Source organism: Coturnix japonica, chromosome 13 (assembly GCF_001577835.2).
Source record: "Coturnix japonica isolate 7356 chromosome 13, Coturnix japonica 2.1, whole genome shotgun sequence".
Lineage (NCBI taxonomy): Eukaryota > Metazoa > Chordata > Aves > Galliformes > Phasianidae > Coturnix > Coturnix japonica.
The window spans coordinates 1,283,611-1,425,090 of NC_029528.1; the positions used below are offsets into that span (position 1 = coordinate 1,283,611).

At 49.2% G+C, this 141,480-nt stretch overlaps 5 protein-coding genes and 1 long non-coding RNA gene across 14 annotated transcripts in view; 2 read left to right on the forward strand and 4 right to left on the reverse strand.

The window, feature by feature from the left end:
- Positions 1-7,639: 7,639 nt before the first annotated feature.
- Positions 7,640-13,409, forward strand: IRF1 (interferon regulatory factor 1). Its single transcript, XM_015875574.2, is given in 10 exon segments — positions 7,640-7,934; positions 8,823-8,914; positions 9,792-9,891; positions 10,061-10,237; positions 10,478-10,527; positions 10,653-10,788; positions 10,981-11,109; positions 11,563-11,594; positions 12,208-12,346; positions 12,761-13,409. Coding segments are annotated over 10 exon segments (1,233 nt in total). The 5' UTR covers positions 7,640-7,654; the 3' UTR covers positions 12,859-13,409.
- A 10,481-nt stretch (positions 13,410-23,890) lies between these two features.
- On the reverse strand, positions 23,891-32,341 carry LOC107320083. Its single transcript, XR_001558130.2, has 2 exons — positions 28,894-32,341; positions 23,891-24,616 (listed from the first exon to the last, which is right to left on the reverse strand). It is a non-coding gene; the product is annotated as an uncharacterized LOC107320083 (long non-coding RNA).
- A 1,277-nt stretch (positions 32,342-33,618) lies between these two features.
- LOC107320080 (solute carrier family 22 member 5-like) lies at positions 33,619-55,218 on the reverse strand. Of its 2 annotated transcripts, XR_001558129.2 has the most exons (11): positions 54,629-55,218; positions 47,464-47,567; positions 46,645-46,799; positions 45,847-46,018; positions 44,711-44,837; positions 41,781-41,881; positions 40,348-40,562; positions 39,042-39,224; positions 38,519-38,654; positions 37,841-37,972; positions 33,619-37,398 (listed from the first exon to the last, which is right to left on the reverse strand). XR_001558129.2 is itself a non-coding variant. In XM_015875573.2 (10 exons), the coding sequence occupies exons 1-10, from the start codon at positions 55,019-55,021 to the stop codon at positions 37,311-37,313; spliced, it is 1,674 nt and encodes a 557-aa protein (XP_015731059.1). In that variant the 5' UTR covers positions 55,022-55,216; the 3' UTR covers positions 33,619-37,310. The 2 variants fall into 2 exon arrangements, 1 of the variants encoding a protein (XP_015731059.1); XM_015875573.2 differs by lacking the exon at positions 37,841-37,972 and having other exon boundaries at positions 54,629-55,216.
- Positions 55,219-55,820: 602 nt separating this feature from the next.
- On the reverse strand, positions 55,821-72,916 carry SLC22A4 (solute carrier family 22 member 4). 2 transcript variants are annotated; one of them, XM_015875575.2, is made up of 10 exons: positions 72,453-72,908; positions 68,250-68,353; positions 67,880-68,034; positions 65,656-65,827; positions 64,329-64,455; positions 62,493-62,593; positions 61,344-61,558; positions 60,513-60,695; positions 59,206-59,341; positions 55,821-58,540 (listed from the first exon to the last, which is right to left on the reverse strand). In XM_015875575.2, the coding sequence occupies exons 1-10, from the start codon at positions 72,843-72,845 to the stop codon at positions 58,465-58,467; spliced, it is 1,662 nt and encodes a 553-aa protein (XP_015731061.1). In that variant the 5' UTR covers positions 72,846-72,908; the 3' UTR covers positions 55,821-58,464. The 2 variants fall into 2 exon arrangements, with proteins under 2 accessions (XP_015731061.1, XP_015731062.1); XM_015875576.2 differs by lacking the exon at positions 55,821-58,540 and having other exon boundaries at positions 59,228-59,341; positions 60,513-60,613; positions 72,453-72,916.
- A 4,366-nt stretch (positions 72,917-77,282) lies between these two features.
- On the reverse strand, positions 77,283-109,567 carry PDLIM4 (PDZ and LIM domain 4). Of its 2 annotated transcripts, none has more exons than XM_015875580.2 (7): positions 109,400-109,567; positions 99,376-99,527; positions 92,488-92,572; positions 84,187-84,365; positions 82,662-82,819; positions 80,735-80,855; positions 77,283-79,730 (listed from the first exon to the last, which is right to left on the reverse strand). In XM_015875580.2, the coding sequence occupies exons 1-7, from the start codon at positions 109,490-109,492 to the stop codon at positions 79,526-79,528; spliced, it is 993 nt and encodes a 330-aa protein (XP_015731066.1). In that variant the 5' UTR covers positions 109,493-109,567; the 3' UTR covers positions 77,283-79,525. The 2 variants fall into 2 exon arrangements, with proteins under 2 accessions (XP_015731066.1, XP_015731064.1); XM_015875578.1 differs by lacking the exon at positions 109,400-109,567 and adding an exon at positions 104,904-105,029.
- Positions 109,568-131,290: 21,723 nt separating this feature from the next.
- P4HA2 (prolyl 4-hydroxylase subunit alpha 2) overlaps positions 131,291-141,480 on the forward strand; it is a 22,843-nt gene continuing 12,653 nt past the window's right edge. For 5 of the 6 annotated variants that reach the window (XM_015875586.1, XM_015875583.1, XM_015875581.1 and 2 more), the window contains exons 1-6: positions 131,291-131,387; positions 132,038-132,133; positions 136,352-136,451; positions 138,009-138,105; positions 139,636-139,787; positions 140,485-140,622. In XM_015875586.1, the coding sequence (XP_015731072.1) occupies positions 136,370-136,451; positions 138,009-138,105; positions 139,636-139,787; positions 140,485-140,622 (469 nt within the window). In that variant the 5' untranslated portion in view covers positions 131,291-131,387; positions 132,038-132,133; positions 136,352-136,369. Of the gene's footprint in view, positions 131,388-131,414; positions 131,553-132,037; positions 132,134-136,351; positions 136,452-138,008; positions 138,106-139,635; positions 139,788-140,484; positions 140,623-141,480 lie in introns of those variants that run through there. The other variant, XM_015875582.2, reaches the window with a different exon arrangement.

A 141,480-nucleotide genomic window follows, 5' to 3' on the forward strand; every position in this document is an offset into this window, starting at 1 on the left:
ACAATATATTACTCATTTCCAGAGTGCAATTGTGTGTTTCTTCATGTCATTATGATTCCCTTGATTATTTCTCCTGCAAATGAGGCAGCTGACTATGAAATAGGGATTTAGAAGCCCTGTTATTCTGGAGGGATGGATGGAGATCTCTCTCAGACCTTCTCAATACACAGCCAGGTCTTACAGAATACAGCTAATAAGGTACAACGCTGGTGTGTGTTTTCTTCCCACAAAGCATCCAGACAAATCCTTGCCAAGAGAAGCTGAGGTGCAAAATCTTCTAAGTAAGGGCAGTGTCAGAGCAGAAACCTGTGGGTGGTGGCTGGTTGTGGACAGACAGAATCATCCCAGCACTGGGCTGGGCCCAGCTCTGATTCAGCAGCACCTGGGTTGTATTTTCTGCATGATACCAGACTAGGAATGTTGGTCTCACCTTCCCATTGCATTCCCACTTATGTCTCTGACTGAAGACCGTGGCTTGTGCACAAGGCACCATTCACTGACTGACATTAAAGCCATGGCGTGTACCCTGTGGGCACTTTGGTGCCTGTAACGTGGCTTAGCAGTGTAATTCAGAGCCAGGCAGCCAACAGAGCAGTGCCAGCTGCCAACAGGAGCTGCAAGCTCAAGCAAGAGGAATGCTGCACAGGGTGGCACTGCTCCCTTGGCTCAGACTGGAGGCACACAGCGCCTGGTCTATGGAGCTTCACGCCAGCCAGCTTTGAACTTACTCAAAACAAGTTGAGACACCCCCCTAGTGTCGCTGTGCGGGGAGAGCATCTCGCAGAGAAGCAGTTCAGGATTAACAGCTCGTTTTGCTGCGTCAAAGCGCAAAGGTCCGCGGGTCTTGGCCCGGGGGTGGCCCTGCTCCGCTAAACCTGCACGTTCATCGCTGTGAAATAACGGCAGACATACACAAGACGATGTGTGAAAGGTAATTAATGAGCACCGCACGCAGAGCGTTTGCGGATGATAACGATCAAATCCGTTCCTTATCTGCGCATCCACGGGCAGAATCCCGCACTCTGCGAGCACAAGGGCTCAGGGTTGGGGTTTTTTTGTGGGGTGGCGGCTCCTCGCCCCGGGGCTTTTCCCTTAACTCGGGTTTTCCCATCGCACTCGATGCAGCCCCGGCCGCTCCCGGCCCCTGACTCACGCCTGGGATTCCCCCCGGTCCGCCTGGCTCCGCCGCGTGTTGTAGCGCCCCCACGCGGCCGCGCCTGGTACCGCCGATTCCCGGAAGCGCTCGGAGCCGCTCCCGCGGGGAACCGAAACTCGGCGGCGGGGGCGGGACGGGAGGAGCGGTACCACCCCATGGATGGATCGGGAGAGAAGGGGAGGGTTGGTTCTTCACCAATAAATAAATAAAGAGAAAATAAGTAACATAATTAATAACATAACGGTGGTACGATGCAATCAATAAACTAACACTCTTGAGGGGGGATGCCCAGCGTTGCACTGGGGCTGCAGATGGGACACACACACACACACACACACATTTGCCCTGAGCACCCCAAAGTACCGCAGGCCAAAAGGTGACTCCTGCACTGCTGCCCCATCCATCAGCCGTGCTGTGCTGAGAACATGAGAACAGCCACGGGCAGATCAGGGATGTGGTGCAGTGAGGGGTGACCCAGGTGGCAAACATGCACTGGGTTCGTTGTCCTCTGCGAACCCTGAGAGAGGTGGAATGACCCCGTGTTGCCTATAGCCGCCATGCTGCTCCCGGACTTTGGCCAAGGAAGGGCTGTTGGTGCATTTGGTCTCCATTGGTTACAGAGTAATTGGTAGATACAAATAGACTAATGGATAGATATACAGGTACAGAGGGCTGCTCCAAAAGCAATGTTTCCTATTTCATCCCGTTGGCTCAGAGGAAGATGTTGGTGGTAAGGCAGTAGGGGTTGAACTTCCCCACCTACTGACATTCATTGACCAAAGGGTGGATGTGGGCACGGTGAGGGGGCTGTTGCAGCAGTGGTGACAGTGAGGCAGCTCTGCTGGGGCAGATCTGTGTGAGTGCAGTATGCAGGCACTTATTCATCACTAGTGAAAATACATAGCTAGTGGGAGTAGCTATGCTGAAAAACAATGTTTTGTAGCTGAGAATTTGCTCTATCAAATAACATTTTTGAGATCATTCTATTGGCTGTAGTTTCCACGGCAATAGATAGGAGGCATTACTTTCAGAGCAACCTACATCATTACGTCTTTCTCAGAAGCAATCACACCTGAGCAGAGACCTGCATGGGATGGATGCTCCCTGCACAGTGCCCCCATCTCTGGGTGTCCCTCCAGGTGCTGCCCAGGAGTGCCCCCAGCTCCCTGTGGATGAGCCCTGCTGCTGTAACACACAGCTGAGCTCTGGTTCGGTGGGTCACTGAGCTCAGCCTTTCCCTTTCTGGCACCCAACTGGATCTGGGCTGGCTCAGTACAGTAGGGTGCAACCAGCAGACCTGGGCTGAGCCCTCCTGCAGCCTCCAAGAGCTCTAGGGATGACTCTTTTCTGTATGACCCATGAGAAATGCACTGTTATCAAGTAAGGCTTCTGGTCTCTCCTATGAACTGTAACTGGACAGAAAAGTCTAGCACAGAGCACAGCCCCAGCACTTCCCAGCCTTCACTCCTCTGCCCCACAGCTTACACTGTGCCAACAAGGTGAACCCTGAAAGGCAACAGCAGGAGTTTCTTTTTTGGCAGCCTCTTGGCAATAGGAGAGGATGGAGGTTTGGAAACAAAGCAATAGCCATTCATTCCTTCCCCAAGGGTGAAATGCTTACAGGTCCTTCACTACATCTTCCATTTAGTGGTGAGTCATTCTGCAGAGCTGCAGGATTGGATGTGGTGTGGGAACAGGGGGCGGCAGCCAGCAGCCCCTAACCAGGGCAAGGGACATAGTTAGCAGCCCCCGTAGTACAGCTCCCATGTTCTGCTGCTACCAGCCCTGCTTGCACCAGTGCCCTACAAGAAAAGACCCCCAGGCGCCCACTGCTCCCATGTCCACCTCTGGCAGGGAGGTCTGGGCAGCTGCAGCTCTGTCCCTCGTTAGGCAAATGCATTGCAGCTCCACTGCAAACTGAGCTTTGCTCTGCAAACATTTTGTGGAAGAGCCGTCTCCTCCTGCGAGGTTCAGAGAAAAGCAGGGAGTGGGTGGGAAATTCAGGAGGAATGGCTGAAAATTCACTGAATTTCCTTTTTCTCCCACCAAACTGAGAGCAGAATCTCGTGTTGGTTTGGTCTGAAAATGGGCTGTGTCATCAGTGAGCAGAACTGCACTGATTTCTTGTCCTGAGATTTTGGATTCCAGGAAGCTGCACGCAGCCCATCCCAGGATGTATTCATTGCAGCCCGAGGATCAGAGTGCCTGTGAGTATTACCTCACTGGGCACAGCATCAACATTTTTCACATTTTGCCCTGCATGTGCTTCAGCCAGACTTCCTTTTTGTAAGAGAGCCATTTATAAGAAATGGAAAGAGCTTGCAGCAAGCGCTGTACTCCCAAGGCTGCAGGCTTGGGAGAAGCTGGTTTTTTTTTGGTGTTTGCCTTTGTAGCCAGGGCTGAGCCTGCACCCTGCACCCACTCTGCATTAACCCCTTCCTGCCCAGACCACTCAGAGCCACACACAGTGCCCCAGGAGCGGGTGGTTGGGTGCTCACTGCTGGGGTCTCAGGGCTTCCCAGTGGTGGGTTCTGCAGCTATTCCATGTACCAGGAGATCCAGTGCAAAGCAGAATCCTTGTTTCTGAGTTTGATGGGGAAAGGGAGGAAGGGGAGCAGGGAAGAGAATGATAAAGGATGTGGGTGAGAGCAGAGTTTACAGGGAGTGCAATGTAACGAGGGGAGGCAGGCAGCAAAGGGAGGAAGTGGGGAAAAGAAGGGGAGGTTTGCAGGATAGCCCCATAGTCTGGCTGCGAGGACACCAGGAGGCATGGGGACGGACTGAAGCCTGGCACTGGTGGTGAGGAGGAAGTGCCATGTGTGGTGCTCAGCCTGGAGGGGCTGCTGGGTGCTGGTGGGCATGGGAGGTGACAGTGCATCACTGGAAGGAAGCAGGTGGCATGGCGAGGAAGCAGATAAGAGCTGACTCTCCCCATGCTCCTGCTCTTCCCCACCTTGAAGCCACACTTCCTCCCATCTGCTTTGTGCAGTTGTGCTCCCCCAGCAGAGCTGTGATATCCAGACATATATAGGGATGGGACCCTCTCCTCAAACCCAATTCACTGCATGCAGTCCAGTGCCAGCCAGCACGCTTTGTTTTACAAAGCACTGGAGTGAAACCACCTCAGGTTGCCTTGTATGGCTGCTTAACTGACCATAGGGGCAGAGATGGGGAATGAAGTGCTGCATCAACATCATTTGGCCAAATCCACAATCCTCTACTTCTGTGTTCTCCCAACTGATCCCACACAGTTGGTGCTTTTTGGTGTCACGTGGAGTCCAGAGCTTCCTGGGAGCACCAGTTTACAGGACATCACTGTTTGAGACAGAGCTGTGTCCATCTCAGGGTAACACACACCACTTGTGAGGCACCTCCTGGGGATTTGGTTTGGTTTTATGTAAAAATATCAGAGATAAACATCCTCTGAATTAGGGAAACATACCCAGGCTTGGGGTCACCCTGCATTGGGTAGATGTGATGTAATACTTCTGGTGACTTCTTTCCCCATGTCTCAGTTCACTGTTAAGATGGTCAGCAAGTTGTGGGGTGATATGAGGAAGAGGGCAGTGGGGGTTGCAGGGCAGGGGCTGGGAGCAGCCTGCAGTCAGATGGGGACCAAGGGACCCCAGACCAGAGAGCTGGGAGCAGTGGCAGCTCCCTGTGTGTGACAGCCGGCTGGCAGCTGGGTGGGGCAAAACACTTTCCTGGTGAGTATTTGCCTCTTGAATTGCATTATTCCGTGCTCATGTTTTGTATGAGCACACCCCACCTCCACGTGCCTGCCTTCCTGCACCATGCACACTGCTTGCCAGGCACTGTGAGCAGCTGAGGTATGTTGGCACGGTGGCACAGATGGGCTCTGCAGCCTTGGTGTGTTGAGAGCCTGACACAGCCCCAGTGAGAGAGGTGAGCTGTCAGTTCCTTGTTTCTGCTGAAAGATAAGAAAGCAGCAAACAAGCAGACTGCATCCCAGCCTGAGAAGGGCACTCCCACAGCAACTGGCTATGCTGATAGGGCATAACCCAGATAGAAAGGTTAATGGGCTTTTGCTGGAAGCAAACTGCATGGGTTTATACCCGTGGAAAGCAGTGGAGGTGTAGAGTTAACGCTGCATTTCTATGCTGGGTGTATTTATTTGATGCCCCTTTGATGCCAGTTGCTGCCAGTGATACACACTAAAAATAGCTGTAGAGACACTGTGGTGCAGAAGTCACTGATCAATCAAGTCACGGTTCACAATGAGGTCGTTGAAGCACCTCTGACACATTTACGATATACAGTCATCAGCCCAGGAAGCTCAGGATTATTCTGATGTGAAGCCAGCTGAGGGCTGAGCAACAAACCAGGGGAAGCTGGAGCTTGAAAGAACCACAGCAAGACCTGCCTTGTCAATATTTATGTTGTGTGAGAGATACTGTGACTCTTTTATTGTGATGGCGTTGGCGCTGGGATCTCAGATACCTTCTGCCATCTCTTTTTCAGGTTCCTTTCACTACCCTTCGGCGCTCCTAAATCCAGGTACCTTGTGCCCAGGGGTCAGCATGAGGCAGATCAGAGCCCAGGAGCTGGGAACATCCTTGTGCTGCCCTGTCTCAGCCCCGTGCCTCTCTGCCTCCTCCTGTGTTTGATTTACCTGATGCCTTCTATCTTTATTGACACTGAAAGCTCACCAGCAGCCCTGCCTCACCCTGCACAAAGGCAAAACCTGGATGGAAGGTGCTACTGAGACAGTGAAAAAATGAGTTGGCAAAAAACATGGGGCACTTTCAGAGGTGAGAGTTCTGCACTAAATCCAAGCCTGGCCTTTTTTTCCCACTATTCTTCTTGTTGAAAACAAGCACAGAAATGGCAGTGGAGTTGGAGTGCAACAGTGTGACTCTGTTTGCCCAGGCTGTCTCTTCCCATTGCACATGACTCCATCCCTGCCCTGAAAGCATTCCCACATGTCCAGCCCAACTGTTTTGTGGTTCTGTTGTTATCTTTTAGTTAAAAAACAGCAACAACAACAACAACAAACACAACTAATAAAAAAACAAACCAGAGGAGGAGAGAAGAAGAGAATCTTTGTTACTTATATACATTAATTGTATATATTATAGGCACCCCAAAACAATTCTGCTCCACTCAACTTGACCCAGGCAAGCCAAAAGGTGGAACAGCCCTTTAAGTGCTCCAGTATTCTGCTCACTTAAGGCAGCAGATAGACACCATGACTCCAATCTCACAGTCATCGAAGGGTATTTCAAAGCAGCCCAGCAGCTCGCAGCCTTGGCTGGGGAAGGTGGGAGAAGAAAGCATTCCCAGGCTTTACAGAATGTCTCCATTGCCCTGACTTCTTTGGCCATCTACCCAGAAGGCAGATGATCAGAAACATACGACTCGCTGTAAGGTATTGCACAACGCGTGGCATTTTATGGTGATGGGAAATCAGGCTGTCTGTGAGAGTCCAGCACCTACAGCCAAGCAAATGGAGCTCAGCTGGTTGCTGCATGAGAGCAGCACTGCGGGAAGGCTCTGGTTCCACCAGCACTGGGCTGAGCAGCCCTGGTCCAGTACTTGAGATCTGAGATCAATGCTTGCAGCAGCACTGCCCAGCAGGATGGTGGGCCCTGGGCTGTTCCAGTGTCCAGCAGCACTGTGCTACACTCAGGGATCTGGGTGCTGCCTGTGTCCATCAGTCATGTACATACTGGGAAGGAGTGCAGCTCTGCACATGTGGAAGCCAACAGTGGGCACGGAAATATAAACACAGGAACATCACTTATCATTTTCATTTCTTTTATTTCCTTTTCTATTGACCTTCCTGCCACCCATCCCCGTAGTTCTTATTCCTCCACATCCTCCAAGTCCCTTTCTGGGAACTGCTGGCACAGTACACACGAGGATGCAGCACGGACCCTCCATGCAGCTCTCAGCAGGGCAGTGCCATCACGTTGCTTTGAGGCGCCGTGGTCCTTGTGGTGCTGTGCACGTCAGATAGAGTGACTGATCCTCCCAGCACATTCCCTAAGTGCAGCTGAGCACCGGCCAATTCCCATTGCACTAAAAATAGCCCCATTCTGACCCTTATTTTTTTCCACTTCCTTTCCTCCTTTACGAGTGCTGAACTGGGCTGGCGGATCTACGGGTGTGCATTTGGGGCTCGTTGTGCCCTCGCTGTTAGATCAGAGGTCCTGTGCTGCAGTGCTGCACTGCTGCAGCTCACCTGCACTCTCATGGGGTCAGGGGTGAAATCACAGGACGGGGGGTGGGGAAGGGGAGGAGGAGGTTAAACACTGAGTGTTTGTGGGCTGAGATCCTTTTGTCATCCGGGACAACCCTCGTTGGGGCCGAGAGCCGTGTCTGCGGAGCCGCAGGGTGTACAGAGCCCATCGCTGTCCCACCGCTGTCCCGTCCCATCGCCGTCCCGTCCCACCGTTATCCCCTGGCCGTGCGGTGCCGGCTGGGGGCGGTGCTCCCCCCGCTCCTCTGGTGCTACAACAGCCTGATTTCCCCGAAATGATGCCGGAAGCAACGACCAATCAGCGGCCCGACCGTCCCCCAGCGGCTGCGTCGATTGGTGCAGCCGCTGCCGAGCCCGGGCGGCGGGGAATCCCGGCCGCCGCGTTATACCCGAGGGCGCGACCCGCGGGCGGCAGAGCTGGGTCGGCAGCCGTCGGGCACGGAGCGCTCGGGTCGGCTCGTCGCCTCTTGTCGCAGCTCAGCACAGCTCAGTACAGCACAGCTCAGTACAGCACAGCTCAGTACAGCACAGCTCAGCACAGGATCTCACACTGAGGTAGGTCCCGGCGCTCATCGCCCCCTGCTTTGGTTGCATGCGTCCCCACGGGGACACGGCTCGACTCGGTCCGGTCCGGCTCGGTCCGGTCCGGCCCGGCTCGCCAAGCAAAGATACCGCCATCCTGAATTATGCTGAGGCACTTTGGGGTTGTCTCAGGTGCCGCTGCGCCCTTCATGCTGCAGCCTTCGAGGGGCACCGGGCATCCTCCGGGGGCTGCAGCCCCGCGCCCACAGCACGGACGGGACGGGACGGGACGGGACGGGACATCCTCCACGCCGTAAGGGGACGGCGACGTCTGGGCGCGGCTACGGCTTTGGGGCTCAACCGGAGCCAGCGCCGGACTCCGGGGTTGCACCCTGAATATCCGCACACTGCCCGGCTCGGCCCGGCTCGGCGCCGTCTGCCCTCTCCCCCGGCTCCGAGAACTTTGCGGGTCGTTGTCTCGTTGCTTGGGAAAGCCGCAGCCCCATTGTTCGGGAGCGGCTGTCCGCGGGCAGCGCAAACAGGAAGCTCAGAGCGGAGCAGAGCGAAGCGGAGGTGGGGGGGGACGGCTGCAGCGCTCCACTACGAGAGGGGGGGGGAGGAGGTACGGCGGACTCACCGCTGCTCTCGGTGCAGAGAGCGAACTTGGAGCGGCCGTGCAGAGAGTGCCCGGTGGCCGCACAGAGGGGTGACACGGGGGTCCCCGCTGTCCGCTTTTGTGCCTCCTCCCGCCCCCGTCACGGAGCAGGACCCGGAGCAGAAACTGCTCTGGAATGGAGCAAAAGGCTCCAAGCGCTGCTCTGGTCACTGGGAGCGCTGGGAGAGCTGGGAGAGGGGAGGCACTGCGAGGTGGTTGGGGTAGGAGAGATGAGGTTTCAGCTGACCCCGTGTATCCCCCCGCAGGAAACATGCCTGTCTCAAGGATGCGCATGAGACCCTGGTTGGAAATGCAGATCAATTCCAATCAAATACCGGGGCTGATCTGGATCAACAAGGTGAGCCATCTATTTTACTATTATCGCTGCATCATAATTATTATTACCGTATCATTAACCACGCTTGTTCTTAGTTGCCATTAAACGTAAGTCAAGATCATAAAGGAAAGAAGAAAATGGAGAAGCATTTTGTTAATATATATATAATTTTATTTTTAAAAGAAAACTTCCTTTTCAGGAAAGATGGCTCTGCTTGGTACAGAATGCACTATTTCAGTCTTTTTCTAGGCAACAATAGAGGGTAATGATAAAGTAAATGCAGTTTGAACTTGACTGAGAACCAAGAAAACTCATCTCTTGGTGCTTACTGTAGCCAAGCCACCTTCTGTCCCAGCCCAGCAGCTACTCCTACACCTCCTCCCATAGGACAGAAATCTTTAAGCTCTGACCTAAGTTCATCTCAGGTTGGTGTTGGGAAGCACATCCCTGTTGCTGTTCACTCCCCATAGGAGTGGGATCACCAGGCTTACTGAGTCAGATTTCTGTCTCTGAAGCTTCCAATTTATCCCAAGGTGTTATTAGGCATTATTAGGATATGGTTCTGGTGGGATTCATACAGTATCCTATTGGTAAACCTTCAAGGGATTCTGTATCCAAGTGTACATGGGAAATGTCTTGTAGTTACACTAGCAGATGAGGTATGATGTGTTGCAGTGGTTCTGGCTTGAGCTGAAGCTGTTGCTCATTGCTGCTGTACCACTGCATGTAGCATTCCCAAACCCATCAGGTGGATCAGCAGTTCATAAATGAAGATGTGAGGAGAGGGTTTCAAAGTTTCTGAGCTGCTGCTGAGGGAATTGTTTGATTAAAGCCATCGTTACAAACTGGCATGTGATGCTTTTATTGTTAATTTGAATTTCTGTTGGTTTAATTTCAGGATAAAATGATATTCCAGATCCCATGGAAACATGCAGCTAAGCATGGCTGGGACATGGAGAAAGACGCCTGCCTCTTCCGAAGCTGGGCCATCCATACAGGTGTGTGCTGGCTTCAGTCCCTCCAGTCATGTGAATATCTCCAGTGTCTCCATTTTTGTCTTGGCTTACACCTCAGGTGTTACATGGCAGAGGAAACAGAACTTTTCTGGGGTGAAGAACTATCAGTGCAATGAAATCACTCAACACTCATCCCATCTCTTCTTAACAGGAAGATATAAAGTAGGTGAGAAGGACCCTGACCCAAAAACCTGGAAGGCAAACTTCCGCTGTGCCATGAATTCACTGCCCGACATTGAAGAAGTGAAGGATAAAAGCATCAACAAAGGCTCCAGCGCTGTCCGAGTGTACAGGATGCTCCCCCCCTTGACAAAGGACCAGAAGAAGGGTAAGCCCTCAGCTTAAGCACTGCTTAAATTTCCCACTCTGCTTAGGCAGCGTCCCACAGACCTGCAGGCAGCACTGGGGCTGCTGGGCTTGTTGTTATTGGTGATGGTTTAGACAAGCAGCCCATTCTGTCCCAAATCAAGGTGCTCAGGGGGTGCCCTGGGCTCAGCTTGGCAGCAGTGGTGGAGCTGCTCAGCAGCCCTGCAGCCGTGCTCACCTTCGTCTTATTTCTATTTAACAGAAAGGAAGTCGAAGTCTTCAAGGGAAGCAAGAAACAAGAGCAAGAGAAAGGTATGTGTCTGCACAGGCAGCTAAAGGAGCTGGAGGTTTTTTTGGTGGTTTTCAAGCTTAATGTCTTTCGTATGGGAACTTGTGAGTTCTTAGACAACCTGTCATGCTTTGTTCTTTTTTTGTAGTTGTATGAGGATATGAGGACGGAGGAGTCAGCAGAACGACTAACCAGCACTCCTCTGCCTGATGACCACAGCAGCTACACCGCTCACGACTACACGGGGCAGGAAGTGGAGGTGGAGAACACGTCCATCACCTTAGGTGAGAGCTTCAGCTCCGAGCAGAGAGAAAAGTGCTGCTGGTGCTAAAGCCACAGCGGTGTCACCAAGAGACAGAGCTGCCTGTGGGCTGTGCAGGGGGAAGAGGAGGAGGAGGAAGAGGCGGGGGGGTTCTGTGCTGGGTGCCAAGTGCTGTAGTGGGACCTGCTCTGACCCCTCCCTGTACATCCCCCAGACCTCTCGTCCTGTGAGGTGAGCGGCTCCCTGAACGACTGGAGGATGCCAATGGAAATCGCCATGGCTGACAGCACCAATGACATCTACCACCACCTCCAGGTGTCCCCTCTGGGGTCGTCCTCAGAAGGTTGGTGTTGCTTCCTTCCCACCTCACTTTCTCAGTGCTCTCCTGGTGCTGGAGGCAAGGGTGTCTTGGTGCTAAGAGAAGCTGGAGTTGGTCTATAGGAAAAGCAGCTTCTATCAGATGGATTTGGGTTTCTAGAGCTACCTCACAGCCAGGGTAGAGAAGAGCTGGGGTGGGCTGTTAGAGTTTGGGCTGTGGAGCTGCTTCTGGACCTCAAGCAGTGAGCAGCTCCTCAGTATAACATGTGGGGCACAGTGGGGTCCTGGACCCACCACCTGCAGAGAAGAGCTCCCATGCGAGCAAGGGCTGGGGTGGGAAACCTCAGTGTGCTTCTGGTGTGAGGCAAGGATGTGAAGCACTGGGGAGGAAGCAAAAGGATGGTGGCTGCCTTGTGAGGAAAACTGACATCTGGATCTTTTTCTTTTTTCTGTGATTACAAAAAAATTGTGGATGAAGATGAGGATGAAATGAACTCAAACCTTATAAAGGTAAAAATAACCCTTCTTTTCAATTGAAATTGTCCAAAGTTGCTGTTTGAACCAAGGAAGGAAGAGCAGTGGCTTCCTAACCCATAGATAACCCTATGTGAGCTGAACACGTACTTCCTGTAATCCAAAACCCTTATGAGGAAGCCTGAAAAAATGAAATATAAAAAAAAAAAAGGTGATTCTGCAAGCATGAACTTGAGATGCTGTACATAGAAGTCAGTGAAAGCCATTGAGTTCTGCTAGAAGCAAAGTTTGCTGTATCGGAGCCCATGAGGCCTTTGAGTTCTCAAGAAAGACTTATTTTGCCCTCTGCCACGTGTTTGGCTTTTAATCTCTGTTTCCAGACATGGGGCACTCATCCCACTGATAAGGAGATGGGGTTCCTTGATAGAAGGTGCTCCCACCCTCCTTGCTTTGCATTAACTTTCATTAAATAAGGAGTAAAGTGAGTTTTATATCATTGTCATTATTTAAGCAAAACCTTTTTTCTTGTGCTGTTTCCCCCCACATGAGCTCTTAAAGGTAGACGAGAATTTACTCAGTGTGTGAGGACCCATATTTCCCCCACCCCTGTCACTCTCAGGCTTTTTACCATCTTCTTACTGCCTTACAGATGCTTGAACCCACCCCCACCCAGGACTGGCACACAACCAGCGTTGAGGGGAAGGGCTTCTTCACCAATGAGCCAGGCACGCAGAACATGTGCAGCACATTTGGCTACAAGGAGCAGGATGGCGAGATCGACAAGTCAGGTACAAAGACTCGCTACCATTGTGGTCCGGGTGGGAGGCACAGGAAAGGGTTTTCATCAGAGACACTTCTTGAACTGGGAGGGAGAAATAGGAACCTCATGACATGGGAAACTGTGAATTCCTCTAATTAACCTGCTGGGAGTCTGTAGGGAATTTGTTGAGATAAAAAGAGCCTCCAGTAGAAGTACAATACAGATCTGTTCTTCAGTTTTCCTAGCAACATAAGATTTTCTACTAGTGATAGCTTAAATTGAAGAGCTTCATTAGGGAGAATGGAGTATTGCAGCAAAATGCAAATCAAAGGTATTTGCTCACCTCTGAGGGTGGTTTCCTTTGCTGATACATTACCATCCATTGGTTCTCATGCTCCCACTGTCCTGGGTTCTGTGCTCATTTCTGTGTCTTTCTGTTCAGGGGAGTTGGATTTCCGCATACTGGACCAGAAGAACAGCCTGGACTTCTCCTGGCTGGACACCGTCAGACCCATGCAGGCCATTTCCTGCAGCCTGTAAACCACTGACTTCCCAGCCTGTGAACTGCATTTCTGCAGAGACTCTTAGAGACCTGAAGGGAATGGCACAAGTTACTTGTTACTGACTGGAAGAGGAAAGAAGCCGTCTTATTCCGTTTCACTTTTAGGCCTAAAATAGTAAGAAAATCTCCATGAGAAGCAGAGGATCCCATCTCACACATGGGGCACAAATGCTGTGCTCTTGAGGTGATGCTCATACTGCAGGCCAGGAGGTCCTGCATCCCCAGCACCCAGCACTTTATTCATGGGGTGCTTAGGAGACAGTGCGATGGGTCTCTGTTGGTTGCTGCTCACTTGTGCAACACTGCTGACGTGATGATCTTAATGACAGTCATTACACTTAGTCAGAGAAACTGCACTAATTGGCCCTCTCTCTTCTTTGATTTGCTCCAGCACATAGTTCAAGTTCAGATTAGATTTTTTCAACTCATGTAAATAGTTTTGACCAATAAAATGTGAAAATTCAGTTTAGGCTTTGCTTCCATTTAGCACACTTACCCAGATCCACTCGTAGGCTGTTATCTGCTCATAGGCACACCATTTCCATTCCCACTGAACAGTCGAGGAGCTGCCGCATGATATAATTTTGCACTGACGAGGGCAGAACTTCTATTTATGCATTGCCTTTCAGAGCTCTGTTCTAGAACTCCTCCTGCCTGGAAATCCTGCACTTCTACACCCAGTGAGTTGCAGCTGCCCCAGGCAAGGACACACAGAAGCAGGATGGAGGAGGTTCTAGTCCATGCATAATGCATAGAAAGCAAATCACTAAGATGCCATAGACTTATTTTCTTGTACATTTTATTTTTGTATATAAAGTGTTGTATATTTGTTGTAATAAAAATGTTTTATATATGACATGTTTACTTTCCCTCATTGGAGAGCTCGGAGAGGATGCATTCCAGACTCCCTGAAAACACCCAAACAGATGTGCTGGGGATAGACAGCAAGGGGGGTTATTCACATGAGTCATGAAAACCCAGGGAATCTAAGAGCACATGTTTCTCTCCTAATCCCAGTGCACTGAAGGGAGGAGCCCTGCATGGCCCAGGTGCACACATGGGGTCGGTGTGCCCCTGCTGTCATCAGATACATGAGCCAGCAGCATCTGCCAGCTGGCAGCTCCCTTGCTAAGGAAGTTTGAGCTGAGTTAGTGCTGCCCAGAATGAAAGCACAGTCTGGGAGGAAAAGGGAAAGAGTGCTTACTTTTTCACTGCATATTTTGTCATTTGCTAGACTTTCAGGCTTGAAAGTTATGACATGTCAGAGCATTGCCTGGGCTGGCTGATGCAACGTGCACCCAGCTGCTAGCATGGGAATCTGCTGCTGCACAGAAAGCCCTGCAGTGAGCAGTGCTGCCCTGCTCCATCTGAGCCTCCCTGATACCAGAGGGAAATAGGAACTGGAGAACTGCATGAGATGCACAGGGCCAGTGAGCTTCACTGCCTTTGGGCCAAGGTAAGACAGGCAACTGGAAATGACAAGGTACCACAGACATCCCTGTCCACCACCCTATCTACAGAGCAGCGTGCATCCCTTACTGTCAGAGTCACCCAGCATGAAAACAGGCTGCTCTTGCTGCCTTTAACATAACTCTATTGGCTACAGCTCCCACTGAAGCTCTCTACCAACAGCCTCCAGCACACAGCCCTACTCACACCCGAAGGGAAGAAAGCACCAAAAAAACCATCTGGACAACTGGCAGGTGCCCAAGGGAAGCAGTGGGGGACGGGCTGTATTCCCATGCAGCTCACCAGGCCTGGGAAATGCACAGTGAGCAGCTCGCTGCTTCGGGCTGTTTAGATCTTGTTTCAGAGCTGTGCAACAATAACCTTTGGGGATAACTTTGAGCACGAGGGAGGGAAGGCAGACTGAGGGGAATACCAGGCGCCAGGAGAGGAAGACCCAACCCAGACTGCTGGAACAAGGCACACATTTCCGACTGCCTTTGTCACAGGCTCTGCTGCTCCAAGGATCCCACACAGACAGCAGACATGGGGCTCACAGGGGAATTTGGAGCCGTAGGAAGCTGGTGGTGGCCGTTCTCAGAGCCAGCACCTATGGGCTGAGATGTCACCCCTGCAATCATTCAGATTGGAAGAGACTTCTCAGATCCCCAAGCCCAACCCCCGCCCAGTCCACCATGCCCACTGACCACATCCCTCAGTGCCACACCTCCACGTCCTGGAGCACCAGCAGGGATGGTAACTCCCTGGTAACTCCCCTGGGCAGCTGTGCCAGGGCTGACCACCGTCTCTAAGGAGCAATTGCTATCAGTGTCCAACCTGACTCTCACCTGGCACAACACAGGGCTGCCATCTCCCACCTTGCCAGGCTCTGTGCCCCATCTCCCTGTGCCATGGAGCACAGTGGTTGTTTTGGGTCGAAGCCCCTTTTCTCACACCCAGAGAGCAAAACCATTCTGTGCTCATCAACACAACCAGAGGAAATGGGGTTTGCTTAGGAACAACTGTGACATTGTTATGCTCTGGGGAGGGAGAAGGGAAACTTTCTGTGATGCAAACAGCACCCAAAATAACGTGTGGATTCATTTGCCCATTGATGTGTTAAGGGTTTTTCACAGCAATGCTCTGACAAGAGAACAGCATCCAACACAGCACAGATTAGAGGGCTGACCAAGATCTTAGGCCAGAGTGAGCAGAGCCATCCCCCAGCCCAGAGCCATTCATACAAGTGCCCCTTATCAGGCCGTGGAGATGCACACTGCCTGCCAGCAGCTGTTTTGCCAACCAAGTGCTTCTGATTGAGTGAAGCCCCATGATGAAGTGGACTTTATCAGCGCAGGCATTTGGGTGACAAGCTGCCAAGTTTGAAGTTGTTTGTTTGTTTTGGTTGTTGCTTGTGATGCTTTAGGCCCTTTGGGATGGGAAGAACACAGAGGAGTGCCCAGGGCAGGAGTGTGGTGCTGTGCAGAAGCTGGGCTGCTGCCACTTGGGGCAGTGGGCTGTGCAGAAGGGACTCCAGATGCAAGCTAAGGAACAGCATAGGCTGCCCATACCTGGAAGAACACGATCTTGTAATCCTGCACAGAGCATTCTATTAAAATCATTTTAAATCCTTGACATTGGATTATTTTCAGCTTGCCTGTCCTAAATGAGCTGTTTGGCAAATAAGCAGAGATCACCCCTCCATGGTGGGAAAAAAAAGCAGAGCCAATGGCACAGTTGGCACCCATTTGGGAGATGAGCAGAGCTGGCACTTGCAGGCTGCTGTTGCATGCACTGCACCCAAGCCAGCTCTGTTGGCAGCTAACATGCAAATGTAAAGCTGATTTTGAAACAAGGGCAAAACTCATCTTAATTTTAGATCATTAAGGATCAAACATACTGACAATAAAATGACAGTCACAGAGACAGTCCCACAGCAGCAGCTCCCACAGGTTTACTGCCTCACCATCCTGCTTCCAGAGCACAGAACACCTCTGCTGCTGCCAACTGACCTTCAGTGCTGCAGGAGCAATAATTCCATGCACTTGTTCATTGCAGCATCCCCTCCCCCCCGCATCAGAGAAAACCCTTCACCGAAAAATAAAGCATTGCTGCTTTTCACAGATCTATGCCCAAATGCATCATTTAAATGCCCTTCCACCATTAATGCGTTTTGCTCAGCACCCTTCTGAGCTCTCAGCTCCCATCAGCAGCACCCTCAGAGTGGTGCAGAGCTGTGCTGTGCCCAGGAACCTTCTGCTCTCAGTGCCCACAGCAGAGGCACCGCAATGAGCTTTGCCCCTCAGGCAGTACAGCCCTCAATTACTGCCCCAGCTTTGTTTGCCATGCTGATCGGGTCTGATAATTAGACACATTTCCAGTCAACCACGTGGTTTATGATATCACACCTATAAAGGGCAGCCATACTTCAGACCAAAGGTATGAGTTTATAACTGGAGCTAATAGTAAATGCTTGTTAGTATTACAAAGACAAACGGCTGCTGATTTAACAGCCAGGTGTGCAGGTCTGCATACATCATTCTGGACCATCACACTGGACCATCGTCCTCTGCTGGTTCCTGAGGTTCCTCCACATCTGTACACACAACACAGAGCCCCACGCTGCCAACATGGCACAAATGGAGAGGCTCATTGCTGAGCATCTCCTGACTGCTGCCAGTAAAGCCCCCTGCTGCCCCACTGTGCACAGGGCTGGGGAAAGGGTCCTGTCCCACTGCACAGCATGGGGCTGGCTTCTCCTTGGCTGAAACACCTACAGGAAAGTCAGCATCAGATCTTGGACTGGTGAATATCTTCCCTAAGAAGGGAGAAAATACCTGCAAACCCAAAACCCATGGGCTTTCTCCATGCTCTGAGCACAGAGGCATTAAGTCCCACTGCTGGTGGGTGCATCAGTTCATGGACTGGGTATGAATGGAGGTGTGAAATCATGGCATTAGGGATTCTGAGCTGCCAGGTGAGGGCAATTATACACTCATTCCACTAATTGCCCAGCTTAGCAAGGTGGAAATCAGTGCCACGTCATGGAAACAAGGCAGGAGGATGGGTAAGAAACAAGCGCTGCAGCCATGGGGTGGGTAACAGAATGGCCAGGCAGTAGATAAGTGGTGGATACTGCTCTCCTTACCCTGCACTCAGCATGAGTTGAGGTACCAGGATACAGGCCTGCTAACCTTCCTTTCCGTGGGCTGGGCAGGCTGGATGAAGTCAGAGGTAAGCACAGGGACACGCATGGATGGAGTAGGCCTTGGTTTGTCAGGAGATTTCCAGGAATAGGGGAAAATTCTGCCACAAGGAGACAAACAGGCAGAGCTCCCACTGCCAGGACTGCAGCTGCCCAGTGCCAGGGGTGGGCTGTGGGACGCTCTCAGGCACCACGCAGTGCATGTGTTCCAGTTGCACAGAGGAACACCCAAAGGCTGTGCTGATGGTTGTACAGAGCAGCGCTCAACTACAGCAGGAGGGCAGGAGAAGCAACAGTCCTATTTCAGTGTAGGAAATGTCACACCTCAGGTACAGCTCTTGCCTATTGCTCTCTGTTTCACTGCACAAAACCACAGCGCTGTGTGCTGCCCCCCCACCCAACACTGCAGTGAGCAGAGACGTGGCTCTGCTGCTGGGGACCCACCTCCAGAACACAGCCAGCTGCATTTCACTGAGCTCAGCCACTATTGCAGGGATGCCTGCCTGCTGCCCCCTTGGGAACCTGTGCTAAAGCAGGTGGGGCAGCAGTTAAAGGTAGTGAAGGTTAAGGGAGTGGTTGGGCAGGTCCCTGCCAGGAGTAGAATGGCAATTGTCTCTGAGCAACCAAAAGCAGAGGGAGGCATTGCTCCCTGCAGATCAGTGGTGGTTCAGCAGTGGCAGTACATGGAATGAAGTGCAGCATAAAGATGCTGGCCCTGGTTCAAAGCAAGCCCAGCACAAGCATGACACAGAGCAGCTAGGAGCAAGCTGTGCTATTAGGTAACAAGAGCCGGGCTAACCACAGGCACAACACGGAACATGCCCAGGTCTCATACCTGCACTGCAAGGATATGTTTTATGGGACTTGTTCTGCAATGAGCTGAATGCTGGGAAGGTCTTCCAGACATCTTCAGAAAGAGGAAATGAACTGGAGAGCCAAGTCCAGGCAGGTACCGCTTTGTTTTCTTCACCTTTGCTGCCAAAGGACGCAGAGAGCAGCATGTGGACCGCACCATCTTCCTGTCTACTAATGCACAACATCCATCACACCCACCCCAGCAAACAACAGCACCTGAGCCACAGCAAAGCCCCACGGATGCTGCCTGCGAAGCATCGCCTGAGCTGTGGGGCTGCAGCAGCTGTATGAGGACCACACTGCTCCCTGCTGCTGTGCACTCATCACACAGAGCAGCTTCTGCTCCACGGGGCAAAGGTGAGAACAAGCAGCAGACAAGGGAAGAGGTTGTTTTTTTTAAACAAACCCGCAGTGAGGAGTAGGTATGTTCTTGGACCTATTTTTAAGTTACATCTTGTGACTGAGCAGCTGTCAGCTCTGTGGTAGCCTTAATTAAAGCTCTATTTATTACTGAAATGGTCCTTTTGTAGCTGTTGGTTTTAGGGAAGACACCATTAAAATTTCCACTGATTTTAAGAGGCTTGGCCCTCTCAAGGCAGCCTCCCTCTGCTGGGGAGGGCTCTGCAAGCCAGCTGTGATCCCACCTGGGATGGGGAGCAGGATGCAGCTCCAGGGCTCTAAGCTGGTGCATGAACACCATACCATAGAAATACACTGCACTGCAACTTGCATTCCAATCCAAATCAAGGATTTCCTGTATTTCAGAGATGCAAGCTCAGTGTTCTGGAGAAGATTTTTGTTGCTTTCCATGAACAAGAACATTTTGCACCCACACCCTGCTTGCATGAGGATGCTGCTGCAGGAAATAGCTGCACGCCTGCCCACATCTCCTACCCCCTGCCTTCAAAGCACACAGAATCCCAGCATTTCACTCAGAACACACATATCTTTCCAACTCAGTGCACACTCAGAAGTGAGTTTAAGGGGTAATTATGAACAAAATGTCCAATCAGAGCTGGCACAACCCATTTCCACACTGCTGACCCCAGACAAGACATCACAGGGACTTCCAAGTCCCACCCTGTGGGCCGGGGCTGCTGTGTTTGTAAGGTGTGCTCCACTTCTGGTGGCTGTTCCTTCACCCTGATGAGGTAACGCTGGAATCTGGGGCACCTGCAGGGGTGCAGAGAGCCCAGCACAAAGGTCTGTGCACCATGGAACAAAGCCCTGCACCTCTGCAGCTACAGAACCACCTCCAGATGGTGTTGCCAACCCTCTGGGAAACCAGGAAGTACCTCCAAGGTGGAGAGCAGCGCATCTTCTGTCTGCACAAGAGGAAGCTTTGCTCACAGCACGGCCTGTGTAAAGACAGGCAGGAAGGTGCTTCAGGTGGGAACAAGGAGGAAGATACCCACCTTCCCTTGCTTGTTGCTGCTTGCAGGACACAGGTGGAAGGTGAGGGAATGGTGCAGCACCCCCCTACTGCTGCCTTGTCTGTAAGAGCTTTGCTCCAGATCTACAGAACCACAGCTCAGAGCACCGGGAGCGATTTCCACAGCCCAGTTTTGCAATGAGCACCCTGTGGTTCAGCAAACCTCAGGCACAAGGTGCCCAGGGAACAGGAACCCAGCAAGTGAAGGCTGCAGGCAGCAGCCAGGACCTGCAGGAAAACGAACCCACTATGGTACCAAACACCCCCCAGAAAAGCATGATTTGGGATTGTGCCCCCCTGCATGTGCCCACGGGCACAACACTGCTCTAGAAAACAAACTCTGTCAGAGGAGAAAAAGAAGCAAAGGGCAGTGTTACCCTCGATAACAGCTCACTGCCTCCTGCGCCTCTGCTGAGCAAACCACTGTTTCCTGAATTGAGGTGTCAGGCATGAAATATTTCACATACTGGGGCAACCGTCACCATCTGCTGAGTGACAAACAGAATTTAAGCCTTTCCTGGTATTTGATGCATAAATCAGGGCGCGTCCTTTGTGGCTGTTTGTGATTCTGCAGCTGACAACAGCCGGTGCTCAGGGAGGGAGCAGTGGAAATGCTCACACCGCCAACATCCCCCTGGCCCAAACCACATTCCAACAGAGCATTTCCAGAGCACACCTTGCTGCTGCCCTCTGCCTCATGCTTACTGCAAGCAGAGGTGCTCCCTGAGAGCATAAGGCCATGCTGAGGATCCAGGCTAAACAGTCTCTTCCTCCTTCCCTCCCACTCTGCATCCCACCACCACCACCTGATCTCCATCACTCACAGCCCCACGGGTCAGACAGGCCAAGAATTCATTTTCACCATTAACTTCCAGGCATTCTTCCATCATCCCACCAAGCCCACAGCCAGCAAAAGAGAGATCACCAACCTTCATACAGCTCTGCTCCATTACCCCAACACAGAGCAGATAACCACAACTAAGGCGGCTCTTTGCTCTCCCCTCGTTAGGCACTGATTTGCCACCTGTTTCCCATCTCTGTTATCAGCAGCTGTCTCCCCCAGCATCCCTTCAGCTGAGATGAGTTCTTGTAAAGTTTTGCTGGTGCTTCAGCCAGGTGGCAGCTCCTCCTGCTCCCCCAGACTCACAGCTCTGCCAGCACAGCTCTCATGTTCTGCATGCACAGCAGAGCTTCCAGCTGGTGCCCCTCTACACGCCTTCAGCAGCAGAGCTGAGTCACCATCGGTCTCTATGCGGCTTTTCTGCCAAATTATTTCATGTTAAAGGCTTAAATTTGCTATCTGAGGCAAGAGCAAAGCTCCCAGAACCTCTGCCCACATTTGTGTTTCATTAGTGCTTCAGTCATGCACACAAGTGGCTTTAATTTCTCAAGAATCCTCCTCAGTGGAACAATCTAGATGCAGAAAACCAAAGTAAAAGAGTCCCTCTGCTTCTATGCAGTGTGGGAAGTGCCTTGGAATGTGTGTTGTTTCTAGAACAACCACACCAGACCACTCCTCACTTGCTGATGAAGAAAACAGGAGGTGAGGATGGTGAGCAGGGCTGGAAGGAGGTGTGCAGCGCCTCTGAACTCAGTGGCCTTCAGACCATTGGCCTCTATATATGAAGGCATAAGGAAATAATGGGGAGCAGGAGCTCCATTTTGCCTTGTGTCAGGTGTCAGTGCTGGTCCCTGTCCTTTTTGGGCACCCCCCAGAGCTGCTCAGACCCTCCACTAACAATGAGTAGTGGCAGTCCTCAGCACCACTGTGCGGCAACAAGCAGAGCCAAACCCAAAATCTGTTTGATGGAGGGGAAGGCACGATTAAGGCCAAGAATGAGTGCAGTTCAAACAAGAACACGCAAAATTCCTTAGGTACATTTCTGAACCAGGCATCAGAAGCTCCAGGACAGCAGAGCGGTTGCAGCCCAAGCCCTGGAGCCCAGCCGTGCTCATCCCTCAGGCTGTGGCTCACTCACTTCCACCCTCAGGTAACTGCGCTGCCATTTTGGTCTGATTGCAACATCTCAGAGTGAATAAACGGCAATGAAAGCGCTCTGCAGGGCGAGCAGTGCTGTCTGAGCATGGGAGAGCCCCACGGCGTGCAAAAACGCATCAGAGCAGCTCTACTTCCTATTTCCTTTTCCGCGGGACCAAAAATAATCGCTGCAAAGGTTGCAGGGTGTGGGGCAGCAGCAGCAGGATGGCAGCAGGGTGGCGATGGTGAGAGAGGGCATTGATGTGACCATCCGAGCAGCTGATTCTGAACTGAGGAGGATTCTGGTGTTCTGCAGCTCTCAGCTCTTGCAAGGCATGAGATACACACCAGTGTTTGTTGTGCTTTTCTTTAAGATGAAGGGCTGGAGGGATTGATGGGGTTTGATCAGAGGGAGGTGGGCACAGGGCTCCAGATGGAGGGGGACAAGGATTGTTCCCATGCTTCCCATGTTCCCAGGGCTCTGCTGGTACCGTGATGTGAGCACCTCCCTCTATCTTGTGCTGCTTGCAGGCAGAGAAAATGGAACTGTTTTGCACAAATGCCCATTCAAAACCAAAACACAATAGGAATATTGAAGGTCTGATTTTAAATAGTGAAATTAGGTCATGGTCTGAGGTTCAGAAATCCTTAGCAAGCAGACAGTGAACAGGGCCCGAAGCCAATGCAAGTCAATGGTAGGAAATGGGAACTGAAGCAATATCTGCTGATGGGAAAAGAGAAGTGGCTGTGATGTTTCTCAGAGGGTTTCATCTCCGTGTACTTCCCTTCAAGCACAATATTCCTTGTATCAAGTGGGAAAGAGAGCAGTCAGAGTCAGATGTCTGACTGCTGAGGGCATGGAGGGGACAAGGAAAGGCATTGTGCAGTGATTGATTGAGGTGGCACCTCACGTGTAAGGTATCATCTTCATGAAAATAAGTGAAGGAGGAAAGCAGCCCATCTGCTGTGGTCTGTTCTGCTGGTGGATCCAACCTGCTTCCAACCCAGAGGAGAAAACACAGAAAACCAAAAGATCTGTCCCTTGTGTTGAGTTTTAGGAATACTTTTCATGCAGTGAATGTCTGTGGAGCTCTATGGAAGCGAAACATGTGGGTGCAGCAGGCTGGCAGCGGGTGCACCCGTGTGTATCAGGGTTGGACCTCCTGGACTGCCTCCCTCTAATGACGTGTTGTGGGTTTGCTTTAGAGCAGCCAGGTTGAGTGCAGGGCAGTGTTTGTGTACCTGCCTCCTTGTATTTACACACAGACCAAGCACACAAGTACACCCCAGCACCACAACAACCCATCTGCAGCGAGCATGCAGGCACCACCAAGGATGTACCCAGGGGAACCCTGAGCTTGGGTTAATTGCTATGTTAACTGCCAAACCAGAGCCTCCCACCTCTTCCTATGGCAGCACTGGGTGACTTACATTGCCCCACATTGTGCACTGAGGCTGCTCTGTAGCACCTCCTCATGTGTACACTCACCCATTTGTGCCCCATCTCACCTTGTGGCAATGAATTTAATGTGGGTGAAGCCAAACCTCACTGGTTAAGGAGGAAAAACCTATTTCTAACCCCAGACCCAGGGTTAGTGCCCACTCCCACCTCAGTGAACACAGCAGCAGTGGGGCAGCTGGGAGCTGCATCTCCATCCCAAACCCCTCCTCAGGATGGAGCCTTCAGCCTCAGAGCTGCAGTTCAGTTCATTGCCTGCCATCACTCATACAGAAACAGCTCCTGCAAGGCTCAGGGCGAGGGCCGACCTGGTGCTCACCCCCGAGCAGCCTGGGAAACGCCGACCACAAACACGCACTGAATGCATCCAAAGCCACAAAGCTGCTGCTTTCTTTTTTCTTTTCTTTTTTTTTTTTTTTTTTCCTTCTTCTTTTTCTTTTTTAGCTCACGAGCTGTGACACTTTTTATAAAGGTCCTTGTAATGTTACAGAGAAGAAGAACCGAAAATTCCTGAGATGCATTTTCTGCAGTGTGAAATATTATCTCCTCCAGGTTTATCTCTCGAAAGCTGCCCTTTGCTGTGCTCTGGTTTGATGTTCAGCTTGAAGGATAATGGCAAACATGAACAAATCTGCTGTATGTACAGGGGAGAAAAGGCTCCTGCCAAGGACACCTCTCCAAAGACCTTTTATTTTAACCCAAACCTCATTTTTTCTTTAAAGTTTTTAACACTTTGAATTGAACTTTCAGTACAGCAGCAGATGTTACTTAACAAACCCCTCTTAAATATTCTCTGTTCTGCAGCAAACTCTATTTTGAGATGACAAATCTGACTTTATAAGAAGCTGGGCAGCTAAATGAGGACCCAGTGCCTTGCTGGGGTGAGCCTGGACTTTCAAGCCCCAGCACCTGCTCTTGTTCCTAGATGTGTCCAGTTCCTGATGTCCTCATTCCCCCAGCGAGCAGCAGAGAAACACAGCCAGGTTCATCCAGCATGGGTTGGGTGGACGAAACTCTCGCTGAAGGCTCGTGCTTGGCACATTTTGGGGGCTGAAATCTGAAATCCAGCTCAGGTTGCCCAAGGTCCCATCCAACCTTTCCTGCTTTTGTTGTGATGATCCAGGCTCAGGAGGAGACCCATAGCTGGCAACATCCCCTGTACCCTCACATCTCATCCAGGTGTGGAGCAATCCAGCAGTCTGCAGTCATCAGCCACCTCCAAGGCCACTGTCCCTGTGGGTCCTTTGGTCATCGTGGATGTGGAGCTGCCATGGGACCCCAAAATCAACCGCCACATCCCTGTAATGAGGGGGTGACCCGGTAGGACCTCACCCTGTGCATCTCCTGGGTATGACCACGTGCTGTAAGGGAAGGGACAATGTTAATACATTGTGTGTTTTTCTAGTTCAACTTTTAAAGGAAAAAAAGAGAGAGGAAGGTAAAAATCATATCAGGATAAAAGGAGACAGCAATGGGGCTGCAGAGAACAGCCCTTGAGTGATGCAAAACACCCTAGAGCACATCAGCAAGCAAGAACTACGAGACAGAATCATACTGGCAAAATGAAGGCGTAGCTTATCTTAGAATCATTAAAGCTGGTCTGTTGGACCTCCACTTATGTAACACGGCTAATATTAACCAGCTGAGTCACCAAAATCATGTCAAAATTTCCTGCGGATATTTCATTAGCTATATATATATATATATTTTTTTTTTTCCTAGTTCATGCAGATATCCCTGAGCCTCTCTGAAAGCAGCTGGTAAGCATGGGCTGCAAGCCAGCCCCACACTGAGCTGTGCTTTGGGATGAGCCCTGCGCTGCTCCAGCTCTCAGTCGCACCGCTGTGCTCTGCTGCTTGGGGCCACTCCCCATCGCTTCCTCCAAACCGATCCTTCTCAGTGCTAAGCTCAACATTTTTGCTCTTCTTAGGTCAGCCAAAAGGCACTACTGCTCCTGGCATGGCGCCTATCAGCCCGGCCCAGCTAAGCTGTGGGGCAGGGAGGGGTGGGAAGGGCTGCACCGCTCTCCAGTGCCATCCCAAACCCAGAGCAGCTCCAACTCCCCTCCCAGCTAAAGGAGCACCATAGCAGAACTGTTATGGGTAATACTTTGCCAGAGAGGCCTAACCCACATCTGGGCCTCCTGCACCTCTAGCTGAGCAGATCCCTGTGGATCAGCAATGGGACAGTGGTTGGTGGGCACAGAGACCTCCACCATGGTGCTGGGCATGGGGATCTCAGAGTGATTCTATGACAGACAGCCCCAAAACCAACACACTCACGAGAGTCACTGAGTAGTGGTAATCAAAGCAAACACACCCCCACCAACGCTTTATGACACTGCAGAACAGCATGAACTCAGCCAGGCAGCCTGGGTTACCTATGGGTTCCTATACCATATGGTTACCTATGGGTGCTCTTCATAATGCAGAGGTGCTGCAGCAGCTCCCTGTACAGGAACAGTATTTTTGCTTTGCCATTTTGCTCAAGACAAAGCAGATGGGCGCATGCTTGCACCTTGGCTTCAATCGTTCACCTTCGCCCCAGCCCCCTCAGCCTGTTTCCTCCCAGCACTGCATGCCCTCATTTACGGGAAGCAATCTGCTCTCCACTGCAGCAGTGCAAGGTCCGTGCAGGGATGGCACTTGACTGCAGGAGCTGTGAGCATGGCTTGCTGCGGCACAGCCTGCTCTGCAGAACAGCAGTGCCAAGAGGGAAGCAGACACACTCCCAAATACCTCTCCAGGGCAAAGCTGCCTGCACTACAAGTCCTGGCAAACAGAAAGAACTACTGTAAGCTGCAGCCCCTCCTGCCCAGGGTAGCACTGTGCCAGGCCCAGGCTAAACCCAGCAGCACTGAGCGCTCCTGGCTCCTGCAGCACAGTGCACGCAGCAGGAATAAGGATCTAAAGCCAAGAGAGTTCCCACATCCCAGCTGTCTGCAGCTTAGTGCTCTCTGCAGCTCTCCAAAAGCTGGCTGTGGCAGTGGGGGTTGGACTCTTCTCCCAGGGAACAGAGATAAGAGGAGAGGGGTTGGCCTCAAATTGGGCCACGGGAGGGTTGGGTGGGGGGGGGGGTGTTGAATGATTTACTCTCCAGAGAGCAGTCAAACATGGGCACGGGCTGTCCATGGAGTGGGGGAGGCGTCATCTCTGGGGGCATTCCAGAGCTGTGGGGATGTGGCACTGGGCATGGTGGGGTGGGCCGGGGGTCTGAGGGGTCTTTTCCAGCTACAGTGATTCTCTGAAACAAAACAATAGGTATCTATCCAGGAGATCCATTTTACCCCCACATTTCCATGCAAAATAAAGAAGAGTCAAGGAGGTCCGATGAATGCAACAGACCAACTACCCCCCAGGCCCCCCCACAGGCTGCTTTGTGTGCCTGGAGATGTGTGTACATTTGGTTCTAAACAGAGTGCAGGCCAGATAAATGACTGGGGAAGGACGTACTTCAACAAATGGATGCTGTATTCTTTTTAACCGTCTGGGTCAGATTTATGTCTGTCGGCCAGAGGACAGTGCTCTCTGAAGCCAAACAAAAGCAGAGCCAATGGCGCACTCCTGGCAGCCAAGGTCACAGTGCTGGGACAGCGAGTTGCTGGGGCACGTTGCAGCAGGGAGATGTGCAGCAGGACGTGAGCAGCTCCCCTCTGAGCAAGGAAACCAAGTGGGCACCCATAGAGCTTGTTGGTGACAGAAAGAAGACAACCTGTTGCAACTCCTACATTTGCACTGCCTCCTGTGCAATGGCCTCTCACACATACAGCACTTGGTAGCCAGCAGCATTCCTCCTGCACTCCCACCATTAAAACACTGTGGAGTCAGTGGGGCTATGAGTTATCCCTACTGATCCTCTGCTCCGGCTGTGCTTTCACCGCACAGAGGATAAGCAGGAAAAAAGCTGCAGGGCATCCCACACAGCTTTTCTTCCCACACAGCTGGGGGGCATCACACAGCTGAGAAGTAACACTGCAAGGAAATATCCCATCAGCTCTATGAAAATGGGCGGAGTTTGGTTTTCAGGCCCACCTGCAGCCCTTGTGGTGACCCAGGGCGGCTTCATGGTCTGGTGCTGCAAGAGGAGGGTGTCATGCTCATGTGCTGCACACCGGCACTGCACAACATGGGCCACTTCTATCTGCACCGTGTATGTGATGTAAACCAAAGCTCTTTAAGAGACTGACAAGGCTCTGTGTGCAGAGGGACCTCCCACAGCCACTCGTTATCGCAGCCTCATCACACACCGTGCATCATTAACCACTGTGCTCCTTCAGAGGAAGATGCTGCGACTGCTGCACGTGAAGTGTCAGCTATTTTATACAGCGTTGTTTATCTCAGAAGAAAAGCTGTGCAGCCTGGGACAGTCACTGCCATGTTTATCGACCTCCTCAAGGCTTTTGGCTCTGCTTTGTGTTTAGAGAAATGAGGAAAACCCCTCAGGATGCAGAAACGTGCATTGCAGCGGCACTGCCTGTGACTCATGCCTCCCCTTCTTGCTTCTCGTGGGTCTGAACTCCAAGGGTCAGATGGATAAGGCAATCCTTCTCCTTATCTAATCTCTTCCCTACTGCATTATCTCAACACAACGGTTTGCTTCTTTGCAGTGGGCCAGCTGTATGGCAACAACAGCCCTGCATGGCACCAACACAGCTGCATGGCAACAATAGGGTTAAACCAAGGCTGTCTGCACCGGGGAAGGATCATACAGGAGAACTTTGATCCATGGAAATAAGGTACATGAAACCAAAGTTGTCCACCTGTGTTTCTTTGCATAGTTTGCAGTTATGGAATCAGCTGTGGAGTTGTCCCTATGTTCACCCTCCTCCCCATCAGCAGCTGCACAGAACGGCATCCAGGCAGGTGTGAGTCACCCCAGAGGAGGAGAATCATCACACCCTGCCAATGAAAGGAGTTAAACCAAAACATTACGTTCTGATAGAAACATGCATGCGACAAGTAAATGCTCCTGCGCATGCACCAAGAGCAGGCAGCTAATTGCAAAGCACGAGAAGCAGTTATTACTGTGCTGCACGCCTGGCAGGGCTGGGCAGTGAACCTGCAGCAGGGCCGCTCCAAAGGCCGTGTCCTCATCACACAGAGCACTGCACAGTGCAGCAGTCCCCGTGCAAGCTCACACTGCCGGCAGCATCAATGGGCACAGTGCGACCTCCCTCAGCACAGCCACAAGCCGTTGGCTTTATTGCCCTCTGGAGATCATTAACTCCATACCCAGAATTTCCAGGCGTGCAGACAGGAGCTGAGCAGAAACAGAGGGAAAAGCACAGATTCAGAGTCGCTACCACTTGGGACCTCCCCATCTGCACACACTGCCAGCAGACCAGGCAGAGACTGGAGCCAACAGCCCAACACTGGTGGCATCCTGGTGGGATGGGACTTCTCATTCAGACTGCACTGATTTATGAGAATCGTACAGAAGAACCTTTTCCCGTAGAGGGGTGGCAGAACTGGTTCTGCAGACACTCCTCATACTCACTTGCTGACGGAAAGGAAGATATTTATAGCAAGAGAGTTCAGCTTAAGTCGCAGGTTGATTACTTGCACACCAGCTGAAGACCATTTTCATTGTGTAAGCAGCACACAACCTCATTAAGTTGGGTTCCCATTAATTGCCTCACCTGCAGAGCCACCGCCTCCTTCTGCAGTGCCAGCAGCTGCAGGGTGGTTCTGCATCACTGATGGCAAATGAGTGGCCCCAGGTGAGAAGGAGCCCACCACTCCCTGCAGGCTTCCATGGCAGAGCCGATGCTGAGAGCATTAAGGAGAACAGACATACAACCTTCCCATGCTGAGTCTGGCAGGATGGGGCTGTGCTTGGCAGGCATCCCCAGCTGCTGGGGAGCGATAAGCACAGCTGCCATGGCAGCTCCTTCCCCACAGCAGCTCTGGATGAGACAGGAAGGGTGGGACAGTGTGAGCCCAGGGCATGTGACAAACAGGAGGCTGAGGCTGCGGTGATGCTGAAGAAGCACTGAAGGAAACGAAGCCCCGTAGAGCACCCTGGCACAGCAATGGGTGGCACAGAACCCAAAACAGTTGTGGTTCTCATGTTTTTCTGTCTCTCTCCAGCAATTCTGCAGCCCATGCAGAAGCTCTGTGCAGTTCACCATAGAGATGAATTCATTCTCGAGCCCCATGAATGCAGCTGTTTCTGTGCAGGAACACCAGGAAATGTGGCACAGCCTGAGGCTGCTGTTGGGGCTGAGTTTGGCTTTCAGAACAAGGAATGAGTAGAAACAGAATGGAGCTGTGCAGGGCTTCCTGCACAGGGATGACAGAGGGAGGTTTGGGCCCCAGGGGAAGGCAGACACCACAGGCACAAGGCTGGCAGCAGCTCATTGCCCTGCGCCTGCCAAACAGCACAGCCACTGTGTGCAGCAGCTGCTGGGATTGACGGGGGCAGAGGAAGGTTCTGTCGAGAAGCACCGACAGCCACAAACTGCAAAGGAGGCGAGAAGAGAAAAAGGAGCCCAGCAGGGAACCGTGCACCCTACAGGTGATCAAAGCACAGCTCTGCCCATGGCTGTGCTCTGAGGATGCCTTCAGCTGTCGGAGCATCCTCCATCCTGCTGCCCCGAGTCTCAGCCGTCAGTCTCTACACCACAGACAACACACACTGCCCGATAACAACACAGCTGCAGCTCTCCTGCCTCTGCACGGGCAGTTTCCACCTGCAAAGAGCTCGGAGTAGGGCAAGACGAGATCTGTGCGTGCCCCGACACTGCTTCGCTTGCGGGGAGGCCCCTTTCCACCCGGGGAAGGAGAGCAGCAACAGCCCCTGAGCATCGCAGCGCTGATGAACCCGGCCCACAGCGGCCCTGCTCCGCGCTGGGTACCACCGCCCTCTGCAGTCCCCAGGGGAAGGCGCAGCTCTTCCGCCTCTCGTCAGCCCCCGCCTCCATCCCAGCGGGCTGCTCCGGGCTCCCTTTGATGTCAGTGGAGGCTGAGCCTATTTTGCAGCCCATCCCTCCGGCCCCGTGCGCAGAGCGGGGCGATGCTCCGGGTACCGGGAGCTGATGCGGCAGCAGCACCGCGGCCCGGACGTGCCAGTTGTGCTGCTGAGCAAATTAACGTTGCTGCTTGAAAAGCTTTTATTAGTAAAGCAAGCAGTGCACATAGAATTACATAATTTCCCGTTTGATGCTATAAGCAGAAACAGAGTTTTGCTTCAGGTTTGTGTTATCACAAATGCTGAAGCAGTTGCTCTGTAGCATTAATCACAAGAGCAGAACTGTCTGCGGCTTTGCAAAGCACAGAGCAGGAGATGAGCCAAGGGCTCTGGCAGCCAGAGGTGCTTCTGACTCAGCTCAGAGGGTGAGGGAGCCTCAATGCTGCATCCCCAGCCCTGCCAGGCACTGGGCGAGCTCTGACGACACCGAAAATCAGTTATGAGGGCCATAAAGGCTCGATCCAAGAGGAGAGCAGATCTCGGGGAGAGCTGGAGCTGAGAGCTCATATATCCATGGCTTGGCTGCCACCTGCTCTTGGCACCATGTGATTTCCAGAGCCTGACAAGCTGAGCTAAACGCATCCAACTTTCAGTTTTGAGAAAGCTGCTGCAGTTTTCCCAGAGGTGAATTTGCAGCCTTATCTCCAGAGCTTCAGTGGGGTCAAGGAGCAGCGCTTTGATGCAGGGCCATGAGAGCTCAGCTGCAAACCCACACAGTGAGGCCGACAGCTCAGCTCTGAGCACCAAAACCCCCAATGTCATACAGATGCAAGACACCACAAACAAGTCTCTACTGCACCTTATTGTCTTCCCTGCATGAGGTGAGCAGCACACTCTGCTGTTTCGCCTCTCAGCCCCACAGCCAGCATTCCCCAAGTGCTCTGAAGACAGGATGGATCACTCCATCAGCTCATCTATGGTATTCATCAACAGAACACTCATAGTGCAACTCCAGAGCTTGCTTCACAGCCTTGTTTCTTGAGCTGAGGGCAAAGAGTTGAGAAAATCCCACTGCCTTGTTTGTGCCCAACCTCATTTTCAGATGGTGTCAACAAGCTCTTTGTCCAAACCTCAACTCTCTGCAAGCTCTGCTCTGTGCATCCTGTGCATCTGAAGAGCAACTCTGGGAGCACTGATGGCATTGAGCCATCATTGAGCATCAGCCATCCCTGTCCTATTGTCTGGGTCCCCTGACTGCGTCCTGTGCAATGGCTGTTTGCTGAATGGGGCTTTTCCTCCCCATAAGGAGAGCTGGCAGAGGCACAGCTGGATTTCAGCTGCCGAGGGCAAAGGTGCAGAGTGGGGCTTTCAACTCTGGCACTTCTGGGAAACCCTGATGCCATGGGTTCATCTGAGTTCTCCCATTGGCACCTCTGTCTCCCCAACACCCAGGGGTGCATTGGCCCCTGAGATTTCAGCTCACCTCTGGATTTAAGGAGAAGACCACAGAAAGAGAAGGAACTCATGGCCACCAGTCTTAAAACATTTGTGCTGAGCTCCTGGTCTGGCCTCAGCCTGCCCCATCTCCTCAGCACAGCCCTCCCTGCTCACACTGCTCCGCTGCTCTCTTCTAACAAAGCCCATTTTCTCCTTTTTTCCAGCCTCCGGCTCTGCCACCACCAGCCACTATTCACACTTGATGTGATGTAGAACGAAGGGAAAATACAGTTTTGGTTAATTACAATCTGCATCAATCAGTTTATATCCAGAGACTTCACAGAATCTGGCTTCCCAAATGCTGATCCCTTTCTGGGAGAGCCGTGCTGTGCCGGGGAAGGGGCTGTCTGTGAGGCACCGGTTCCCTTCTGCCTCTCTTTGCTGTATCAGAAAGTAGCTATGAGAGCAATAGCCAGGCGGAGGCAAGCAGCAGGGATTGGAGAAAACAGCTCAGATAACTGAAGCTGGAAGAAGGGGAAAGGAAAAAAAGGGGGAAAAGGAAAAGGAGTCCTTCGGTGCAGTTATGCGGGGTACACGAGTGCGGGTGGGATAGACCCGATCCCAAAGAAGCCGTTATTTCCCTTCAGACCCGCACCTGCCCACGGCGGTCAGCGCTGCAGCAGCGCCCGGACAGACCGCAGACCACACCGGGGCACCCCGCGGCCGTCCCGGTACCGGGGCTCGGTCAGAACCCCTCCACGCATCCCCGGCCGGGGCAGCCCCCGTCCCGCTCCCCCATTCCCATCCCCATCCCCCGCTTACCTGCCCTCCTCTGCGGGCTGCGTGTGCCGCCTGCCTCGGCCCCGCTGCGGGGACATCGCCCGCTCTCTCCCTTTCGCTTTCCCTTTCCCTCTCCGCAGCGGAGGAGGAGCGCCCCGGCCCCACCCGCCAGGGGCTGCGGGGGGAGTTCGGCCCCCGACCCACGAGGAGCAGGGGGAGCCCGAGGGGCGCTGCTCACAGCGAATGAAAGCGATGGAGGGAAGGGTCAGCAGCATTAAGAGGTTAAAGATCTCGCATCAGAGGTGCGAGAGGGGCAGAGAAACTTCCCCTGCAGCTGTAGACACTCATCTCTAAAACCCCCAGTGGCTTAGAAGAAAGATGCTTTTCCCCCTCTTGTAAACGTTTATTTCTACAAACAGAAGTCTAAGAAACGAAGCAACAACCCACGGTAGGGGCTGACAGAGGCAGCAAGGATTTCATGTTCTTAAATAATTTGCTTTTTCCTCATTTCCTTTTACAGTTTTTGTTTGAGATGGATCAGAATGCGCAGGGGAGGGCCCGGTGCTGCAGCAGATGAGGATCAGCAGTGACTGCACAGCTGCTACAACCAGGCACAGCCCAGTGATGTGCATCGAGGGGTGGGCAGAACCGCTGCTGTATGGATGCACACAACAACCCCAACTCAAATGATCCAATATACAAACAGCATTGGGCTGTTAAACGCTGAAACTCCTCAGACATCCAGCAGAAAGATGCCCCATTGAGCTAGGATTTAACCAGCTGGAAGCCATTTAATTAAAGGAGGAAGGCTGGTACTTGGTCAAGATCCAACTTAGCTCTCCTCCAGTGTTTCATAGGGTTCCAGAATCAAGTTCCATGTTCTACAGGGACCACGGGAAATGAGCTGTTACTTAAACACCAGTTCTTCACCTTGCTCTGTCTCCAGCTCCTTGGAGGATTCCAAGCCACAGATCATCCTGCAGCCAAGCAGCCCATCAGCAGCCCAGCAAGTTCCAGGTGCCCCATGGTGTCACCTCACTGATTGCCTGTTGTCACACTGAACTCGTGGCTGGGAGGAAATAAAGTTGGCGGAGTGGCTCAGGTTTTTGAGGACCATTTGTACAGACCCAGAGGAGCTGCAAACACTGCTAAGCTATAAGGACCCCAACCCCAACCCTTAGCTTAGAACACATCAACCATCATAAAATCTATAGGACTACATAAAAAAGCAGCTCTGTTATTTGTATCCCAGATATGATTTTATTCAGAATTTTACAAACAAGCATTTTTCTATAAAAAAAAAAAAACAAAAAACAAAAAAAACCAAACAACAACAGGGTTAAGAAACAATTTAGTTAAGAGTATTTACATTCCCAGAAGAAATTTCCATACATTTCTATATACAAGGCTGTGGCCATTACCAGCGGGTCAAAACACCCCAAAGGCACATATGAGCATCTCGTTGTGCTACCTAAGCTGATTCTGTGTTTTAAGCAAAGGCTTTACAAGTTAAGGTCCTATCCTACAAATACTGCAACACGAACTTAATCACACAGACGGTCCCAACCGCTTCCTCAGGTGCTTGTTGTGCTCACGGTCCCCAGGGAGCTGATAAATGAACCCCTGTGGGTGAGGCCATGAAACACAAGCAGCTGTAAAGAGGTGGGGATAACTCACGTTCATCTCAAGCTCCACAAGATCAGCAATACAGTACCATCATCTCTCAATAGGAAAATCCCCTGGAAGAACAACACTTTCACAACATACTTAAGTGCATAGAGGAAATTAATGCTGAAGTGATACTTCTCATTGGCCTGGCTGTCAGCAATCATCCTGAACCACCTGCTTCTTAACATTTCATCTTTCAAAGATGTTCATGAGAGCACAATTTCCAGAGCCAGGAGAGCTGTATCAGGGAATCACACACTGAATGTGAATATCAGGCTGAAGAAACTGTGGTACTTTCAGAGCTAAGAAACCAAAGTCGTGGGGCTGTGCATCTCTCCCAGGGAGATGAAAGGAATCAAACAGCTGGGAATGAACCCAAGCCAATGCCTTAATGCTGTTTTCCTCACTGCTGATCCTGTGGCGTGCAGTGATGTTCCCTGACCAGAGATCTCAATGGTTGTAATGCATGTTAAGGGCATCACAGCCCTCCTGCATTTCCCAGGTTATAGTTCAGCCAAACCACAGCCCCTCTTTCATATGCAGATTCTGCCCGACCCCTTACAAAGCATCACTCCTCACTTCTTTAAGGATAACAGGAGAGCTTTCACAAAACAAGGCCTTCCACAAGGGGCAGCAGAACAGATTCTGCACTACTAAGCAGCACATTCAATAACCGGGTGCCATCTGATCCTAGCACTAAACCCCACCGTTTGGTACTGAAGGCATCCACAGCCTGTTTGGTGCCCATCTGACCTGCTGCCAGCACTGACATCACCCTTACAGCTGGGTCCATCCCTCCACCCACATCCTGCTTGCCCAGTGATGCTATTAAAACATCCCCCGGGGTTCTTTAGGAAATACTTGACAGCTGGATTCTGACTTCACACCAAAACAAGTTCCCTGTTGCAGAGATAAGCTCGAGGATTAGGGCAGAAGAGGAAAGTAAACAGAGTACCACAGGATGCTGTATTAAATAGATTGATTCTGACTCACTTCTGGATTTTTACAAGATTAGTGAGGAAGAAAACATAAACTTGTGACACAGAGGTTGTCATTGTAGTAGGATTAATCACCACCAGGAAACTCCCCCAATTTAATCATACTAAAAATCCCAAACAAGCACTTAATAAACATTAGAATCATCAAGAACAAAAGCCTGTTGTTGAGACACATGAAGGTGCATAACCTGTATGAAACTGCACCGAATGGGCTTCAGCAGGGATTCCCAATGCCAGGTTCCAGGCAGGCATGCATCTTACACTTCAAGATACCTTCCAAAACGGTTTCCAGGAAAAGATTCATGGGACAGGGCTGTTTGTGTTGGCAAATTCATCACAAGGAAGTTACAGCTGAACATTTGGCCTCAAATTCCTGCGGTGAGGTTTCTCCTGCAGCACAAAAAAGCTGCTTTTCAATGTGCTGGTTCCTATCAGAGACATGGCATAAATCACTTGTGCTGACTTTTAGAGCATATTCTTACAATTGCAATGAGTATTCTGGAAAAGGTGGGGGATGCGACAAATAGAATCATAGACTTGGGGTGCTGGGATGCAACACCATGCAGCCTGCTTGTTTTCATGCACTTTCCTGAAGTTTACTTGCACATATGCTCCATTTTGAAATCACAAGGTGCATTTTAAAGGGCCTTCTACCAACCACAAATAATGTGGAACCTGCCAAAGTTTGGGGATTTCTCTTCCCAGAGGAGCTGACAATGACAATAGCGAGTTTCCCTGTATCACTCTATCACCAACCAGCTCCCTGCTGCACCCAGCAGTCACAGCACTGAGCAAGTAGGTGAGAAGATGCAGGGAAAGCAGTGAAACCCTACAGCTTAAGAAAGCCTGGTTGGCAAGGACAGGGTACAGAGCTGTGCTTAACAAAAGCCTCGGAGCAGCTGATGTTGCATGTTGGCACAGAGCAGCACAATGCTCCAGGGCCAGCAGCCAGAAAGGCCTCACCAGCCCCAAGCAGCACAATTCTGGTTCTGCATATTCAGCCTCTACAAGACAGGACAACACAAAAACAAATGCCACGGGATGAATGCTTTCACTACACACATCCATCACACTGTAATGCAGTGTGAGTTCAGAATGGCACAAATGAGACCACGTGTATGCACACATTTAAACAGACACAGGCAACGGGTGCTGCTGTGACCCAAGGAACAGTCTCAGCAGATTTTCAATGTGATTTTTTAAAAACAATCTTAACATAATTCATATTAACAATGAACAGGAGTGCAGTGAAATAACAGACCTCGCAGCGTTGTACAGTTGGCAGCTGAGAATCAAAGACCAGTGGTCAGAAATGCATTGTAAATATTGATCTCGGGAATTCTCAGCACAGTGGCATGTACTGCTGGTAGTGTGTGCATGTGCATGTATGTGAGTGTGTGCAGGAAGGACAGAACTAGGACAGGAGAATCACTTCCACCAACCACATTGCACAGACTATGGTTTAAAAACCCAAGCAATTCAGACATTCAAGCACTCACCAAAAGGGAGGAAGCTCACACTACCACCACCACCCTCTCCACACACAGGCAAAAACCTTCTGCATCATTTGGAATAAATACAGCCCCAAAGTGGGCCGTGTTCCAGTGTCAGATGTAAACAACACCATCAGAAAGCTGTAGCTGCAATCCAGCATTGGATTCCAGAGGACTCTGTCAGCAAAACCTCAATGCTGTGCCCTGTGCAAGACCATCCTTTCAGCCCACACTGAATCACAACACACCAGGTTAAAACTCATTCTCAAAGATCTTTCTTCGCATCTTTCTGAATCTGCTAGCAAACTCAGCACGTGCAAAGTCACTTGAGTAAGATCAGAGGCATGTTTGCATTGTAATAAATAAGTTTCCTGTCCAAAGACAGAAGTCAAGAAATCAAAAGTAATTAGCAGCTTTTTCTAGCATTTCTAAATTCTTGATGGCCATTAGCTCTGAAGAAGACTCACTGTGGAGTCCAGGTGCTCTGCCAGCCCTTGAGCTCACTTTCAAGTATACACTTACTTCCAAAGGTCTGATCAGATACTGTTCCTTGGTATTAATGCATTAAAACAACTGGCTGAAAAAAAATATATCAGTGAAGGCTACACAGTATTTGTGGTCATATAAAAAGAGAATACATGGAACACAGTGCTTAAATTAATAAATAAGGTTAAAATTGCAGGAAGAAGTGTTGCCACTAGCCCTTTTCTAGAATGAGCGTTAGGAGCAAATCCATTTAACTTGCAGTCCACCAGGAAGAAGGTGTTTCATTAAAAAGAAGTGCTCTTAAAAATCTCTGGATTTTCTTCTTCATCCTTTGAATTCCTTTTGGCACTAGATGCAGGCCTGTATTCTAGTCTGCAAAGAAAGAAACAGGAAAATAGAATAACAGAGCAGACAGAAAGAAGACTGATACTGGGAACCCTATTGGACATTACAGAATCTAAGTTGAACTTTCTGCTGACTTCAGTTGAATGGGTCCTTTTCTAACAGTGGGTAACTGGCTTCACTTGGAGCCATCATGGCAGAAGGCCCAACTCTCAATGCTTCCTTAGGTCAGCTGACCTAAATTGGAAGAATTCAGCAGTACTTGCACTGCTTTAAGAACTTAGGGAGGTAAATTACTTTGTGTCAGTTTGATACTGCAGAATCATTTAAAACACACAGGCTAAAAATGAAGCCCATTTAAATAAGGAAAAAAAGATATCCTACTTTCAACCAGAATTGATACTTCACCATTGTGGGCTGAAAATGTTTTTGTCAGTGAGCTGGTTATTATATCCATAAAATGTCACTATACCTTTAAAAGCAAACATATAAAGCAAAGTCTGTCCTTCCTATCTCTCTCCAGCCTGTATCCCTTCACTGCAAGGGACTTCACTTCAGTCGTGGGAGCCATCTCATATCTCCGTGATCCCAACAAGATCTGCAACTGTACACACAAATCTAATTCCTCATGTTTACTCCTCATGCTACATGCACCATGTATAAGCACCTCAGAGAGGCACCCCAGCAGGCTGATGTCCCAGAAAGTGCCTTCCCCCACCCCCTGTCTTTCCCCAAAACAGCACCCTGTAGATGCCCTTTCCTCCACGTCACCCATACCCACCAGTCCCCCACAAGGCTGCTGCTGGCTGCCCCTCCCTTAGTTTAAAGTTCTGCTTATCGGCTCAGCCATCCTACCAGAAAAGACACTTTGCCTCTCTTAGCGCAGTGCATCCCACCTCCCTCCAGAAAAACGTCCCTTAGACAGTTCTTCATAATTCACTAATCCCTGTTAGAATTCTGACTTTTAACCAGCAGTTTCTGTGGTACACGTGTATATTGGCCCTTACTTGTGCTGTAGCCCTTCCTACTGCCAGAACACTTTAGTGCAAATCAAATACTTCAGCAAAGCTCTACAAATGGGAACAGGCAGAGGCATACGCTTACATTTATAGATAAAACAGATGTATAAAAATCAGAAGGCAATACTTACCCTTTTACCAGCAGCATTTGCTCAATTGTGTCAGGAAGAGGCATACCATAGCTTTCTGGCAGGAAAAGAGTCAGAATTCCTGATAGCACAGTCAGGCTCCCCATCAAGATGTAAGGCAGGTATCTATCATAGGCACCTAGCAGAATGCAACAAAAAGTAGCTTCAGTTTCAAGCCACTGACAATGTTTGTACTTCAGAACAGCTGTTAGTTAAAACAAAATCCCCTCAGTATAGCATCCAAAGCAGCTGGTGCCCCCTGACCTCCACAGTGTCACAACAGATTCTAGACCCACCACGTGGACACAAGCACTGCAGTGCTGGACAGCTGACAGTCTTTGTGGGCACACTCATGATGCCTGTGAGGAGGGGGCTGTTCAAGAATGAGTAGAACTGATTTTGTTTCAGTTTATGTTATACCCTGCAACTGAGTCTTGCACTCAGGTTCAGTTCTGTCCTAAGCCTTGCAGGCAGCACTGAAGCAATGCTTTCCAGCCATCAGTGTCCTCCCAGCACATTCACTTACCAAGATAAGCAAAATAAGGCGAAAGGATGCTGCCAAGCCTGGAGGCCATGGAACTCGCTCCAACTCCCATGTTTCTCACTACTGTTGGGTAGAGCTCAGCCGTGTAAACATAAACCATTGAAAAGGCAGATGTGATCCCAAACTTCCCTAACATCACCAGGAGAATAGATAGGGCACGAATATCTGAAATTAAAATGCAAGAACTTCAACAAAACTCTTGGCAGTTCATGATAGTCAGTAAATTTACTGTGATTGCATAACTCCTGTGTAATTAATTGCATTATCTGGTGTCCGTTTTTCCTGCACATGTGACTGAGTGAGGGCAACTTCTTTGTTTTAAACTAGGACCCAACAATTTCCACTTTCCTCTTGAGGAGGTTTAAAAATAAGTACAACAGGGCAATGACTTCAAAAGGTTTCTCAAGATTCCTGGAGGCAGATCTTTGCTCTTGCAAACAATGTCATACGTCCCCTTTTAATAAACTGAGCAAAGTTAAGCATTTGAAGAAGTTAATTTTACTTTGCTACTCTGGTTTCTCCTTAACTTTTCAAGCTACCAGTCAATTCTACAATGCTGAGCTGACTTTAACCAGGACAGTTGGATTGAAAATTGGAAAAATCAAAACAGATCTTATCAGTTTCCAACTAACTCTGGCAAAAAAAAACGAAGTGCCTCATGCATTACCTATGTCAAATAAACTCATCCTGGTTTGTTTACAAATCAAAGAATAAAGAAGTGCTAAGCAACAAGACTACTCTGCCATTACATTTGACCTCCTCATCAGACTGAGTTTACAACCCTCAGTCTAACCACCCTGAAGATGCATGCTGTTTTGATATCCAATAAATGTTAATTTGACCTCCTCAGATTTGCCACACATTTTAACTATTAACTTTAATGCAGTGCAAGCATCTCTGCTTATCAAAAATACTTCCACATTAACTTTTAAACAGCCCTAACGACAGTCCATAGCAGTCTTTAAGAAGCAAGTTCTGCAGCCTTCAGGTAACCTCCATGAGTTTACTGGAGCACCTTGTCAAAGATCTGAGTTAGGCCAAAACTGGACTACGGCACTGATCCATCCACACCACAAAATCAAGGACCTATCTTTAAAAACATATCTCAATCGTTATATTTTGTGAGCTCCCAGTGCTGGTGCACTGAAGAACCAAGGAAGGATGGCAAAAATAGGAAGCATACATCTATATTTAGTCCCTTCAGGATACTTTTCCTCCACATCTGCCCAGTGCATGGCACTGGACTTCACCTATCACGTGTGTTTGAGATCAACTAATGATTCCATACGTGAAGGCACCAGCTGAATGAAGAGAAGAACACAGCCTCCCAAGAATAACGCAGCAGCCATTGAATACCGTCGGGGGAGATTTCGAAGCAGCAGCCAGGAGATAATGTAGGCTGGAACCTCAATCACTGCTGAGAGGAAGCAGTTCACATAGACATCGCCGTGCAAGTTGGGCGTGTCAAGAGAAAGTCCAAAATAACCAACGGAGATTATCATCCTGAAAGAAGAACATGATCCGTCAGATTGTTCTTTAGAATGCTCTGGGTCGTTACCCTCCCTGCTGAATGAGCTCAGACAAAAGGAGTATGGCATCATAGCAGATCCAAACAACTTGGGGTTTTCTCTACCGTGCCCAAAGTTGGCAGGATACCATTCAAGTTGCATTTGCATGGCTCTGTGCCTGAGTTAACAAGATGAAGTTTAGTGGCTGGGAACAGTGCCATCATAACTGTGTCACTGCCAGGTTGGCACATATGACCAGGGAAAACACACAAGTATCTCTGGAGATAAAATCTACGTTGTTTTGGAGGTACTGGGAAAAGGAGGTTATGCCTCACTAGCAAGCAGCACATGGTAAATAAGGATACTGGCTCAGCACGTGTCCAAGACCTGCACAGAGCACTCAGCACTTCCCTTCCCATTGCATTTATGTTATAGCAGAACCCAGAGCAAAATTACTGCACAGTATTAAGTGCACCACTGACCAAAATTAAGTTCTCTTTTCTTCTCACTTCAAAGGAGAACAACCTTCATGGTTCAATTGCTTAAAATAAACTGCCTGGAATAACAGAGGTAATCCCCCTGTTGGTGTGTATGATGCACCAGTAAAAGCTATTCTCTTCAATAGCAGTTATGTGGGATTTTCAGTGATGCTGTACAACACGGGGCTTTTAGGGGTTATTTTTGTATTAAACAAACAAACAAACCTACTTGTTCTAGCTGGAATTCACTTTTAGTAGCTGTTTGCCTTAGCTTATCACACCAGCAAACCTTGATGAATTACACCTTTTGCAGGGAATTTCAATTCATAACTCAGAATATACCATGGATCTATATATGAAATGTTGCTGTGAACCAGCACAGGATGCTTTACACTTTGGGAAATGATTTAAAAGCAGATTAGGTAACTGACCAACAAGGTAAAACCAGTTTAAAACTAGCCCAAAGCCTCCAAATACTTTTCTGCTGGATTTGCAAGAGCGCTTAAGATATGCAACTAACTTCCACAACGCTGACTCTTTTTTCTCATTGCAAAACTTCATCTACTGCGTGCCCTTCAGCATATGTAACTAAGAACCTACATAAACAGCATGATGCCACTTCAGGCCATCGTTTTTGCCCATACCTCTTTAGAACACTTCAGTGTTCAAAGAGCAGTTCCTTATTGTTTTATTACTTTTGTGTCTACTTATTCCTCAACCACATTTCTGCTTACCACAGAATCACTGACATAATCGTGATAGTGAGGATATTTCGTGTTCTCATTAGATCCAAAATGGTGTATGTCTGTTGGCCCTGGGAACTCCAATCTTGCAGCTGGAAAGAAGCAAACAAAAAGCACAGAACATCAGCATCCCACAAGTGGAACAGTTATGACAATAAGCCCACTGGCTTGGCTTACACATCAGTATTCTGAGTACACGTGGGACCATTCTGATATGCTGTAAAAGCTGAAACAGGTGCCTTGCTTTTAACCAAACATGTATATGGGCACAAGTATCTATAAAAATAGCTGCTCCTTCTTAAAGTCACTTAACGTTTGAGCTGAAATTAGTAAGCGTTTTCTTTGCCTTAGACTCCATAAAGGATTTACAAATTGAAAGACTGAACTCCTTTTGTCAACACTGTGAACACTATGGTGTGTGAAAATGATCACAAAGTAAGACTGTCACTCCAATACAGTGCACCCACTACTTTAAACGCTTCTGAACTCTTTCTGTCTGGCCAACCTTAGCATCCTCTACTTTCTATTAGTACCACTTAAACTCTTTTTCCCCTAGAACATCAGACAGGTTCAGTGGAAGAAGCTGGGAAGAGATAAAAGCAACCATTCATTAAACTTAGTTCCTCATCCGCCTCTCCTCCATCTCAGGTAGGTGATATTTTGCAAGTTATATGTTGGGGACTGTACAGAACCCTTGAGTCTTGTCCCTCAACTGAAAACATGTATTTTCTCCTCCACGTCTCAAAAGCATGAGGTTTATATACCCTCTGCAGCCAAGAGAATATTGTTTCCAAGCAATATTTCGTTCTTAAGACCTGGAAGATAAAATTGCATTTTACTGCTCACGCACTCCAAAGTTCAGTGCATTTGCCTTCATAAAATCTTCATTTTCTCTTAAAGGCAGTTCTTTACACTGGATAGCTTCCAATCAGCCTATGCTTAAGCCTCCCCCCTGCACAAGCTGCAGCAGCTTCTCAGCACACAGTCCTTTCTCTTAAATCACATGACCTTTCCTCTGTGCTTTCCAGTTCTGCCACTCCTTGTTGCCAAGATATCTACAAACAGGAAGCATTAAAAAAAAGAAAGAAAAAAGAGAACCCAAACAAACCACAACAAAACCAGGAACAATGCAAAATTTAGATCAATTATGAAAAAAAAAGAGCCCTGCCAGATAATACAGTCCCTTAGCAGGACAGGGGAGAGCAAAAAACTACAAGGGAAGGGAAGGCAAAGTGATTTGGAATGAAACTCGTCATCCAAACCTGTTTATTCAGCCAATTCAGCCAACCAGGCCCTGCTGATGTTCCATGGAACATTTGTGAACAGTCACCTGCTGAATCTGAACTGGTTTTGAAATCCAAATTGGTTTTGAAACCTCAGAGTCTAATCATTTCAGAGGAATACTCCATGGCAGCAGCCCTGTGAGCTTCTCCGTTCCAGCTGCACAGTGCCTCAGGGCCAGCCTGTTTCTGAGAATCCTGCTGCAGCATAAACATGTTTCCTAAGACCTCAGGGGAAAGATGCCAACCTTCTTCAGAAAGCACACAGATAAACAGACCGCAGCTGAAGAAAGGCTTTGCACAAGTGACTGTGTCACAACTTATTTAAAACAATAAAAATGAAGAAGAAAAAAAGATGGTTGGGAGTTCTGCAGCTAAACAAACACCTGCTAATCTAGTTCCTTTTTCTTTGAGTCATCAACTGTGTTTCTGGAGGTTGATGTCCCAGGATTTTTATCTCTGTGATCAGAAATATCCACCCCCCTCTCTGGGGAAATGTGAAGCATTTTGCTGCTCAGAGATGGGGAACAGATCAGTATTTCTAAGAACAGAAAATGGAGGCATTCCAGGGATGATGACCTTACCCGAATGTTGAAGCCAGAGCTCATTTTCTGTTGTCTTGCTGGCACAGGGCAAGTTTTCAAGCTTAAAGCAAGCCAAATGAAGCCTTTTCAGCCTCAATAGCAACACCTCTGAGTTTAACGACTAAACATTTGGCTCAGAGAGCCTTTGTGAATCAAGTAAATACACAAGAATAGAAGTAATCAATTTTCTTATCAACAACTAGACAGTCTAGTGTCAGTGGGAATACAGCTGAGCAACTGTGCCCAAATAGATGCCTAGACAGGTGCCCATTCCCCTGGATTATGCAAATGATTTGTCTGTCTGGCCTGTGAATAAATGAATGTAGAACTCATTCTACAGCTTAAGGACACCAAAAGGTACTTGAAGGAAACAAGCAGTTCTACTGCTAATTACTCCAGTTCAAGGATGCTCAAGTCTTTATCTCCTCTATGTGGTAGAAGTTGAACTTGAAGATCAACATTTATAGTGCCAAGCATAAAATGCAGAACGTAAGCATTATCTATATCCAACCACTCAGAATCAGGTATTTCTGTCCAAAAAGATCAGAAACTGGAGGAAAAACAAAGACTGAGATGAGGAGACTTTGAGTTCCCTGTTAGGTGCCACATGGCCAGGTCTCAGATGCCTGGAAGACCTAAAGAAACCTTTTGCCAGCTGCCTGGGCTAAGGAGATCCACTGTATTTATCACTGTGATAAACTAGACTTCCTGCTAACTTGCTGGCTTCATCTGGGACGCATTCAGACCACAAAGCAACATGCAAACCAAATTAACTACATTCTCTTCCTAAAATGTGGTTTAAATAGAAAATAAAGCTGTTAACCATATTCAAAAAGCTGTTTTCATTTGAATGTTGCATGGAATTGGGACAGTAAGGGCTTTTCAAACCTTAACAAACAGTGAAAGGGTATTTTGCTTTAAAGCTTTTCTGGCAAAAGATAAACTTGTAACCATTTCAGAAGTGCATGATACAGTGGCAGTCAAAACTCGAAATTAATTGCTTTCCATAGATAACTAGCAAGCCCAGCAAACAACCACACTGTGAAGTGAATCTTACCTCACTAGGGTCAAAGATAACATCTGGGGCTGTAACCTTATTAATTTTTGCAGCCTTTCGGATGATGTCTTCTGCTTCTTGAAACCGTCCCCGAGAGATCAGCCATCGTGGAGACTCCGGAATGATCCTGTAAGAAAGATTCAGAATTATATGCCAGTATTTCCAAAGAACTCACTGCTTCAGACACCAACATGTGTTGTTCCAGGCACAAAGACCTGACAAAACTTGACACATCTTGTAGAAATTAAAAGCTAAGACAACAGAAATCAGGTTCACAAGAGCTGACTTGTAGGCTGAAGAACAGACTAAAATGTGTCAGTGTATTGTAACAGTACAAAGAGCTGAGGAATGATTCAGGGGAAAAAAGAAAGAAGAAAAAATAACAGAAATTTTCAGTGTACGGGGAAAAAAATGGCTTAATGAAAGAAATTCAGAAATGTGAATACAGAAGCAGCATTCTGTAAATGAAGAGGCACCTGCATAGCGACTAAGGCATAAAAAATCCTTACTTGACTTGGCTGTATGTGACAGTGTTTACAGAAAGTGAAATCTATGGAGGTATTTCAGCTTCACTAAGAGAAGCCAGATGCGATCACATTCTTTTTATGCGTAAGTGAAGAAACACCACCACCATGTGGCTGACTTCAACTTCACAAGTTCACATCACTGGAAAGCAGCATTTCATTAACTAAGGCAGGAAGTACTGAGGTTGCACAGTAGTGCAAGTACTGCTCTACAGCTACAGCTTGTCAGATCTGTCATCATGTCACTTTCCAAAATAGCTGCTTTTTCATTCTGCCTTTAGGCCTTCCGTAACACTTAACTGGTGCTACTTGGTACAGAAGGATAAAGTTTTTTTTTGTTTTTATTTTTCTTCCCCTTTTTCATGTACGATCACTTAATTTTCCAGAACTCTCAAGGAAAATGGAGACTAACTTCTTCAGGCATAAGTCAGACAGAGATTACTCACAAAGCTGCAGACTTAAGTCTAAAGGATTGGGAACAGCAAAGGATACAGTGGCCACTATTCTGACTGTTCCTGAGTTTCAGTGCTAAAGCCTGGCTAACACCTGGCTCTTAAAAACCCATTGACAGGACTTCTAAAGTCTAAAGTCTTCTGTTTTCATTATACTCACCACCACAGTGGGATGAAGAGCAGCCCAGGTAAAGTAAGTGCCAGCAGCAGCGTCCTCCAGTCCCTGATGAAATAGGCAAACAGTGGCAGCAACATGTAGCCAAAGGCATAAAAGATGCAAACACCCAACGTGCAGAATAGCAGACGAGTGGATTTACCAAGAATTTCTGTGCCTGTTCAGAACAAGAGCAAAGGTTATTCTTTTAACATAATAGCAACCACAAATAACTGGCTTTGAGACATACTCCATGGGGCAGTACAGAACACAGCCATGCAGTACTGGAGGCACAACAGACCTGCCTCATGTGATGATCTTGCATCAACCCAGTAATTATAAGTATGAAAAGTAACTAATCAGACCATATAGCATTTCTTTAGCTAGAAGTAGCCAACTCTTCTGTATTTTTGTGTTTTTATTATCTACTGTACCTGAGGACTAATAACCATCTGATATACTAGTACTTAACTTCAGCTTGATCTCCACAGGGTCTCCTGCAGCTTATGGAGAGACTAGCTTCTTTAAAGCTTAATTCAGAGATGCCTAGATTAGACCCTGACCCATAAAACCTTCTAGAATTCTCTACTTCTCTATTAACTGAAACACTTGAGTCCTCTGGTAACCCATTAAATTAATTCAGACTTCATTACTATCAACTGGAAGCTTCCAAAGATAGCATGAGTCATCCACATGTGATGAGGACAAACTCTTAAGAACATTTCTTGACAAAACAAACCAGCCCTAAGCAGGAAAGCACACAAGACAACAGACAGCATTCTGTGCCCAGCAGGACTTCCATACCAAGAACAAACGCAGCCACATAGTTTGAGATCTGTCCCATGCCGACTAGCAAAAAGAACGCAGAAAACATCTCCCAGCTGGTAGAGAAGACCTGAACGAAGCTGAAGATGGTCTGCATTGCCAGAGTTGAGAACAGCACACTCTTCCTGCCAAATCTTCCATGGATTAGATGAAAAGGAAAAAAAAAAAGAACAGCATGAATTAAATCTTCAGAAAGAAATGACTCATGTGTATCCTTAGAAATATGACATCTGCAAGAAGCAAAGATTCAGGAAACAGCACATGCACAACTACTCTAAATACATGAAGAGATCCACACAACACGAGAAAATAATATTCCAAGGGTCACAGCCAAGTCACCTTCAGGTATGTGCTGAAACACCATTCATTCATTTCAGACAGCGAGCAGGAAGGCAACTCGCTGTCAGCAACATTACTTACAATGTAAAAGCAATAATAGATGCTCCACCTCCACACAGCAAACAGTTCATAGATCAGTATATTAAAAAACCATAACAAGGAAAACTTTTGTAAGAAGCAAAGCATCTCTTCCTTACACCTTCTGGCATAAAACCAATTTGCTGCAGAAGTGATTACTCTGAAAAAATAAAGTGGTAAATATAACCCCTACCAGCGATCCCTGTGACATCCTGGTTCAAGTTAGGACATGTGCTCTATATGCTTTGTGTATATTCAGATTGGACAGTCACAGAATTAGGACATGTTAATGGTCACAGAAAACATTTGTGCCAAACTTCACATGCACGAACTGCTTGCAAAACACATCAAAGACCAGTGGTTCTGGTGCATATACTTTACTTGTCTGAGAGCTGTCCCGATATGAACGATCCAAGCAGCACGCCCACAAAAAACAGGGAGGTACTCATGGGCCCCTTCCAGTCATTGTCACACACGAGATTCCACTGCAAGGAGAAAGAACATGAAAGGCTTTAAATCAACAGCATTTCCCCTCCCTCCTTCTGAGCAGGTTGGCTGAGCCTGAGGAAAATGTGCTCCCTGGACAGACAGCTTCCACAAAAGAAAACAATAACCAACTTAAAGCACAGACATAGCTTGAGAAAATTAGCACCATACAATGCTGCTCAACAGAGGCCAAATACACCAGCTCCAATCCCTCTTCAGATCACCCATCTGAGGCCACACTACCACCACCACCTCGGGTGTAGATTCCTGTGGTTTTCTTTACACAGTCAATGGCTGACACTTATGGTTCTACCCCTGTGAATGCAAGTGAAAGTCACTCCCAATTTCATCGTATTCTCCATTCAGCTCACTTTGAATCCTGCCGGGTTTGCAAGGCATCACTACAAACCCCAGATCTTCTTTTCCTGCATATGGTGAACCCTTGCATTAAAACCTCACATTTCTAAGTTAAGAGAAATTGAACTACGTAGAGAGAAGTTCCTCCTCTTTTATTACACTTTCATGTGGTTTCCAGAGACTTCACTGCTCACCAGGGACCTGACTGCAAAGTGTGGGTCTGCGCCAGGACCTGCAGAGCCCAGCAGATCTCAATTCTCCAGGGAAGCATCACTCACAACCTTCAGAACACACGCTGAAATAAATACAAGCCAAGCAAAACACCATCTTCAAAATGAAAATACACGGTGGCAAAAACAGGAAGGAAAAAAAAGATACCTATTAAATGAAGACTGCAACAGTTTGCAACCCTCTTACCCGCAACAGTTTCACCTTTTGGAAATAGCATTTGTGTTACTTTGTTATCTCTATCAACTGTTACGGAAAGAGTCTTCATCTTGTTTTGGTCATTAAGGGAGTGAAAAAAAAGTACGTAAATATTGGTAAATACCAGAAGAAAGCACAGAGCAGCAGGGATGCACCTCACCCCCCCTCAGTGCTGGGCTCTGCCTGCAGCTGCTGCCCCTCAGGTCCTGAGCACAGCAGTGGAATTTGGAGGCCACCGACCCTTGTGACACAAGGCCAGGCCCTGCTGACTGCTGCCCTCCAAACAGCTCCCACAGGGCCCCACGTGATGCGTCAGTGATGGAAACTGGGCGAGTTTTCATTTCATGCTAAAAAGGTTGAAATGAAAATACTGACACTGATCCCAATGACTCCTTCCTTCCCACCCCAAGTTACAAACAGTTCAGTTCTGTGGGTTCCACCTGGTTGCTTTTAAAGTACTTCTGGAACAGAGGACAGCTCTCAGAAATAGGATTTGAATTTTGGGTGGCCCCGTGCAGAGCCAGGGAGTGGATGTGATGATCCCTTTGGATCCCTTCCAACCACAATAATCCATGATTATTAATAAGTAGATTAAAAACTGTGATTTAACATGTATATGATTAAATACGCATTCATCCAACAAACACTGCGTTATAGATGGAAGAACACTTGAGTGATGCCTGCTCACACAGCCTATGGCAGCCAAGAACCTCTGGCAAAGCCAACAGTGCCTTGGGAATACACAGTGAATGGTCACCACCGCATTCATACAGAACAGAGGCTTCTGTGATTATCGTATGCCTTTACGTGATGGTGAATCAAGCTCCACTCCCAGCAGAAATCCTGCACTGACACAGATTCACTCCAAGAATCCTTTCTGCCAGCTGCTGGAACCAGACATGAAGCTCAACGATTACAGAGTCCTGTTATTAAACAAGTCCTTACTATCCAGCTGAACCCTGTGCTTGAGAATGAGATGTCCCCTTCCAGCTGTCCCCCACTCTGCAGCTCAGCACAAGCCTGCACCACACTTGGTTTGCTGGACACCAGCATGTTGTGCCCAATAACAAACATTTCCTGTGAATACTGAGATAAAGACACTGCTTGGAAAAGTTCATGGTTATGAAATGTGTTACGCTGCCATGACAGGTGGAACCACACTGGTCCTTCAGATGCTGCCCTAATTACTATCTTGTTTTTTGTCTCCACTCTATTTACACAATTACAGCATCTGTTACGATGAAGAGCACTTGGACCAGGCACTGAAGAGAACTTCAGTGTTGGGTTTCCAAGGGAAAACTATGTTGGTTGTGCAATATCACTTAATTATAGCCCAAACCTCCACGTGTACAACTATCAGAACAGGCAGATTTTCAGGTCCGTTACCTCTCACCCCAGTCAGTAAATGAATGAAGCCCTCAGCTTTTTAATGAGTCACCAGACAGGTCTACATTGTTCATATTGATGATGGCATCAGTCCTCCAGAACCACTCTGCAGCCGTACCCTTCCCTGAACTGCACATTGACCAAGAAAGTCACTGAAGCATTTTAGTTGGAAGGCCAGAGAGGATCCCAAGAGCAGTTACTGATTGATTCCTGCTGCTGGCAGGGCTGTTTGGACACAGCGCGCTGTGACCCAGTGCTCTAAAAATCATGTGCTATTTTCATTTCCTGGTATCCCTTGAGTAAGCAAAGCCTTTGCCCCAGAGGCTCAGATAAGGCACACCTCAGCAAGGTGCCGTGGCTCCAAACAGGACAAGAATATGTTTCAACCTCATTCCAAAGAGCAGCTACTGATCCTGAAAAGCGTCAGCTCCTCCACACTGCTACCCACTGCTCATGTCATGGCACAGAGTTTTCTCACAATTATTATTTTAACTTTGGAAGAGGATATAATCTGCTGTGATTTAAGCTTATCTTCTTACTCAGAGTGCAGTACTTTGGGCTGTAAATACTTCCTGCAGAGCTCACTGGGTCAAGGCAATGTCTTCAGGAGCAGCCTTATACCTGCAACAATGAGCTGAGAGCCAAAGCAATCTCACACGTGCCTCCACAATCACGACAAAATCCAGACTCTGAGACAAAACATTTGAGTTCTGCAGAGAACGGGGCAGTGGTGTAAATAAAGGCATCAAACTAAAGCTGCAGGGCAAGTACTGGCCACAAATGCAGCTGATGACATTGCCACATCCTATATAAAAAAGGTACTTCTTCCAAGCTCTCTGTGCACTTCAAAGCCACACAGAGGTAAAGGTTATCTACTTTTTCTATGTATAGATACTGTACCCGTTGTGCTTGCAGAACATCAGCTGCCTTGGAAGAAGAGCTGGCACCTCATGAGTTCTGACATGAAACCATGCAGTGCTCCACACAGACACTGATGCAGATGCCTCATTCTGTGCAACTTTCACTGGCATTTTGCCACCTCTTCCAAGGAGATATAACAGAACTAACAAACTAACCACTAAATAGCAATACAACAACAATATTTAAGCATAAAATCCACCCACTATTTGGCGACATACCATAACACGGCAATTGCAAGTCTGAACATCGGGGAACTCCACAACATGTCCAAAGTCCTCGCAATTACAGCATCACAGCAAACAGATACAAACTGCCACCAAATACCTTTGGAGAGTTATAGAAATAATCACAAAGTCAACAACATAATTCAGGATCAACTGTGCTTCCCGATACCGGTAACCAGAACCCTACACAAAGAACTACAACAAACACCAAGACCTTTGAGGGCTGTGCACAGCTATGTTTGCACGTATGACAGTAGAAGTGGGATAGGCTCATGTGCTAATATTTGCTTTTTAAAATATCAACATTTTTAGTAAGTTTTGAAGCAAATCCAGCATTACACACCCTCCCACCAACTGCTTCCCTCTGTAAAGCAAGGCAGGTTTTTAGAAAGCCCCTGGGCCCATCTCACAATGGAGTACTTACAGCCATCTATTCAGAATATGGTCTCTATCATACTCATGTAAATGTTCTCCATTTAGCTGAGAGTGCTGAGCGTTATTAAACAACTTTTCCTCTGAAAATCCATTCAGATGTCCAAGTTATTGAGTGGTTTTAGATGTTCTTTCACAGCTTTCACCCTATTTCTTCCCTTGTAGTTATTTTAAACCAATGCATTTTTAAAGCATTTCAGTACAGCTGCCATTCACATCCACTTAGGAGCTGGAAATGAGACATCCCTCCTTCAGACAAGACTACTAACACTCACATTTTGCACCCACGAATTGGTTACAGCTTGTTAGTACTTATCTATTCATATTCACATTCATAGCTGGGGCAGCTCCGAGATGGAGAAACTGTTGATATCAATCTCAGCCAGAAAAACAGTCAGTATTACCCTGCAGCAGTAAAGAGGACGTGCTGTTTGTAATGGACAAGAACCAAAGGAAATTAGGGTGCGACTTCCTGCACAGGAAGACCTTGTAGATGTGAACAATGGGGCCAGCAGTGCTGAACCTGGCTCACCTGACTTTGTTTCATGCCTCTGCTGCTGGCTCCCGGACCAGGGAAGCTTGTGGAAGTTAAGACCCTTGTCATAGGCCTGCTTTTACTTAACAACACGGCCTTCCTTGTGTCCAACAGAAAGAGAACAGCAAAACTTTAGTTACACAGAACAGCTATGGGGCCTGTTCATGTAACTCCAGGTGTCACCACTGCCCGGTGGTCTGGCATCGCTTATTCAAGGGTCTGCCAGCACAGCAGGACTAGAATCCCTTGGTGTAATGGAAAACTCAGGGCTGTCATATGTGCATGGAAGCTTTCTCTCCCTGTGTGTTCATAAAGCATCCAGAGCCTCGGCATCACAGCAGGCTTCAGGGTGCTGCAATAACTCCACAATGAGCATTCTTCCTTTGCAAAAACAGCCACCGACACACATTAAGGCTACAAAAGGCATGAAACATGCATTTCTGGAGCACAAAAGATGCACTGAGCTGATTTTGCATGAACAATACCACATGTTTGTAAAATGGAAAATGAATGCATACACAAAACTCTTTATCTATTTAAGTATCAGTATACAAGAAACATTCCCATATGGGAGTACATAAGAATTCTCACAAACTGTTTTCATCATCAAATGTATACTAATGATGTGATTCCTCTATGCTATTAATGCCCTAAGTCACTGCTCAGTTCGATCCCACAGCAGATACCAGGCATTCACACACAGGACTGGGAGAGGAAGTTGGACTTTCCCCTGAATTACCCTATATGATATTACACACAAACTCTTCTGATTACATTCTCTTTTGTTTTTTAATGGGACTCAGGGAGGAACGGTTACTTTGACTAAAGCAATGCTTTCCTTATGCCTCGTGATACAGCCTATCCAAAAGCAAAGGAGGAAAAAGGGATTTTGCTCCGGAGGAACAGGTTAAATAGGGCAGACCGGCTACCGTTGTGCTGTATGTCTGCTGGGAAAAAGGGAAGCCTATCGTCACATGAGACAGAGCTGAATGTGTTACGTCTCCCGTGCAGAGCAGAAACAGAGCGGAGGGTTTTCCCTGGAGTCAGGAGAGATTTGTAGAAAAACCTTTCTTAAAAAATGCCCCATCCCCCTCCCCGTGTCAGCTCCTGAAATGTGGGACAAAGGTCCTCATGATTATTCAACGAGTTGGAGATATGCAACCAAACACAGCATTAGTCAACCATGAAAACAGCAACACCAAGCCAGCAAATTAAACACGTTGAACAGAGAAAACCTGCAAGTGTGTGAAAGGCCACAGCTCTTGCAAAACTGGCTCCAAGGCGTTAATATTAAAGGGAGAATAAAATACTGCCTTGGTGCATGAAGTCTGGGCAACCACACGCTGCCTCCCCCAGACACAAAACTCCTGCCTAACTGTGCAGAGCTGCTGCAGTCGTAGCTGAACATCAGCAGCTCCTTCTCCTTAGGGATCTCACAGCTTCTGGAAGATGCGCTGACAGTTCAGACACTGTAACTTGCACTGAGTCAAAGCTGGGAGAAAAATGTGCCGACAAACCACGCTTCAACCAGGACAGCCACTGTAGTACTGGGGCACTCAAGACAAAACCAGCACATTCACCTGCAAAATGCTGTATTACAGAGGATGCCAACCACCTTAAGCTGTCCTGAGAGCACATCGGCCCTTCATAGCCATACATTGCACTGATGACCAGGTACTAGTTTTACTCTTTGTGAAGAAAGCAGTTCTTTAAGAAACAGGTGAGGCAACACCTTGTGGCAGCTACCCAAGCCCTAAGGTCTGTGCATGTTCAAAGGAAGCTTTCACAATTCACATTTTGCCATGCCCATGCTCCCCTGTGCTAACAGGGCATCTCTCCCACGGTCTCTTCTTCACTTCGTTCCTTCACCAGAGATGGATTTCAGTGCTCAGAGCTGTGAGCAGGCACAAACATCCATCTCTGTTTGGCAGAGCAAAGAACAAAGGCCACTGGGCAGAAAACATTGCTACAGTTCTGCAAAGGTTGCTCACATGTACAGACAGGAAATTGAATGGTACAAATGGTTAACAAGCCTTCTGAAAAGTCCTATCTGCAGTTTGGAACCCAAATAGTTCTTTGTGTCTTAAGGCAACCAGTGCCTGTGGGTCTGTGCAGCTTGCACCTGACACAAGGACAAGCAGCACAGCCTCAGCCTCACTGGCTGCTTGGGTCTGAAGCTCTGCTGGCAGGACACAGCTGAGCTGAACAGGGACAGCAGGTGTCAGGCTGATAGGCAGCAAATTCTGGGTCCTGTGTGGCACAGCACAGAACAGGACTCCCCTGCTGCATCCAACTGCCGCACCTGCAGGATGACTTCTGCCTCCTTTATAAAGAAAATAAACCAACCCCTTTTGATGTGTGAGTTCAAAGAGACATCCTTGAACCACCAACAATAAAGCCAACTGAGCCCGTTGTTCCCGGGCCGATCCTTGTTCCCCAAGGTCCTCCAGCAGATACCTGCTGAATTGCAGGCATTGTATACAGGCCACACGAGCTGAGACACTGCAGTTTGAGACCGCTTTTACGAGTGGAGTTAAACAGAAGAGATTAGCTTAGATCTCAAACTAAATGCAGCATGCCAGATATAAAGCAGGAGCACTCAGGGCCACCGAGAGTGGCCCGGGACAGCAGTGCTGAGATCCACACACACTCCCTTGGCAGCACAGCGCGGACGGCGTGTCCTGCCGGCAGCTCCTGGCTGACACACGGGCTCTGCAGGTGGAACCCACCAAACGAGCCTGACCGCGGGCTCAGCTTGAAGCCCCGCTGCTCCCCTCACCTCGGTGACGATGGTGGAGTGGTACACATCGCGGCTGTACTCCCAGCCGTCCAGGCACGGCTCCTGCTCCAGCTCCGCCAGCTGCACGTCGGAGCCGGGCCGCAGCCCCAGCGCCGACAGGTTGGCGAGCACGGCCAGGCGGTAGCGGCGGCAGCGGCTCGGCCCCGTCAGTCCGCCGCGCAGCTCCAGCGGGATGCTGGCGTTCCGCCACTCCTCGCTCAGGTTGGCTCCGGGGGGCACAGCGCAGCGGTGCTCGGGGGTACCGGCCAGGAAGACGATGGACAGCCCGTTGAAGCCGTTGGGGATGATGCTGGCGCTGAGCAGGAAGAAGACGAGGCGCTGGAAGCGGCCCCACTCGCCCAGGAAGGCGGTCACCTCCTCGTAGTCCCGCATGGCGCAGCCCAACGGCGCCCGCCGCTACCGACGGGCAGGAAACGGCCGGCCCCGAGCCGCCCAGCCGCCGGCCGAGCTCTTTGCCATGGGCCGGGCCTCGCCGGCGGGGGAGCGGCCGGGGGTGTGGTCAGCGGGCTCAGGGCTCTCAGGTGGGGCCGGGCGCTGCGGCCCGGCCCGGCCCGGATCAACCCGGCCGGCAGCTCCCGGCGTGCACTGCGGGCGGCACGGGGGCGCGGCGGAGGCTCGGCGGGGAGTAGGGCGGGATGGGCCGGGATGAACGAGAACGGGGGTCTGAGCCGAATGTGGGCTGATGTGTGCCTGTTTCCAGTCACTACATAGGGAGCTACAGCTACTGAGCAGCACAGTCTGCTTTCCCCTGCTGCCTTTACCCCGATGTGCCGCTCAGTCCCCACTCCCAAGGGAACACAGGGTGGAAATATGCTGGTCTATAAAGGCAGGGAGATCCCACTGGTGACCATCATGGGACAGAGGCGGTGTAGGAGGATGATTACTGCTATCTAAGGAGGACTAAAAGCAAAATATGAACACCTCTTGGAGCTGCGGGGATTCAGAGCAGCAGTGATAGGAAGCTGCATCAAGGTTGCAGTGATCAGAGCCCAGTGCATGGTGCAAGGCCAAATCGTTGTGGTCAATGCCTGGTGAGGCTGAAATGCTGCTATGGTCAAGTCCAGGTTGCTCACAGGGAGTTAAGTTCATTTTTAATTGCTTCTTTAAACATTTTTACACAATTTGTTAAATTTAGGAGACTTTATTCTTCAACTACAAACCACACAGACAGTAGGTTACACAATGCTAGTGCACATTTTATTCCATTAAAGACAGGAGTTACCAGGTGACGACAACTATGTATTTATACCTGCTTTAAGGTATCTGATAAGCCAGTGTCAGATCTTACCGATGATAAGAGGTTACACAAAGAGACCCAGGTAAATGTGATAGAGGAGAGTTGAGGCTGAGTGCTATCAGTGGGAGCCAGCCAGTTGTGCTTCCCCATCTTCGGGTCAGAGCTGTATGTGCACCTCCCAGCTCGGGTGAGCACACAGGTCCCACAGTGAGCCCCACCGAGCATCTGACACACAAAACTCACTGAAGATCGCAGTGAAAGCCTTAGGTTTCTCATCAGAAATACACTTACTTTCTGCCAATGGCTACTAAGCCAATTCTGTTTTCTTCAGCTTTACAACTAAACATTTAGTAACTTGCCAGAATCTGGCACTCCTGCCCTCCAGATTCATCCCCATCTGATTCTTCAGCAGGTTGTTTCTCTTTGAGTTCCTTCAGAAATGCCTGTTCTGGCCTGGGAAGGATACAGTCAGAGGACAGAAATACTCCTTGCAAGTGCTTCATCAGCTGAAGCAATCTCATTTTCTCATTCTGACTGTGCTCAGACACACTCAGTCCATGTAAGAACATCACATTCTTGGCAACAATGCATTCCACTCTTGCACTGTTTCTTTAATTTGCTATTAAAAACACTTAAATATGACACCAGCTTTTGATCAATGGTAAAAGCAAGAAAAACGAGACCAATTAAAACAAGGTATTTAAAAAACCCACAATCCTCTTCCTTATTTAAAAATAATAATAATAAAATGGAATCTAGTTTTAAGATACTACAAAGTTCAAGAATATAAAAATATTTACCTTTCAGAAAGGTTTACCTTTCAGAAATACCTAAGCCAACAATCACATAAAAGAAGTATGAACTTAATATAAAAGTCTTCATAAAAATACAGGCTGTCTATAGTCAGACCTGTCCTACGCCAGCAGAAAGGTTTGGTTCAGAAATCTAGTTACACCTAAAGAGTTGTTTGATAGATTAACTTTGCAATAAGGAAAATAAAGAATGAAATACTGCTGTCATTAAGGAAATTCCAGTTGGAGAAGGGATGAGGACGTGGGGGCTGTTAGCCTTATGGCACATTACATTTATGGCAAAAAGACAGAATGCAGAAAATTAGTATTAAAGGAAGTAGCATTGCCACATCCCAAAGAGCAGCTTGAGATGATTGCACAAGTTCCTTGCATTTTAATGTTATAAACCTTTATAGTTGTGCTTGAACTTACAGGGACAGCTTCACTCCTGTGCCAAATGGCAGCACGAGACAAAATGCCGTGAACTCTCACATTAAGAGAGGAGACAGTGTGCTTTTGTTGGCCTCAACGGAATGTGAATAGCCACTAAATGGTTTTCATAGGAGATAAAAATCAGCCTACCCAGCATGAGAGACTTCATGCGGCCACAAAGTCCACATACAACCAATAAATAGAAAAGTAAAAGGCATTACACTTCTTTTTTCAAACAGTGCAGTGCTCATAAAACAGTAGTAGCACAAACCTAAGCTCTACTACATTCAACTTCTCATCTCATCTAGCTTTGCCAAACATTTATAAAATACATAGATAACCTGTAGGACTTGAAAAAACAAAATACTGCCTTTGTTGGCGTTACTTTTGCTTTGGAAAAAAAAAGAAAATAAAGAGAAGTATGGTCCCCAATGAGCCCTTTGCAATTCTTAGTAGCTGCACATAAAGATCTCCTGTGCAGAACACCAGATTTTTGCAAGCATCAAATCTCCTTTGAATCTGTAAATGGTACACAGGTTTTTGTAGAGGATTTCAAAACTGGAAGGTACAGCATAACGTAGTATATATTCAAAGGAGAAGTGAAATGCTTTGGAAAAGAACCACATAAGGATATAGAAGTTGCTTATGTCAATTTACTGTGAGAAACCCAAAAGCTGAAAATGCAGAGCATGTTTGAACAGGACCACTTACTTGACAAAGCCTGTTTCTTTTGCAAGTGGGCATGGCCCATAAAAAGGATGAGCAAGATATAGCCCTAGCTCAGTCCTTACACCTCAACACTCATGAAGCCCAGTGACTGCAGCAGCATCAGCTTTTATGGGGACAAGTGGATCAGAAGTGGATCCCAGGTCGCATCAAGCCTTGGTTACAGATTTCAAATGAGGCTGGGATCTTTCCTTTAGAGATACGTGAGATGTTCAAAGAGACACCCAGCTTCCCTTCCTCCAGTCAGTATGCAGTGAGAGAAAACCACCACCATCACCACTGCTGCCTTCTTTCTATTCTTTAGCAGCTTTCATTGAGTACGTGAATGAGGGCAGTCATTGCTATGTTATGACTCCTCAAGTCATGTTTAGCACACGCAGACCTCTGTTTCTCAACAGGGGCTGGATCTGCTCACACACTCCAGGAATTAGAACACTGAATTACAAACTAAAAGCCCTATGGGAGCAGACAGCATCTGTTCAGGAAATAGTTACATGGGTTTAGTAGCACAAGGGACAATAACTACAGTGCCATAGAGTTGGCTATTGTGTTTTTGTTTGTTTTCCTGTGGCAGAAAATGCATTTTGAGGTCTTGTTCTTCCAGTCGCTCTGAGTGTGTGCGTCCTTCTTCACAACGTTGTTATGAGAGTTTTAGGACTCTCCTTTGAATTCCTAATGCTGGTGTTTTGTTGCCCATTCCTGAAACTGAAAGCAAGTAAAAGACTGAGAAGGCAGAAAACATTTTACAGAGTGAGACCAGACAATGAGCCCTCCATATTAACGCTGCTAAAATAACCATGTTACACTACTAGTATAAACACAGGGCAAAAACAGATTAGAGAAATCTCCTTACCCTGAAAGCACAATGGCAGCTCCTTTACCAACCAGACACTAGCGACAGGCAATTCCATGTAGCTTTTTTGTTTGGTTGTTTTTTTGCCCTATAAGGGCAAATTGTTTTCACTCTCCCTCACAAAGCTGAATGGTATATGGTGTCTATGCAGCTGCACTTCAACTAATTCAGTTTTCTTCTGCACTAATTTCCCACCCATAGTGGCGGATAGCAAGCTCTGTTTCTACTGCATCAGCACTATGATGTACGACACAGATTTCAGTGGGCATATTTGCTTAGGGTACCCAAAACAGCACCTGGTGGGAGTCGGCCTTTGTTTGCAGGTGCCCACCTTCAAGCACATCGGTGCTTGGGTTCAGAGCTGTCTGTAGAATTAACAACAGATCTAAAGGGCGCTCTAAAAGCTTTGATGTTTTGCAATAGATCTGATGAAACATTTTGTCATTGTAAGAAAGAGATCATGTCCAAAGAAGTCCTGAATTCTTGTGGAGGATGGGACGGATGAAGGCTGACTTACCATTTCACCTTCAGCATTTGTTCAAAGCTCTCAGGCAGAGCATTGCCATAGCCCTCAGAGAGAAACAGGGTCAGGATCCCTATCAACACAGTCAGGCTTCCCATGACGATATATGGCAGGTATCTGTCGTAGGCACCTGGCAGAACACAGGACAGAAGATCAATTATGGGGCCACCTTCAATGAACCCACGCATTAAGTCTACTTTTCAGATATCACCGCAGTGCAGAATTCATTTGGAATAATGCAGCAAAGAGGCAAAATTCAGACTAATGGACCATTAGTGGGGGAACTCTTACATACTTTCCTCTTTGGAAGTAGAAGAAGCACCTGATGGATCTGTAAGTGTCCCTGTTCATTTATAGGAGTTGGACTAGATGACCTTTAAGGGTTCCTTCCAACTAAAACAATTCTATGATTCTATGAAGCATCACTGCAGACAGACAAGAAGCTCTGATGTTGGTCTGCTCAGCTCCTCATTCAGGACATGAAAGCAGCGGCCCCTGCCAGCAGCCTGCAGTTAGTGCACCAGCATTCAGGCAAAGTGCAGGACGTTCATCACAGTAACACAGAACTTAAGTGGTCTTTCAGTAAAGGGATTAGCTAGGAATGAAGGCAAGGCAGAGGAAAGACCAAACTGAACTTGACAGCTTTATTTTGTAGTTGGGATATAGCAGCATGCTTTCTAATGTGAGGAATAAGCTAGGATTAAAATGAAGGCCTCTGGGTATTTCACATTTGGAGCCAAAGTTTGTGATTTGATCTCCTCAGTGCTCATGAGCTGGACAAACTGCAAGGGCCTGACTGAGCCCTAGCAAATTTCAGCAGCTCACCAGTTTCTCTTAAAACCTCTTAATATTTAGAAAACCATTCTGATGACTGTAACAAGACTTTCTAAAGATTGAGCCTATGGGAACCTGTGAGCAAAATGTAACAATAAAAGCTTAATCCTGTCTATGCCCATTACTGCTACATATGCTGAAGCAGAGTCTGAAGAGCCCAAGAAGCACCAAGGCTATTCTGCCTCTTATTTCACATTTGCATTGCACTGTCTTTGTGCAGCACTCAGAATGGGATGTCAGACTGGGGAATGAACACTTCTAAGCAAAGACTGAGATTTAAACAGTAAGAAAAAAGGCAAAATGAATGTCAAGGTGCCTGGCTTAGTACAGAACAGTGAAGCCAATGTGAGAGAACGGACTTGGAAGACAGCAAATGGAGGGGGCTCACAGTTGAACCCGCACCTCAGAAGCTCAGGTATTTTTATGGGCAATTATGCAGCTCAAGGCAAGAGTGCAGGATATCTCACCCAGGTAAACGAAGTAGGGAGAAATGATGCTGCCTAGCCTGGAAGCTGTGGACGTAGCTCCGACTGCCATGTTTCTGACCAGCGTTGGGTACAGCTCCACACTGTAGACATAAAGCATTGAAAACGCAGCTGTGATACCAAACTTTCCAAGCATCACCAGGCAAACAGACAGGACATTGAGATCTGGAGGAGAAAGATAAAAATCAAGATGAATAAACAACACTCTTTGCTCATTACTTGTATTATTTTTATCTCCCGTGGACCCTATTGCTGCTTTGTTTTGTCTTCCCACAGCAGTTGTGTGGGATATTTTGTTTTATTTCGTTTCCAGTTTTGCAGCCTATTAGTCCCATTTGGCTGCAGACCCCCTGCTGAGCACCCTGCAGAAGGCACAGGTTATTGTGTACTTTTCAGCTTTTGCTTTACTCCCAATGAAAAGGCATTCTCGAAATAGACCAGAATTCCATATTACACAGTAACAAAGCACAAGCGTAAATCCACCCCCTATTCTGCAAAATTCTGTGGAGATTTACACACTGTGAAGTCTTGGAAGCTTGCAGGGAGGTTTCAGCCTCTCTACATAACCAAATAAATCACAGTACATTTTTGGCTGGTTCCCCTGGCCTATAAAAAGCTCAGAAATCTGACACAACAATTAAGAACAGTGTGTGACTCAGCATATATGTGTGTATTGGAAAAAGAATCACTAACAGCCATCAGCATAAATATGACCTCAGACCCCAAATCTGATCCCAGTAGTTGCACAGAACCACGAGACAGAAGCATGAAACATGGCAATGTTTTATTTAATGGGTGTGCTGGATCTCGTACCTGCAGGAACCAGCTTAATGAAGAGGACAACACCTCCTCCCAAAACCAAGGTGCTGGATATGGAGTAGCGGCGAGGCAGGGAGCGCAGGAGCAGCCAGGCAATGATGTATGCTGGGACTTCAATGACCGCCGAGAGGAAGCAGTTGATGTAGGCATCACCATGCAGGTTTGGAGTGTTGAGGGAAAGGCCGAAGTAACCAACAGAGGTGAAAAACCTGAGGAAAGCAATAATACCAAATGATTCCCGAAACACTGCGCTCTGAGCACCTCCAGTGTTGCCTCGGAGGTTGCTCCAAAATTCGGATGTCGCAAAGCATCACCACAGACAGTGTGGCTCAGCCAAATCACAGGCAGCCCCACCTTTCTAAATCTGCCATCCCTTCCAGTGACCACATCCATGGCAGCTTGCAGACCTCCCATTTCTCTGTCCTTCCTCCACCTTCTACACCAAGTATGAGACTCTGTGTAAGCCACCCACTAAGGCTTTTCCCTGCAGGGGGCTCATTAACAGCACAATGACACAAGACTAGGAGGCCTCCCATGCCAACTGTGGCATGCTCCACTGATGGGCTCTCCCACCCTCAGCAATCTGCATACATCTGACTTTAATCTTCACAACAGAGCTGGACGTTCAGGTTTCAGACCTGCTGCCCTGCAGGCATACTGAGTATGCCGGCCAGGTCCCTCCTTGTGGGGAAACAGGCAAACTGTGGCCCCTTTCTGTACCTACAATGCATTACTTGGTCCTCACTCCTTGTGGTTGCCCAGGCAGGGACCAGGACCTCACAGCTAGAAACTACGTAAGTGCTGGCCTCGGTTTTGGTGCTCATTATGTTACTGAGATGCTGCCTCAGCTATGAGGCATTTTTCTCTAAATAGAGTCTACAGAGATGGGAACTTAAAAAAAATTACACACACAGGCTGTTGCAGATGGTTTCCTTTCTGTTTGACACTGAGTCGAGGCTACACATCCACACTTGTGTGCTAATGCAGCGCAGGTGCAGAAGCTATTGCGAGACATGTACCAGCCAAGGGGCCATGTGAGGGCAGGAACCAAGGCTGAAACTCGCTATCTAAACCTGTGACACGTGCCTTCAAATCAGAGATTGTTCTATTGCCTGGGGACTTTAGGAATACACATTTCCTTACCACAAAAGTAATGACATAATAGTAATAGTTGCAATGTTTCGGGTTCGAAATAGGTCCAGAAGGATAGCCTTCTGCTGCTGCTGAGGCTTCGAATCCTGCATCTGAAGGAAAAAGGAAAACAAAACCAAAAAAATTCCCACACACCTCAGAGCACAATAACCTTTGCATACCAATAGCTCGGGCAGCAGGAAGTTACCACTGCACTGGGATAAAGGGCCAGCCCGAGTCCTTAGCGGAGCTGGTCTCTGCACCAGCAGCATTCCTTGGTGGCTTGAGTTTTTGGATTGAAAAAGGCAGCACTTGGGACAGCTGCACTGTGCACATAAATTGGATGACCATAACGGCGCATTAACACTTCCTCAAGGATCTAACAGTCCTTCCAGGAGAAACCTCATGAGCAAAGGCGTTTTTCTGTGCGCATGCTCTTGTGTGCTCAGCTCTCTTCTGCTCATCTTCCAAAAGGGTGGGAGATAAATGCACACCAGTTCAGCTGCATGCTGCCAGCAGGGGATAATGGGGACTGATGCTGGGCCACAGTGCAGAGGCCAAGGTGAGCAAGCCAGCACCCTGCTGAGGCACAGAGCAGCCCAAGCAGATGTCAGTGCTGGCAGCCAGGCTTCCTCCCAGCCCCAGAGTGAAGGTGAACTGCCCCAACCCTCCTGTGGGGCTCCCCAGGAGATTTCCCTTTCCTAGGAATGGATGATGCTTTCTGAGGAACATCTTCACTGTAGCATTTGAACAATACTTCAGCAGGAGGCTTCAGGTGCAGATATCATCCTCAGGCTGCTGTGGACAGGCTCTTGGGATGCGAGCTTCCCACGAAGAGAGCACAGCTGAGCTGTCGCTTGGTCCCAGATATGCACAGAGTGATGATCAGTACTCAACTTCCAGAGCCTGAAAGGTCACATCCAGCAGCAAAGATAATGCTTCCAGGGTGCCCATAACTTCCCATAGACGGAACATGCACTTGAATTTACAGCACCACGGATGTTTGGAAAAGAGATCTTCATCAGCTCAGCCAAAATTTAAGCACCATAACTTGGTGCTGCCAAGCAGAGGGGCAGCGTGCAGCATTTTGCTCCAAGTCTCACAAGGGGTGTGCAGTGCTTTGCTATTGCTGTACCAGATGTCAGGAGACACAATGCAGAAATTCAGACCCAGCATAGAACCACGGTCACCATCAGCTTGGCCTGGGTTCTTTCTGAGGCTTCAGGAGCTTCAGAGTAGGACAAAGCTCCTGTAGGGAGGCAGGCACGAAACCCAGCTGTGTCACAGCTGTAGGCAGTCCCTTGGCTTTCTCTTTTTAACCAGAAAACATGAAATACAAGAAAAAAAAAACACAAAAAAACAGGCCTGCAGAAGATCTTAACGTGATTCAGTGCCTTCACCCTAATCACGTGCTTTAAGTGCAGCTCCAGCACTTGTTGCTCTGTTCAACCGGAGCATCCCTGGGCTGCACCGACCCTGCACATGTGGACCTGGACTTAGTGCTCACGTGCAGTTCAGCGAAGGACTGTAGTTAAACTGCAAACAGCTGATGCTGCCCCAAGCTGGAATGGGGTCAAACTGGTCTTCCTCAGGGCTCCTCAGTGCCCCCAGGGTGAAGCAAGCTGGGTCACCCTTGCCCTGAAAACCATAACCAACTTCCGCTAAAACAGTTTTTCTACTAAAAAGCCAAACCAAGAAGTGAGCCTTGCAGCTGCTCATCTCTCACCTGCTGCCCCAACACCTACCTGAGGCCAGCAGGCCTGCCAGCCTCTGTCAGCTGCGGCTGGAAGCAAGTTGTGCTGTGCCAGTTTACTACAAGCCAAAAGCAATAGGATGTGTGACACATACCTCTGTGGCGTCAAAAAGCACAGCTGGGGCTGGAGTGTTGTTTATTTTTGCAGCCTTTCGGATAATAACTTCTGCCTCTTTGTATCTTCCCTGGGAGATCAGCCAGCGGGGGGACTCAGGGATGATCCTGCAGTGAGTTTCAGAATAAATGACTCAATGCTTTCACCAAAGTAAGGCATTATTTAAACCACATGGATGCACTGTATGAATGATGCTCTCATTTATAGTCAGCAGAGGAGCACGCAGGCAATGCAACCCATCTCAATGGGACCAGGGGAGGACTGGGGCACATGGGATGTGTGTGTCCTCATGCTGAAGCAGAAGCACAGGCACTTCTCCTTGGGGGCAGCTTTCATTTACCACTGTTCCCCAGCATGCTGCACAGTTAGTGCATAGACAGCAAAGATGGGGGCAGCTCAACCAAGGTTTAGCAAAATCATTCTCAGGAAATTGCATACAGTGTGGGAATGCTTTAAATGTGCAGGGGGTGCATCAAAAAGCTCAGTGTCATAGGAATCTTATGTACAAAACATGACAGTTCCACCACAGATCTGATGCAGGCTCTTCTAAGCAAAGGATGGTGGCTGGGTCCCTGATGGAAGTTTCCAATCAATTCCAGAACATGCGTAGAGTGAATTAACACAGGACAGAAGGTCTCACCCTTCCTTAACTAGACCCTCTTCCCTTTCTAACCCAGGCCATTCTGTGATTCTATAATTCCTTTACCGAGCAGCTCTTCAAAGAGTTAACCCATGTCCTGGCTTTGAGTGCCATGTGAGCTCTGTCACCACTGCATTAGCTCCAAACTGAAAGTGCACTCACAGCAATCTTCTGCATGCTTTGATGGAGATTCCCACCAAATTGCAAAGCAGGACACTGAAGCCATGCCTTAGGGACATATTTCACATGCTCACAGTGCCGATCCTGTAGCAGAAATCTGAAGGCTTGCATACAAAACCAACCTCCCCATCAAGCAGCAGTTTGGGACAGAAGGATATGCAACTGTGGTGAAGGACTTTGAGACATTTCAAGTTAAATGAGCAAAATAACCCTCAGGGGAGAATTGGACCACGTAGCACAGTGAATTGCTGGCCTTTTGCTGAGATTTTGCCCATGAAAAGAAAAGCCCACGGCAGCATCAGGATCAGCAGGTGGTTATCTGGGCCTAGAACTGGCCAAAAACACAACCAAAAACACAACCAACAAGGAAGCCTCCTTCCCCCTCCTCTCCCCTCCTCCCCCACCTCCACCTCAAAGCAAATCCCCTTCACATGGACATAGAAAATCCACCAGAAGGGGATGAGGTGCCCAGGACACCCACACTCACCACCAGAGCGGAACGCAGAGCAGCCCGGGGAGGGTGAGCGCCAGCAGCAGCATCTGCCAATCTCTGATGAAGTAAGCAAACAGGGGCAGCAACATGTAGCCAATTGCAAAAAATATGCAAACTCCTAACGTAGAGAATATAATACGAACTGATTTGCCAAGAATTTCTGTTCCTGTTTAAAACAAGGGAGGTCGGATTAGCATTTTAACTCTTCCTGGTCAATCGTGACTATATACTTTAGTGCATTTACAAAGAGATGAGCTGAGCAATGTTAGAAAAGAGCAGTTCCCCTTATATGACACTTCAATGGATGCCACCAAGAAGTAATGGTGCAGTTCCTGTGTTATTGCCATTAGAGCTGACAGATCTAACAGGGCTCAGAGCAATCTGGATCACCACGTCCTCCTCTACTGCAAATTAAAAGAGAAACAGCTGACAGTGTCTTTTAATGAAGTCCTCCACTTAACATCTCCCAGAGTTTAAATGAGCTGGGAACAGAAATAATGGCAGCCACGTGGAAATGAAATGTGAAGGCTCTGTGCTTTGCCCCCAGCAGATGGGAAATACTGATCCCCAATGGCAGCCAATGCCCTCAGCAGCAGCCAGAGTCCCTGTGAAGGTGAATAACCTCTGCCTGGGGAATGAACTAAGCAGAGAGCTCCTAAATTACCTTTGTTAGCCTCATATCTAAGATACAGATTTCCACAACTGCCTGTTAAGCCCAAACCAGGGCAGACTGCAGGAGCTATTTGCTCTGCATTGCTCAGTGCCATGGAGCTCATCCCCTTCCCAGAGCTTTCTGCCCTTGGATTTGAGGTTTCCTAGCTGGCAGGTTTCCCTCCCCCCATCCCAGTGCAGGGCCACCTGCAGCACATCCAGTTTGGGGTTAACAAGTAATTTGCTGCTGCCCAAGGAAAACTGGTCTGTGGGTGGGAACCAGTGCTGCTTTATCTCTGGGAACAGAAGGCTGCACTGCCAGCAGCACGCTGTGGCTGCAGGGCATGAAACACAAGCAGCAAGGTCCCTGATAGCGCTCTGTGGCTGAATTCAGCATCACCATATGACAGCAGAAGCTGTGTGACACAGCCTGGGGCCAGTGCCACACCTAGCAATAAAAACTAGGGATGTTGTAAACCTTCCCTGGAGGTGTGCAAGGCCATGGATGGGTCCTGGGCAGCCCAAGCTGGTGGGGAGTAGCCAACACATGGCAGGGGTGGAGGTGGGGGGGCTGTGAGATCCCTTCCAATGAAACCATTCCATGATCCTTTTATAAACATAATGTAAAAATAGAGGGCTTGTGGCACTACCAAGCCAATATGAACTGCCAGCTACTACTTCCTTCTGCTCCTCCTCTGCCCTCATCCTCCCAGCCAGGAAACAGCAATTCTGGGCTGAGACCAGCACACCTTCACAAACTGGTGTTGTTTTACAGTCTCAGCACCTGAACATGGACATTTTGAACACAGCCCTACAGCTCTGCCAGGAGCTTCAGCAGCATCCCCTAACTGCAGCTCCACAGACACAGCACTGCCCCACATTTCAACCTGGGAAAACACAGAGAGATTTTGTGGCCATCCAGGGCCTGCAGCTACCCAGCCATCAGGGTCACTTTTGCTGCCCAAAGTCCCTGACTCTGTACAAGCAGTTCCCCTGGCAGATGCAGCATAATGGATGCAGGGTGATGCTGGTAGCCTCAAACTGGCCCCAACTAACCCCTTCACAGTCCCAAATAATGCAGCATGAGGGACAAAGCCGACCTCAGGATGGAAGGAGGTGACAGCAGCTGGCTGAGATGCAGTGCTGCACAAGGAGCATGGCTATGTGCTGTCCATGGCAATGCCACTCTGCTCAGAGGTGTGCAGATCCCTCTGCTACAGGGGCTGGGCAGGGAGGAGCCCCAAATGCTGCTGCTGCTGACAGCCCTGTTCCTACTGATAGCAGCCCTAAGCCTCCCCACAGCTCTTCCCCTTAACAGGACAGAAATGGGTGGTTGTATTGATGTTTGCTGCGCCCATCTTCTTCTCTAAGCCTGCAGAAAGTACAGGCTCTAATTAATCATTTGAAGAGATCCCTTAAGGCATCCAGGAGAAAAAAAAGTCATAGTGGCCTAAATTAGGAACTGTTCCAACAAGGATTTAGTGCTGTCCTTAATGAAGTGCAGGTTGAGAAGGAAAAAAAATAGTATATTAAGCAAGCACTAAAACTAATGCAGTTCAATTCTTACCCAGTATGAAGGCCACCACGTAGTTAGAGATCTGTCCCATGCCCACTATGAGGAAGAGCACTGTGAACATCTCCCAGCTGGTAGAGAAGATCTGCAGGAAGCTGAAGCCGGTCTGCACAGCCATGGTCAAGAAGAGGATGCTCTTCCTGCCGAACCTGGGGAAGCACAAGGACATGGTTGTAAAGATGGGATCAAGCTGTGGTGAAAGGGATCTAGGTGTGGTGTGAGATGCAGAACTTCTAAAGAAGGTAAACCAGATTTTGACTGAAATGTGGAGAAGTAGGTGTTAAGCTCCTTTATGGATCCTACAGCTTCCAGCCTGGGCTATTCCTGGACTCTGCCCTGCTCTGTGCAGTGCTGGCAGCATTACCTGTCTGAGAGCTGCCCCGAGATGAAGGAGCCGATGAGGACACCCACGAAGAACAGGGAGGTGGTCAGCGGCACTTTCCAGTCATCTTCACACACCAGGTTCCACTGCAAGAGAAGGGCCCACATTCAGCCTCTGCCCAACAAGCAGAGGAACCTTTGCTTCCCAGGAATGTACCCATTTCCATAGAATTTGGATGAATTCCCCCATCCTCAATGCTGGGACACTGAGGTCTCTGCTACCAGCATGCAGCTGCCCATGCCCATGGGGCTGCCTGCATCCAGACCTGTGTCATAGAACCACAGAATCATTATGGTTGGAGATTACCTCTAAGATCACCAAGTCCATCCCCAGCCCATCCCTACCATGCTTACTAACCACAACCTCGGTTTCTCTGGTTTGTGGGTTTGACAGAATCAATGTGAGAGAATGCATAGAACAAACTCTGTTTTCTCACATGGATGGTTTTGCACATTCCCCCTGCAGCCTGCAGGTGCTCATCGCTCACCCTCACAGCTGGGACGAGGTTTGGGACAGGAGCCAGCATGGAAACTTCCACCCAGCACCCACAAAGAGCTTAAAAAAAACCAGAAGAGCATCATGAGTGCAGCAGGGCTCACTGACGTCCCAGAGATCAACCCTGGTCAGGGCACACCTACAGGGTGCTGTAGAACTTCAAATGGATGACAGATGTACCTTGAAGGTAGGCTGATCAGCCCCAGATCAAAGTGCAGAGTAATTTCAGTAATTAGCCTTGCTGCAAGGACATTGCTTCTGCCAGGACTTGTCCTTTGGAGAGGAACCAGGGGGTGTGGTGTGCCTCAACCCCTTCAGTTTGATTAGTACCTAAAAGAAAGCATCGTGTCCCTGCTGGAAGAAAGGGGTGGGTAGGCATGGGCCAGGACTGGGTGATCATCTGTAATTATCTTAATTGCACTTGATAAGATGGAGGGGAAAGTTAAGCCAGCAGAGATCTGACACTTGCAGGGATCACAGAGTCATGGAATATCCCGAGCTGGAAAGGGACCCATAGGGATCATCGGCTCCAACTCCTTTAATGTCGGACTAGGGATGCTGCTCTTGGAAAGTGTGTGCTGAGATCTGTGACTCTTGTCAAAGCGAATGGAGGTTTCTGTAAACCTGGTGGAAATCAAGCCCTGTGTTAAAAATAAAGCAAAACTCAGCTTCAGGAAATGGGACATGAAAAGCAAGAGTTTCTTCAGAAAAAAAAAACCTGAACAAAGGCAAAAGAATGGCAGCATGAGGGCCCCTGCATGGTACAAGCTGGTGTTCCGTGGGCTTCTATCCTGGGCCAGCACTGTGCCACTGTGCTGCATCCTCCTGTGATCTCCCAGCACCGAGATTTACAAGGAAGAGTTCCTGTAGGATGTTCCTAGAAAAGCCAAGAGGACAGGGAACGAGGGAGAAGGCTTCCAAGTTGCCATGTCCTGACTTGCCCAACTTCATGCAGTCAGCAAATAGTGCAGTGCCAGAATGTGCAGCCAACACAGAGCATTACTCATGAAAATGTGGCACCCAACAAATAGACAGAGCCGGGGCAGCAGTCCCCAGTGACCCTGACCCACTCTAGCTGCAGGCTTGCACTGGACACCTAGATGCTGCTCTGGGGGCACCAGGAGGCTTCCCAACAGCTCAGGGGCTTATGGACTCAGAACATGGGTAGGAAATGAAGCCCCAGGATTAATATTTGTCACTATTTAACCACAGCATCACTAAGGTTGGAAAAGAACTCTTAGATCCCCATACCCAAACCCACCCCACCGAGCCCCCACTCCCTGGGTGGCTGCGCCAGAACCCGACAGCTCTTCCAGAGAAGAAGTTTTTCCCTAATATTGAACCTGAACTTGGTGCAACATGAGGCCATCACCTCTTGTCCTAGAAGGACAGCATCCCAGTGCCTGCTTCTGCACTGCTGGGTGGGAGCTGAGGAGGGGTCAGCACTTCCAAAATGCCTACACAAAGCCACAGGAACCAGCTGAAGGCACTTGCACTGATCCTGTGTTCCCCAGTGCCTAATGCCTCTCACCAGCTGTCCCGTGACATGCTACACAGAGAGCAGGAATTAATGACATTGGGTTGAGAGCCTTGTACATCTGCAGGATGTGATATGCAGCATACAGCAGCTGATGGCAGGCTGGGATTTCTATCTGAAGGAACTCACTGCATCTGACAACCATAAAACACACAAACTCAACCAAACCCACAGCTCCAGCACACCTGGGGCTGCTCAGCAGAACAGTGCTGCTGATGAAGGTGCCTGCACTCAGCAACCCAGAGCTGCACCACTCACAGCCATGGTGTCCAAATGGCTTTTGCTGAACTAATTATCCATTAACCAGCAAATAAGTAATACTGTAATGTCCCTGGCCAAGTGCACTGCAGAGCAAAGTTCAGGTAAGCTTCCAAGCTTTTACCACCAGGAATAAGAGCTGGTGAAGATCATACCACCGTTACCATGATGATAAGCTCTTTGCTATTGTGCTGGCACATCACTTCTCTGTCATCTGCTTTCAGACCAACCCTATGTCTGTGCATGGGATGCTCTGCCTCAGGGGACCTGCACATCCCCAGACATCCCTGCATGGAGCTGGCATCTCCCAGCCTGCTCCTTTCCAGCAGCAGTAACAGGATTTGATGCAACTCAGTGAACCAAACACAACCTCCAGCGTTTCATCTTGTACCATCCAATTCTGTTCCTCTGCTGAGGATGGTTTTGCAGGGAGACTGCCTGATGGTGTGCCCAGACTTGTCTTTGTGAACACAGACAGAAACGCTGGGCACAAAAATCAGCATCACAAGTTTAACCAAACTGCTCATTTTAATGGTTTCATCACTGCTTGCTTTCCCTGTTTCAAAACTGAATCCAAAATCTTTCCCACATGTTCATGCCATTCCGAACACAACAAGAATCCTCTCCATCTGGTGTACAGATGGGAACCCAGCACTTGGTTTCCACTGAAACTGAGAGTGTTCTGGCCCCTTTGCTGTGCCCCAGGTCCCCATGGCAAACCCTACAGTGAGCACTGGGGGCTGAGCACATCAGGGGCTGCTGTCCCCTCCCCACGATGCCACTTTTCCCTCCTGCACACATCAGTGTCCCCATGCCCCTTGCACAGCCTCACAGCCCTGAGTTCGTGGCATAACCTTTCCCAGCCATGCAGCGGCTTTGGTAACTGATGGCCCTGCTGAGTCACCAGGGCTGCAGTCAGTGCCAACCACGGCACACCCCAAGCACAAGCCATGGGCTGCACGAGTGGAACGTGACCCTGTGGTACCAGCAGGGTTAATGCTGGCACCACTGAGCACGACAAGGGCAGGATCTCAATCTCCACAGCTGTGCAGGAACACAGCCCAAGCCCAAGGCTACAATGGCTTCAGTCTGTGTGGGATGCTCTGTTCCCCCCTAGGACACTTGGAACCATCCTGGCTGGGGACACTGTGTGACACTGCCCATCCAGGGGCACGTGGGGCCATTGGCTACCAAACACCAGCGTGGGCTGAGCCCGTTATTGCCATCACCCTCTGATACAACACCAAAGAGCACATCAGTCCCACAGCTTTTGGGGTGTCACACTGTGCTCTATCACAGCTCATCACCAGCAGAGACAGAGACCCCATCTAAATAAAAATCACAGAAGTGCTCCTGTGTCTGTCACCACTGACGTCCCCATGTCCCTGCACAGATGATGACACTGCACAGGCTTAAAGTCATATAGGGCAGGTTGGCCACAAGCTCAGAGTCAGCTTCCCACCGGGTCACTACCCACAGGGCTCCCAGCCACCAAAGCCCCACACTCCGTGTCCTTCGGCAGTGGCAGCATCCCCGTGCCAAGAAGCGAATCAATGGGAATTAGCCAGGACGCTCAGTGTGCCAGCAGGGAGAAAGCAGCAGGAGGAAACAGCACGAAGAAACCATCATGCTTCTATTTTCAGCCTCTCTGCCACAGAAAATCCCTCTCCAAACAAACCACGCCGGCGCTCGATATGAAAACACAGAGCGATAACACGGGCCGCTGCAGAGCTCCTGCTCACCTCCCCAGAGCATCACCTCGGCCCCAGCCTTTCTCTCAGGAATCCGACGCATTCCCTCAGGAATTCGCCCTGCGGGAGGTGGTGTGTGGGGGGGGGAGCCCCCACCCCGGGGACCCGCCACCCGTGAGCGCGCACAGCACCGCGCCTACGCACCTCGGTGACGATGGTGGAGTGGTACACATCGCGGCTGTACTCCCAGCCGTCCAGGCACGGCTCCTGCTCCAGCTCCGCCAGCTGCACGTCGGAGCCGGGCCGCAGCCCCAGCGCCGACAGGTTGGCGAGCACGGCCAGGCGGTAGCGGCGGCAGCGGCTCGGCTCCGTCAGTCCGCCGCGCAGCTCCAGCGGGATGCTGGCGTTCCGCCACTCCTCGCTCAGGTTGGCTCCGGGGGGCACAGCGCAGCGGTGCTCGGGGGTACCGGCCAGAAACACGGCCGACATCCCGTTGAAGCCATTGGGGATGATGCTGGCGCTGAGCAAGAAGAAGATGAGGCGCTGGAAGCGGCCCCACTCTCCCAGGAAGGCGGTCACCTCCTCGTAGTCCCGCATGGCGCTGCACGAATCTCCGCGCCTCTGCGCGCCCCGTGCGGTGCGGCTCCGCCCCGGTCCGGCCCCGCGGGGCGGTGCGTCCCGCTCCGAGGATCCGCTCCGCCGCCCCCCGAGCCGCTGCGGGAGCGCTGAGCCGCACCGCCCGCACGTGGCCCCGCAGCGCTGCGCTCTGAGCCTGGTTCGCCTCCCGCTGCTTCCCGTCACCGCCGGCAGAACGCAGTACGGAGCTTTGGGGTTGGCTGGAGCTGGGGAATGGGTTCACTTAGGATGGAGCCATGGGCAGCACAGGGGGGTCAGCAGCAGAGCCTTGGCCTGAAGCATCCCCTGAGATGCAGGCAGAGCATCTCTGTAAGCAAAGCCCCCCTACATGGCAGTGATGGGGAAACAGCCACCGTCAGCCTCAGCTTCACACACTGCATGCACTCACACCCCCCAGGAGCTGTCGTCCCCTGCAGCACGATGTTTATCTCCCTGGTGCTCACCCTACACCACACACGAGGTCAGCAGTGTCCACTCAGAGGGTTCCTGCAGCAGCTCCAGCTCAGGGAGAGCAGCGCTCCGTGTCAGATCCTATCTGCTGAGTGCTGCTGCACAACACAGCTACAAGGCTGTGCAGGAAATCTGAGCAACACTGTCATCATCTCCTGAAATAGCTCATGGGGCACTCAGAAACACGGCGGGGTTTGAAATGTGCTCAGAGTTCAAATTGTTTCATAACACTGCTCTGTCCCGGGCTCCTGTGGTGTTTGTGATGTTGGTCTGAGCTGCAGTCTTCCCTGGGAGACACCGAAACATCCACACACTGTGCAGGGCAGCCCTGTGCGTCCTGGTTTGGGGCTGTCCTCTTATCAGTGCTGGCACAGCCATGTGTGGGGCCAGGAGGGAAAGTAGGGCTGTGATGTGGGCAGAAGGAAGGCAGCAGGAAGATACAGCTCCTGTTTGCACTGTTGTTCCATGGGCTGCTTGCTGCTGCACATGTGCTGGGAAGCAGTGAGATCTGCAAGGGGCCTACCCCAAAGATGGCATAGAAAGTGCTACAGTGGACATTGCCTGCTCCTTCCTGGCTGGGGTGTTGCTTTCTTGTTGTCTTTATTTTAAAGATGCATCCCAGGAGCAACATGCAGGAGAACACAGCTTGCTCAGGTGGCATCTTGGTAGCAGTGACAATCAGAGGTGGAGGCTGTGAAAAGAGCAGTGCAGTGCTAGGAGTGCTCTGCAGCAGTGCCTGGGCAGGAGAAGCAGATGGCAGCATTGATCCGGGCCAGGCAGAAAGCTGCAAGTTGAGATTAGAGGTGGAAGATGATGTCATGCAGCAAAAGACTGGGACTCCTCTTGCCTGCAGAGGGACCACAAGGGATGGCTCGTACCCTTCTGAGCCTCTGCTTGGCCAAAGGTGGTCCTGGTGATAAGAGTGAGTGGGGTCACATGGGGAGATCAGGGAGTGCATATGGGCAGCCCCAGTCCTTAAAGATGTAAGGATTCAGACAGTGCACTCTCAGCTCCTTATTTACTGTCATTATTCAGTCAACACTAATTATTCAGTCAACCGTAATTCCCTGTAGAGGAATAATTTGCAGTGCTCATAAACAGCTGTGGTTAGTCTGCAAATTTAGCATATAAAAGTAAGTGCTAACACATATAAGGTGCTCATGTTAATCTGGTTTACAGATGAATCCTCAATGCAATATAAATTTCACGTGTTCAACGTGAACCTTTGTGTTTTCTCCTATACTGTGCTTGAGCAAATGGATTGCCTAACCCAGCCTGGAGCTCCAGTGGGATAGAGGGAATGTGAGCAGCCATGGAGCAGAGCAGCTCCTGTGTGCTCACATCATCCCCACTGTGTGTGACATGGGGTGACGATGTGGCTGTCACTGATGGCAGTGTGACTGCCACCATCCAGGAACTCCTGCTCTGCTTGGAGCAGTTCCTGTCCAGGACAGCCCCACTCCCCGCTCTGCACAGGACTCTCAGGGGTCCCCATACTGTCACAAGAGCTGGGAATTAAAAGCCCAGACGGGAACATGGAGTTTTGTAACTCTGTGTTGATCACACAGTTCTTGGATCACATTAGAGCCTGCAGACCAGCAGGGCAAAGCAGAAACCGTTTTGTCAGGCTGTGTGATGTGTCTGGGTGGTTGCTCCGGGGGTCTCCTCTGTGCAGGTGCCTGCCGTTATTTGCAAGGAGTTGCACCTTTGCAGGAACCACGTGAAACCGATGGAAGCGGGGATCCTACCCGAGGCAGTGTCTGCCGGCTGGGCGAGTCCATAGAAGCTCCTAAAACCGCTCCTCCCTTTGCCAGGTTGCTGCTCCCTCGCTGTATCACTCTGTCGTAACCCAGGAGCCGCCCGTGCCCAGCGCTGCTCATTCTCTTAGCAAGTCTTTCCCCGATCCTGCCTCAGCCTGGTTGAATTCCTCTTTCCATCACTAGATGGTGCGGGAGGGGCACCGCAGGGAGCGGAGCCGCGTTGCGCTCCGCGCTGCACGCCCTCCCCGTGCACCGTGCGCCCCTCGCACCTCATTGCCCACCTCCCATTCGTGGTTGGGACCGAAGAGCCGGGGAGCTCCCCTAAAGCAAGGAGATGTTTCCATTCAGAACCTCGAGAGCCTGACGCGCTCCTGAGCTCCGCACCGTGCCACGGGGCGGCCCCAGCAGCGCTCCCTGCGTGAAGGACGGCTCCAGCACCGCCAGGAGCAGCCCTGTCTGTTTTACGGTGTGCGTGGGGAAGGTTTGTTTCCCCACAGTTATTAAAATAGCCTCTGACACACATAAGAAAGCGAGGAGGGAACACATTTTCCAGCGCTTCTTTCCCACTGCTTCCCCTCCTCCAGCAGCAGCATTTCCATCCCAGCGCAAATGGAACAGCTGAGATCTTTGTTCAGGTCCCTGGGGCGCCCGGCCAGCGACCAGGGCGAAGTTAAACAACTCCAAACAAAAGCAGCGGCACAAAAAGGGGGTGCGGCGGTGGAAATCACGCCGGCTAAGTAGGAAACTTCGCCGATGATACATGGAAAAAATTAAACAATTAGAACTTCAACCAATTTGGCTCCCGTCCCACCTCATGGAGTTAATAAATGGCACTCCTCGTCCCGTTTGATCTCAGCAGGCGGTGTTTCCATAGCAAGGAGGAGCGCAGGGAGTGCCCAGCACAGGGCACGTGGCAGAGGGACCATTGGGCAGCAGTGAGAGGGGAGCTGGGGGTACAGCGCTGCTGGGCATAACCCCACCTGAGACCCGCACGAGTGTTCCAGGGCAGACATGAAAGCAGTGGCTGCAGGAAGGGCTGTAAGCACATTCATTATTTGAATTCGTGCAGTAATTAGGAGAGGGTTACACACCCAGAGTGCATGAAAGGATGCCAGCAGATTTCATGCCACGCACAGATCCACAGAAGCTTTTGGCTTTTTAAAATACTTAAGACACAACAATTCCCATACGTGATTATTTTCCAAATAAACCCTTTCTGATCAATCATCTGTGGAGGCAAAACAACTCGCATCACTTCCTGCTTTCCCCCCATACTGAACTGAGCAGTGATGGGCGCTATGGAAATTCAGCCCCATAAGCAAACAGCCCTCTGTTATCTGGTTGCTAAACCTGGCAGACCTCTCTCACCCTCCTGGCATTCACCTGGAACATTCGAACAGCCCCGCTGAGCCCTTAATTCCGTAATTACACACGCGTGCAGGAAGCGCTAAATGCGCTCATGAGATTTAATCCGTAACCGTTAGACATTCTTGTTCTGCTTCTTGGAAATGACAGCACACTTTCTCCAACTCCCGGCAATAATGGAACTATTTGGGAGCATTTCTTCCCACGGCTGCTCTCTCTCTTGCCCACACCAAGCCCTGAGCTGGCAGATCTGTTCCAGCACTGGCTGCACTGCGCATCGCTCCCATGCACCAAAGGAGCTCACCCAGAGGGTGGTGATGCACTGGGCAGGTTGCCCAGGGAGGCTGTGGATGCCCCATCCCTGCAGGCATTCAAGGCCAGGCTGGATGTGGCTCTGGGCAGCCTGGGCTGGTGGTTGGTGACCCTGCACATAGCAGGGAGTTGGAACTACATGATCATTATGATCCTTTTCAACCCAGACCACTCAATGAGAATGCAAACCCAACATCCCCAACAGCAAACCTCAGACTCAAATGGATGCATGATGCGTTGTTGGAGAGGTGCAGCTCTCATGTTTCCTTAGGGCTGGTGGAGCAGGAACGAGTGGATCTGGGGTAAGAAAACCCTCTTTGTGCTGTGTTTATGTCACAGGATTGCATTTAGAGCACAACACAGCAGCACATCTGGGGTCACACAGTGTGCTGCAGAGCACAAAACAACATCGGGGGTGACTGTGCACTCAATGGGATCTCCAGCACACACACACATATTGGTGACAGAAACCTGAGGATCAAAGGGAAAGCAATTAGGGTGAGGCAAAAAAAAAACCTGACAATACTGTTTTATTTTGTATTTCATACAAACCACATCATCCTGCAAATGTTTTACAGCGTTAAATAGCGGGAGAAGGTGGGGCTGGCGAGGCCAGGCCCTGTGCTGGCTCTGGGCAGCATATGGGGAATCAGTGCCAAGAGTCACTGTCTGATTGCTGCGAGGTGGCTCCAGCTTTACACTCCTCAGGAGGATGGAAAGTGTTGATAACTTGTAGGAATGAACATCAGGAGAGAATGGTGTGAAAAATACTGATTTGTGGGTAATAGTAATGTGATTCCAAACTAAAGAGAGGTTGCAGGTGAAGCCTGGGGCTGCTGTGCCCATAGCATCACTTTGGTGCTTCCAGCTCATGGGGTTATTAGGGCATTCCCTGTGCCGTGGGGTGAGGAGCTGCTCTGGGGAACACAACTCCTGCAGTGATGTGGGAGAGCCTTGCTGGGCTGTCAGGCCCCGGTCTGGGTGAAGTGCAACCTTCCAAACAGAGCCATAAAGGGAACAGAAGTGATTTGTGAGCAGCAGTTATGATGAAACCACAGAATGGGCCCAACACCCTCCTCCCCAACGACCCCCTCCCCCGAGAAGCACTGCTGCCAGCCCAGGAACAAGTGAGGTTAATAAGGAAAGTCAGAGCAAATGCTGCTGCTGATTGCAAACTAACAAGCTCCAAGCCGAGGCCCACAAACAAGAGGTGATAACACTTCATACCTGATTAGCCTTAGTCTCCTAATCACTTACAGCTGTCCCAAGTATTTCTATTCAGCTGGCCTGAACTACTGAGCAAGGCCATACAAATACAAGCAAACCCAGGCTCAGCTGGGTTGATCACATTGCCACACATTCCTTGTACTTCAACAGTGAAAAATGCAGATGGCAGAAGAAGCTGGGATAGACATCCTGGTGCATCAGGAGATGGCAGTACTCATCTCCATCCCTGTCCATGGAAGGGAGCAGACATTTCTCTAACCCCCAGCACCTCACTTTCAGCTTTCTGGCTCCCAGAGGTGGTGTTTTTCCCCCACTTCTGTTTCTAGGGCTGTTCCTGCATCAAGGGCTACAATACAAAGGTTCTCACAGACCCCAGAAGTTATTCAGTGCCCCCCAGCACCACCTGCCCCACAGGGTCATCACCTGCAGGGTCACTGCAGCACAGTCCTGCTAGCCCCATATGTGGGGATGCAGTAACACAAAGGAAACACTCTTTGCCTTTACAGAAGGAACTTTCTTATTTATAAAGCATAGAAAGCAGAAATGTGTTTCAAGAGGGACCTGGCGGTACCAACCACAGGGTTGGTACCATCACTGGTACCTCAGAACCATCACTGTGGTGGCATCTGACAACAGGGTGTCTGAACTGCACATCTTCTCCAGTCACGAACATGAAAAAAACTCCATCATAACAGCATCCCAACAGCCTCAATTACCTCCCCCTTACATAAAGTCCACATAAAGCTCTGCCACAGATTGCATCCACTTGCTCAGGATTGAGGGCCAAGCATCTCCTGTATTTCCTTCCAACCTCCAGGGGGGGTTTTGCCACCCCATCCCCAGCTGCTGGGTCAGGGCAGGGGCAGCAGCCTGGGGGGGAGGTCTGCAAAAAAGCCGAACAAAAGGTCAAAGCAAGGACAGAAACAGAGCACCTCCCTGTGGGGAGTGATGGGGAGTGGGGTGCAGGAGGGCAGCCAGGTGGGCTCCTGCTGCCTCAGCATCCTTTAGATGTCCTGCTGGGCAGCCAGGAGAGAGCAACTGAATGGGGAAGGCAGGAGCAAACCTTGCTGGGTGCTCAGCGCACAGAGCAGTCACCAGTGGGTGGGAGACAGAAGCTGCAATACAGGAGGCAGCTCTCGGTAGGTAAAGTGCCTTATTTTCTTCGAGCTTTCCTTCCTTCCTTCCTTCCTTCAGATAACAGTGAGGGAAGGAAGGAATACTGGTCTTACAGGGGAGAAAAAAAAAAAGTAGAGAATGAATCAATGTTTATGCAGATCTTGGATAAGGTTAAGGCACAGACTAATAACCCAGCACAGCAACCCCGCTTCCCCCAAAAAAAGAGTGTCAAAGAGAAGGGAAAAACCTGTTCATACGCTTTCAACACCATCCCCTGGAGATCCCAAGTGTAAACGGTTTTATCTACAGAAAGGCATTTTACTCGGGCTGCAGTAATCAGAGTTGATTACAGCCACTCTGCGAAGCCAGCGGCGTGTGTGCGGGTGGGCGAGCGCCGTCTGAGCCCTGGGTTTAGACGAGTTCAACTTTAGCGTTCGGATAAACAGCCACCACATCGTAGCCCTCGGGGGGCTTAACCCTCTCCTTGGCGTGCGTCTCGCAATACAGCTGCTCCTCGATGAAGAAATAGCCCCTCTGCTTCAGGTTGAGGCCACAGTCGTCGCACATGAAGCACTCGGGGTGGTAGAGCTTGTCGCGGGCTTTGACGATGGTTCCCCTGGGGGTGGGAAGAGTGGGGTCAGTGGGGACACAGCCAGCAGAAAGGCCCCCCCTGCCCCCCCCATATTCTCCCTGCTGTTGATCCCTGTGCTGGAAGCTGGAGAGCTGCAGGCATGCACAGGAAAACTGTTATTTGTAAGGCTGCTTTCTTACAGCACAAAGAAGAATGCTGGTGTTCTCTGAAATGTGACTCAGTGTATGTCTGCCCGAGAGCCACTCCTCAACACACAGACAAAAATAACTTACTGATCTCTTCTGCTTGACCCTGACAGCGATCCTCCCTCAATGAGGCAGTGAGGGAGTGCCAGAGCACGGTGCTATTCCTGTGATAAGCAGGGCAGAACTGCTGAGTGAATACTCTGCATTTGGATGCAAGATTCCCTTAAAAGGGGCAGTCCTCACTGTCCTCCTCAACTCCAGCTTCAGTCACAGAAGCACAGAATGGCCTGGGTTGAAAAGGACCACAGCAACCTTGTTCCAGTCCCCTGCTATGTGCAGGGTCAGCAACCAGCAGCCCAGGCTGCCCAGAGCCACATCCAGCCTGGCCTTGAATGCCTGCAGGGATGGGGCATCCACAGCCTCCTTGGGCAGCCTGTTTCTGTGAGTCACCACCCTCTGGGTGAAAAACTTCCTCCTAATATCCAAACTAAACCTCCACTGTCTTAGTTTAAAACCATTCCCCCTTGTCCTGTCACTGCCCACCTTCATAAACAGCCATTCCCCCTCCTGTCTATTTGCTCCCTTCAAGTACTGGAAGTCCACAATGTGGTCTCCCCAGAGCCTTCTCTTCTCCAAGCTAAACAAGCCCAGCTCCCCCAACCTTTCTTCATAGGAGAGGTGCTCCAGCCCTCTGATCATCTCAGTGATCCTCCTGTTAGCAAGAAAAACACCCCCATAAAAGAAAACATCAGCATAAAGGGACTCAAGGATTCTGCTACACCTTCTAACTTGTAATGCTGGTGGGAATCCACCTGGATGCACAATGCACACAGCAGCACTTACACAATCCCATTGCCACATCTCGTGCACTCGGGGAGCAGCTGCAGTCCAGACATGGCAGCGCCGAGCTTTGGTCCTGGAGGTTTGATGCTGCGAGGGTTGCTCAGTCTGTCGAGTTTTTCACCTGCCAAGAGTTTTAGACACAGATTGAGGATTTGCACTCTGGCACCTTGTTCTTTATTCCTGTTGTTGTTAAGGAGCCAGAGGGTTGTTTATCCCCAGGAGGAGATGCACTCAGCCTTGTCACAACTCTCTGTACAGAAGCGAAGAGCAAACATGCAAACAGTGAGACCAGCAACCTGTACAGCCACACATCTGGGTGCACAGATGGGCCCAGACACTGCATGGGGATACTCGTGCAGATGTTCTCAAAAGGCATCACAGATGAATGTAGTGATTATTTAGGCCATGCTATTTGGTGAAGAAAAAAAAAAAAAAAAAAAAAAAGAAAAAAAAGAGAGAAACAGTAAAAATCTCCCCGCAGAAAACCCCTCCAAAAGGAAGGGTTCTGTCCCACCACCTTGGGGAGGTTTGTGCCACCTCTCAGGACTCGGTAACCTGATGTTTTAAAAGAGAAGGGGGGGTGAATAAAAATAAATCTCAGAGTGAAACAAGCTCTTTGGAGAGGAATACAGCACAATCGTAGAGTCATAGAATGGTCTGAGTTGAAAAGGACCACAATGATCATGTAGTTACAACCCTCCTGCTATGTGCAGGGTCACCAACCACCAGACCAGGCTGCCCAGAGGCACAATGGACCCTTTGCTTCTGTTTCCCAGCCCACAGCCTCCAGGCACAGCTGCAGGCCCAACATGGCACTGCTCAAGCTGAAGGAGGTGCAGCCACCAGGAGCAGTGCCCCCCATCCCTCAGCCCCCAGCAGAGCAGATCTGAAGAGCAGCACCGTAGGGCCAAGTGCTGTGCTTTTGTGACATGTGTAGGCTTAAGGAAAAGGGAGTGGGCTGGAAGCAGTCAAACAACCCAGCAGCAGCACTGCTGGTGATCTGAACTTTGCTGAGGCATTACAAAGCTCTGTGCTGGGAGAGATGCTTGTCACTCAGATGCCCGTAACTGCCGGTCCCTTATGCAGCAGTTGGGGCACTGCAGGGCTGCTGGCAGGCATCTAACCCCCATGCATCACTCCTCCCAGTCAAAGCAGATCATTCTCTCATTTCAAACTGCAGCACAGAGCCCTGACTTCTACGACTCTTGCAGCTTCATAATGAGATTTGCAGCAGTTGGTATTTTCCCATAAAATCTAAGTTCCTGGATTCACATGATTAGAGTAAGAGGCTCCTGGAAGGAAACGAGAAGAAGCTTTTAGCCTCAGTGATTGCAAAGAGAAGCCTGAAAGCTTGAACATAAAAGCCTCAAAGGACTTAAAGTTGAAAGGCAAATAAAAAGAAGCTGAAATGTATCTTCTGGGGATCTTACTTTTTAATGCACGGAACTGGCGATGACCTGAGTTAATGAAGCAGACAGGAAGCTGGGACTGAGCTAAGAGTGAGCCAGAAGCTCCTGATCTCTATTCCTGCTGAGGACCATCCACAACCTTATGTAAATGCCATTTATTGAAAAAGGCATTTGATCTTCCATCGATGATCCTACTGAACTGCTTTCAACCATTCCATTTGTACCAACAGGAACACAGCTGCCATGGAGATGCCCTCTGCAAAGGTGAAGAACCTGCACAGCTCCAGCTGAGCTGTGGGCAATGCACAGCAGAACCCAGCTGGTCAGCGTGCAGTAACAACCCCAGCTCCTACTGGGACCCTTCACATCCCTCAGCACTTGAAGCTCAGAAGGGAAAAGGAACACAGCAAAGCAAGCAATAGCAACCTGGTGTGTGCAGGGCCATGAAGACTGGGGCACAGAGGGGCAGAATGGAGGTGTTTGGGGGACACTTAGCATGCTGCTATCAGCAAACCTACCATTCTCCCCAGCCTCCAGCATGCCCTGCAGGTAGCGGAAGGACCCCGACTGCTTGGGCTCTGAGGCAGGTCTCTCGTAATCCTGGAGCATCTTGTAAACATCTGACTCCACATCGATCCCATTTCTGTTCCGTGGGAGAGACTTTAAGGGTTCGGTGCTATTTGAAAACAAAGAAAAATTCAGATCAGATACACACAGCAATTGTCAGCTCATCAGGGATGTACCTGGATGGAATCCAGTTTCACATAGATGCAGCAGAACACCTCTCTTCCCTGTAATCTAGGCCTGAAGGCATGCCCAGCCCAGCACAGTGCTTTTCCAACTGGGATCAGCTTGTTTCCTGTCTGTTCCCTGTTGAGCAATGCAGCCAGGGCAGGACCAGCTACTGGATGCCTTCAGGAGAGAGGGCAGCTGCTCACAAGCACTGCACACTTCCCCACCACACATGGAATTCAATGGGGAGGAAAAATGAAAATAAAAAGGATAAAACAACAATTAATTACGTAAGTCTAAGGGAATCTACCCACTGCTGATGGCAGGCATGGAGGGGACCATTGTCCTCACCATGGGCCCTCTGGGTCGGTGCTCTGTTGGGTAGCTCTGAGTTAGCACTTCCACGTGGGGTATGACAAAGAAGGTAAAGCATTACACCAGGATGGCTGAGAAGCATCCTTTCAAGAAAAGGACACTTTGGGTAGATGCGTAAGTGTCTTACTGAGTAGAGATGAGCTCAAGCGTTTCTGTGCTTTGTTAGGGCCTGAGAGCATACAACAGCTCTGTGGGAAAAGGTTTTTTTCTTCCCGAGTGCCAAGCACACCAAGGTCATTACAGACCCCATAAAAGAGCAAGATCCTACAAGCCTCATCAGACAGCTGCACACAGCCCAGTGCAGCCTGCCTCAGCAAGACCCACCCGAGCTACTCTTGGTATAAAAGCTTTTTCTTTCCTAGGAACATTATTTATTTGGTGGCCTCCCAGAAAGCTGCACAGAGCAGACTGCACATTTATAAACATCCCATTTCATTGGGCTTTGTTTTCTCTGTGAGCAATCCCAGTGCCCATTTCAAGGGTTGGCTGCTGAGACTGTGGAGGACAAAAACACTGATCCTATATGAACTCATGCTCTGAAGAACCAGGATGGTGATGCACTTGGTGCCAGCCCCAGGCTGGGGGCTATCAGCAACAGAGGGGGTCTTATGCAGACCTGAAATAGCAGAAAGGTTGGCCACCTCAAAGACAGATAATCAAACATTACCTTTATATTCACACAAGGGTTTTGTAGCTCCTGTAAACACAGGAGTTCTGTTCAGAATCTGGCATCTGCCAAGCCCCAGTTTTTGCTTTCCTTCCTACCTCTTCTTGACCAGCAATGCAGGCACCAAACCCAGCAACCCCAGTGCAGTGAGGAGCTCTGAGAGCACCATCCCAGGTATCACCTGAGCGACAAGCTCCTGTCCTCAGCAGGATGCAAGCAAAGAGCTGTCAATGGGAAACTGAAGTCCTTTTGCATCACATGCATTATACCTTTGGGAAGGAGCGATGTGCAGCCCACTGAGCTGCAGAGGCAAAGAGGCATCGGCACTGCTGCTTGCTTGCGGCCGGATGGGCTGGGAGTGCTGCAGGCTCAGTGCTGGCCTGCCGTCCACTGGGCTCCCACCTGCACTGTGGGACATGGGCCTCTTGCCCACTGCAGGGCCGTTATCCTGCAATGGAAGGAAAAGCAGAAAAAGCGTGAGGTTTATTACTCTTAGTGCAAATGCAACATGAGGCTGCTCTGTGATGTGAAAGTGCAGTAGTTGTATTTTATACACCCCGTGGAAATTAGAGGTTTGCACCAGGAGAACAGTCTGTAATTAGATCTTGCTGAATCTATGCAACCTTTCCTGGGCTCTAATCGCAAACCTGCCTGTTTCTCCATTTACTCTCCTGTCCCACTGTCTCCTGCTCCAGTCCCCATGGCTGTTCCTGCTTCTTCACCTAGCAAAGCACAGCAGCAGCCGGCCGCTCTGTAGGCACATGGTGTGACCCAAAGCTGAGTTCTTGGGTTTTTCCTCTGGAATTCCCATACTTTTGCCTACTTGCAGCTATTTCCATCCACATGAGTCACAAACACACCCGTGGTGATGAAACAAATAGGTGCTTCTGCAGGCAGCCGTGCTCTCTTTAATGTTTTCGCCCATCCCAGGGCTGACGTGCAGTGCTGCTGCCCTGCTCCAAAGGACAGCACTGCCCACATTGTGGCACAAAAGTTGAGCAGAGAGAAAAAATACCTGCAAACAACCAGCAAAGAGCACAGCTTGGGCTCTAATGCAAAGCCTACATATGACCAAAACGATCCAATAAATACTAATGGGAAACAAATGTCTGTCACTGGTGCAGAGGGGAAAACACTGGCACTTCCAAACATAGTAAAAATGAATGGTTAAGAGAAATAACAAGCAGATCCTGCCAGAAAAACCCATTTGTCAAGTCCAGTCCTTCGGTATTCCTCAGGCAAAACCCCCATTGATAAAAACAGGGCTTTAGTAAGAGCTGTGGGATGGGGCCCTCCTGTTTCCCTGTACCCCAGATGTGTGACTGCAGCCTGGGTGCCATCACTACGCAGCACACACGTGGGAAAGTGGTTTTCAACCCAATTGCTCCAAATGAGCTATTAAACAGGGAATTCCACTGCCAGGAATAACATATTTTTAACTACTCCCCAATTTCTGCTCTTAAAAAACCCTAAAAATTGCAACCAGGCTGCAGGTTTCCAGTTTGACATCACTATTTCAAGGGAAACAAAGAAATATGCTTCAACCATGACATGGGAAGGAAAATAGGGATTGTAAAGGATTTGGGGAGGCAAGCAGCAGCTCATGCCCCGGATGGCAGGACAACATGAGCTATAGGCCCAAACAGCTCTGTGTCTATTGGGATGTGCCAGGATTCCTGCCCTTCCCACAGCACAACAGAGCCTTCCCCCCTGTAGGTTTGCCTTAACCCAAAGCAGCTCATAAAGCATGGTGTGCTCATTCCTGCCCCACTCAGCAATTCATAAAACAGGGGTAAATACTTCCATAACCATGAGGTTTGCCCAGTCCAGCACTGAGTGCTAGAACCAGCAGGGTGCTGCTACCCCAGTGGGGCTGGGAACCCCAAACTCCTAATAGGGACAATCAGGCAGATGGGCTCCTGCTGAGACACTCCCTCCCCTCCCTCCCCCCCCCCCAATCTCTGTGCAGGTTTGCTGAGCCAAGCTGGCATCAGGGGGCAGCTGAAGGGGAACACATAAAAAGCATTTTTCCCCTCTAAGTGCACAAAGAGCTTTGTTCTTTCCCTTCATTTCTCTGCTAAAATTTTCCCCCTTGCATGAAAAACCATTCCCTGGATCGAGTTCAGTCTCCCTTATTCCATCACAAAAGCTGGTTCAGAGTTTTCCTACGAGACCTGCACAAGGCTTTACATCATGCACAGAGCTCACGCCTTCGTTCTCAGAAACCTAGAACCAGATGGATTTCTTTCCAGTTCTCTAAATTCAAGATCACAAAATTTCTTCCCCCTTTGGGACCCAATTTGCTTCTCTCCGCTGGCTTTTTTTCCTGCTTTTTATGGCCTCTCTTAAATTAAGAAGGTTTGCAAACCTGTTCTGAGAGCTGGCCTGCTCAGCTTCACGGCGTGGAGCGCTTGCAGAGCAGAGATGTGCAATCTGCTTTCTCATGCTTGCCTTTGAGGAGAATCCATCACCAAGAGGGGCTGAGCTGACACACAACATCTGGGGGCTCCTGGAGCCCAGGTTGAGTGGTTCGTGGCTTCACAGCTCCTGCCAAACATCGCTCAGTCAATTAAAAGACAGCTCTGCCCCAAACCTTTACATTGGGTCTGCATCTCTGCTGGAAATAGGAAGAGACCTTCCACTTTCCTAATGAAAAACATTCCTTTTGCTTCATTTGCTGGCACAAAGGCATGTTCTCAGCCCATGACCTGTCTATGCATAGTGGCAGCAGGAATGCTTTCCCCTCACTCAGGTGTTGCTCAGCTCCAGCATCTCCATCCAGCTGGGACCCCATGCAAGAAGGACAGAATACGCATACAAGTATATTCTGCAGCTTCATTGTTTCTAGGCAAACCCTGGGTACAGAGCAGACTCTGCTTTGCTGGCTCACAAAAGCTGTGCTGCAGACTCTGCTGGTACAGCTGAAGTGGGACTTCCATTCCCAGGCTTGAAGTCAAATCCACAATGCAAGAGACGACTCAGAAATTAAACATTTCTGTCAAGTTAATCCCTGCTACAATAAGTGTTCCCAGAGCTAGAAAAAAACGTGCAGCCAACCAGGAATTTTGGAAGGGTTTAGAGAATTCGTCTCAGTTTCTTCTCTCTGTTTGGAAGAGTTTATATCGTATTCTGTAACCAACATTTTTAGGGTCGACAAAAAGCATAAATCCAAGCGGGTTTTTAAAAGTACATCAAGGCAAACAGGCAGCTGAAATGGTGCTCAATGGGAATAACACCCAGATCCAGAGCTAGAAGCCTTTTAATGATGGATTTACACCCAAGCCCTTCCCTTGGCATGCAGAGCTGCCTCCATCGGGCTGCACAGTGCTGCAGCAGTCACTGCCCACAGCCCTGCAGGCATTCACTGCACAAGTGCTGCTTCTGAAGCTGTGGGAGCTCACATTTCTGTCCAATAAACGCTTTAGGAACAACTTCACAGAACAAAGGATGTAATGACATTGTGACCCAAAGCATTTAAAATGTGTTCACTTCATGTCACTTTCAGCTAGACTCTTAGAAGTGCAGGAACACAGAATGAACCTCATCTTACAGAGACTAAAACCAAAACATCAGTGTGAGAGGCACCTCAAGGGACCAGGGCACATCCAGGGCTCACAGCCATGGGATGGCACCAACCGAGCTTTGCTCTGTGCATTGTTTATTTTCCTAAGGCAAAGCAGAGGGGGGGCAATCCTGCTGCCTTTATAAACACCCAGCAGCAGACCTAACAGAGATGAAGGTCACTGACAGCTCAGCCAACAGCAGCTCCCTGATGTGCTTCAGACCGGTTGCCTTCCTACAAGCAGGACAGCAGCAGCCTGATGTGTGCTGTCAAAATGCAGAGTTAGTGCATCACTCAGCGCCAGGGTCACTGTGCAGAGGTCTCACTGTGACCATGCAGTCACTCATGTCCCTCCTGCAGGGACATCCATGGAGCCAGCTGCTCCCTGAGCTGCCATCACTGAGCTCAGATGTGCCCCAGGGACACAGCCAGCATTCCTCTGCCCTGACCTCTGCACTATTCAGCTAAATGATAGGTACCGTGGGGGAGAAGAGGGCAGAGGTATCGCTCTGCAGAGCCAGGGTCACATTTGTACTGGAATACGTGCAGGGCTGCAGCAGTGCCCAAGTGTTGGGGAAAGCCAGCTGTAACCCTGGGCATGGTGATACTGCATGGGTGTACAACAGCACATCCCTCAGGACTGAAATTCAGCCTCTGCACAAAACCGCAACACAGACATCCCTTCCTCTCTATCCAGCCTTTCAATAGCACAGCAAGCACAGCGCTTCGTATCTGATAAAGTGGTTCAGAAGTCCTGGAAATCTTATTAGCACACAAAGGAGCTCAAAGGGCAGACAGCATCGTGTTCATCTTAATGCAAAGAACAGACAGAGGTTGTGGCATGCCCCCAGCAACAGATCGACCCTCCAGCTTCAGCCCATGCTGTGCAGCCACTTCTCTCCATCTATTCCAAGTCACTCTTGGGTGAGCAGCTGGGAACAGAGCCGGGCAGCACAGCAGGGCAGGAAGGTGACTGCTGGTGGGAGGCAGCTGGGACAGGAGGGCACCAACCCTCCCCATGCCATGCACACTTTAACAGCTCACCAACAGAGATCTGCTACGCTGTGAGCACACTGCTGGCCTGGCTGCGTGCTGCTTTGCAAACAAGTGGGTGTCAGCACCACTGAGCACAGCCCTGCTGCCGAGCTCAGCTCAGAAGATTGTCAGATAAGGACACAGTTTACTGAAGCTGGATGAACGGAGAATGTGAGTTATTTTACGAGATGGACCTCAGCTCTTCTGCCAAAACTCTATTCCAGTACAAACCACAGTACAAAGGAGAGCTCTCCCTGCCACGTACACCTCACTGCACACATCCTGCAGACATCTGCCCAACAGCAAAGCCCTCTGTCCCACCACCCAGGACACAGCCCCACATCCCAGCCCTCACTGCTCAGGATGCTGTAGGCAGCACTCTGCAATGAGAGCTCTCTCCAAAAGGTCTCAGTTTGGCCTATTTCTGTACTACATTCTGTAACTGCTAAATCTCTGCCAGCAGTGCAAGAAAGCTCCCTTTGCATTTCTTAAAGCTGCTACAGCACGGAGCAGGGCTGGGCTGAGCCCCACCATCTGACACTGACATGAGTTCACAAACACAGAAGACCATTTTGGAGACACATATCCCTCCATACAGCAGCCTTGATTTGTGCACAAGGAGTAATCGCACCAACACCCAAATAAGCCCTGCTGTCCCCCCGTGTAGGAGCAGGGGATCAGAATTAAAGCAGCAAAGAGGAACAGCAGAACATTTCCTCCCAGTGCTAAATGAAGCGGGATTACAACAGCCCTGACAGCAGCCATTCTAATGTGTAATTGCACAGATGGGGAAGCTCCTAAATCATCCACAAGCGATGGCTGGGGATTTCTTAACATCCAAAATTGTTCAGAGGGGCGGGAGGCACCGACCCATTGCTGAAGGACTGCTCTCAGGAGAAGCTGCTCTGGGATGTAAAATGAGGCATTATTATTAATAATAATAATAAAAATTAAAAAGTGCTTTTGGGATAAGTTAGGAAAGTATTCCATCTCTGTGCTCGCACATGTTCTGCACAGCACACATCTGACTGCAGGACAATCTCTCCCCTTGAGCAAAGCACTGCAGAGCTTCACGGCTGCTGGTGGAGGCACAGGGTCCCCACCCCCAGGAGCAACTACTGCACTGGGAGCACACGGAGCCCCTCAGCACTTTGCCCCCGAGGGGACCCAGCTCCCCCACGGCCTCTTAGAAACCCACAGCAATGGAAAAAGTTACCCAAGAACAGCAGGAATGATCAAAATGTGTTTCCATTTATCTGGCCCGCTCCAGCACAGAGGGCATGTTTTTAATATCAGCAGTGCAAGGGTGTGTTTAACAAGCAGACAGAGGAGGGCTTTGTACAAGCAGAGCTGCTTCATTAACACTGTCATAGGGAAGCAGGACAAGTGGGGAGTGTGTGCTCTGCTGAGGATGCAGGACGTGCTCCTTGTGGCTCCATAATGCTTCCAAGGCAGAGCCCTCCTGCACAGGCAGCACTCTGCTTCCTGCAGGGAAGTCAGAGAGCATCACTGTGCTGAGGGTTATTTACTGACTGCGTAGGTGGCTCAGGAACACACTGGGATTAGAAATGATAACGAGTGGCTGCACAGAATGATCACTGTAGGTGAGCAGAAAGGGAAACTGCAGTATGTTGAGTCAGCTTTCCCCATGGACCCAACCAGGAGCTCTGTGTGCTTTCACACAGACATGCAGTATTCCCCAGTGCAGCAACATGCCATCTCTCCTTCCCTGTGCTAACAGTCACCACTGGAACAGATGTTATCAAGGACAACAATACGTTTCCCTTAGGAAACACCACTGGATGAAGGGCTATTTTGTCCTAAATCTGCCCAGGTTGTCATTATCTTAGTACAGCTCCTACTCACTTTCAGTGAGAGCAAGCTATGCAAGATACTTGGATAGAAAAAAAAGGCCCACCATTTTGAAAATTTCATCCTAATTTCTTCCCTTTTCCCCTCAAAACACTCTTTCCTCTTTCACGCATTGGGATTATTGAAGCTCACTCGCTAGTTATGCTGGTTTACAGAAGAGGTACAGAGATGACCTCACATAGGTTACAGCTACAGCAGCTCGATGCATTGCAGTGGACTGAGAACATTCATTTGCTTCCAAGTGACTCAATGTCAAACCACAGAACAAACCCCACAGGCACACAGAGACACGTTGGGCAACCCTTCCACCCAGTAAACCAGATCAGAGCTCAATCATCCTCAGCATTGGGCAAGCCAGAGGGTTTCTGTGATAGTGCACAGCTCAGAATACCAGAGAGTGGATTCTCAACCAGTAACCACCCCAACCAAGAGGCTGCTGGGTGAGAAGAAATGGGAAATGGGCTTATGCCCACCAGCTGCATGGAGCCCCAGGTTGCAGCCATTGGGAAGAGCAAGAGCAGGAATGTGCTCTCTGAACCCTCTCCATCATGCTCCCAGGCCTTTCCTGGTGCCCTGCCACAGATGTGTTTAGGTTAGCCACTGATTGCTCCAGATTTAGATGTTGTTTGTGTAGGTTTGGAGTCAGGGAAATCCATCCCTGCCCCCTTCCTGACACTCTTTGTAACTGTCTAATTTCTTAAAAAGATCCATATGCAGCATATATTAATAGTAGGAATCAAAACCAATCTGCATTAAATGTCAGAAATGTTGTATCTGGCAGTGGAACCGCTGCACATTTGTTCCTTATTTAACATTATTCATAGGGTTTTGGGCACATCAAAGTCTATTAAGAAGGCCTGTCAGAAAAGAGATTGCCGTAATGGATTAATGAAGCACGCACAGCCAGAACTCAACGCCAAGGCTCCAGCTGGTCCCCACGCTGCAGGAGGGACAAGAGGGGTCCCTTCTACAGGGACACGGCCACTGTGCTGCAGCTCAAGTGAACGCCCTCATCCCCATCTGCTGCCCCTCCTCACCATATAGGAAAGCAAAATTTTGGCAGATTGGCTGCAATGGCCACAGCCTCAATGGGTGTGAATGCAGAGATCTTGGTGGCACGTGGAAGACTTGACCCTGTTCTCCCCGCACTGAGCTCATCGTTGGGTAACTTCCAGTGCAGTCAGGGCAATTCTTCACTCCTTGAAGGGAACAAGACAGACACTACCCCCAGCAGCATCACATTAGCTTGTTATTCACCCTGGAGTCTCAGAGTTCACTCAGGATGCCTGGTTGCTACAACGAGCAGAAGAGTCAAGCCAACAGCATCCACTCCCAGGGGTTTTGTGAGCACTGGAGAAGGGCTCTTATGGAACAGCCTCCAACACAAACCACCTTCAGGCAGTAAAGAACCATATGATCAGTATTTGAGAACTCAGCACCAGCACAACATCTTGGCTGTGGCCACTGCAGAATTTTATGCCCATGCAACACACTCAGCTAGCTGGGGCGTGAGCAGGAGTGGAAAAACAGCATTCCTCTGCCTTTTGAGGAGAACCAGAGTCACCTGTGAATTTTCTAAGGAGCTGCTGGGTTGGAGATGGGTACAGGATGAGATCAGTTCAGCCCATCACCTTCTGGCTCCTTCTGCAGGCAGCAGTGCCATCACCTTGCAGATACAGGGCCAGGACACGCAGAGTGCACGGGAAGGTCAAGAGAAAGAGCTGAGGACAGAGGGGAGAACTGCTGAAAGACAGAAAAAGGAGGAGAAAGGAGTGAGACAGGAAGAGAGGAGACCATGATGCAAACCCCACATCACCACCCTTAAAGCAGATCACCACCACAGGGTTAAGAGGACATGGTGAATTTCAGGAAGAAAAGCAGGCGGCAGGTGCAGAAGGAGCAGAGTGGGAGGGCATTAGCAAGCTGGGACCATGAGCTCCATCCCTGAGCACCAGCCTTGCTGCTCCAGGCAGACACCAGTTCATCTCCTGCCCTGGTTTCTACCCCATCCCCACACTGACATTTCTGCCCACAGACCCAGGAGAACACTTTCCCAGGCCCAGTTCTGCCACCCAGCACAGCCATCCTGCTGCTCCCCTACCTGCGGCTCAGGCTCGATGTTGATGCGGTAAGCTTGTGCCTTCCCATCCTCCAATATGGGTGGTGACCAGCTCCTCTCCTCAGCTCTGTAATGGGAAATCAGGTACATTCAGCTTAGACTTAAAAAGAGACTTCCAAAAACAGATGCAGATAACAAAGAACATACATGTACATCATGACAAACTATATACAGGAACAGCAGGAACAACAGCTGCTTCCCAGTGAAAAAGCATGTACGGAACAAGCCATCTCACCCCTTTCAATGCAGCCACTGGGGAAAGTCCTGAAATCCAGTTTCCATTCACGTGCATCCCTCCAGCACTGCCACACCAGGCAGCACATGGAGGTCTGTACTGCTCAGGAACCAAATGGGAAGCAGATAACATTGGTTCTTCAAAGACGTCACCATACAACCACCTGTATGTTGTTGCATGAATGGACAAAGCCTTCTCTGCTGCTTCTCATCCTCACCAGGGATGAGCAGGGAGATGAGAAATCCAGCACACAACACACATCATTGTGCTTAACCTCACTGCCTGCACACACACCTTAACGAAGATGTTCTTGCTCCAGGAGGCACCAATCACTCACTGCAGCCCAGTGCCCTTCCTTGGACTCTGGCCCCTGATATGTGCTGCGTTCAGTTTGGGCTTAATTATCTGCAGAGTCCAAATGTGAAGAAGGAGGAGCACAGTTTTAACCCAGGAATCCATGACGAGGGGTGTTGGGTTCAGTATTTTCCGCTGAAATCCACGTGCATGCAGCCCTGATTCACACACACTGCCACACACACCCCACAGACTCAGGGCCTGAGCCAAAGCCCATAAAAAGCAAAGACTGCTGTTGCCCTTCATGCACAGTGGGACAGCAACTTGAGGACTGAGGCTTTATTGCTCTAAATCACCACCCGGTCTCACCATCGCTGCTTTTTCCACAGGAAGGAGTTTGCTCTTTTTCCTACTTAGATGTCTCGTTCTGATAAGCTCTCTCTACCACAATCACTTGACTTTAGGCTCTTTCTGCCCCAATTGGTCTCCCAGATTGCTGTTTGCTGGGACAGAGGAAGCTGACCTTTCTGGGAACGGCAGCATTCCCAGCATTCACCATCATCTGCTGCTGCATGTATTGCTTCCACATTCAGAACCAGAATCCTGCATTCAGAATCTCATCTGGAGGCCCAGAACAATGAAAGCTCCTAATTGCATTGGCAGAGACCTCATTACAGTTTCCGTGCTTTCCCCCCACGCACTGCATCAGCCCAATGTTGGCTCACGCTGCTGCTGAGGTTACGACTCTCCTGTCTGCACAGCTCTGCAGCCCACATGCCAAACACAGCTCACATAAAAAGAAATCCCCCAAGATTTTGACTTGCCAGTAAATAAGTGCAATTCACAAAGCCATTCTGCTTGCAGTCGATAGGAGTGATAAGCAGCAGCACATCATCTCCGCACCAACACTGCCAGGCTGCAGCCCTCCATGTACTGACCCCAACTCAGAGTGCAGCTAAACATGCATTTCCCAAAGCTGTGGGTCTGCACACTTGGTGACAGAGGTGGGCAGAGTGCAGGCACCCAGCTAGAAGCCTGATCATAGTTGGTGCTTTTAATGACGAATCTCAGAAGCTTTGCCATCACCAGAAGTTTCCCACATACACATGAAGCCTCACGAGCCCCCAGCAACGGCCGGAAAAACCCAGACTGACCTCAGCAGCAGCTTCCAGTTGAGCTGCTCTGAAATTAAATCGATATGGCACAGCTTTGGTTCTATCCAATATCTTCAGAGACTTCCTGCCAAGCTGAGGGGACTGGGGCAGCAGTCAGCTCTACCCAAGAGAAATCAAGGTCTACTGTAGCATTAGGGGGCATTTCTGCTCAGGCTTCCCCTCTTCCCAGGGAACAGGAGTGAACCCAAGGCAGCACCAAGGAGCCCCATAAAGGACTTTGTGCTCAGCAGGGCCACCCCGAGGCACTTTCCTGCGCTGCTCCATTACAGCAAAAGCTGATCACACTCTGTAACACAATGGCTGAGAGCTCAGACACCACACTCACATGTTCCAAGTTGCTGAATTCACAGCTCAAGGATGGGAAAAGTGTTTTCAGATGCTTTGCAGGGGATTAAAGTCAGCTATGTGGAAATCATTACTCTGCATTAACAACGCTCTGCTCTATTTTGATTGCTGCCCAACAATCCTAAGGAAAATAACCTGAGCAGGGCCTTCAACATGAGGCTGCGTGGGAAACAGACTCATTAACAAGATAAACCCAAAACAAATAAAGCAAGCTGCAGACACCCTTTACCCCACAATTTGTTTTCTAACAGACTCCATATCGCTTTCAAAGAATCACTCACATACACTCGCACATTTTCACCGCAATGTTTTTGCACCTGGTAACGATCTGCCATTCCCGCTCTCTGCATTGACAGAGCCATTCATGCACTGCAAGAAACCCCACATCCCCATCCTGCAGCCCTTTCCAGGTTCATGTGCAGCGCTCAGCAGTGCAGCCCAGGACGTGCCACCACCTCTCCCCATGACCACATCGCTGCAGTCCATCTGCTCAGCGTCTCTGTAGAGCAGCAGCTTTTGGTTCTGCCCATCACCCACCATTAAGGTCTCAGCTGCAGAGATGACTCCTGCTGCCCACACAGACATTGCCTTGCTTGGAGGGGATGCTTGCGATGCTGAAGCTCACTGTGGGGCTGCAGGATCCCCACCAGCAGCTCACACATGGCACAGCTGTGGGGCTGCTGCCTTCTTCCCCTGCCCCAGTTCAAGCTGCTCCTGCAGAGCCAGGCAATGGAATGCCACAGGTTTTCCCCTCCATTCATCCTCGTATGGCTCCAGAGGGGAAGCTGTGATTCACTTTTCCAGTTGCTCTCAAGTTTCCAGGAGGGCTACATCATGCACTGTAACTCTTCCATCTCCCAGCAGTGTGTCTCAGGGTGATGGAGCATCCAGAAAGATGTGCGCAGAGACAGGGAGACTCCTGAAAGTCAGCAGTGTGCAGGTCCAGGCAGATCTCATCACTGGGCATCCTCTTCCAGGGAAGGAAGACTTCTCCTTCTAGAGAATCCCCACCCTGAGACAAGCAGGAGGGAGCAGAGCCCATGCTGCAGCCTTGCATGGGTTTCAGCAAAGCACAGCTCCAACCAAGCTCTGTAGCTGCTTTCACTTGAAGCATAACCCCCATCTGAAGAAATAAGTATTGCCTAATAACTGGGGCTGCACCAGAACCACAAGAGACACTGACTGTAAAGGAACAGCCGAGGTTTTCTTTAGAAGCAGTGAGAACAGTACACAGCATTACATGAGAGGAGGCCAAGCTGTGCTGCTGTACCAGTTAGCTCAGGGCCAGAGAACACAGCACGCACCAGCCCGAGGGCTGACAGCCTTCCAGGAGAAGGACAAGGTGGGCTACGGGGAGAAAAATAACTTTTATAAGCACCACAGAGAATCCAGATGTGATTTTTCAGCTTGCAGTTATTCAGCTCTCACAGCTTCTCACTCAGAGGAGACACTGCACGCCCCTCCTGCCATCCTCCCAGCACTCAGTGCAGATCCAGGCTGCTCCCAGCACTGCTTCCCATCGTGCAGCCAGGAAATTGCATGTTTGCCTTTGGTAAGGAGCACTCTGTCTTCTTCCAGACTGAATGCAGAGGCAGCCCCTGCCATGCCACCGGGCAAGAGAGCCAAACCCAGTGTAAGGTCTGTAATGACAGACTGTGCTAAGAAAGAGGCCCACGTCCATTTGCAGCTCATCCACACTGTCACACCTCACTGGTGCCAGTCCCTATCCCAATACAAAACCCATTTCAGCTGGTTCCTCCCAAGCATGGGGAACAAACGCTATCTGTGCTGCATAGAAAAGCTTTACACCCCAGTGATCTATCCTGTACACAAACTACCACACTCATTCTGGTTCTTTATTTGCTTACCCAACAGTGTCACTGAGAATATTCATCAGGTGAATCTGATAATCAGCATCTCCCACTGCATCCAAAGGGCTCTATGCACCCCATGCACACAGTGTCCAGGTGGGTCAGGCTGCTATTGGGACACCCAGGTCTGTGTGCCTGCCCCACTGGATGGCCAACAACCCTTCCCTTTTTCTTCCCATATGGTTTTCACCCATTCTGACTTTCCTACTCTCAATCAAAGGCAATTCACTGAATGCAACCTGAAAACTAAACCAACCCTGTTGTATGTCACAGTGACACAATGTCAGAGTTTCCCCATCAGGAGGAGTCACAGAAAGCTCTCAGGGCCCTGCAAAGCATTTGCTTTCAGAATAACCAAAATGTCCTGTGATGGCCTCACTGCTGAGCTAAGTTACCCCACACACAGACATCCCCATTGGCCCCCGCTGCTCTCTGCATCCATCCAGGTGATTTAAATCTGCATTTACACACACAGTCACAGAATCAGGAAGATTGGAAAAGACCTCTCAGATATGATTCTATGACACAGCCGTGACAGAGCCTCTGAGGAGCAAACACTGCTGCCAGCAAACCCTGGGCTTCAGAGCACCAAAACGGGAAGCAGCTCTGAAGAACAAACCACCTCCTTTCTAGGAGATGGGTGAACAGCAGGACTGCACAGTGCTTGCACAGGGCAACTGCTGCAGCTCCTGAACCACTGTGCTGTCAGCACAGTATAATGAAGTAAAACAAAAGCATCATCTCTTTGTCCTAATGTGCCAGCAGGAATAAAGGTCAGAAACCCCTGGATTATCTTGCCTCAAGACAGCAACTTCCATCAGTCCCTTACGGCAGGCAATGGGATGCACAATGCTTCAGCTTGGAGTTTAATGCCCACAGTGGCTAACTTCTAATCTCTGTCCCTGCTTCTCTCAGTCCCCTTCTCATGCCCTTGTCTTACAGCCATGAACTGGGGGCAGCCATGCAGCCTTGAGCTTACAGACTAAAAGAAGTCAGTCAAAAAGTCTGATGATTTCATCAAGGCACTTGAGTCACACCTGGCAGAGCCCCGTTCCAGGCATGACAAAGTTTCCACCTCCAGCAGGCACGGCACAGAGCAATTGGAGCTTTGCTGGGCACGAAGTGTGTGATGGCCACTGGCACAGCCCCACATCTGGCTGGGTAGATGGAAAGAAGTCTTCAAGCTGCTGTGATGACAATGTTCCCTTTCACTATTCAGCTAAGTTTTATCTTCTGCATATAAACATGGACATATAAGTACTGAATAACTTCAGCATTACAGGACAACACTGCACGTACCATCACCGTTGCAGAAAGTCAACGTTCAGGGTAAAAAAGAATACCTGCAACTCTATCTCAGCCAACAAAAGACTGTCTCCCCCTCTACTCTGCCCTTGTGAGGCCCCATCTGCATACTGCATTCAGGCTGCAGCCCCCAGTACAGGAGAGATATGGGGCTGTTGGAATGGGACCAGAGCAGGGGCACAAGGATGGTCAGAGGGCTCAGCACCACCCCTATGAATAGAGTGTGAGGGAGTTGGGTCTGTTCAGCTTGGAGAAGGCTTCAGGGAGACCTCATTGCAGCCTTCCAGTATTCAAAGGGAGCTTACAAGCAGAAAGGGGACAGACTTTTTACACGGTCTGATAGTGACAGGACAAGGGGGAATGGCTTTAAACTACAAGAGGAGGGAACGTTGGTTACACATTAGGAAGAAATTTTTTCCCAGAGGCAGTGAGGCACTGACCCGGGCTGCCCAGGTAGGCTGCAGTGCCCCATCCCTGGAGGCATTCAAGGCCAGGTGGGATGACATGCTGGGCAGCCTGGTCTAGAGGCTGACACCTTTCCCATAGCAAGGGATGGAACAAGATGAGCTTTAAGGTCCCTCCCAATCTAAGAGTCTCTATGTTTCTATGAACAAAGAGATGCCAATTGATGCCAGTGGCTAAAAAGGGGCCAAGAAACAGGACTTAGTAGCAGCCTCCTGAAAACAGCTCCTGGTGAAAGCAGGACAACCCTCCTTAGCCAGGAGAAATCCCACCAGCATGAAAAATCCTTTCTTTCCCATAGTAGCAGCCCTATAACCACTATAGCATGGCTGGGCGGTCCATGCAGCAGTCAGGCATTGTAAGTGCCTCTGCCCCATGAACACCCCAGGAACAAAACCATGTTTGTGTTTCACAGCAACACTCCCCACACACCAAGCAGGGCAGCAGCACCACGCTCTGGGACCCGGCTACCAGTCAGAAGCCACATATTTCCTAAGAGAAGCATAAACACTCAGTGACAGCTCTTCATAGCAGGAAATGCCTTTTTAATCTGAAGTGGATAATTAGGACAAATTTATTTAAATCTATTAAGAGATAGCAGCCATTTAAGAGCCTTATAAGGAATAGATCATTTGTGACTTGCATCCAAAGCCTTTAGCTAAAAGATTAACTTCAACAGAAAGCAAAGAAATCCAAACAAACCTTCATTTTGCTTTGAAATATTATGAAACAAAAATGCCACATGCAGTTGGCAGCACCTCCAAACGTACATTCATGGAAGAGACATTTAGGAAAATGATGAGTAGGAGCCAATAGAATACAGGAGGCTTCTCCCAAATGGGGTTTTGGCCCCAGTGCTGCTCCTGCTCTGGTCTGTAGGAGCTGCATGACCCCATATGAGATCCGCAGGGTCTGACTCAGCTCAGCCTTCAGGAACCTTGTGAGGTGCTGAGAAGAATCCAGATCCACTCATTTATCAGTACCCCTCTAAGAACAGCTTTCACCTCATTGTGCCTAATACCACAGAACAACTGCACCAGGATGCAACCAGAACCAAACCCCATGTCACACCTGGCCTTCTGCAGAAGCATCAACCAAAGCTGACATGAGAGCACAAACAGCAAAGCACCAGTGCAATACACTACTGAGGACACAGCACATGAGCACAGCAAGCCTTCCCCACCTGCTCACAGACAGCAGCAGCTGCTCCACACACGCCTTGATCTTGTTCTGTGCCTCCAGATGTGTCATGGCTTCTGTGCTCTCCCCATTAATGGCCAGAATGATGTCTCCTGGGCACAGGTTGGCCAAGGCTGCTTTACTTCCAGGGTTAATCTAGGCAAGAAGAGATAAAAGATGCATTTAAAAGAATGTTCAATTTAAAGAAATTAATGTTTATTAATAGCAACAACTCCCTCAATGTGCCCATTTCTGGAGAAGATCTGTGTGTTCTTCTAAGCCAACAGCACTCGGGTCCCACCTCAGGTCATGCCAACATCTCTGGAGGTCATGCCGCATACAGGGGCCATCAAGTGCCAGCTCTCAGCCCATGGGGCTCCCATCAGCCCCAGCACATGCCCAGGTCTCTCTCAAACAACACAATGCCCACCTTCACCATAGAATCACAGGATATCATGAGTTGGAAGGCACTCATAAGGACTATCAAGTCCAACTCCCTCAGCCCACAGGCCTTAAAACAAGCTCTGAGCATCAGCCCCTAGATGCACATAAAAACTTCAGAGAAAGATGTAATTTAAGGGTGAGAGCAGTCACCCTAATTGCTTCCTGCTGGGATGCTGCATTTCACATCAGTTTTTCCCTGACTGTTTTTCAAGGAACTGACACTCTATAGCTCTGTATGAAGCGTCCCACAGCCCATCCATCCCCACAGCCCATCCTGACTGTTTGTGTAGGACCTTCCAAACCTTACAGAGCTTCCAACTCTCTCCCCAAGGTACTAATGACACAGCTGGGTACTGCCTGTGGTTGGACATAGGGCCAATCCCATAGCCTACAAAAAAAAACCCTTGAGAAGTCACCCTTTCCTTTACATCAACCCAATTACGCTTTTAACTTTCAGGATAAGACAAAACGGTGCAACACAGGCAGGACAGGTAAGCATGTCTATAAGCACTTCATCACAGCGTTTGCACCCTGAACGTGGAGGTACATGGGGAGCTCTGAACTCTCTGTGCAGCTGAGCGGAGCTGATGCCACGCTGAGCCTTTTGTCGTGCTGTCGGAGCAGATCAGCGCTCACCCTTTGCTCTTCAATAGTTCCTGCAAACAAACCTGCCCAGCCACCTCCTGCCCCTCCTGGCTGCCTCTGACTCAGCCCACAGCAAACAAAGGGAGGCATTTCTCACCGCAGCCCGTATCAGCTGCAGAGCTGTGACATGCGGCATTTTAACCTCAGAGAGATTTCACCCCCCCCCCCCCCCTCCGGAATTACTTTGTCCTGTTGTTTTCCTTTGAACCCACATTAGAAACAATGGCATTCCCCAGCATTAGGCTCCTTTAGCAGCCTGGGAAGCTGCCAGCCCTGCCCTATGCCAGGCAGGAGCCCATGGAGCACTGCCAAGCACACACCTTTACACAACAACGTGCTGGCACATGCATCCCCTGGTGTTGGCCACCCAGCCCTGTGCTGACAGCCCGACCCAACACCACCACATCTTGTTATCGTCTGTTCTTCATGTCTGATGCATTTCTCCCCTTTCAATGATCTTAACCAGATCGTAGCTTCCTTGGAGAAAAGCTGCTTCTGGATGGGGCTCTTTGCTGTTTCCTAGTTTTGGTTTCTGGTTTATTTCAGATTATTTTGGCAGCACCTTCATATGAGCATTTTACACTACCCATGGAGATGACTGAGGGCTGGAAATGGAGCTGAGCTCCAAGAACGCGTTAGATTGAGATACAGCATCAGGGTCATAGTCTGGGAACCAGCACAGGAACACGTGGCAGGACAAGAGCTCACATCTGTCAGTGAATGGTGCTCAAGATGCTTCAAGCCAAGTTCTCCCAACCACAGCTGTGTGACACCATCAGCACCAAAGGTGCCAGATCAAAGCAAACCAGGCTGTGCCACGGTGTTGTTGTGAGGGCAGGACCATACAGCCTCTTGCAAGCCATTAAGAGCACAGTATTAAGTCCAATAAGCTTTGTTGGAGCATATGTTTGTAGTCCAGCCTCCAGGTTACCACATGGAAATGCACAAGTAGACATGAAGGAACAAAGGGACGTGGGTCAGCTCAAACCAGAATGCTCTGAGGACTTCAGAAGCCACATTTCCTTCCCAATGCCAGCTGCCACCAAACCAGCACTGAGAATCCACATCCACAAACAGGGACAGGGCTTCCCTTCAAGCCATGGCCCTCATGTTCTGAAGCCACAGTTCTGTGGAGTTCAGCCATGCACTTGACATGTACAGCACATCTGCAGGGCACAGAAATCCCATGGCAACAGGGAGCCACTAACACAGACACCCATGAATCTATGCCTCTGTTGAGAGAGGGCTTTGCTCTGCTGCAAGCAGCACGTGTGACATGAACACAGCACTCATGAATTTCAGAGTAACCGGATACATCACAAAGTTACAAACACTGCAAAACCAAACCTGCTCTGAGTCACTGGGGCTCTGTGCTCTCTGGAGGGGCCTCCACCAGAGAAGCTGATTCTTGAGAATAGGACATGTTTATGAAAACCAGCAACAAGGCTTGTTTGTTCGGGAGGTGCCCAGCAGTGCCAGGAACGAGCTGCTGTGGAGTTCCTCCCCCCCCATCACAGCCTCTGGCACACGCAGCCCTGCTGCTCCATCCACACCCAGCCCCCCCATGTGCCCCACAGTGTATGCACAACACGGGGCATTCCCTGAGTTCCAACAGAGCCAAGCCCTGTCAGGAGAGAGCAACACTGTGCATTCAACCCCTCCGCAGGAGTAAAGGATTGCTTCTTTGTTTCCCCTCTCACAGCGTGTATATGGGTAAGGATGTTATCAACATAAAACACAAAGACAGAGAACTAAAACTGAAGCAAATGCCCGCACACTACCTTTCTCCCTGTCAGAGATACGGCTGCTGTGCTGAAAGCATCAGCCCAGTGCCAGCACAAAGGAACTGGGGGGACCATGAGCACAGTTACAGCAACAGACCCCAGCACTGCCCCCCATCGAGGACATCCGTGTCACCACATCATGAGGCAGCTCCATCCCAGCACTGCCCACGGGAGGTACCACCAGGCTCTAACTGCAATAGGAACAACCCAGCAGCCATGGGGATGCTGGAGCAGGTCTGAGAAAAACCCCAAGCCCAGCAGTGCCTCTCATCTGGCCGCTGGGGCCCCGCTGTGATTTACTGAGTGCGAGCATCTGACTTCAGGCCAAGGAAATAATGCACACTGAGGCAAGTGTTCCACTAAGCCAGCACAGCTCCCAGCACCAGCTAGTCTGGTAAGTAATGCTATTTGCACTAAGAGTTGACTCTTGAAACATGCATTGCATAATTCCTTCAGTCCTGGAGCACAACCCCAGCAAGGCACCAGCCTCACACAAGCACAGAGCCAACCCCAAGAAGGAACCCAGTGCTGCTCTGAGGGCATTGCCACCACCCCCATGGGCAGGCAGGGACCAAGCCAAGCACCACAGTCCCACCCAGCAGTAGTTCTGCATGGGAGAGCTCCAGAACCAAGCCAATATCACCAGCTGGAATAATGAATCATAGAATCATTAAGGTTAGGAAAGATCAGTAAGATTATCTTAATGCTTAAGCAAAAGCTTTATTGGTCACGTTAACAAGTTACGTTAGCAGACTAACATACTGAGTGCTACAGCAATAAAACAACTCATCCCGTCCATTAATGAAGTCACTTTCACAGAATTTAACGGGTTAAGATGCACAGTCCCACACGATCCTATGCAGGCCACACCACTCACCTGCAACACACTACACTGGATTTAAGACTGACAAGCCAGTGCTTTGAGCCAGTGTACATTCCTTGCTAATCCAGTTGCATTTTCATAATTGCTTATATAGAAGCACATCTTAAAGATATTGCCTAGGGATGCTGTGCAACACCTAAGGCTTGTCCTGCTGGGGTCAGCCCCACAGGAAAGCCCCAACTTCCCATAGCATCTCTGGGAATTCTGAGGGTTCTTTAGAGAGGACACACTGAGCACATTGCAGAGGACACCAGAGCTGTTTGCAGCTCTGCCCTCAAAGCATGGGTGCACCCAGCACACCCTGCTGGAGCCACCAAGCTGAAGGCACCAAGCACAAGCAGCTCACACCCAGCTGGAGAGCTAACCTGAAATCCCAGCCTGGTGAAAGCAACATGCCATCCTCCCCATGCTGCTGCTGCCACCTTTCCCTGCTTTATTTGTGCACTGAGATATTCCATAGGGTTTGGCCTTTGTGCTGGAAGCCCTGTGTGTGCTGAAGGCTTCCAGGCAGCACTGTGTGCCTTACAGCAGGTGACAGCTCCCAGGGTCAGTATTTCTGCAGAATTACATAGAGTTGAATGGGTGAGAACGTGAGCTGCAAGGTTTTGCTTCTCCAGTTGACAAGAAGGGTGGAGTGACAGAGGGGCTCTGAAGGCATCTTTGTGATGTCTGGAGAACTTATGGGTAGAAATACACTCATGCAGAGGCTTTTTTCTCTCCTGTATGGTGAGAGAAGTTTACTTTCTGCAAACCCCCCTGAACCACACTGTGCTCTACATCTGTCACTGCTCCAATGACCCAACACATCCTCCTCTTGCTCGGGGCCATGAGCAAGTACTGAAGTTGAAACCAAACATTTCAGCCCTTATCTGTAGGGCTTACCACACACGTGGTGCTCATGGCTATGCACAAACCCATCACACTCAGTGCTCACTGGTGCCTCATTGCAGTCCCCACCCACAGCAAATCACAGTGTGCACCTCCTGTTAACAAGTTTGCTTTGGCTGCGTTATCAGCCCCACACTCCAGCAGCTGTGGTCACAGGTGACTTAAAGCATATAGATAATTCACTGAGTGTTTGGGTATCCATGAGATGACACGGAGCTCAAATCAAACAGAAGTTCAAATATTATTTATAAGAGGATGTGCATGCTCTAGGACTCACTGTGCCACCTGCAGACACCACCTGCACTTCCTTCAGCCAGAAAGAGGAGTGAATTACAACCATCTGTGTTAATGCTGCATAATCCATAATGGCATATGTGAAGTAAAAGTCAAGGACCAATGTCCCCTAAGCAAGCATACCTACTCAAGTGGCCCTTCAGTTCCTAAAGGGGAACAGACTGTGTGACAGAACAAGGGGAAATGGCTTCAGACTGAAAAAGGGGAGATTTAGATTGGAAAAAAGGAAGAAGCTGCTTATGCTAAAGATGGTGAGGCACTGGTACAGGCTGCTTAGAGAGGCAGTGGTGAGGCACAGGTCAGGCCGGGGCAGCTCTGAGTACTAAGCTGTGGGTGTCCCTGTTCACTGCAGGGAGTGGGACCAGGTGGCCTTCAGAGCTCCCTCCCAACCCAAACCGAGCTATGATTCTATGTTTAACCAACACCTTTTGTGCTATAGAGCAACAAAAAGTTTAAGACCAAATCAAACACCCCAGGTATTTCCCTTGCACGCTGCCCACACCAACAGGAGCACTCCGATACCTCACTTTATTCTACTTTATCCTTACATCAAGCAGGTTACACCCATGCACTTCTCCAAGCAGCTCTGCCTACCTGTCCCAACAGGCAATCTTTCCATCTCTGAAATGAAGGTGATGTCAATTCTCTAACAACAGCCAAAAGAGCCCTTTCTGCTTTGCTCAACCCAGCAGAGGCCTGAACCATTCTCAGGGGTGTGCTGCATTTGTTTGGCTGCACCCGCACCAAGGTCAGCCTGGGTATGAATAGACCTCTGTGAATCATTCTTTCCGCCTGGTTTCCCACTTGGGATTATCAGCCTGCTTGATTAGGGTAATTAGCAGTAGCTTTCCTTCCAACATGCAATACCACTGCTGTCTCCTGCACCAGCACTCACTGTTTCCAGTTATTAAATGAAGCCTCCACAACTCAGTATTCTCAGGAGCAAACATCTCTGTAACACACCTGTGAGTGCTCATCTGCTGTTCACATTCAGTGTTCAGTACCAGAATGGTGCAGATGTTCCACTGAGTCCTTACAGCCATCACTGCAAGACCATTGATGGTGAAAGAACAAGCAAAATGAATTCCTTCCATTTAAAAACATAATTCCCATTTGGATCATGTTGGAACAAACACAGATGTGTAATAAACAGCAACACAACTCTTTCACGGGGACAATAAAGCTGAAGGGCAGCAGAAGCCAGAGGTGTTCCTTGCTTTAGGCTCTATCAGAGCTGTTATTTCAGAGCACACAGCAAAGTGGGTTATTTCCATTTAACAAACAACCCAATCCACACTATTTGCATATAAAGCCAGGAAACAGCTTTACAGCCTAGCAGCTGAGCAAAGGGAAAGCTACATTCCCTTTGCTAGCATCTCCAGCTCCATCCGTGCTCTGAGGCAGCCAGCAGGTGGGCATCTATGGGGTTATCAGCCCCAGCCCCATTCTGCCATCCCAGCCTGCAGAACACCCACCCCGTAAGTCACTGCATTCAGTGGGCAGGAACACAGCAAGGGGGGAGCAAACACAGCAGCCCTTAGAGGAATTTGTCCACTGACAGAACCCCTCCTCGAGTACCCCAGCCTGCAACAGAACTGTTTGCTCAAACAGAAAAGTTCCTTATGTTGAAAAGCCAACCCGAACTTGCCAAACAATGCCCGGATAATGGATTGCAGACCCATTATTTCTCAGTCTCCTCATGTTACGGTTCCACACCCATAGCTGAAAATGCATGCTCTGCTGGAGGCCAATGGGTACACCAGTGTTGGGGGCAGCAGATAAAAGAATAACTGTGCCTTGTTTTTAAGGCCATTAAATAATCTTTTAATTTAAGAAAAGAACATTTAATAACACGGGATTCAGTCCATTTGTCAATATCTGCTGAGCTATGACAAACAGCAGCAGCGCCTGGCATTGGCAGAGCCAGACAGGAGGCAATGCCAGCTGCTGCAGGAGCTCCATGGGCAAGTTCAGGCCATTAAATGCATTCTAGTTACACTAATGACTGATTGTCTTCTAATCCCAACAAGGGGCAGACCAGCTGCGATCCCACTCAGACACACAGCAGTGACTGATGTGGTTATGGGCACAGCACTGTGTCAGTTGTTCCGCATACCTGCATGGAGCTACAGCAGCCCCTGGCCTTGCCTACCTCATTGTCACCCTCCTCAGCCAAGGAACAGCAGCTGACAACTACCAGAAAATGAACCAAGCTCTAAACCCACCCCTATCGAGTCATTAAACCAACTCTAAGCAGATGCGCTGGGTTATTTCCCATCCCCTATAAATATCCCTAGAAGGAGGAACCTTTAATTACACAATGCACTACGCCCAGCTCCAACTTTCTGTAACCATGGAGCAAAGCAAAGCAGGGCTACCTCCCCAGCACACAGCCCAGCTGCAGCCCCCCACTGCTTGCTCTAAGCCCACCCACCCATCAGCATTTCCTTATCTCTAAGGCTGAAGAACTTCATGATCCAGCTCAAACCCTCGTGCTCAGCATCAGCTGCTCTCAATGCAATCCCCATTTGTCATTATCAAAGCACAGAGGGAAGAGAACTGCTTTCAAATAGATCATGGATCAATTTAATGAGCTCATTGGAAACAGCTGCAAGTGATGGGCTCACCAGCACCAGCTGCACCTGTGCAACTGTGGCCACATAGGGAGCTAATGGGTAAAGCAAGCCCTGGTAACTCATTCAAGCCCCATTCCAAACCAGGGTTCTATGACATCATTGTTTCCCATACTGCCAAAGCTATGTTTTCTTCATGTTCATCCTCTGCAGGTACTCCCTAAGGCTTGGCTTTGAGCGCCCATTGCTTCAACAGCTCCATTTACAGCATCACTTCTTTATCTCTCCTCCTTCCCCCCCCCCAGCCTCACTTTGGGATTGGTCTCCACCAATTTAATATCTCTGCCCACAGAGCAATGGCACTCAGGTGGGAGGGCTCTCCAGGAAGGCAGCAGCATGGGCTCCAAACAACATTGGGCTATTGGGACTGGAAAAAAATAATTTCCTTCAGCAGTCTAGAAAGAACCAGAGAAACCAACGTATGAGCAACCAAGGTTTTTTCTTCCCCCCCCCCCCCCCCTTTTTTTTTTTGTGAGAAGGTCACTCTGTCCCTGCCTGGCACCTGGCCTGCCTGCCCCCCCCCCAAATCCCTACACAGGGAACTCACGTTTCACAATAAGTAGGAGTAGGATTAGAAAGAGGCAGACAGCCTTTGGCACCAAGACCTGTCTGAAAGCCACCCACAGCCATCTCAGATCCCAAAACACAGCCCCTGAGCTCCCAGTGGAACCCAGCAGCACACAGCCATGCACCCAGCACCCCACTTCCCATGCAGTATAGGAGGGCAGCAGGCAGGCAGACGATGCTCACAGCAGGATGCAGGAGCCCCGTGGTCTGCTCCCTCCTCCCACCAGGACTTGTGCCTTTTACAGCCTCTGTTTGTAATTTAATGACATTTTAATACAAAATAAGAAAGCGCTTGGAAGGAGGCGGGAGCCAGCCAAGAGCCTCAACAATGGGCTGCAGCAGGAGGATCCCTCCCACACTTCTGTCTTCAGCCCTACAGATCTCCCCCTGCCCAGGTTGGAGGACCAGGAGGAACAGCTTTGGTTTGGCCCAATAGTGGGATCTAATTGCTGCTCAGGCGATTAGTTTAATTACCTCATGGATGATTCTGAGATGGAAGGAGCACAGCAGCACACCTACTCTGTGCACAGCTCTTAGAACCCCCCTCACCCAGCCACTGTTACCACTCACTGTAGGGGGAACCCAGCAGCTCACACACAACAGCTCCTCCTTCACTGTTTTTTTCACCTTTTTTGGGTGTTATTTCCCAAGCCAGCGATGGCTCTTTACAGTGGGAGCTGAGCCCAGGATGGGGGCTGCAGTATGCCCAGTGCCCATCATTGTGCCCTGCACCATCCCAGAAGCATTGCCTTCCACCCAGCCAAGGCAGCTGGATGGGAGGGAGGAGAGCCTAATCCACGACCTGAGAACCACCCTGGGACACACACTCCTCTGCTCAGAGCAGGGTCCATCCCAATAAACATCATTCTCACACCTCCAGAGGTCCCAAATCCCAGCTGCACGCTGCCTCAATGTGCAGAAGCAGACTTTGTTTTCTCTTGTTGAACATTAAGCCAAACTTTTTCAAAGCAACAGCAAAGCAGCTCCCTCCTCTGCCTTAAGATGTTCCATTTCATGGCAGAAACACTTGTGCGAACACCAGAGGCAACAGTGAAGTTCAATATTACCCTACACAGCTGAGGGGAAGAGAGTTTGCCCTTCACCTCCTCTCCATCCACCCTCCCCGAGCTCCGCCACATCCATCCTTCACCCCCACAAGGGGCACCAGAACAAAAGCAGCCACTGGGCACTATGAAATAGGCACATCTGAGCTCCAACACAAACCAACTGATTTTAAGAGGTGCTTTCTTCCCTAATTCGTTCTTTACAGCTCAGGGTAAATGCTTTCCATTTTCTGTCATGGCTTTGGCGGGTGAAGAAAGAGACGGCAAACAGCTTTTATGTGTTAGGACAACAGCTTTACGACCCAGCTGTTCCCAGAGCCTCTCAATGGCTCTCAGTGCTTGCTGAGCCACCCTGAGCCCACGGGTAACCCCAAACTCAGAGGAAGGGCTGAGCAGCGTTGGGCACCACTCCCACCATGGCACAGAGATGGAGCACGGGTGCACCCCCAGCCTCCCACATCCTGCATGGGGCTCAACTCAACCTCTCTATGCACAGAGCCCACCGTGTGCTCACCGAGATGCTCTTAAGAAGCTTCCAGAACGCATCTTCGAGCTGTCATGCAGCACTACGAAAACACTTCGTCCTACCATAGACCCCGCAGCCACGCACAGGGCTCCACCCCGACCCCACCGGTGCCCCCCGGAGACCCCACAGACCCGCTTCTGAGAACGAGCCCGAGCGCTCTGCCAACTTTAAACCCAAATCTTAGGAACTAAAGACTACAAAAGGATCCGAAAAGCATCTACACCGGAGACCGAAGAACACTGACTCAGGAGGGAAGAAAGGAAGAAGGGAAGGATGGAGGCAGCCCCTCGCCCCGCTCACCCTGGAGATGGTGAGCGGCGTGCTGAAGTCCTTCCCGCCCACCAGGCGGAAGCCCCAGGGCGAGGGGCCGCGCAGAGCCACCGAGTGCGGCATAGCGGGATCGGGGCTCCGTGCCCAGCGCTGCGCTCCGCTCCCGCCCGCTGCCGCCGCATCCACTTAAAGCGGCTCCGAGGCCCCGAGGCCGGCCCTGCAGTGGGGCGGGCCGGGGGGGCGGGCCCGGGCGGCGGGCGGGGGGGGTGCGGGGCCGGGTGGGGGCCGGCGGGGAGACAGAGGAGAGCGTCCCATCGGGGGAGGATGGGCCACGTCCCCGTGTTGGGTGGCCCTGAGGGGTCCCGATCCTGTGCTATAAAGCTGGTGGCATCCTGATAGGTGAGCAGAGCTTCTTGTCCCTGCCTGGAAGGGACACTGGGGGTGGGGGCTCCCAGCCCCCGATAGCACCCAGCATCCCTGGGGAAACAACAAACAACCCCGGGAGTTTTAAGGTGCTCAGTTTGGTTTCGCTTTGATTTTGGGGGTGGTTGAATGGTTGGTGTGGTCAAAACAAAACTGAACCAAGTCACTGAAACCAATTGTGTGGCCACAGCCAATGTGTGTTTCTATTACTTCCTTGGGACTGCGAGGCAGATGCTGTGATATTTTGGTGAAATAGGAGGCTTTACTGGTTGTTCACCACCACCTGCATGTTGGAGAAGGCTGAAACTCCAAACAGAAATGATCTGCTCAATTCAAATTGGGAAACTGTGCCAGCCCGCCGTGGCTGTGCCCATGAAGGGTCTTGGGCTGCCAGGACAGTGTTGCATCCCCACTGTTGTATGGTGAGAATGGGGCTGCCACCTAATGCACTGCATCCCCCAAATTACACTGGGATGCTGGAAGGATGCTTGTACCATAGAGGGTGTTGCATGGTATTTGGTAGCACAGCACTGGGCGGCACAGCATCAGGTAGGACAACAGTGGATGACCTGGTGTTGGATAGGACATTTTGGGTGGCAGCCTGGAGTCAGAGTGGGCAAAGTTCAGACCTGGGTTCCATTGGAAGCAGAGGTGTGAGCAGGAACCTCGTAATGCTGGAGCTTGGGAAACACCGCTGTGCCTGGGCAGGGCTGGGCTGGAATCTCTGACTTCCAAATAGGCTGAACAAAGGAGGCATTGTTAGAAAGGTCCAGTTTTGCGCAGTGGCTTCATGTTGCCCAGTTTCTGTGACTTTGATTTATGTGCTATTCGCTGCAAAATGTTTTTGCGTGTTTGCTCGTGCCATAGGAGGGTTTGTCTGAAGCTGCCGTGCCTGGGCTGTGCGGGATGCTTTGGCCTGGGCTGAGTGGGAGCTTCTGCTTCGTGATCTGGGGCAGAGTGTGGCTGTTCTGAGCCCAAAACATGGCAAGCTTTGTTCAACTGGATGGGGTCACACCTCCAGGAGAGCTGAGGTGCAGCAGGAGCAGCGGATCTTCACCCATCCTTTATGTCCACACCGGCGCAGGCTGCAGAGCTCCCTTTTGTCTGTGCAGCAACGATGAATCATCCCTCATTCCTGGGTGATATCACCACTCGCAGAGCCGCCCGGCCGGAGGTTTCCTTCTTGCATTAGAAAACCCTCCCAGCCGAGCAGTGACACAGTGTGCAGTGCTGGAGGAGCAGCTCCCACCATCCTGCAGGGGAAAATTCCCTTCTGCCGGGTGCTGGGAGGCAAGGATGGGGCTTTTGGTCCCAGGGTGGTTTCTGAGTGCAGCCAGCTCTGCTGGGTTCTCAAAGTAATTTGTTGGCCTGGGAAACAGATGAAGAAAACACAGAAATCCCCACTGTTAAAGCATTCCTTTCAAAAATCGGGTGGAAAGTTGCTGACTTGGGGACATTTTCTCTTTGAGGCCTTTCACGTGCTCAGCACAGGCTGCCCCTCACCTAACCTGAATGTTAACCCATGTGAAGAGCGATGGGAATTGACCACATTGGTTTAAACTTGTGGGTGTGCTCCTTCCAAATTAAATCACATTCCAAAATGCATTAAACTGAGCTGAAGGAGAGCCAGTTTTACTCTGAATAGAAGTATCTGCAGTTGACTTCCTCCCCCTGGAACATGTCCACGTGTGGACCAGCCCTCGGGTCACAGCACAGCATCAGGAATTCATTCCTGACCCCTCAGTCCCCAGCATTCCTTCCAGGTTTTGGGAAGGAGGACACCAAAACCCCATCTCCCCACTGCCCCATTCTCCCTAATTGCTCACACACCTCTTTGCTTTCTCTAAGCAAAGCCAATGCAATTCTGCAGCCTGAAAAGGGCCCAGTCCTACTCTCATTCCAGTGAAGAAAAGTGGACTCTGTGATTTCTATTCCTTTTTGTTTTCTCTCTGATAACTTGATGACTTTTCAGCTGTATTTTGAGTCGTTTCCCAAAATAAGTTGTGCTTCTGGATCAGAAACCACCAGGATCACCTGAATGTGATACGAGCCTCTCTGTGGGAGCAAACCCTGGCCCTGAGCTGATAGCAGGATCTCTGGTGTGCTCCTTTTGCTGAGCATGAAACTCTCCAGCAAGCTCTAACACAGACCATGCATTACTCAAAGGGAAGGTCAGACGTGTTCATGAATTCAATCTCACCACACCATTTGCTGTACTTTTTCTCCTCCCAGTGTTTTGCTTGGTGTTTGCTTCCAGTATTTTTCCACCCTGGAGCCTTATCACCTCTTTGTTTCTTTTTCAAGCACTTCATTCGAGCTCCCCTTTGCCACCGGTGTCTCTCTGCTTCCTTCCTTTGTTATCACAGATCAGCAGATATTCAGCTTTGTGTTCCATGTGCCACCCTCCAGTGTCCAGCAGAGGCCCCATGCTTATCCAGAAGGCCCAATAATGACCCTCCCATAATGACTTTGAACATCTGCCCACACGAGGGTGATTTTAAGGATCACCACAGCCTGATAGTTCAGATGACTTTCTTCTGGGCACGGGCTGCACTCCTCAGGTGCAGCCTAGAGCCTTCTTTATAGAGTGATGCTGGGTCTGGTGAACACTGATGTAAGTTCCTCTGATATCTTTGCAATTATTTAAATGTTGATCTGTGGGTTATGAATGTAACCTCCTGAGTTGCCCTGACCCTGAGGAGATGCTCAGCATTTCTGCTTTGCTCCTGGCAAGCACATCTGGTGTCTGTGGATGGCTTCATGGCTGCTGCACAGCACTTTTTGCACTCTTAACACAGCATTATTGTCCTGCAGGATCTCCAAATGGTTCTGGAACTCCCAGCATGAGTGCTGACCCCCTATAGCACCTGTAGCTACATTTTCTATTTTTCCATTTCTATTTGGAATACATTTCACTGCACAATTGGGTGTACAACAAGAATGCATGCAGGAATACAACAAGGAAGACCTGCAGCAGGGAATGCACTGGGGACCGCGCTTCATAGGGTCATAGAATCATAGAATGGCCGGGGTTGAAAAGGACCACAATGATCATCTAGTTTCGATCCCCCTGCTATGTGCAGGGTTGCCAACCACTGGACCAACTGTCCACCAGCCATGACAATTTACCCTTTGCAAAGGACACTTTTGGTCACATGATTGGCACATGGGTGAGATGGTGTGAAAGCAGTGTGTGCAAAGGGGCTGGGGCTGTGCTGGAAGCCTGCAGGGAGCTCCCACAAAAACTGAGCTGCAGAGAGTGGATGTGGAGAATATTACATCTCTGCAGGTGGGCATTGAGCCCAAAGGCGTCCTCCTGTTGTGTGCTGCAGAATGCAGCTCCCCACATTGCTCACTTAATGAGATCCTATGCGATGAAAAGTTCATTTTAATGGGACATTCATCAAGCTCAGAAATGCTTCCTTCAGCTTTATTTGCCTGCAGGTTCTGGATGAATGACTTGTCTCAAAGGGCTTCTGTTGTGCTTCTATCTGATGTAGCCAGTGTAAAATTCCAAGCTCCTGTTAATGTTATCACCTGAGAATTAAAGTACTTCCATTGTTAAGAAGTCCTTTACAACCACCTGTATTTCATTTCTAAATGGAGGTGGGAGTCTAACATAGCTCCTTGGCTGCATGGGTTGGGAATGCAGGTTCTGACATGGGCTGTCCCACTCTCATTTGGGATTGGAAGGGGTCCCTAAGGCGATGCTGACTGCATGCACTCGCAGTCCCTGTAGGAGGAAAGTTCCATGCAAAGCTTCATGGTGCGTGTGCAGCTGGGGCTGGATTCGCCCTCCCAGCAGTCAGTCTTTCTCAGAGTGTAGCTTTTCATGCATTCATCACTTGTCCTTGACAGTTTCATCTTCATTTCCATTACCCCAGCCTAAATTAGCACCTTCTGGTGCCTTTCTGACCCAAGGGGACCTTCTCTATGTTCATGTACAACAAATTCGGTGGGGTTTCAGTTTATTTCTTTACTTAATAGTTAAAAACATCCAAACTATCCAAGAAACAACATCCTGTGAAAACATTTAATTTTGAAGCCCATTATTTGGATGAAGTCCAGGCAAATCTCAGCCCCATGGCAGATCCGGCGGCGGGTTTGAAAAGGATTATTTAATTTATGGGCTTTGCAGAATCTCTCAGATCTGAGCTATTATTTCAGCTTTTGAAAGTTCCTTGGCCAGTGCCCAAGTATTGGAAGCTGTCATTTGGAATTCTGGTTCATTCTTTTGTTTGTCCAAATCATTTATCTAAAAGTTTATCTCACGGATTGAGGCATCCCGTGGTGAAAAACCAAGCTGTGATAGACACTGTCAGTGTGATGGAAGAAATGGAGCTGGAAGAAATCCCACCTGGGAGCTGTGGGCAGGATGGGCTGCAGCTTCGTGGGGTGACTGCAAAGAAAAGTGCAAGAAGTTGTGCATGGCTATGCATGGCTGTACATGGCTGTACGTGGCTATGCCTGGCTGTGCATAGCTGTACATGGCTGTTCATGGCTGTATGTGCCTGTGCATGGCTGTTCATGGCTGCACATGGCTTTGCATGGCTGTGCATTGCAATGCAGGGCTGTGTGTTGCTTTGCATGGCTGTGCATGGCCATGCCGTGCAGTGCAGTGCAGTGCATGGCTGCTGCCAGACACCAGAGCGTAGGCAGATCCATGGTGCAAATCCTTTGTCTTTTCAAATGTGTTCAGTGGATGAAAAGCAGTAGGGCCTGACAGAGCAAAATGCACTTTGTTCTTAAGCCACAACAACTGCTAACAAAGGAACATTTACACGTTCTTCCAGTCGTGGCTCAGCAGACTGCCAGTCACCCACTGCAGCTTCACACAGCTGGGGCTTTGCATGCAGGACAGGTCTCAGCACAGAAGCCTGCAGCTGAAGCAGATGAGGCCCCACATGGACCCCTCAGTGGGAGCACGATGCTCAGCTGCCTTGGAGCACAGCATGGCTGTTCCCCACCAAGGGCAGCCCCAGGGACGAGCACAAGGCAGCTTTTCAAGGCTGATGGGAAGCTCACAGTGTTCCATTGTATGTTTTCAAAGCAGAGCACAGTCTATTTTGGATGAAAGGACCTCCAGCCCCAATCTACCCCGTGACCTAGAGCTGCAGTCAGGGACTCCAAGGGAAGCGCAGGCGTAAGGCTGTGGGCAGAAGACGAGATTACAGTGATCTGCTGCTCTGTAGGGCTAATTGTTCCCCTTACGGGATTAAACTGATTGATTTCCTGTCTGAAGCAGCTCCTGGAAGGTCAGGGTCAGAGCCTCACATGTACTGATCTGGTTCCTGAGCAAACCCTGAACTTCTCTGCTTCGCCCCTGTGAAATCACTGCAGACGTTGGCTGCACGGCTGCTCTGCAGACAGACCACACATCACCATCATCATCATTTCATAAGGTAGAAAGAAAAGCTACTCAGCAGCATAGCTTTTAAGCCTTTCCTTGGGATTTTGGCATTTATCATCCTACCTCTGGCCTTCATTGATAGCAGTGCTTCCTTTTTTGGGTGTCATGCTGCTACAGAACGCAGGGAAGTAAGCTGAAAGTTCCCAATCCATGCAGGTCAAGAAGAGTTTGCCCTTTATCACTCAGAGATAAGTTCAGCAAACGCAATGTTTTTGGAAGGCTGAGTTCCTCAGATGCCGGCTTTAAACCTCAGGAATCACTGAGGTTTCTGTAGGTGGATTTCCCAGAATCATTCCAGAATACTCCACAGACTTAACCTGCTTAGGACAGAGGGACAAGGAGCGTGCTAAGAAGTGGGGTAAAGGCACGTGGTCACTGTGCCAGGGCTGGGGGTGAGCACAGGACACACCACAACACCCAGCACCACACTGAGGCCTTTCCCCTCCATTTTCATCACTTACAGCACTTATACAGAAGTTATCTACAGTGACACCCTCTATGTCTTGTCCTGTTTTTCTCCCTTCATATTCCCTAACTTGGTGTTTGTGAGATCACAGAAAAATGTAACAGCCCACGTTTGGAACCCTGAACACAGGAGGTAGCTTTGCTGAGTGGGCAAAAAGTACAAGTGATTGCCAGTGTTTGGATTTGAGCACATAAGCACAGATTCATAAATGCCTGCAGGAATGTAACACATCAGCCTCCTTCACAGCCGCATCCTGTTCCCTTTGTTCCCATTCTGCTCCTGCAGCGACTGTTGCCACAACACCATCCATCACTGCTCACCCAGCTGCCAGTAGCCCTGCCTGCTGCCTCTGCTCCAGGTCCCCTCCCTGCATGAGCAGTGTTGGGGTGGAGGTGCCCATCCCTTCCAGCCGTGTGGGTGAAGAGGTTGTCCCCTTTGGTTCATCCCTCCCCATACCCGCTTGGCAGGTTGGCTTTAGCCAAATGAGATGGGTTTGAACAGGTTTGGTCTTGGGCCATCCTCACCCAGGGCTCTGAGAAGTGTGGACATCCCTGCCCACTCCCTGCCTCTGGCATCACTGAGGTCTGCTCACACACAGGGAGCTGATGGGCTGCAGGCTACGAGCCCTGATCCCTTCCAACCCCATGGAGAAACTCATCCTGCACAAATGGTAACCTAATTTCCTCTTTCCCTTCATTCCAAGCATGCTGTTATTAAGACCTGGAAAAGCTGAGCCCGAAAACAGCATTTAAAGTATGTTGAAGGATTTGTCATTACTGGGAGAAGTGGGTCTGCCATTTAATCGAGCACAATAAAGGAGCAGAAAGTAGAGCCTGACCCAAGGGCTGCCTCTGCCAGGCCATGGCTCTGTTCTGCTTCCTTGAGGGCAGCTCAGTTAGGCTGAGTGTTACATAGCACCATTTGGAGTAGAATTTGCCCTCAGAGTTTAAATAAAATAAAGGATATTTGGGATCCTGTACAAAACCATGTCTATCAGGATGGAAAGCTCTGACTGAGGTACAGCGATGCCCATAGGAGTGCACCCAGCAGGGACAGCAGGGATGATAATGACAGTGGGCAAATATTATGAGCATTATAATTATCAGGCAGCTGTGCTGGAGACCCCGGCCTTCTGCCCCACGCTCCTATGGGTTCATTCAAAGTGGATCTATCTGAAATCCCTTAGGACCAAGAGCTTGTGGCTGCCCTGTGATTTGCACCTTTTTGGATAGAGCCCCAACGAGCAGGAGCAGCTGAGGGCTCTGTTGAGAGGAGGATATTTCAACTTTAAAAGGCATTGTACAAAGTAGCATTTGTTTGCCAAAGAATATGGAATTTTTATGGATGTGTAGGAATGCAAGGTGAGGTGTTACAAGATCAAACAAAGCCTGGCAGTTCTGGGGGCTCATAAAATGAGGAGGAAGAAGGAATTGTTCAGACCATTCCATTTGGCCATGACTCGTTGAAGACTTAATATGCTTTTCTGGTTGGCTGTAAGCCATAACGGTGCTCTGAAGCTCACTTGTTTTTTTCCCAGCAGCACTGATGTTGACCCATGCCTGTCCCCATGCTGTAGGGACATCACCTGGGCTCTCCTCAGGAGGAGGTGTTGCACCATGTTCCTGAGGTTCAAGACTCGATCAGGTTGGAAAAGACCTGTAGGATCCTCAGGTCCAACCCACACCTCACCAAGCCCATTAGCTGTGTCCCCAAGTGCCATATCCCCTAATTCTGGAACAACCCCAGGGACATTGACACCCCACTACCTGGGCAGCTGTGCCAGTGTCTGACTGCTCCATCAGGGAAGTTGCTCCTGATATCCAACCTGAACCTGCCCTAGGGCAATGTGAGGCCACCTTCTCTCATCCCATCAGTGTTACCTGAGAGGGGAGGCTGACCCCCATCTCATCACAACCTTTCAGGGAGCTGTACAGAGCCATGAGGTCCTCTCTGAGCCTCCTCTTCCCAAACCAAACAATTCCACTTTTAAATCAGCCTGAGTCACAGCTGAAGGAGTGAGCACACAAATACTTGGCTCAGGTCGATGTTTGCTGTTCTGTTTTCATGGACGCGGAGTCAATTGTGTCGGTTCAGAATGCCCCGGGAGAACCACGAATAGTTTAAACATGTGCTGGAGGAAGCTTTCTGCTTTATGGATCCCCCGGTATTTCTCTGCATTGTGCTTTTGCAGGATTTCTGAATAGGTGTCATGTTGTTCTTTTAAGAGACTGAAACAATAATCCTGGACAGAAGAATTATTCTTTGCAGGGAAAGTGAAGCGCGGGGTATGTTCTCAGGGCAGCCCATGGCCAGAGAATGGCATAAACTGGGGACACGTTGGGTTTGTTGCATGGTGTTGGCACAGAGGTTTTGTTTTGCAGCAAAGAGGCCGTCTGGAATGCCCCGTGCCACCAGGCAGGGAGGAGATCCAACTCATAACAGGTACCAGGGGAAAACCGCCCTGTATTCTTCATCCTGCAAGGGATCTGACAAAGGAAATGGTGGAAGCCACTCGCTGATCTTGGCAAAAAACCTTGGACGGTGCTGTCAGGAAAATATTCTTCACCACATGAGTGAGGCAGCTCATTGGGCCTTGTCTCTGTTTCAGTGACGGAGAAGACAGAATCTGTGAGTAAGAGGCTGTTAAGGATGGTGTCCAATGGAATATTTACAGCACTCAGGGAAGCACACTTTGTCTTTCTTTTTGGACAAGCAAGTTGTGGTATTTTTAGTCCTGGACAGAGCTTTCTGGTCCTGAATGATGTGAGGTTCCTGTTAGCTCATCAGGTTGGGTCACGCACTGTAAAAAGCTAAAAAGAGAGAAAACTGCTGGCTCCGTCGGGTCCGAGCAGCAGCACATCAGGAAGGGACGCGGTAGCTGAATGTGCAGCAGAGCCTGCCTGGGTTCAGCGGAACTCCTGCTAATTATCTCCATTTAAGGAGCTCTTCTATGCCAGACAGTGCTGCGCTACTTCACGGCTGCTTCATTTGAGACGAAATATGTGATGACCTAAACAAATACTGAAAGCCACAAATTGCACCCAGGTGGCAAGTTTGGTGTTTGGCTTTTTGATGGCCTTTTTTTCCTGTAATCCTCCTAGAGGCGGCCGATCAGCAGGGCTGTATCCTTGGCCGGTGTCAGTCTGCGCCGGCTCCAAGCCCAATAATCTCTGCTGCTTAGTGCCAGCTAACAGTCTGCCTCATATATTTTCATGTTCTTGTGCTGAGAAAACTCATATAACTTTGGTTGCAGTGCTGATATTTGCGGAAAGCAGAGGCCTTGACAAAGCTGGAGCAGTTGCTGTAAGTGGTAAGGAAATACTGTAATTGTGTAGGGCCGTGCATTGCATAATTCTGCTATAAAGGGTTTTCAAGAGGGGCTTTCCGCCTCCTGTTTTTTTCTCTCTTGGGCAGTCCAATCACTGTCACCTAAAGTTTTCTATGTAAGAAACTCAAGCAATTTCCGTTGAACGCCCATTTGTGGCCTGTTAGTTTATAATGAGACCTGGTTCCATTCCATCGCCCTTCCTGGTCACTTCCTCCTAATCCCCAAGGAAGCCGTCACCAGGAAGCAGCAGGTGATGGCCTCCAGCCCTCCCTTGGGCTCCCCAAACCCCCCCAGTGTAGAAGGTTGCAGCTCCTACCCACAGATGCTCACCTCTTCCAAGCAGACCTGCAAGGGACAGGTTACACACATTAATTTGGGGCAGTAGAAAAGGCAGCATGGTGTCCCAGCCTCATTGGTGGCTCAATGGTGACCCGTACCCACTGGTGGTGATGTGGTCAGGGTGGGAGGAGCCCGGGGCTGATGGACGTCAGCTGGAGCTGCCCTATGCTCTGAGTGTTGGCTCTGACCCAAGGAATGTCAGCCCTTTTGTCAGCGTGGCTTTTTGGGTCGGGCCAGAAACAGGAATGGATTGCTTGTGAAATTTCCCAGGTCTTTGCTTTGTAGTTACTGAATACGAAATCTATCAGGTTGCTAATGGAACAGGGATGTTTCTGAGCACAATGCAGCTCTTGCTTTTGTTTTGCTTTCCACAGCCCAGTGTTCTCTGACATATAAAACCACCCCATTTGTTTTTCATTGCCTGTAAGTAAACTCCCCAACAGGACCACCATGGTGCACATATTACATGGAAGCCAGCCCCGCTCCCAGCCATGTCTCCTGGCCCCAGTGACTTTCTTCTCAGATCTTTGGTCCCCAGCTCAGCTCCTTGTGCCGGGAATGAAGTCATCATTCCCCAAAGGGCTCAGTACAACATTACTGTGCTGTTAAAGATGTGCCAACGTTTTCTGTGAGCCTTTGGTTCCCACCAAAGTTAACGGAACGATATGCCTTGCTGAGCTGGGGCCCGAAATGGAGTTCACTTCAGGGTACTGCTGAGGAAACCTGATGTTTTCAAATTGTGGGAGAAATCATATATTCCACTTGCTGTGATTGCCAAGGAAAAAGCTGTAAGGTTTTCTTTGCTTTAGGTTTTCTGCTTTTTTTTTTTTTTTTTTTTTTTTTTTTGCCCTAGGACTGCGTGTTCACAAAGAGCTTTGCTGAGAAAAGTGTGAGTAGGCTGACTGCCACCGCTAATGTAAAACCGATGTCACTCCACGTGTGACCAGAGAAACAAGATGGTCCCATTAAGAAAATCTGTTCCCACTCTTAGTGTATCTGATGGGGTTCTTTCATTGAGCTCAGATGGTCATGGTTAATTTTAGTTGGACCAGTGTAGACACATTGTGACTGAATTCAGGGCAGCAGCGATGCTCTGCAGAACCTGGGCTTCTGATTGCTTCAGATAAATGTTTTACTGAGTGAACTGATCTTTCTGCTTTGCTGTCTCAGATCTCCCTTCCCACAGTTCTCACAGAAGCCGAATACAGAGCTGCTGAAGCCCAACAGATTTGCAGTAAGCATCATGGATAATCTCTCCTGAACGTGTGATGCTTCTGGGTGCTCTTCAACCAGTTCATAAGGCCAATGATTTATAAATCAGCTTTCAGAGCTCAGATCTGTGGATAAGGGCACCTGGTGAGCATGAGCTGCCCTGTGCTCAGCACCAGCCCAGCCCTATGCCCCCAGCTCACTGCTGGGGGAGACACACAAGCACAACAACCTCCCAGGGTCATCCTCTTTGTTTTGGGGTCTGGTCCCCAAATAAACCTCAGCTTTCTGTGCTGTTAGCTCAGTTGGAATCTCCACAAAGACACCGTGTTTTGGAGAAACTTGTTAAAAATATCTATTTTATTTTTAAAAGAGTCTCTGAGGTCTGTACACATTTGCTCTTTATTTATTCCTTGAGCCCAAGCTGCAATTTTTTACCCTTTTTCTGTCTGACCGTAGCCAAAAAAGCCATTACAAACCTTGGCCTGCAGCTCTTTGTGAGTCAGTGTCTGGTTTTACAGCAGAGCACAAGCTGGGGGTACCAGTGGGGCTGTTTACATCGGATCCCATTAATTAACTGCTGAAGGTATGCTTTGGTTTTACATCACCTCATTGTTATGGGGCTGTGCTCATCCTGGCTAAACACGATTTATTTCAGCTGCTGCCCTCTCCTTCCCTTCCAGCTGTTCACATCCAGGAGCCCACATTGCTGTGCCCCAGCATGAAATTTGGGTGTTTTAGCCAGAAAACCCAAACTGCTGTCCCAGCCTTCCCACTGGTTACAGCTGGGAGAGCACCTCCAGGAGGAAGGAGGGAGCATGCTGGGCATGTTGCCCAAAAGCTGGGTACCAACACATGGAGCAGCTCCCGTGCTGCCCTCTGTGCATCCCAGAGCCCTGCTGGGTTGGCCACGTGGCTGCAGTCCTCTGCAAACATTGCTCTGCCACCTCAGAACAGCTGAGCTTCTAGCCCCATTAATTGATTGGCTCACTGCTAATTATTTATTTGGAGATATCAGTGGTGATGCTTCAATAGGGATTTTTATTTTTAACCAGCAAAACCATCACAAGTGGTGGGCTTCACAAGTGCAGCAGTACTGCTGGTCTCCAAGGTGGACAGCAGATGTGAGCAGGGCCTGGAAGCCCTCTTATAATTCAGTGTAATAATGACATTAGCGAGGGCCACGTTGCTAATTGGGTTGTGAATGAAACGAATTGCACAGCTACAGCATTACCACGAACGCTTAGAACCAGTGAAAACAGATTGCCCTGGAAGGAAACCAGTCATTGTATCGAAATGACCATAACATCATGCATGTATTTATTGCCAAGTATGCTGGCTTTTGGTTGATTTGACACAATACAGCCTCAGCTGCTCTCTGCAGTTGGCATGGTGTCAGGAAGCTGTGCAAAACAGGGGCTCCTATCCCCTGGGTTCTTGGAAAGGAGGTGAAAAAAGGGAAAGGCAAGGTGAGGTGTATTTACAGCCATGTCGTAATTGCATAATTGAGGAGTTTGATGGATTTGGTGTGATTTGTATTTCTTCTCTACAAAGAGGGAATATTTTCTGGGGGAGGTGTTCCTAAAGCCTCTCCTCTATTCCTCCCCATGACCTCTGCGTTACCCCGGCTGGGGATGACAGATGTGCTCAGGGGAGGGAGGTGTAAAGGAGGAGTGACTCACACACTATGGAACCCCCAGGAAAAAAAATGTTCTCAATGGAAAGAGGTGTTGGAGCAGCAGCTTCATCTTGGCCACGCGCTGCCTTCTCCCTGGTCTGACTTCAAATTCAGTATCATGCAACCCAGCTGCCTTAGTGGAGGAATGCAGCAGGAACACTGTGCTTTCGTGCAGGCACTGTAGCCCTGAGCTGCTGGCATCTGCATGGGGGGGACCAGGGGCAGCTGTCCCCATGGCAGTGGGGGATGGAAAGTCCCTCAGCCAGAGGCAGTGCCAAAGTTCAGCTGTGGCTGAGGGATGCCCTTTGGGGCAGAAGCATGAAGCAAACAACCAATGGCAGCTGTGCTTGGACAATTGCACTTGCTGGCACGCTGTGTGAGATCTCAAGTTCAAAACCAGACCTTTACCCCTTGTGCTTTTTTTTTTTTTTTTTCTCTTTAATCTGTCTTCATTAAAGGAGCAGAAATGGCATTCAAGTACCTTCTTAATCTCTAGATCTCAGTGTGTAAATCAGTTTTCCTGTTGTCATTTGGGAAGAAACTGAGGGATGTGCCATGTACTCAAGGGTGTGCCAGGGATGTGCCATGCACGAAGGCTCTCTTGGAGCACAGAGCAACTCAGGATGCACAGCCCACACTGTTTGGAGAACCTGGGATGCCATGAATGAACAGGCTGAAAGCAGATCTGTGAGCAGCACTGCCACCACCCTGTAGCCCTGTTTCACACCCTTTAGTCTCATCAATTCCTGTGGTATTCCCACCTTCGAGTGCTCCAACATCTGGCAGCTCAGTAGCTCAGCTTCAGGCTGACTTTAGGCTGCAGCATCAATGTGAGAAACATCGCAGGTTCTGCCCATCTGCCTCAGTGTGGGGTCAGGCTGTTCCCATCACTGCTGCATTTCCCAACAGCTGAACGATCCTCTGCTGCTTCTCTCACTCCAGCACTCGCCGGCCCACACGTCTGCATCCCTCAGTGCTCACGTGGCCTCCATTCCCGGGCAGGGAGAAATTGCATGATCCTATGGAAAATACCAATAATGTTGTTGAGTTTGGTTGCCTTGGGAACAGGAGCTCGGACCAGAAGTACAGCAAGCAGCCTGTGCGCTGCGTAGGATGCATGGCCCTGTCGTCAAACAATGACATAGCAGAAGAGTGAGGCATGAAAGGCTGAGAGCTGCTCTGTGGGCTGAGCTTCCTTTTCTTGTGACCTTTAACTATAAACTGTCCCTCTTGTGATCATCTCATAATAAAAGCTTACATTCTATGTGGTTTTCCATATACTTATGTTAATAAATGGGACAAGGCATTCCCCCCTTTCTCTCTTTATGTGACTTCAACATGAAATGAAAGACTCTATTCACCTTCAGCTCACATAAATATCTGATGTTAACATGCAAGTGCACGACACCCCTCTGTCCTCTACCCAGATGTTGGAAAGATGTTCCATCTTTCAGCCACTGATTTGGTCACTGTTATCCAGAAAGGAGTGAGATTCCAAGAGGAACGAAGCACTTCTGTGTTTGGTGAGCACATCTGCAGCTCTCATGGATGTGTGGGAAGGACACGCAGCCCACATATGTCCTGCAGACAGTATGGCCCTGCTGAGCCCTGGGGCAGGTGCTGCAAAGAGCAGGGATGGCTTCCCAATGCTTCTGGCAGAGCAGAACCTGCTCTGTCCCCAAAGTCCTTCCCATCAGCATCTTGGGGGACCCCAACCCCATGATGGAGATCCATGGAGCATCCTAAGTGTCCTCACCCATGGGGCCCTCACCAGCATCACAGTGCCTGGCCACAGGCCAAGGCTGCTTCACAAGTGCTTTAAAACATCTTTATGGGAGTGTACATTCAACGTGCTGCACTGCTGCGGGAAGCAGAGCCAGCTGACCGTGTCTGCTCAGGGCTGGCTGAGCTCCTGCTGTGTGCTTGGCGTGCTAATTGCCTCTCTGCTCATTCGGGAGCGTTGTCAAAGTTCTGGTTTCACTCTCTCTCTTTCTGGGAGGGTTTCACCCCCTGCCACGTGTCTCTAAGACGACACAAAGAAATAGCCCTGGTATGTCTCAGCCACTTCTCCACCCAATGGAGCTGGAGGTATAGATCCTGGCTGGTCAAGGTTAAAATCAGAGGGAGAGCTGCTGATGCTGATTTGCTGCTCACCCCATTTCCCAACCAGAAAGCAGCAGTGCCAATTGAAGTAAATTAATTTAGAAACAGCTTCTGCCAGGCCACACACGCTCTGTAGGTTGCTGGGGGGCTGAGGGCAATCGGGCAGCTCGTGCTCCCCTGCTCCTGTTTCCCAGCCTCGCTGGGGATGCAGTGACAAAGGCTGCATTTAGCACCACACCGTGGTGGCAGCTCGGGGGACCTGGCACTGCTCTGTTTGTGCTGGAGATTCAGCAGCCATCACAGTGTGTACCGTTCAGAGCCAGCATTTGCACGGGCAGCAGGGCAGGGCCAATGGAAGCAGATTTCCTTTCCAGGTGGATCATATCAACCCCAAATAATTTTGTCAGGATCAGGGGAGAAATCTGGAATTCCCCATCCAAGGAAAACGAGAGCCCACAAGCACCGTGTGTTACCACCAAGCTGCTGAGCTGCTCTGTTTAGGTATGTCTGCCGTCTCCAAGGATAAGGTCAGGATGCTCAGGTGTTGCAGAACATAAATCCATTCTTTTGCTTTAAGAGAAAACGAGCACACATCCTCGATACACAAATCCCCATTGTTTTCCAGTTGGGTTGCAATGGAAGCATTAAATCTGTTTTCTGACTTCCGTGCCAGTTTTGTTCATTCCCAAACTATGTACAGTACAAGTTGGCATTGTGTAAAAACAAAACAAAACAAAACCCCAACAAAACGTGATGTATAATGAAACATATTTCTTGCATGTGGAGTCGCAGCATGTAGGCAAAATGGGAATTTATGTTTAATTGTGAGCTGAGGTAACACGTACTCGCTATTACCCAGTTCTGCTTCCTTGGGTAGCGCAGACTTTCCCCTTAGGCGATAATCATTTCATCACAGCCACGCTGAGCCAACGCGGCTCACGGAGGGAGAAGGGTTTGTTCCGAGCATCCCCGGCGCTGCGGCTCGGACCGGGCTCGGGCTGCTCCCTCCCGGCCGCAGCGGGAACCGCAGCCGGGCCGCTCGGCTGCTGCTCTACCGGACCCTTCTCTGCTCCTTTTGCTGCGAGATTATCGTGGAATCGTAGACCCGTTTGAGTTGCAAGGGATATTTAAAGATCATCCGGTCCAACTCGTTGCGATGAACAGGGACATCCGCGCTGGGTTTCGCTGGAGCATCCCCAGCTGCGCCGAGCCGGGTGCTGCACACCTCCTGCGAGCCCAGAATCAGCGGGGTGAGCATCAAGCTCGTGTAACAGGCATTGCGTGAGTCAGAACCCGTAGGGGAATGGGAGGTGGCGGGCAGCGGGGCGTGCAGGGTCCTGCAGCAGCACGGATGTGCTGCTGGTAACCCCGGCTACGGTGTGAGGTCCCAGCGTGGTGTGAGCCCGGCCCTGCCCTTGGGGTGCAGACCAATGCCAGGCCATGGAGGCAATACCCAGCGAGGAGCTGACATAGCAGTAGGAACCAAATTCAATCTTACACCATACAAAAATAAAGAGGTGTTTTACCCCCGTGGGAGGTGCCTGGTGGGCTGTGCAGCAAAAATCATTCTTAAAGGAGAGGTGGAAAATGCAAAGCTTTGCACACTGGGCACGTGGTGGTATTTGCACCAGGTGCAACAAATTGCATTCTTAAAGAAACCCAGCACTAATGGTAGCTTTGCCTGGAATGCTTCACTTAATTATCTGGCTCATCAAAATCAGTGTGAGGGCTGCAATGTCAGAGTCTGTCCCCAGCTAATCCAAAATAGCTTTGTCTCCTGGGCTTGGAGCTTTGCTGATTAGGACAAAGCCATTCTGAGATAAGGAGGGTTTCACTCTTTGCACTTGCTGAAGATTTGTCTGTAGGCCAAAACAGTTTTCCTGGTGTTGTCTTCCCTGTCACATCCACACATATGCAACATAAGCCAAGTCCTGTAGGCTAGAAAGACAACCAAAGATTATTTTAATGATATTTTAATGTATTTCTTAAATAAAAAACCTTTTTCTTTTGTTTCACTTCTCCATCCAGCTGTAGAGAAAGCAAAAAAGCCGAGGGACATTTAACATCTCTACCACAGGCATCATTAGTTACCCTCTTTGGTTTAATATTACACTTTTCCAAGTGTATTCATTTTCTACATTAACCACAGAGCTTTGGATCTTCATTAGCCATAATGCCTCCGTTCACTAATTGCTAAGTAGAGCTGAAGTAAATACATATATAACAAGAAGCAGACTGGGAAGTATAAACACACAGTTATAGCACCCCAATTACACCAGGAATTCTGAAAATTCCTGTAAAGAAACCTCAAATCTGCTACAATGTTACACTGATCTCCTTACACGTTATGGAGCTGCCATTGCAGCTTAAATCCTTTGCCTGTTTACCTCTTTCTTTCCTTTTTTAATTGGTGATTTCGTAGCACAGAGGAAGAACACACCCCATCCTGATGGAAGCTCTTGGGCTTATTCACACATGCTTAGAAAAGGAGAAGCTGAATGGTGCTTCCATCACACACAGTGCTCTGCAGCCACTGTGGGAGCAGAGTTGGGCTCCTGAAGCAGAGCAGGGTCACATCTCACGTCTCCCATCATGGGAGTGTTTGCCCAGAAGTAACCCCAATAAGTGCTCGGTGTGAATTTACACACAGAGCTGGAGCATGGCTACATGCAGAGGACGGGCTTCCTCCTTCCAGCAGAAGTGAAAGGAACTCACTGCTTTATTTCATACCTCTATGCCAATGTTCACGCTCAGGCATTCATTGTTTACTTATGCTGAGCATACAGTGCACACACTGTGCTGCCTGGGAAGGAATAAAGATCTACTGTTCCAGCCAGCCAAATATTTTTAAAATCCAATGACGTGCCAGAACGGATTTCTGGGGCTCCTGGAGTTACTGCACTGCTGCATTTTGCTGGGCAGCTGCTGCTGCTGCTGCTCCAGGAGGGCCAGCACTGCTGCAGTACTGAACGGGAGCTCAGATGATGAATTATCAGAGCTTGCACAAAGCCAACAGGTTCTCTGTGTGAGCACTTCTTGGTCAGCTGGGTTTCCCCTCAGGGTGGGTGCTGGGCTGGGCTGAGCTGGGACTCTTCTGTTCTTTGTGACATCCTTTTTGGAGAACCATCCCAGCTCCTGCACTGACCCCACACAGGCAGGAGTTACACACCAGGAGGATAACCACATAAAGCACAGCGACTGCAAACCATCCTCTGCCTTAAGAGAAAGGTTCCATACCCATCTGACTGCTTCAAGAAGTTGCTGGGTTTTTTAAGGCTTTCCATCCACTAATTAGTAGCCTCAATAAGATAAAGGTTGAGTTTTTTATTTTTATTTTTCTCTTTCTTCTCATGATCTTGTAATGACTTTTCCCCACATTTCTTAACTGCATCTTTCCCTAAACCTAAAAGGAATGACGTGACCGACTGGCCTTTCCTATTTCTGGATTTGATTTATGTTGCAGTCTGCAAAGGAATGACTCAGAGCTGTTCAGCATTGGCCTCATGCGAGGGCTGTGTGCAGGCAGGAAGGTCTGCGTGGCTCAGGACAATCCTCCTCCTCCTCTGTGCTCTCTCCTGGGCTTTGTTCTGTATCAAAACGCCCTTCTCCTCTACAAAGCCCTCAATTAAATCTCTCACAGGTTGCCTTCCAGGCTTTGGTTGGTAGTTCTGTTGTGTTCCATCATGGTTTCTGCTTTTTTCAGCTGTTAGCAGTGACATTGTTGCTCTGCACTGAACATAAAGCTCAGACAGGTGATGCTCAGTAGTTGAGCTTCCCAGGATCCAGATGCATTCCTCCTTGTTCTCACCTCAGGGTTCAGTGATAGAGATGGAAGATGCATGTCCCAGGCTGAGCCCTGCTGCAGCCATCAGCAGCTCTTGAGGGCTCAAACTGCTGCCAGGACTCCCCCTTGATGCAGACAGGGAGCATAGGGTGATTCACCGTCCTGCCGGGCAGGCGTAGCAGAGAGCTGACTCATCTGCTAAGGAGGGAGCCAAACTTTGATTAAGAAGCCTAAAACATGGATGTGATATAGAAAATGTTTCACCCTGAGTGGTGCCTCCCATGCATGCCATAAAATCACAGAATGGCCTGGGTTGAAAAGGGCCACAAAGATCAGCCAGTTTCAACCCCCCTGCTGTGTGCAGGGTCACCAACCACCAGACCAGGCTGCCCAGAGCCACATCCAGCCTGGCCTTGAATGCCTGAAGGAATGGGGCATCCACAGCCTCCTTGGGCTGTGTGGGTGATGGGGGTTGTGTTCCCAGTGCTTTTGCAGTGCTGTCGGCCTCCTTCAGTGAGTACCAGCAGATTTAGGAGCTGGATATCCAGGACATCATTTATAAAGTTGCCTCAGTCCCTGTTTCACCAGTGCTCAGTGAGAGCTGCAGTTTGCATCCCTACATCCCCAAGTACCTTTGTAGGACAGTTTAGAAAACATAATTAAAATATGGGCAGTGTCACTTCAAATAACATCAGGAGGATTGAATATGGCTTTTCCCTTCCCTGTAGTCGGACCCTTTGAATTCTCTGTGGGTGCACTTTTAAATGAGCTGCTCAAGCAACCGCTGGTAATTCCTATGTGTGCAGTAGTTTAAATGACCCTGTAAACGTGCAGCTGGGCACGGCTCAGAGCACTGCCAGACCGGCCCTGACTGCACCATAATTACGTGGAGCAGGAATTTGAGCTGTTGGTTTCTCCCCGTGCTCCTCGTCTCCCCGTGAATCCAGTTTCAGCCTCCCACCTGGCACAGGGACAGCTGGAGCTGCTGCTTGCTATGACAGCCCTTTTCCATGGGAGCGTTTATCTCACACTCATTCTCGTCTGGCTTATCTGCAGCAGAAAGTAAGGAACAAATCCCATCCTTTCAGTTCCAGTGGCTGCACTTCGGTGTCCCCAAATCAGCGTGATCCTGAATACCACTGTGTGCTCAGCAGCATCAGGGCTCAGCACAGAGCAGTGTGAGGCTGAGGGGCCATTTGCCCCTTCCAGGAGGGTCCTGCTGCAGGTTTGGCTGCTCAGGAAGTGTTCAGAGCAGAGTGCTGACCTCTCAGCATTTAACACTCTGGATTTGCTCAGTCTGCACAGGGCAGCACTGTACCTGAGTCATGCAATGAAATCCAGCAAGCAGACACTGAGTGAAGCACATGATGAATAAATGGAGTGACACAGCGTGGCTTTCATGGCAGCAGTGTATCACTAGAAGAGTAAATTGCACCAAAGTTTGGGATATCAGGGTGGTCACATCCTGCTGCACTGAATTTTTCTTGTGTTTTGGGCTTCTATTTTTGCTCCTTCAGGATCCAATGTCTTCTTTTTTTTCTTATTCACAAAAAACAACAAGGGAAGTGCAACAGGCCCACAGCTAAATTTGGATCTATTTGTGCACAAGGTCTTTCTACATGCGTACTTCTAAGAGCACTGTTTTAGAGAGAAATCTGAGCCCCGCGGAGGTCAGAAAGAGTTCTGTTACTCAGACACATCCCTGCCTCCTCCGGTCTGACTCAGTGCACTGATTTATGGGAAATACTACACTGCTCTATGTAAGTACTCAGAGATAATTGTAATATTTCCTCTGCTAAGGCCTCAGACAGAAAACCTCGTAACATGAGAGATGGGGGGGCATCCAAAAAATACTTGTGTGTGCATCGAGCAGCCAAAGCTCTCTGCAGAAGGATCTTAATTCCACTCTTAGGAAAAGCAGCAGAAGCTCCAGCGAGATGTGTGTTTCTCCTGTTCTTAAACCAGATCTCTGTGCCACAGCTCTCCAGGTGCCAGTGTGGGCAGTGCTAATAGGAGATCAGCTGAGTCTGACATTAAAACCCACCTGTGGCCCCGTGCTCTCTCCAGCCCTTGGCTGGTGGCAGATCTCGGGCAATTCTCAGCCCCAGTGCAGGCAGAAAGGAGCTGCTTTTAATCCAACACACATCCCACTCCCAGCCAAGGGCACTCTGCGAGCTCAGCGTTTTCTTCTAAAAGGACTTCAAAGCAAATATAGCTAAAGAAAGGATGGTACTGTACAAGAATAGCTCAACATGGGAAGTAGAACCGTTACAGGGTCCAGGCTCTTTGTGCTGTATACACAGTCAGAAGGACTGCACAGCTGGGTACTGACAAGAGGAAAGCCAGACCCAAGTGCTCCCCTTACAAATACACTTTCAGTCTTTTGCACTAAATGAGAGTAAAGAAATCAACATATCCATGACGTAACAGCAAAAGTCTGCCATAAAAAGAAGTTAAAAGGGTTTAAAACTCTGGCTGTGAATCACAGCTCTATCTCCCGAGGCTGACATTGTTTGTATAGTCTATAACAGGCTCCCATGCCTGCAGTGCAGCCACAGTCCTGCAGGCTGCTTCTGTCACTGACAGCCATGCAATCCTTTGTAAACAGAGCTGGAATGACTGTTAACGTGCAGCATGTACTATGTGAGACGTATGGAGCTCTGTAGGAAGCCCTGCTGACAAGGCAGCTGGGCCTTTTTGTTACGGCTTGTGATTTGAGTAGCTGCTAAAAGCTCCAGTGAAATAATCTCCATATGCTGTTTGTTCCCCTGATTCCTCCCTTTCTTTCTGGATTCTGGCAGGAGTTATCTCCCCAAACCTTGCTTCTTCAGCCTTGTTTCATTGCGTTTCTGCTCAGTGAGCGGAGCGGTGACGGAGGAGTCAATCTGGAAAGCGGGATGTTGTTTGTGGTGTTCCTTAAGCTCTGGTTGAGTTTCCAATTGTAGTTATTATTTAGGAATTATTTTGGTTGACTGTAATGATGATCGGCAGCGATCACTGTTCATTGTGAAGACTGGTAATGAACGCTTTTAATTGGCGGCCGCCTCCCAGGGGTAGGAATTGTCCCACAGCTCCCACGCTGCCTTCGGCCCCACCACCCCCGTAGGGCTGAGCGGCGCGGGGCGGCCCGGCGCCTCCACTCGCGGCATTACGGCGCGGGCGGGGCGGGGGGCGCGGCTCGGAGCGCGGCGGCGGCTCAAGAGCAGCGGGGCTGGGGACGGGGCGGGGCAGCGGGGAACGGGATCGTGCGGGCCGGTAGAGTGCCCAGAGGGGCTGCGGTAAGACCGGGGTGATGGGCTGCGGGCGGTGCTTAGGGTCGGGTGTGTCCGCTTCTCGGGTCCCCGGAGGCTGCCGGTGACCGGGCGGCTGTCGCAGCGCTCCTTCTGCCTCCGGCCCGACTCGGCGCGTCTCGGCGGGGCTGGAAAGAGCCAGAACGGCTGTCTGTAAGCAGGCGGCGTTGCGGGCTGCGGCACCTGGTTATTAGCGGCGGCTTTGGAGGCGGTGCCCTGCGGGCGGCAGCGGTGCGAGAGCTGCAGGGCGGCCGTCCCGTGTTACTGCCCGGGGCGGCCCATGTTGCTCCCCATGCCGGCTGCCGCTCGGAGCTGCAGCTCTGCGATGGTTCCGGGACGCGCTTCTTCCGCTCGCAGCTCCTTTCGCTTTCAGCTGAGATTCATTGTCGAATAGAAATCCTTTCCCTTCAGCCCGCAGGCACAGCTGTGTGCCGAGTCACTAGATCACCGCTCGGACTGTCACTATGCACATGGGGGGGGTGCTGGGGTGTGATGCACAGAGAGCTTTTCCGTGACCTGCGGGCAGTGCTACAGGGATTCTATAGCTCTGTGCCGGCTGCTCTCGGGCAGCATCTCCCCCGACTGGCTTTCCTAGAAGATAAACGTGTAATCAAACCTCCTCTCCTTTGACTTTGCAGTGCTTTGTGAGGGTGAAGCGGCTCTGGAAGGTCACACAGCCATCTTCTCCAGGCGGGTGCTGCAGCCTACTGGCATCGAGGACTTTGGGAATACAGGTATGTTGTATATATATAATATATACAAATCCAATAACTGCTGCTGTGATTTCTCAGACAGAATGCCACCCGAGAACTGTAAATTGCCGTTGCTGTGACTCTAAGGGAAAGAATTCTGCTTATGCTGTAACTTACTGAGATATACGTTTCAGTTCAGGAAGTACAGCAGTGAAACCTGGTGGCGCATTTCAGGCTGTAACAGCAGGGGGAGCATGATTTACTGCTCGATGTGAGAAGTTCTGTCTAGATTTAAGTCAGGAATCAAGTCTGTTTATAATACCAGTGCTGTGCATGCTGGCGAGCCTCCAAAGAAGTGAGCAGTAAACATAGATATCTTTCCTCTGGCTGGGCCTGGTTTTTATGTATGGCTCTCTGTATGAAGAATGCTGGGTATGTCAGGAGATGTGTTCCAGGGTGATCTGAGATCCTGTCCCACGTCTGAGCTTTGACTCAGTTGCTGTTTCCAGTTGAAAGGAGTACCTTGCTGACCACTGATGTGTCATTAAACAAGTCTTTCTGAATGGAAAATCTCCTCATGTAACATGAACATATGGAAGGCAGTCTAAAGCATCATGATATACCAAAGCTATGGGCTTTGCACAGGAAAATGCAGTCTGGATCATAATGCTGGAAAGCATATTGCAGTGGGAGAAGAGCCTGCTGTATTGCTTGTATCTTTACCAACAGTGTGGACTTTGGCTTCAGCTGTATGATGAGCTTGCATGCATTGATCCAGATGCTTATGCTTTCTGAGGGGAGTATCAGCAAGCATAACATTTTACACTTAAAAGCAACAAAGCGTGCAGTTTTGCACAGACATACCATGTCCTTGTCAGTGCGTGCAAGTGAACAGCTTTTCCTCTTTTCCTTTTGGCTTGCCATGAAACGTATGAGGAAATGATGTTGTATTATTTGTTAAGCAATTGTAATTGTTTTCAGATGCACATTAAGCCCTTTGGCAAGAAAGGTGGTGATGTAGGCATAAGCTGCTTTGAGCTGAAAACTCCAAGTATACTGGAGGAGGGAACTGGAAAGCAATTATTAGGTGATCCTTAAGGGAGAAAAGAACTTGTTTGTAAGGAGTCATGTAATGCTGGAAGGAAGCATTGCCTTTTCTCTTTCTCGCTGTGAGCAGGAGCTGTCTGTTCTAGGAGGGTAACTGCATGCTGCACTGATGGTGTCAGTAATCCAGGTGTGAGGTTCAAACTGCATCAGGGTGGGATGCTGATCAACCCTAGATTTTATACGTTCTCTGGTCAGGGGAGAAGCTGGATGTTGGAGCACCTGACTACATATGGATAATGGGTTATGACCCTGAATAATGTCTCAATTTCTGCTAGCAGTGAAGGTTTGCTCTATTAGGATAAAATTAATGTTTCTTCACTATTTAATCATTTTAATTAGTTTTAGAGCTGCATCATGTGCCAAGGATCTGCTGGCTGTGAGACTTGCTGCCTTGAGCTGGATGATTTTATGGCTGCTTTTCTTCTAGCTGTATTAAGAGAAGATCTTTACAATGATCCTGAATGCATTTACAATTCAGTCCATCCTCTGGCTCTAAGTATGAAAACAATCCAGCAGGTTTTTGTTTGTACTGTTGTGTTTAAATATAATTAGCCTTGTGTGTAGCCTTTAGGACTAATGGCAAGTTGTTGACAACTTCTGAAGCCACTTGCCTTGTAAGGAGTCAAGGGGATGGAGCACTTCTTGCTGTGTCTGCAGGTAACAGATGCTGGGTGTAAAGCACTGGCATTTGGAGAATGTTGGCTCATCCAGGAGTCCAGCCTCAAATTGCTGTTTGAAGATGGGCTGTTCTTCAGACCCTGGCATGTGGACCTCAGCTGTAAATGCACTGAGAACCCATCTGTGGCCTGAGGTGGCTTTGAAATAGTGACTTGCTTGTTATGCTGCTCCATGATGTGTTAAATTTAGATGCAGTGGGGAAGGACTATTTTAGCAGTGGTTTTCCAGGTCTCTTTAATAGCGCAGGCAGGCACCGAAGAAGAGTCAGTCTGTAACCCTGATTAGTGGGTGGAAAGCTGATAATCCTAGTAGGTGTGCAATTAACTTGTATAGATTGGGTCTGTGTCCTTATATCTTCTTGAGAATTTTTAGTGTGTTTAATAAAGAACTCAGTCTAACTTGAGAAGAAAAATTCCATCCTGGTCTATTTGGTCTAGAAGAACTTTTTCCTGTGGCCAGTGCTCATTGCAGCCTGACGGTGCTCTTTCCAGTGGGAGCAATGATTCATTGAGGGCTTAAACTCCCGAAAAGTGTTTATACAGTATCCATTTGGTTGGCTTTTTGTGCTGCTGGCTGGGTACTTTTAGGGGGAGGAAAGGAGCAAAGCACAAGATGTTGCTGTACGTGGAGCTGTTGAGCTCTAAGTGTCCCTGGAGTTGCTTCTTGTTGCAGTCCCAGAGGCTGGGTAGTGCTCACCTCCAGGGAGCAGAACACATTAAGGTATCTGTGCTCTTAACACAGCATATGCTGCCTGCTCTCAGGTCCTGCATGAGCCCTGTGTGTTGTTTAACTTAGGCTGAACTGAGCCTGGAGAATCTGTTCAAGTCTCCTGATCCTGCTGCAGAGCAATGTAGCTGCTCTCATTGGAATAAAAGGAAATCCTGAATTCACCTGCCTGGATAATAGACATACCATGCTGAAGATGCTGCTGAAAAAAGCCAGAAGTGCAGGAAATACTTGTCCTGCAGCTCTCTTATCTATAGAGTTAAGGCATTCCTGTGCAACTAAGTTCTTCCATGGTCCAAAGAAAGTAGACTGGCTTTACTGGTGTCTTGGTCATGGTGGGAGGTGCTAATGCCCCTTCTGGTGCTGTTCTGTGTTAGCAGATGGCCTGGCTGTAGTGTGTTGGGGGGAGGAGGGGAGCCATACACGTGTGTGTATGCACGTGCACTTGTGCTTTCCAAAACTGTTACGACATCACTCTTAGTCTCCTGTAATTCATTATTTCTTGCTGGTTTTCTGAGTAACAGCTATGAAAAGAATGTATACAAACAGTTTGGAAGTCCTACAGCCAGGTGTCTGCTGCTTCGAGCAAGAGCTGGTTTGTGTTTACTGAGGGTTTCTGTTTATTGACTCTAGAAAATCTGAGTGGGATGGCAAAGCTGTTAAAGATATGCTGTAAAGACAAGCTGCTAGCTGTAGTAAGTGTTCTTCTTGGCAGATATCCTGAGCCATGAGCGAACATGGTGGGGAGGTGCAGGGAGAAAGCAAAGTTGTGTTGTTTAAACTGGAAAACTCCCTTGTAATTGTTTTGCCAGGCTTTGTGTAGCGTGTCCAAAAAACCACTCTGTGAGACAAGAACAGCCCATGCAGATGGACAGTTCTGGCTCAATATATCCAAACTGATGTGCTTCCCAAGTGCTCTCCAGTCCCTGTGCTTTCTGCTATATCACTTATAGTGGCTTTTAGTGTTGGCAGACCTCTGCGTGGTACTGTTCATTCAGCTTTGCTTGATTCTCACGTTACCCATGTATGAGTTCTGAATGAGCTTAAACAAATTGTTTGGGAATACGTGGTTTGCAGGGGGGGTGAGAAACAGCACCATAAGAAGTCTTCTGTATTCCATCTGAGAAAGTGTTCTACTGCTTACTCATGCTTGCAAACTGTTGTAGTAATTGTTTCTGACTCCTCGTACAGCCTCTTAAGGCAATCAAAAGGAAAATGTAGGAAATATCTTGCAGTGTGGTAATAGAATAGTGTATGTCTGTTGTTCTCAGTGATGGTGGTGGTATTGGTGTGCTTGTAGTTTGCATCTATGTACCAAGGATCTTGGATTAAGGGATGGGACTCCTATCATACTGCATTCTTGAATAATGGAGGAAGGGAAGGCACCATCCACCTGCCACCTCCTTCTATCTCCTTCCTTTTGTTGCAGTGTAGGGATGCTGGGTGAGCTCCTCTGGTGGCTGTTCCACTCGCTGAGCAGCGGCCTTGAAATCCAAAAGCCATAAGGGCTGTGTCCAGAGGTCATACTATTGGGATGATGTATTTTGAACGAGTAGAGCTGGAAACTTTCACTTTAAACTTTTCCAGTGTTTGCTGCCACTTTTACCCTACAAAATGTGTTATTTATTTGGCTTTCTCACTAATTGTATTTCTTGACAGTATTATATAACTGTTTCCCATGTCTGTGTGTCTGACTGTTTTATTGAGACTTTATTGCTGCTGGAAGATGTTAAAACTCCTATTTTCCAGGTCTGAGCTTTCTAGAAGATGAAGCCCTGGCTGTGGTTGGTGTTCTTTACCAGTGCTTTCTTGATCTGGCATGCAGAGGCAGAGTTCTTCACTTCAATAGGTATGGAACCAACCAATGAACAGTGTTATGATGCAGCTAAAGTGACTGCCAAAACTGTTAAAACTTACAGATGAATCATATGACTGTCCTTGTATGGCTCTATCAAATGCTTCATCAGGGAGAGCAACACCAATATCCTTGGTGCTGTCCTGCATTGCAGGTTTTGTATCTCTGGATGTTGTTCACATTTGGTGAGCTCAGCACATTATGACTAACTTGGTACAAGTTTCTCTGAGGACTCTGAGTAAAAGATGACAGTCTGTGTTTTATTAAGAGCTGTGCATCTGGTGTTCTGAATGCAGCACAAAGCTTATGATAAAAAGCTTCATCCTGAGGTGCTGATTTCATGCAGAGGACTCCCATGATAAATACATGAAATATTCTTTTGCAAAATGTAACATTCTGTCTTCTAACTAAGCTGGGTTTAGGAATAGGAAGGAAAAATATCTCCTCCACCCTATCTGCTTTTGTAAGACTTCAATAAATCCCAATTAATTCATGTTGCTACAGGCCTTGAAAATAGTTTGATTTTATGAGATTCTTGTTCTTGAGTCCTAGCAGCTGTGATCAGTGTATGACTTTTGTAGTCAATCCTAGAAGTAAGCACAAACTGAGTTCTGCTGTGACTTGGTCTAATATTTCCCTGTGGAATCCCCCCATAAAGATAAGGTATGCTCAACTTTTGAGCTCAGTGAAACAGTGCTTCTGAATGATAAAGCTCCATCCCATATGGAATTTATCAGCCAGAGCAAAGCAGCGGAGTTGAGAGCACATATTTCTTGTGCTCCAGTGTTGACTGAATAGTGCTTACCTATGTGGCTGCAAGGGTTACTGTGAAGGACCATCTTCTCTTTGGATTTGCCTATGTCTGGATCTTGCTTGTCTATGGGAAAAGAACATCCTGTTACCTTTCTGCTTAATTATGCCTCACTAATAATGACTTTGGAATGCTGAAACTAAAGCTGTTGCTGTGTATATCCATTGGGTCTGCTGCTCTTTAAAAAGCAAAGCTTGTCACAAACCTTCAAATGGATATGCTAGCAGTTCTCTTCAATGGTGATGAGGAGAGACTGTCAGTCTGTAAACGTCAGTCTGAAGTTCCTCCTTAATGGTAGGTTGTGTTTCCACAGATACCACTATTGAAAAGCTGTAATTTTAAGTCAGTTGGATGGTAGAGTAGTAGCTGGCTGGTGTGACCTCATTTCTGTCCATATGCTGAACAGATGTTATGGCATCTGGATCTCTTGTTGCTTTGACTCAGTAGCTTCATTAATGTCAAACCTTTATTTTGATTGTCTGGCATATAATTATGATAGCAAAGCAATTTGGAGATGGCTTAAAAGAAGGCACAAAGCTACATGAACAAATGAAGTTGAAATTTAAATGCTTCATGAGGCTTTTGAAATGTCAGACCTGTATGTGTAGTAGGTCTTCCCAGCTCTAAGTGCGCACCTTTGATTTGTCTGTTCTTAAATGGGCTGCAGCAACTGAGGTCTTTGGTGCTGCTGGGGCACTTCTCATAACTGTGATTAACACTTGCTTGTATTCTGTTTTCAGGTCAAATGACAGATCTGATTTATGCAGAGAAGGACTTGGTACAGTCTTTAAAAGAATACATCCGAGCAGAAGAGACCAAACTGTCTCAGATTAAAAGGTAGGGAAGAGATTTGCATAAGGACAAAGGGCAACAAAGTGCATAACCTGTTGTGTTCAGTTACAGCACTCCTTCCTGTTCTGGTAAGCGTTTCCCCAATAAATATAATGAGAGTATAAGTAGTGCTGCCATGTAGAAGGCAGCAAAGAGGAGCCTTATCTGCATGGGTTAAATGCCTGTGGGTGCTGTTGCTCTGGGCTACCTGTTGCAAGCAGTGCACAGCTCACGTTATCCTGGTGCCTCAGATCAGTTAAGGCTCTTGCTGACAATGCAGTCCTCCTTAGGAAGGCTGTTAATACTTACCTAGCTAAAAGTTATACCTAACAGGGCATGACACCAGAATGGTCTGAGGTCTGGGTTGGTAGGAGCTGTGTGCCTGTAACTGGAGCTATGCTTTCCAAGGACTTTCTGAACTCCAGATGGTAACTGGCAGCTTGGTCTCCCTTTGGGGTTGTTGGGTGGGGTTAGGGTTATGAAACCGTGACATGATCCAAATTCCTTGTCACTTCTGTACACACAAATATTTATTTCTTGAAAAGTTGCCCTTTTGAAGAAAAACTGTCTCCTTTTCAAGTATGTTTAAAGGGAATGCAAGTTCAAGCTATGCATCCTTTCTTCAAAGCAACAGAAACCATTTGCATATGTCAGCTTTCTCTTTGAATGTGTGAAATTTGCAGTTGACTTTTATTCTGTATTGGTAAGCAAGAGTATATTTCAACTGTCACAATGCTTGAGCTCTAATCTGAGAGATATACTGTGTAACAGGGATGCTGAATTTCATCATTTGAATATGGTGGCATTTGACACAATTGCTTTCTATGTATAGAGATGTTTGATTCAATATACTGTTGTGAACAGAGTAAAACTTCACCTTATCACTACTCTGCAAAATAAATACTGGATGCAGTAAAAGCTGATATGTTTTTTGAAGTGGTGTCTTATTGTGGCATTAATCTGATATCTCTGCAGAGGGCTCTTGCTTTGTTGCAGCATCACGATACACAGAATAAGGCAGTATGTGCCAGTGGCTGTATTAAACTGCTTACAGCCGTGGTTCACTCGTGGCTTAGTGAGTTTGGGGTTAGACTCAAAGGGGATTTCTAGCATTCAGTTATTGGCTTATCTCAGCAAAGTTGTTCTTACTGAGTACTGGAGAGAGGCTGGCTGAATGCTTGTCATAAGGAATAATAGGAATTTGCACACATTTCTGAGATAGATAAACGATGCTTTTTGTTCTGAAGTGCAATATGCTGAGAACTGATGGCTAAGACTCATTGCAGGGGAGATGAATGCCTGCTGAGATCTAAATTAATAGGCAGGGAAATAAATCTCTTTGAAAAGGAGAATGTTGTGATTAAAAGTAATCAATGAGCCTCACTTCATCCTTGTGAAGTTAAAAGCCTTACATCTGGTTACGATAGCAAAAGCAGCAGTCAGTTGGTTCTAGCTATGTAATTAGGATGACTTCAGAAGGAAGACACGCATTCAGAAATTGCTCTCAGGCTGAGGCATACAATTCTCTCTTTCCAGCTGGGCTGAAAAAATGGATGTGCTGACAAGCAAATCCACTTCGGATCCGGAAGGGTACCTGGCACACCCTGTGAATGCATATAAGCTGGTGAAGCGTTTAAATACTGATTGGCTGGAATTAGAAAACCTGGTTCTTCAGGATACAACAAATGGTAAAGAGCTGCAGGGAAGGTGTTGGTGGGAAGTCCCCTAGCAGCACCGTTGCTTCCCCTCATGTTCTGGAAGCTGCAGACTCAGCTGTGGCTTAAATACTGTTGCTAATTTGGTTTGAAACGTAAACTAATGACTGGGCTCTTTCTTATTGCTTACCCAAGTGGGTGAAACCTGCTGCTTAAAGACTCAAGCTGTTACTTGTCATAAGCATGTTACATCTGGTTTGCTTGTGTAGTTTGCAGCAAAGAGGAGAATAGGATGTCCTAAAGTGGCCAGCAGTTATCAGCTGTTTTATATCTTTTCTTGAATTATATATTCCTCTGTGTAGCAGCTTACTCATTCTTCTTCCCAATACGCTGCCTCTGTAAGTGGTCACATTTGACCATCTTGATCAGCAGATAAGAATCAAAATGAGATCTGTACTGAATTGGTAAAGGACTTTTTGTCATTGTATGTCAGTAATTATGTGGTGCAAATGAAATTGTTGATGGTTATTTCTCTTGTCATTTGCCTGCTAACTGTCTTATAGTGGAACAGAAAGCAGTGCTTGTATAAATGAAGAACCTAATGAGAGGCTTTAAATCTAGTTAATTTGAATCTTAGAATTTAGAAACAAAGCAGATGCGTCCTGTTTTAATCTGGTTGATTGAACTTATTCAAACAGTTAAAGTTGCATCTTTTCCTTTTGTTGTGAAGGATTTATCACAAATCTCACCATTCAGCGTCAGTTTTTTCCAACTGAAGAAGATGAGACAGGAGCTGCCAAGGCTCTGATGCGCCTGCAGGACACCTACAAACTGGATCCTGAGACACTCTCTCGAGGGAACTTACCAGGCAAGTGCATGATGGTGTCCTCTGATTCAAAGGGATGCAAACAGCAACACCCTCAAACTCTCCACAAGTCCGTTTTGAGTGGGAATGAAGGACTATGGTTCTGAAGTTGTGTAGCTCAAGCAATAGAGGTTGCATTTGCTTTCATGTTTTGAGAATAGCCTTGAGGTTGTTTTTCCAGCCAAGCCAGGGAGCTGTGATCTGCAGTGACCAGCTCGAGTAGCACAGTTTTTATTTCTATTACTTTAAGGGGAAATCTGTTTTGGCTTTTTTTGTAGTCTCAGTACCAAAGCTACAAAGCCACTCATACTGGTAGCTATGTAGGCAAATGGAATGGTTGTTCCCTGGGAGCTTATGAGCTGAGCAAAGGAGATGCTCCCTAATTCACTGCTCTCATGGCTTCTTGCAAAGCATGGTTCTCTTCTTGCCCTCTTTATCTATGAAATGAAGACTATAACAATATTTACCACAAAGTTACTTTCAAGACTAGATAAATACATTATGATGTGTCATTGTTCTCTCAGGAGTCCTGATAGCTGTTTGTAAGAGATGCGCTAGCAACTGTAACCTGTTTCAATAACACTGCTTACAAATTGCCTAGACCTCATCAGAATGTGGGAAGTTATGATTACAAAATGGCTTTAGTTAAATGTAGGTCACTGACAGTGAACTTAAAATGAAGCCATATCTGTGCCCCTGATCTGGAGCAACCGGAAACCTGTTCACAATTGAACCTAGTTTGCCTAAATAACAATCAGCTTGCTTATGCACAAATATATACCTCAAGAGCAAACAATGCAGTGTGGCGTATAGCCAGACATCTCTGATGATTTAACAGTGTTAACTTAGCTTAGCAGGCTT

Excerpts from the sequence above, each read along its gene's own strand:
- LOC107320080 (XM_015875573.2), bottom strand. The coding sequence starts at position 55,021 with ATGCGGGACTACGAGGAGGTGACCGCCTTCCTGGGCGAGTGGGGCCGC. Across the intron at positions 40,563-41,780 it reads ATTATGTCAGTGATTCTGTG|GATGATAATCTCCGTTGGTT; the intron begins GTAAGCAGAAAT and ends TTCTTCTTTCAG. Across the intron at positions 37,399-38,518 it reads CAAATGCTGCTGGTAAAAGG|ACTAGAATACAGGCCTGCAT; the intron begins GTAAGTATTGCC and ends CTTTCTTTGCAG.
- SLC22A4 (XM_015875575.2), bottom strand. The coding sequence starts at position 72,845 with ATGCGGGACTACGAGGAGGTGACCGCCTTCCTGGGAGAGTGGGGCCGC. Across the intron at positions 64,456-65,655 it reads CTCTGCGTTCCGCTCTGGTG|GATCATCCCTGAGTCCCCCC; the intron begins GTGAGTGTGGGT and ends AACTCACTGCAG. Across the intron at positions 60,696-61,343 it reads CATTAAGCTGGTTCCTGCAG|ATCTCAATGTCCTGTCTGTT; the intron begins GTACGAGATCCA and ends TTTCTCCTCCAG.
- PDLIM4 (XM_015875578.1), bottom strand. The coding sequence starts at position 105,014 with ATGGTTCAGGCCTCTGCTGGGTTGAGCAAAGCAGAAAGGGCTCTTTTG. Across the intron at positions 99,528-104,903 it reads AAGATTGCCTGTTGGGACAG|ATTAACCCTGGAAGTAAAGC; the intron begins GTAGGCAGAGCT and ends CTTCTTGCCTAG. Across the intron at positions 79,731-80,734 it reads AGATGTGGCAATGGGATTGT|GGGAACCATCGTCAAAGCCC; the intron begins GTAAGTGCTGCT and ends TCCCACCCCCAG.